Source organism: Apium graveolens, chromosome 8 (assembly GCF_009905375.1).
Source record: "Apium graveolens cultivar Ventura chromosome 8, ASM990537v1, whole genome shotgun sequence".
Taxonomy (NCBI): domain Eukaryota; kingdom Viridiplantae; phylum Streptophyta; class Magnoliopsida; order Apiales; family Apiaceae; genus Apium; species Apium graveolens.
Genome location: NC_133654.1, coordinates 239,150,203 through 239,294,381, shown reverse-complemented (window position 1 = coordinate 239,294,381; position 144,179 = coordinate 239,150,203). Strand labels below are relative to the sequence as shown.

Sequence of the window (144,179 nt, the reverse complement as noted above, 5' to 3'; positions counted from 1 at the left end):
TTACCTGTAACTATTAATACTCCTCGCATCTCTTGGTATTCTATTGGCTATTTAAACCAACTATTCATTCCAGCCAATACATCTTCCATTTTCTCACAAACTCACTCTTTTTACATACTCATCAAAAACATGGTTCATTTCAACTTGCTCCTGAACTATGGTACCTTCAATATCGAGTTGAGTTGTGATGATTGGCGACAGGAGTGGCATGTAACTGACATTCCTGAAGAAATTTGGAACTCAGTTCCACAAGAGGTTCACACAGACCTCTTATTCTTTTATATGGACTATCATCTCCATTGTGATCGTATGGAAGAGGAAAGGAGAGAAGCTCTCCGTCAGCAAGAACGAATCATTCGTCTTGCAGTGCTCTTCGTCAGCAGAAGAAGAAACTTGTCGTTAGGTCTTCTTAGACTAGGACTAAGGCTGTTGATGTTAAGAATCCTAAGAATATGACTGTTTTGTAATTTTTGAATGTAATTGATAAATTTCATGAAATGTACTCATCCGATATATTAATGAAATTTCCTTTAAAATTGCAAGCTTTAGTCTTTGGTTCTTAAATTATGTGACTATGCATATTTTAATTGCATTTTGTTAATCTTTACTTCATCATTTTTTTTAACTTTATCCTGTGATGAATATTTTGATTTAATAATGGTCAATAATAAATTTTGATGATTTGAGAAAACAATTGAGGTACAGGTTCAATAATCAGAACCTGTTGCAAAAGTAGCTGAGAAGGTTTCTTCTCAGAAAGTTCAAAAAACTGGGAGTTTTAGGCCACTCAAAAGGCCTAGAAAGACAAATTCTGATGATAAAGCTCCCAAAGTCTCTCCACCCTTGAAGAGATGGAAGAAACAAAGAGCTAACAGGGACACAGCTGAGTCAGATTCAGAGGATGTGGAAGCAGCGGCTAAGGAAGGGGATCAGGAATCTCTGATCTCAAAGGAGCCAATTGTGATTGAATCTCTTCCTTCTACACAACCAAAATTTTCTGAAGCCACTGAATCTACACCACCACTGTCACCAATTCAAGCTGAAGACATTGCTCAAGACAGAGTACCTACACCTCCTGTGTCACCTATCATTGAACAAGTACATGTTGAAACTACAGGTACAAGTGCTGAAATAGACATTCACAATTTGGTTGTGCCTGAAGTTATGTACTTAGAAGCTCCAACCATTCCTCAGCAAACACCACCAATAACACCAATTTTAGATGCTGATATCAATGCAGATATTCCAACAACACCTCTTTTGAATCCAGATAATGAAGATCAGATATTAGGTGAGCATCAGAATTTGGATTTTGATCAGAACTTAGAGGATGATCTTGAAACCTCTATAGCCTCACACACTATCATTTTATCAGAGGAAGCTGATTCTGAAGGCTTTGTAAGTTCTGATGCTGCAAATACTGAGAATACTGGTGAAGCTGCTATAAATGAAAATGCTGATGCAGCTGGTCCTTCAGGACATGCACCTCTACCAGCAGTTAGTAAAGCTGATTTAATTAAGAAGTTTGTGAGAGGGGATGCACCAGTACCTTGGAGTGAGACTCTAAGAGGAAAGGAATGGATAAAGGAGTGGAACAAAGTTGATTTTGTTCCTACTGAAAAAATTCTTGCTGAGCACTTGGCTAAAGCTGATGAGATGCTACTGAATGATGACTTTAAAGCACAGCTCAGAGTTACTGCATTGAGTACAAGGCACCTTCAAGGTCAACACTCAATAACTCAAGCCAAGGTGAAAAAAATTCAAGAAACTCTGATTCAGCAAGACATGAATGTCAAATTGGAAAAGAACAGGTTTTTTAAACCAGCCTTTGACCGCATTGGGTATATTGAGAAAGCTCAGGAGAAACAGCAAGCTCAGATTGGTGAAGTACTGAAGAATCAAGATTCTCAACAAGTTCAACTCAATGAAATCCAATCTTCAGTGGAATTACTTTTCTCTCTCCTATAACCTGATGATGCCAAAAAGGGGGAGAAAGTGATTAAGTCCAAATGCAAATCTGATTTAACACTGAAGAAAAAGGATGATGGAAATGATGACCGGGGAAACTCTGAAAGGGGTAGAGGTCATGGTCAAGGCAAAGGTTCTTCATTCAGGAAAGCAGGAACTTCTACACAGAAATCAAGTTCTGATGCTGATAGAAGAATAAGTTCTGATAAGCAAGTTCTGACTAAGCCTGATGTTCTGATACAGGGTGAAAGTCAAGAATCACAGAAGTTTATGCAGACACTGAAGCTTAAGAGGAAGGAAACATCAGTATACTATCAAGACCCCAAGTTACAGAAGCTGGATGAAGAAATTTCAAAAAGACTATTTCTCAAAGATAATCCAGGAATGGACTTTGAAAGTCTGAAGAAAGAAGAAGCCAGACTTAAAGCAGAAAATGACAAATTCAAGTCTAAAGCTTCTATTACTGCAAAGAAACCTCCAAAGCCTAAGGGCATTGTGATTAAAGAGAAGACAAACTCTGAGGCAATCAAATCTGAATTCAAAGCCAAATCACAAGTGGAAGTTGATCCTAGATCCAAGGGCAAAGCTAAAGTTGATGAACCTGTAAAGGTATATATGCCAATCATGGATCTGGAAGCAAAATCTGATGAAGATACTAGTCTGATTTTGAAGAAAAAGAATATTCGAACAACCTCTGACATAGCTCATGTTGTTCAAAATCAGGACTTAGTAAATTCTGATATGACAATGAATCAAGCAACCTCTGACAGAGCTCAAGTTGGCTTGATATCAGAAGATAAAGAAAAGGAAACCTCTGACATTGCTCATGTTAAACCTTCAAAAATTCTACTACCTAGGTTTACTAAAGCTCAACAATCTACACAACTTTTGAAGACTACATCAAGTGGTTTTGAAGCAAGAGTTATTAGAGGAAAGGAAGCTAGAGACAAATCAGGATTGGGTAGTTCTAAAGAAAAGAGGGTAAATAATACTACCTCTTATCCAACTTCTTTGAGTGAACCAGGAGTAGGAACAACTCCTGAAAGATTGAATCAACTGGAGTCTGTACAAATGGTTTACCATTCTATATTGAAAGAAGATATCATGTTATATTTCATGACAGATGGGAGGGTATTCCAGATTAGAAAGAATGCTATTCGTTTGAAGTATTTTGAAGAATTGCAACATGCGCTATTTCTACTTCAAGTGAAAAACAGGTCAACAGATGGTGCTGCCAGTTACTTAAAATCTGATATTCAAAGGCAGAAGAAACTTTACTCTGTAAAGTCTGACAGGCCATACTATCCTAAGTACAGAGCTCACAATGGTGATATAATTGAGATGAAGCCTAATACCGCCAAAATCATCACTACATTTTTTGGTATTAAAGGTCTTGAATTCAATCTAGAGTCTGATAAAGCCTATTTCATCAGACTAGATCAGGATATAGGGAAAGCAAAAATAAATGATCTCAGAGCTGCTATCTTCCAAACAGGTGAAGATACAGTTGAACTTAAAGATGCAAAAAGGAGGATGAAGAATGAACTTGAATATGTTGAGAGAAGTCTGTTAAGGAATTATCTCTGAACAACTCCTGACATTAGAGAGATCACACACTGAAGCCAAGTCAAGAACTGCAACTGTTAAATTCTGAAAATTTATACAGGTTAAAGCTGATATCAGACTTTAAGGATGGTAAAAGCTATAATGACTGTGAGTTGTAGTTACTTAGTCAAATTCTCATATGCATTTCTACTTAATGTTTTTTACATCATCAAATATCTATTGAACTTGTATATTATGCTAATTTACAAGTTGGGGGAGATTGTTAGATATATTTGTGATGTCATGTCTAATAATGATTTGTACTTAGTTTTCAGATCTTAACTAATAGGACAAATCAGGACTTAACTGGAAACAGTACTTATACTGAAGTCAGAACTTAAGATATCAGAACTTAAGTTATCAGAACTTAAGTTATCAGAAGATATTTATCAGGAGATAATATCAGGACTTAAGAAGACATTCAGATGAGGAAGACGACTGATTGAAGGAAAGAAGATTAAGGCAAACACAAGAAGAGATATGCATGGAGAAGAATTCTATGAAGAATAGAATACTTGGAAGAAAAGATAACTAGTTGATATATTTTAGAATGCAGACTTATGTTCGATAACAATTAGAAATTTATCTTGTAACTGTGTGTCTATATAAACACAGCATAGGGTTTACACTATAAGTGTTATCAAAATTGAGGATATTATTCATTGTAACCCTAGCAGCTCTCGTGATATTTGTTCATCGCTGAGAGAGAACTGTTCCATTGTAATACTGTTTCATTAATAAGATTATTCTGTGTTTCATACTTGTGTTCTTAATTCGATTTGATTGTACTAAATACTGTATTCAACCCTCTTCTACGGTGTGTGTGACCTAACAATATAAAACAACTCAGCCCTCGGAATGTTAAACATTTTTTCGTAACAAATAAAAAAAATACCCTATGCCACCTACATCATTGTTTCATTGCGACTAGTGCAATGAAACATTGCGGTAGGTTGCTCTTTAACCACCCGCCGCAATATTTTATATATGTTGGTGTTGGGCCGAACACCTCCCACAATGACATATTGCGGGAGGGATTTTTATTATTATTTTGTCCTCCTTTGTTTTTTTAAAATTAAAAAATTATTTATAAAAAAAATATTTAATTCATCATAACTTCAATAAGCAATACAAATGTATTATTATACATAATTTTGATATATTTAAAATTTAAATAAACAATATTTCAGTTACTATCTTCGGAAGACGACACCTTTCGATCAATAAATAATTTTAGCAATATTCCATTCATACATTTCAATTACTATCTTCGGAAGACGACACCTTTCGATCAATTTTATATTTTTTAAAATAAAATTTTACAATTTGTGATGCGATTCTGTAATAAATATAATAATTCTTCACAGTTCTGCATATAAGATGAACTATTAATTAAGATAGTTATCATAAATAATTAGACATGCTAAACAAAGCTTTTTAACACATAGCCCAGGATCATAAGCAACTTCTAAAAACTAAAAAGAAATATCTATGCGGTTGAAGCAAGAGTCTAAAATGCTTAATGCGAGTTTAACTCAATCACCACTCTATGCTTAATGTACCAGAATCTCACTCGAGAGTCTCATTGGCCAAAGATTTTTAAAAAAAATATATGAAAATATTATGCTCACATTTGTAATTTATAAATTTATTTATAACACAAATATGTTTTTTTTAGTAACAAATTTTAATAAAAATAATTATAATTTTTCCAAAAACTTTTCCTAATAAGGTAGATAAATTTTAGAACAAAATGTTTATGTTTGTATATTTTATAGTGGAAAATTCATCTTTATGGAAATATACATTATTATGCTAAAAACGTTATGTGCCAGAAAAGGTATCAAATATACATGTAAACATTTTATTTGTATATTATGCGTGTGAAATAAGATGATAAAGTGCGTGTACAAGTGTGTTTATCTATTTTCTATGAAAAGTTAATAATCTGTAGTAAAATAGAAACCCCCCATACAGAGATATTCCATAAATGTGTTTATATGTAAAAAAGGGAAGAAAAATTAAATCAGTCGTAAGAGTGAGTTTGTAGCTAGAAAAAGATAAAAATGAAATCAGTAACATTCGATTAAATGAAATTTATACTATATTATAATAGATGGTAGTCTGTTGATCGGTTGCTGAAAATACTTAATTATCTTCATTTAATTATTCTAATTCTAATTATTAAGTCGATCAATTCTAATTATAATTGATACGGAAGTCAACTTACTCTATTACTTTACCAATTTCAATTCTATTATATATCGAACTCTATATCATTATAATTTATTTTGAATTCAACTTTTTTTACCAATTTATATTTTAATTCATATCGAATTCTATATTATTCTAATTTGTTACTTCGGGTTGAATTAAATTTAAAAAAACTAAATATAATTATTAAGATTTAGTTGATATATCATGTGAATCAGGGTAAGTAAAATAATAATACCATACATCATCCTAAAATATTATACTAATGAACTTGGATAAACAAAATAATAAATTTTATTTATCCAGGATAAAAAACTACATTATACAATTGATTCAGACTAACACAAAAATAAAATAAAAATAAAATTCGACCAATAAAAATAAAATCATATATACTAATTATTCAGTTTAAAACAAAATTATCTTATTGATCCACACTTTAAAAAAGATTAAAATTAAACTAAAAATAATTAGTTTGATTTAGTCGTGTATTGAACATCGGGCAAAATAAAATAATGTAAACCACCGATCCAAGATAAATCAAATTAATGTTAAATTAAGTGTAATTCATATGCTATTGATGTGAACTAAAAAATCAAATTTTAATTAAAATATAATTTTTTTTAAATATATATAAAATTATCAATAAAATTATATCGTTCAATCAGTAATATTATCTTTTTCAAATATCTTTTATAAAATTATAATTAATCGATTAAGTAATCAGCATGCTAAAATAATATTTTTTACGGTCTGAACATAATGAAGACACTATATTTTTTCCCTTAATAAAATGATAATTTCGTTATAATAACATTCATCTTTATTAATAATATCACTTTAAATAAGTTTAAATATTTTAAAAAGTTATTACGTCTACTAATATAATTATTATGAAGTCATGTCATTTAAAATTTTAAATGAAAAAAATTAAGAATTGAATTTCAAAAAAATATATATAATTTTAAAAAAAATCTGTGCAATCTGTGAATTAGACGGGTTTTAAGTCAGTATTAATAAAAGTTAAAACGAAATAAATGGTTCCTATAGCTCTGGTCCCTCAAAAAAGTAAATAAATTGTGTTAGTTTCATCAATCCGCCGGCCCCACTTCAGGGGCTCAGGCCCCTCCAGCTCCAAATGTCCTGTCTGATTCAGTCCTAGTCCGCAAATCCAATCGCCAGGCTACTTGTCCGCATCACTGCCGCATCAGCGATGACAATCATAAATTTCTTCTAAAACTCTACTCTCTTTAAATACTCTCTCTTTAAATATACTTTGATATTTTTCTATATTTTTTTAATACAATTTTTTCACTCTTTCCTAAAATCACCTTACTATATTATATTTTTCCATCTTGATATTCTCCTAAAAAAATATTTTAATATCATTTTTTCACTCACTCCTAAAATCAATTTATTATATTATATTTCAAAAAAAAATCTTTAAAATTTTAGACTATAAAATATTACAAAGATAAATATTCATAAATAATTATTCATTTCTCCCATATGATGGCCGAAAATATCACATTTTTAAAAATTGGTAACTAAAATATTGAATTTGAGAAATGCGGCCAAAAATATCGACGAAATATACTTTCTCAGATGTGGTATTTGAAATATGCCTTCTCATAGTATTAACATAATTTTTTATTTTTTTGAAGTTAAAATACGTTTTCTAAGACTGATTATATGAAATACGCTTTCTCAATTGGGTATATGATCGAATACTCATTTTCAATCGTGTATTTCAACGAATTTTTATTATTATTATTTTTTTGGAAAATGCATTTTTATACAAGAAAATAAGAAAATGTTTTTTTAAAATACCCAATCTAAGAATGGGTATAAGAATGGGTATTTGATCGGTAAAAATGACCAGAATATTGAAAATGTGTTTTCTTGTCACTTACTACCAAAAAAGTGTTATTTTTGTCATTTTTTTTCTAATATCCTCTTTCAATTAAATTTTTTGAAATCAACTTATTATCATAATATTTTCTCAAGACTCTCATTTCTCTTTACTCATTATCTTGATATTCTCCTAAATTACTCCTAAAATCAATTTACTATATTATATTTCCTAGAAACTTTCTTTTAATTTTATCCAATAAAATATGACAAAGACAAATATTTTATAAATATGTTTTCTCATTTTTTTTAAAATTATTATATCATTATATTATATTATACTTATGTATAGTAGAAGGCGAGGGTGGTGAAGTGACATCTCTTATATCGTTTCAATCTACTTTTTGTAATTTTTTCAAAATTTTATATCCTCAAATATAAAATTTTTACATTGATTACTTCTAATAAATAATATAATTCTATGATATTAAATTTGAGGATAATGAGAGAGTGATTTATTGAAGTAAACGTTTAATGAGAGAACAATTTTTTAACTTCTTGATTTATTATATTTATTTATTTATTATTCATAATTTCGGAATGATCAAGATTAGATAAGAAACATTAAAAAGAAAAAATAGAATATTATTTTAGAAGCCGTTGCGAAGCGCGGCTTAATAAATTAGTCTATGATTAATAGACAAAATTAGCTTGTAAGCTAATGTCGAGCATAAAGTATTTCCAATAATCTCCTATTCACGCGGGGTTCATATTATTTTTTTAAAAATAATTACCGTTTATAAATTGACAACTTATTATTTGGTAGAAAATTTTGGAACACCTAATATTTCTCATTAGATTTTATCTAGAAAATGTTAGGTTTTTGTCAAGATCAACCCAAATTTTATTTCTTTTTAAAAAAAATCAGCATTATCCAAAATTATAAAATCAGTATTTAAATGCATAATTTTCAAAGTTTGGATCTGGTAGAATTTTTCAGAATAATGAAAAATCTGTTTAAGATAAGGAGGGGTTATATGATGTATGGTCAATTAGAGCGATTACGAATGTGAGGAGTGAGGACATCTTTCAAATGTGACCTAAAGTTTGTTTAAACATGTACTAGCTCCTAATTTTGTCTAGAGTCTTGCATTTAGCTTTATTTGGTTTGCATTCTCCTCCTTATTTTTGTAGTGGTTTTTTATTGCAATATAATTTTAATTAGCAAAAAAAATATTCATTTTTGTTATACCCGTTTCATGTTTAAGTATATTAATTATACCAAACTAAACTAAATATATATAATATATCCCAGTTTGGAAGAACAAAATGTATGCAGATCATTTCCCAATTTGAGATTGTTTTTATGAAAATCTGAGACATGCTGCATGAATTATATATAGAATGAAGATTCACCTCGAGAAAGTAATCACTAATAGAATGATAAGTTAATAATTTTTCATTTGAGAACAGTGTCGGACATTTTTTTGAAAAAAATATTTATTTTGTTCATTTTTAATTGTCACATTTGATTTTTAATTGATCCAAGTTTAATTGAAGTTTACTAGCATTTTAGAATTGAACAAAATAAAAAATATATATCACTGAAAATGACATATAATTTACATTAATATATAATTTTCAATTTTTTTAAATAATAGAAGAATAAAGTTTAATCTTTAAAATTGATCCACTTGGAAAACATTAATATGGGGCATGCATGTACAGTCATCGGGCGTTGACAGAATCTAAATAGGTAATAATTATAAATCGGTGGAGAGACGAGAATCAAGTCAAGGTCAAAATGAGGTGCAAATGACAACCAACTATACTAATTACTAACCTCTCTCATTATAGTGTGTTGTAGTTGGGGAAATTCAACTCGTGAGTCCACTTATGTTTTCATAAATATGCGTCTTAACTAGATCCATCATCCTCCCTCATTCACAAGTTGAAACAATTCAACAGATATCAACGCCCCCCTTTACACATCAATCAGACCATCACTCATCAATTTACCAACTTAAACACAATTATTGGCCCATAACTTTATTCACCCATGTAACAATGTCAATATTATAAGATTAAGCGCACCCAATTTTCGGTTTAAGTGATTAAGCATGTGATTAGCCAGTACAAGGATGATGGATCACGGGTGTAGTGTAATGTGTGGTTATCTGATGTTACCTAATGCAAACGAAACCACTGAATTAACTGCCATGGTTATAACTCCGCTTGGTTGAGCTCTAATTTCCTTGCCCGAGGTCAAAAGTTCAACTCGTGTGCCTTTGTAATTAATTAGAAAAAAAAAAACTATTTTCATAGAATTTCGTAGAATAGTGCTCTTTGGTGTACGGCCATTCTCACCAAAACAGAGGCCAGCTATAATTTTCATGATATGTCCTGCACAATTAAATATTGTAAAATATAAGAATTAGGTAAAATTGAGACCTTCCCCTTGCCATGCTACCAATAAAGTTTGTACATATATCATCCTTCTTCACTATCTTACTCTGACCAAACTCAACAAGAAATATTCTGACTAATGAAAACACCCAAGTGAGTATACATTAGGACATTCCGATGGCTGATTCTAATATACAGAGGAGAAATTCCATCTACCCTTATTCTAAATACAAGTATTATAAAAACACACTTATAATTTTTCTCTTTTAAAAAAAATACTCCTAAAACACAACTCAGAATCACAAGGCATTACAGTTGAACGGCTGTTTCCGAAGCACCTTTTGTTCGCTTCACGTGGAAAGAACACAGGAGGAGAATCATGTCGTGTGAGTACCATGTGTTCTTGATGCCCATATACCAAAAACGAGAAACCAGAAGATAAATAAGATTGCCCAATAACGTGCAGGTCCATACTTGATTCTCGTTAAAACAAACTGCATGTTCCAGTAACAGTTGGAATATATAAGATTAACTACAAATATGAGCCTGTAACGGGTACACAAGTTAAAATATGCAAAGCTTTAAAGATATTAACACAAGAAAAGCTCATGAACCAAGAGAACAAAGTTATCTACTTATATACTCCTTCCGTCACAAAGTTACTGTCAAACAACTACGCTTCTTACATTGGGCATAACTACTTATCAAGTAATTGCTTGACTTTCCATTTTACATATATATTACATAATGCGACTAGAAACTAAGGCCTTATATATATGTATATAAGATGAAGGGGCATACATTTACTTGCTTGAACCAATGTTATTGACCAACAAGAAATATGCACAAGTATTTGAGAAGACTAAGATTAACACACACACATCCGGATAATCGAAGAGGAAGGGTGAAGTGGCGGTTACTCTCAGGGAGATATGTCAAGCCCTATTCAGGAAGAGAAAATTGTTGAGGCTAGATCTTAACTCGCAGTCGTGGGATTCTCCTCATATGGTGAAAGTATCTTTTTATGCTTTTTCCACAAACTTAGGCCTTTATGTAGCAGAGACCATCTTTTTTGGGAGGGATGCCACTGTAAATTTAACAAATCTCGCAAACCACGTATCATTTACTCGATGCGAATTCTCACTTATTCTCCCCTCCCAACTCTCTCTTTATTTATAAGTAGCATGCTGATTTAACACCTTACGAGAATATCAATATAGTCATCCTTGCCACACCATTGCAGACTCGAATCACAAACTACACTTTCCAACTTTTTGCCTACTAGCTAACATACTTTCTTTATCGCTGCTAGCTGAATCTTATATAGAATCATGAATATTATTTTATATACATTTTACTCCACAAAACATATTTAATAAATCTAGCATGTGTTGCAACTTGTACTATTGTACTTCCGTTCTTAGTCCATTAGTATATAAATTCATTCGTCTTTGTGCTAAGTTATATCTTCTAATCTATATTATTTTGCTAATTTTATTTTCTCATGTTTCATTTTACTGAAAAATTATCTGGAAACTTACATATATATTTTACTATCTATCAACAAGCTTAGATTTATTAGAATCTAATAATACAGATTATAGAAAGAATAGTCGATAACTTACAAAGCGGAAGAATACTACGACGGTTAATGCACAGATACCTCCAAGAAGGATATGAAGACCACTTTTTGCAGTTTTCTGCAAAGACAAGAATTACAATAAATATAATTATAGAAAATAGAGAGAATTCAAGAAATTAAAACATTTTGCATGCTGGCATAGTGGCAGATAATGCAACCCGAGGTTCTTGTACGTGTGTGTTTTATTTTAGCTCTAATAACGGAAGTTGTCAAACTGGGGATCTTTTAATAAGCAGCCCTAAAGATAACCTCATCTAATGCACCTTTCAAATTTGCAAGAAAAAAGGTACATATAGTTGCTGCAGGGTTCTCATATGTGATCCAAGATCCAACAAGGTAACATTCATGACAATATAACCTTTCCACAAATTTCCCAAATTTTGATTAAAGGTGAATTCTATCTAGGGGTGATTTTGCATAGCTGGATAGAGTCAAGTTAAGTTCCAGTTCTAGAATCCATATTGTCTGTCCTACAACAGTGACTAAAGTTACATCTATATATAAAGTGACCGTATCAGTGTCTTTGAGATTCCATGGAGTCGCATATGTCTCAATAACATAGTTTAAGACACTGTTGATTAATTCTTTGACAAATTTATTATCCAGAAAAGAGCATCAATGGAAACATGCAGAAGTTGCGCGGAAAGGACTAGTCAAGTAAAGTTTGAGCCTTAGTGCTCTACTAGCGTTTTATGACAAATGAAGAATGACTGAAAAAATGTATTGATCATGGTGCTGAGAACGGGATTGATTAGGGAAAAGTATAGACCACCAAATTTGAATTTTTGGATGTCACTTAAGATGTGTTCAAAGACAGCTTTCCCTATCAGATGTCAATTAAAAATGTGTTCAAAGACAGCTTCCAATATCAGATATGGTTTGCTAGAAGCAAAATGGGGATGTCGCCTCCATGTCAGAATGTCAACTGCATTGACTGCTTATTGGATGGAGACCGAAATTAAGAGAAAGCAATTACTCAGAACTTTTAAAAAACTCAATTATCAAAAGTATTTCTCATAAAAATCAAAATAATGGATTACAATTAGTATTTCCTATTTACAACCACCCTAAACAACTTACCTACCTCAAACTTAATTCAAACCTTGATATTCCAAACTAAAAATACGTCTTCTTCAAGTACACTCAAGTACTTGGATGGGTCAGGTAAACAAAAGAGTTGTGTAATAATTAAGAATCATTACTGATGTGATATGAGCCCTTAGTTACACTGATAGTAAATAATTAGTTAACATATACATAGAATTCGAAGAATGGTACTAGAGAAAACTCTCATGTTCCGGTTTCCATGCGTTTAGAAGGAAAAATATCAGAAACTGGCCACTGATTTGCCAGGCAGGAAAAAAGAAAAGAAGTAAATATTGAAGATCTGTTCTGTGGAGCTAAACTAAATCTTAAGATCGACACTTTAATTTAGCATATGTTTTTCTTTCAGACTCGTTAAAATTTTTCTAATTTTACCCCTTTTAGCTTTTCTTATTATAAACACAAGACCTTCAGAGAAGCGATGGCCATCAGATATAGTAATTAGTAACAGAAATCACTGAATTTATATACTTCTGAATACCATAATCCCTACAAAAGCACTTATCATAAAAACGTGTTTAAGGTATGCAAGTGATATTAAAAGAAGATTGTAGGCCATCAATCACTAAAGTCCAAAGACTCTTGCCACACAATAAGCAACAATAGTAATTACAACCCCCCCCCCAAACAAAATTTTCATCCCTCTGAATACAAACCACCAAGACCTGGTAGGTACACCCGAGAGGAAAATTCATGACCCTCAAAGCACCACAAAATAGTAATGCAACCTACCTAGCTTCTGGACAAAGGAGAAACATATTTGTACTAGCCCAATGACCTGGGAGCTCATCAGAAGCAGTGGGTTCATGGCTTCACTACCATTCAAATGAGATGAATAATATAAAGTGGCAACACTCCTTGAGATTTAACAACAATATTTTATGACCAGGCACAATAGTCTTAAGAGCATCCACAATGGGAGCCCAGTTGGTGCCTCGATCCCCGTGAAATGGCTTGGCCAACAAAATTTAGGGGACTTTTGCATTGGAGGAGATGCTTGTAAAGTAGGCAGTCGCACTACGGTGGACCGACCCATTTCTTGCTTTTTAGTTTTCTATTATATTTTTGTTAACTTCGTTTCCCTTACTTCGAATAAAATTGACTCAACTGGGACCTACTAGAGGTGAGAAGTGGGCTTTGCGTTGGAGAGTATTGATCCCTATTTCTGTAAACCCAATTGTCAATGGCATGGCATCAGTTGGGTTCGAAATATATGGAAAGCATTGTGGATGCTCTAAACACCAAACTAGGCCGTCTATGTGGCAGTAGTCAGTGTTAAGATGCCATGATCATTGTACAAAACTCTGTAGGTCTTGTATAATGTACATAGCAAAAGGAAAGATACAAAATAAATATTTTAAAAAGAAAATTGTACAAAACAAAATATAATAGATGTATGTAACAGAAAATTATGTAAACCACAAAGCCTAGAAATTATAAAGATATCTGAGAAACATTTCTAACATAATATCATATATGTGTATGTAATGTTTGTATGCTTCAAAATACAGAAATTAATTCCTTTGCAAATACCTTTCCAACGCGGGGAGCAATCAGCCATGCTAATGTAACAGTAAGCAAGCCTGTAGCAAGAAGTATTCCTGTACCCTCCACAGCCCATTTGGTAGCAGAATTCTCAGCAGGAGTGACTTCTTCGGCAACGGAATTAGAAACTTGCTCAGAAACCTGTGAATGTGTCGTAGAGTAGTTGTTATTATGTGGACCAAACCAGAGTGATATTTCACTTAGTCTTTGCCTCCGAATAGCAGCAAGAGCATCGGGATCTACACCGGAACTAGTCTGAACATTTGCTGGGTATGGTATTCCATGGGCGGTCCTTTCCCTAAGGGTTTCATACTCCTTCAATGAAGCCACAACTTTTTTTAAGTCTGCAACGTTAATATTCTTTGAAACACATCCACATATTTCACAAACAGTTGATCCATGATTCACAAACCATTTAAGGGCACAAGCATAGTGTACCAGAGCAAGATCATTTTTGCAAGCACACCCCAGCTCAATCAAAACATCTTGATTGTAATCAAACCCCTTTTCTATATCAGTGTTACATATAAAAACCTCCCCATCAGGACTGACAAACTCCACAAATCCGGAATCTCTTTTACCATCTTTAGCACGAGTGTCACTTTCAGTATCCTTTAAAATATCTTTGCAATCAAGATTCACATCTTTTATTTTCTGTGAGTTCAATACTGGAGTGATACCTAGAAAATCCAATGCAGCATCCCCCCTTTTGTCAGATTCAGCACACTGACACACACGGCAAGCAGCTAACCCTGCCTCCTTATCTAGACTATGGCGTGATGTAGAATAAACTGTCAACTCTTCAGCCCTAGCTGAAGACGAATGTTCATCACCAACCCCACCACTGATTATTTGGGGAACATTCTCCTTACCCATTAGAGCAGTTGAGATTGCCAATCAAGAATATGAATCTCATGCCTGTTTAGAACAGCACAGCTCTACTAGTCCAACTCCAGGAGGTCGAGTCCATCATAATCTTCTATGGAATAACATGAAGTCAGATAATTCAATTCGGGCTACTGAAAGATTATCTTTAAGCAAATAAGCAAACTTGATACTCCCTCCATAGAAAAGAACAAATAATGCCCATATACCTATCTGATTGCTACCGCTGCTTTTACAAGGAGAAAAATTCAAAGAAATTAGTTTCACATGTCATTATGTATATGGGGCTGGAGTAAAAATTACATTTAATAATTAGCAAAAAAAATTACATTTAGGAAATACTTAAAAGAATTCACAACATATACACATATGAGCAAATGAATACAGAAACTACAGTATATGATCATAACGTTGAAGTCTTGAAGATAATGCTCTAAGATAAATGGTGTCAAAGTTATGTTATGAAGTGCCAGATTTGATCCACATCTCAGTGCGGAACTCAGTATTTCTTAAAATCGGGAACACGTGAACTCTACACAATTTTCGTTAATGAGGGATTGGAATGATCTAAATAAATGGGTATAGTAGATAAATTATGGAAAAACCTAAGAATAAAACTCAAATTAAAAAATATGACGTTTTAGACATATATGTGTGGTAAATGACATATCTTCACAAGATGTTTAATTGTCATGATTTCTCCTTACCAAGAGTGTGGTGTCATGTCACCAACCATAACGAAGATGACGTGCACTAAACTCCAGGCTCCTATGCCTTAAGACAGTTATCCAATGACCGCATTAGATCTCATGTATGCTTCATTTTGCTTTAAGTAAAAATATTAATGTGGGTACATTTAACATCTTATCTCTGGATGGATAAATTATATTTTCACACATAATTCTTTAATGTTACTTCAGATTGGATGGAATAAAATGGATGAGGTATTAAAATGAAATATACGAGGAAATCAAAGGTGCAAGGCGGGCGAAGAAAAATGTGGGAGTGAGGAAATAATAGAAAATAAGGAATGACTAGTGTTTCGTTAAACATAAGGGATGAAATGTGTGTCTTAACTTTTGAGGAGCCGTTTAGGAGACTGTTGGAGTACAATTTTGTGTCAAAATCCTTAAATTTTAATTTAGGACATGGGATAGCTAGTCTGTTAGACTTGTACTAACTTCTAATAGAAGAAATTTGTCACAAAATGATGCTCCAACAATGGCTTATTGATTCCTTAAATCATTAAGACATGATTCTCATGCCTTTATATTATTAAACTCTTCTAATGCAATGTTAATAAAGAATCAAAACCACTAGCAATCCCTTATTTCATTTTTATTAATAAAAAATTCATTTGACTTCTTTTCTCTCTCTTACTTTCATGTTTTGTCCATCTCTTTCCAAATTTATTATTATACTAATTAAAAGGAATGAGTATAGGTATTATTGTTGGAGTTGAAAATACAAAATGATGTCCTAAATCACTAGAATTCATTATTTTTACAATATTTATAAAGAACAAACTAAGACACTGTTGGACTTGCTCTTAGTGACTTAAATATTCAGCTGAGAATTTATTCATCTTTTTATAAACTGGTATATATTATCCTGTCTTTTCGCAGTTGAGAAATTGGTTCGTCTGCGAAAGCACTACTTCCACTGTATATTACTAATTTTTTTTGTTTTAATTGTTCTTCCCAATTACACTTCCCAAGCACAAATTCACCAACCGCAAACACAAATTCACCAACCGCTTACACTTACAATAGCGGTTCCCAAGCACAAATTCCAAATTCCACTTTCCAAGCACAAATTCACCAACCGCAAACACAACTCGAAACATTGCTAATAACCCACTAATCAACAACTTACTTGGACAGCAACAACAGTATCAAAACACACAAACAAACCCTAATCTACAAACACACAATACACACACACACACAACAACAACAAATAATATTACTACATCAATTATCCTAAAGAATATTAAACATATGCATCAAAGGGTCATCAAAAAACAAAATCTTTAGACACAATTCATGAGCAAAATATCATTTTTAAAAGAATTACTGCTACAAATATTATTAAAAAATAAATAAATAAACAATAACAGTTAAAAGAGTAGAACCTGTGGGGTCAGGGTGAGGTCAGACAAGTGAGATTTGAGAAGAAGAGGAACAAATAGTATAGCAATCAGCTATTAATTTGTGGGTTTTGCATAACTTGCACAGTTTGAGATCCAAACCCCTGTGTGGCTATATCTGAATCTCTCTGTATGTATATATTTATATGCTGTTTTCTTTTAATGGTTTCTACAGCAGAAAAGTACTTCACCACTACGGGTCTGTTCTGTTTGGGATTTCTTAAGAAACTTAATTTATAACTTGGGCTCTTTTGAGAGTGTTATCAAAAATGAGAAGAAGCGGAACAAAGGGCCAGAGCGCTAAAATTGTCACTTTCGAGAAGAGAAAGGCCCAAAATATCAGTTTATAACGTCATATAATATTCCGTTTTTTTAATACATGCAAAACGGAACATCATCTTCCGTTTTGCCTCCATATTTTATAATGTAGCAACCTGACTTTAAGTCAGGTTTTGTATTTTCCGTATTTTCTGTTTTGTAATCTTATTTTAAGCTTGTTTTGGTGTATAATTTAGGGGTCCGAAAAGATCTTTTAATGTTACGTTTTTAATATTTATTTTTATTTAATATTTTTAAAATTTATAAATGATACCATAATTTAACAATATTTAACATTTAGGGTTCACCAATCCCCTTTTGGGTTTTAGAAACATTTAAAAAGAAATTAATAAATGTTACACCGATTTAGGGTTTAGGATTTAGATTTTAGGGCCTAAACCCTAGAGCCTAAACCCTAATTTAATTTAGGTTTTAGGGCCCTAAACCCTAGGAACCAGAAATATTAATTTTAAATTAAATAATTATAAAATTTAAGGATTTAACTTAATTTAATAATTTTTTAACATTTTAGGGTTTAACAATCCCCTTTTGGGTTTTAAAAAATAATTTAAAATATTTTTTTATTAATTTATGATTTAATAATTTACAAGATATAGTGTTTTGTTTATTTTTTTAAAAAAAATATAAAGGTAAAAACGTTACTTTATATGACGTTTTGCTACATTTGTACCAAAACGATGCTTTATCTAACGTTTTGCCCATATAAAAAATCAAAGTGCTAAAACGGTACAAGAAGTTCCGTTTTGCCCATATAAAAAAAATTCAAAGTGCTAAAACGGTACACGAAGTTCCGTTTTGGGTATTTTGCATAAACGTTACATTATGTACCGTTTTGAGGTGACATTTAGGGTTATTATTTTCAGAAGTGATATTTGAGACCATTTTTTACCTGAAAGTGACATTTAGGGCCACCACCCGAAAAAGTGTCGGTGTTGCCGTTGTAAAAAGTGATGTTAGGAAAATTAGAAAATTGTTTGGTATTTTTTTCTAATTTATGTATATTTTGAGATATAGTATATAAAAAATAATATTTTTGAAAAGGTTTGATGATGAAACTGATATTTAGGCCCCGTTTGGTATTGTTGTTGCAGACAGCTACAACAGCTTTTTGCTGAAAAACCGTTAGACAGGTGTTTGGTAAATTCTAAAAGTCGTTGTTTGGAAAAACGTTTTTGGTCTAAAAGCTGCTGTTAGCAAAAGCATGTCCCCATGCTTTTGGAAAAAACTGTTTTCAGCTTTTGCAATAAATAGTTATCAGTTTCATCATCAAACATTCTCAAAAATATTATTTTTATATATTATATATCTCAAACTATGCTTAAATTAATAAAAATTACCAAACAATCATCTAATTTTTCTGACAGCACTTTTTCTCACAGCACAACAGTTTTTAATAGTTTTTAACAGCACTCCTAAACAGAGCCTCACTCCCTGCAAAAGCTGAAAACAACTTTTTTCCAAAAGAATGAGGCACATGTTTTTGTTAACAGCAACTTTTAGACCAAAATCACTTTTCCAGCAGTTTTTAGAATTAACCAAACACCTTTCTAACAGTTTTTCAGCAAAAAGCTGTTGTCGCTTTCTGCAATAGCAATACCAAACAGAGCCTTAAAGTCGATAAAGTCGAAAAGTATGATATAAGTGATATGAACATAGTTATTTGTTATTTACGTGTTTAGATAATTTTACATATAATTACTCATAATTTGATAATGTGTTTGATAAATTATAATTTATAAGTGGTTTTTTTGAAATGAAATAAAAATAAATATAATATTTTTAAAATTATCATGGCTTTGTTCGGTACTTAAAAGTCTATGTTAGGCCCGAATTAAGGGTTAATAAGCTAGAAGGGGGGTTGAATAGCTTATAACCTTTTAAAATTTAGAGTTTGTCGTTTTTGAAATTTTCTTTACCGTTTAAAAAAATCGTTACTTGAAAACAAGTAAATCGAGTGCGGAAAGTAAAGCGGTAAAGAAATTGAGTACGACACAAGAATTTTATCCTGGTTCGCGGTGGCTAACTCGGCAAAATTGGAGTCCACTCACCCCTAGTCCAGTCCCCGAAATCCTCCCCGGATTCGAGATTTTCTCTACTACAAAGTTACTCCTTTATAGTAGGCGGAGAAGCCTTTACAACACTATGTATTTATCTTGGAACTTAACTACCCGCTAATCCCTCAAAATACAATAGCAAAACCTACTTGATTAATCTTGGAATGTAACTCCCCGTTACTTCCTCACAACTATGCAATAACCTTTGCATAGACTTCTTATCTACACCCTTTGCCAGTCTTGGATCTTAGATTGGGTCTTGGATCTTTCCTCCTCTTCACGGTACGTAGACACCCAACTCCCCGTCGGCGTGTCTAAGACTTGGGTCTTAAAGCGAGAATCACCTCACTTCACCTCACGTCAAAGAATATAATACAAGTACTTACGACTTATATAATCCCTTTTGTAAGAAAGAAGGTTGGATTAGTATATAACGATACTAAATCCGAGAGATAATTCAATATCTTAAATAAAATGCAAAGTATAAAAATCAACGAGAGCGCTTAAACACTAGCAGTAAATAAGATATTAAATATTAGGCCGAATATAATTTAAGGCCAAATATTAACCACTTGAATAAAAATTCAAGTATATCTCGTTTGTTATAAAAGCCTCAGAGAAATATAACAATTAAGTTATAATGGCTTTTTAAACAAATAGAGAGTAACCACTTAATATTTAACGAGGAGACTTCGTTTATGTCGTATATTGACTTATACGAATATTTCTCGACTCAGAAAATAAGGTTGGTTTAAATTTAAGAATTAAACAAGTAAGGCTCGTTTTTAACTAATATATGTTTTATACGAGAGGCCTTGAACTTGTAACTCAAAGTTGATTATAACTTCTAAATACAACATGGAAGCTTTTGTTTATATTTCTAAATAATGATATGAGATTTATACAAGTAGCTTACAACTTGGATTTTGAAGTTGATTTAACTTTTAGAATGCAACAAGGAAGCCTTTGTTTATATCTCTTATAATTATAACGAGATTTATATAAATAGCTTACAACTCGGATTCAAAGTTAAATAATAAACTTATTAAATATTCGATGAGAGATTTTCGTTTATGCCTCTTCATAATTATAGCGAGACTTATACAAAAATTCTTTATCTCGGAATTTTAGTTTAATTTATGTCACTTGATATTTCAAAAGAAAAAGTCTATTGTTTATGTGGTTACCTTCGACTTCGACTCGGAAATAAAGTGAGTTAACTCGTAAATATTCAACAAGGAGACTTTTGTTTATATCTCTATATGAGACTTATACAAATGGTCTACAACTCGGAATATGAGTTAATAATGGTTACTAAAAATACAACAAGAAAGCTATTCGTTTTTGTCGTATAGTCGACTTATACGAAATCACTTACTCGGATTTTAAAGTAAAACCGTAGTTGTTTTAGATCCCGAACTTAATCAAGGGAAAATAACTAAATCAAGAGAGTAAAATAAATTTTAAACTCTCTTGGTGGGTTTATGAATTATATATACTTTTTACGAACAAGAGTTTATGCTCGTGTATATATGTTGTAAAAACCCGAATGTGTGTGCTTAAAAATTAAGCGAGCTAGCACTAACATAAACACTAACCAACTTATGACTCTTGGCCTTACAAAGGCTCAAATTCCTCTTTCAAAGTGAAGAGATAATTACAAGAGATAAGAGTTGATTTGAATCCAAAAACACACCAAAAGTTGGCTGGAAAGTGGCCGGAAATTGCCCGAAAAAATGGGCGGAGTAACGGCTTATAAAATGGACTTTTGGATGTTTCAAGAACACTTAAATGCTACTGGAAATTTGGTCTAGGGGTAGAAAAATTAAGTGGAGCCAAGTGGGTGGGTTTGAGAAAAGAAAGGGTAGTAAAACAAGTTTGAAAGTGTATGAAACTATGGCTTAAAGAAGGCTTGAATACTAAAACTCTGAGGATGTGGAAGCAGCAGCTAAGGAAGGGGATCAGGAATCTCTGATCCCAAAAGAGCCAATTGTGATTGAACCCCTTCCATCTACACAACCAGAATTTGCTGAAGCCATTGCATCTACACCTCCACTGTCACCAATTCAAGCTGAAGAAACTGCTCAAGACAGAGTGCCTACACCTCCTGTGTCACCTATCATTGATCAAGTACATGTTGAAACTACAGGTACAAGTGCTGAAATAGACATTCACAAATTGAATGTGCCTGAAGTTCTGTACTTAGAAGCTCCAACCATTCTTCAACAAACTCCACCAACAACACCAATTTTAGATGCTGATTTTAATGCAGATATTCCAACAACACCTCTTCTGAATCTAGATGTTGAAGATCAGATATTAGGTGAACATCAGAATTTGGATGTTGATCAGAACTTAGAGGATGATTTTGAAACCTCTATAGCCTCACACACAATCATTTTATCAGAGGACGTTGATTCTGCTGGCTCTGTAAGTTCTGATGCTGCAAATGTTGAAACTACTGGTGAAGCTGCTACAAATGAAAATACTGATGCAGCTGGTCCTTCAGGACATGCACCTCTACCAGCAGTTAATAAAGCTAATTTGATTAAGAAGTTTGTGAGATATGGCAATATCAACCTTGAGAATGTCATCATTGAAACAGTAGCTCTTGTCTCAGGACTTAAACACAATCTGCTAAGTGTGAGTCAAATCTGTGACAGAGGTTATCATGTGGATTTCTTTGAAGAACACTGTGAAGTTGTAAGCAATTCTATAGGCAAAGTGGTTCTGAAAGGTTACAGGCATGGTAACATTTATGAAGCCAGACTTTCAACAAGTTTTGATGGTTCTGTAATCTGTCAGTTGAGTAGAGCATCAATTGAAGAAAGCTGGAATTGACATACAAGACTCTCTCATTTAAATTTCAACAACATAAATGAGCTTGTAAAGAAAGATCTTGTGAGAGAACTTCCAAAATCAGTATTTGCTCCTGATAGCCTTTGTGATTCATGTCAAAAGGCAAAACAAAGAAAATCTTCTTTCAAGAGCAAAACTGAATCTTCAATTTTTGAGCCTTATTACCTATTGCATATTGATCTATTTGGTTCAGTCAATGTCATGTCTATTGCAAAGAAGAAATATGCTATGGTTATAGTGGATGAGTTCACAAGATACATTTGGGTGTATTTCTTGCACAAGAAGAATGAAACTACATCTACTCTAACTGATCATGTTAGACAACTGGATAAATTGGTCAAAGATTCTGTTAAAATTATAAGAAGTGATAATGGCACTGAGTTCAAAATTTAATCATGGAAGAGTTCTGCAAAGTGCATGGAATCAAACAGGAATTTTCTGCACCTGGAACTCCACAGCAAAATGGAGTTGTAGAAAGAAAGAACATGACTCTCATTGAAGTTGCATGAACTATGCTTGATGAAGCAAAGCCACCAACCTACTTTTAGGCTGAAACTGTGCAGACTGCTTGTTTTACACAGAATGCTACACTCATAAACAAGCATGGAAAAACACCATATGAGATGGTGAAGAAAAAGAAGCTAAATCTGAAATACTTTCATGTATTTGGTTGTAAGTGTTTTGTTCTTAAAACTCATCCTAAACAGCTGTCAAAATTTGATCTAAAAGCTGATGAAGGAATTTTTGTTGGATATCCACTTTCCATAAAAGCATCCAGAGTCTACAATTTAAGAACATGGGTTGTCATGGAATCTATCAATGTATCTTTTGATGATAAGAAGATTACTGGACTTGAAGATTTCAATGATCATGATCAACTGAGATTTGAAAATGAAGATTTAAATTCTGATTCTATAAATTCTGATGACTTAAACTCTGATCTTGTAAGTACTGACGCGTTAAGTTCTGATGTCATTGAAACTGTGGTAACAACTCCAAAGGAAAATGCATATGTCCAGGGGGAGCAAGCTGAAGATCCTACCATAACTCAAGACTCTCAAGAAGCATCAGAACCTGTCACTGGCTCTTCAAGTTCTGATGAGCCAAGTTCTAATAATTTTGGAAACTCTGATTCTTCAAATCCTGAAGGATCCAACTCAAATTTTGAAGTTTCAGAGAGCATAACTACAGGGGGAGTATCGGAAAATGCTGATGGAGACAACATGGATCATGGGGGAGGATCTAGTTCTAGAGAACAACTTCCATCTGCAAGGAAGTGGACTAAATCACATACACCTGACTTGATAATTGGAGATCCTGAAGCAGGTGTCAGAACTAGCACTGCAACATCAAATGAATGTCTCTATCATTCTTTTCTATCTCAGACTGAACCAAAGAAAGTGGAAGAAGCTCTTCAAGATGTTGATTGGGTGCAAGCAATGCAGGAAGAGTTAAATGAATTTGAAAGAATTAAAGTCTGGACCCTAGTGCCAAGACCAAAGAACAGATCTATTGTTGGCACAAAATGGGTGTTCAGAAATAAAACTGACAGTGATAGCATAATTACAAGGAACAAAGCAAGGATGGTTGCTAAAGGCTACTCTCAACAGGAGGGTATTGATTATGATGAAACATTTGCACCAGTTGCTAGATTGGAAGCCATAAGAATCTTTTTGGCTTATGTTGCTCACAAAAAGTTTAAAGTCTTTCAAATGGATGTGAAAAGTGCTTATCTCAATGGAGAATTGGAAGAAGAGGTTTATGTTGAACAACTATCAGGCTTTGTAGATTCAAAATTTCCAAATCATGTCTACAGGCTTGATAAAGCACTTTATGGTCTTAAGCAAGCTCCAAGAGCATGGTATGAGACATTAGCTCAATTCCTTCTGGAAAGTGGATTTCACAGAGGTACAATTGATAAAACAATGTTCTACGTCAACCATGGAAAGGACTTACTTTTGGTACAGATATATGTTGATGATATCATATTTGGTTCTACAAATGCCAAACTCTGTGAAAGGTTTGCAAAGCTAATGCAATCAAGATATCAAATAAGTATGATGGGAGAACTTAGTTATTTTATGGGCCTTCAAGTCAAGCAAAATGAAGAAGGTACTTTTATCTGTCAATCCAAGTACACCAGAAATTTACTCAAGAAGTTTGGAATGTAAGACAGTTCAACTGCATCCACTCTCATGGCCACTGCAACCAAGTTAGATAAAGATACTGGTTCATCAGTAGATATTACTAACTACAGAGGTATAATTGGCTCTTTACTCTGTTTAACTACAAGTAGGCCTGATATCATGTATGCTACCTGTCTGTGTGAAAGATTTCAGGCTGATTAAAGAGAACCTCATCTAACATAAAGAGAGTAATATTTGTAAATACTGATCATAAAGTCTGATGTATCAGAACATAAACTAAACAGATTTAGAGAAAGAACCTGAAACCATTCCAAGTTCATTTACCAAACTTGTAAAAGTAGCTTCACATAGTGGTTTTGTGAAGATATCTGCTAGTTGTTAATCTGTTAGAACAAAATACAATTCCACTGTACCTTCCATCACATGTTCCCTTATGAAGTGATACCTTATGCTGATGTGCTTTGTCATAGAGTGCTGAACTGGATTACCTGTCATAGCAATAACACTTTGATTATCACAATATATAGGGATTTTAGAAAATTCTAACCCATAATCCAGTAGCTGATTCTTCATCCAAAGAATCTGTGCACAACAGCTTCCTGTAGCAATGTACTCTGCCTCTGCAGTTGATATGGAAATTGACTTTTATTTCTTGCTAAACCAAGAAACTAATCCGCCTCCAAGAAATCGGCAGCTTCCACTAGTGCTTTTCCTGTCTATTTTGCACCCTGTAAAATATGCATCTGAGCAACCTATTAGCTTAAAGTATGATTCCCTAGGATACCACAATCCTAGATCAGCTGTACCCTTAAGGTACTTGAAAATTCTTTTCACAGCTGTTAAGTGAGGTTCTCTTGGATCTACTTGAAATCTTGCACAAAGACAGGTAGCATACATGATATCAGGTCTACCTGCAGTTAGATAGAGTAATGAGCCTATCATACCTCTGTAATCAGTAATATCTACTAATATACCAGTATCCTTATCCAATTTTGTTGCAGTGGCCATATGAGTGGTTGCACTTGAACAGTCTTGCATTCCAAATTTCTTCAACAAATTTCTGGTGTACTTAGATTGACGAATAAAAGTTCCTTCTTCATTCTGCTTGACTTGAAGGCCCAGAAAATAGCTAAGTTCTCCCATCATACTCATTTGATATCTTGACTGCATTAGCTTGGCAAACCTTTTACAAAGTATGTCTTTTGTAGAACCAAAAATGATATCATCAACATATATCTGTACCAAAAGTAAGTCCTTTCCATGGTTGAGATAGAATAAAGTTTTATCAATAGTCCCTCTGCTAAATTCACTTTCCAGAAGAAACTGAGCTAATGTCTCATACAATGCTCTTGGAGTTTGCTTAAGGCCATAAAGTGCTTTATCAAGTTTGTAGACATGATTAGGAAATTTTGAATCTACAAAACCTGGAGGTTTTTCAACATATACTTCTTCTTCCAATTCTCAATTAAAAAAAGCACTTTTTACATCCATTTGAAAGACTGTAAACTTTTTGTGAGCAGCATAAGCCAAAAATATCCTTATGGCTTCCAGTCTAGCAACTGGTGCAAATGTTTCATCATTATCAATTCCCTCATGTTGAGAATATCCTTTTGCAACCAGTCTTGCTTTATTCCTTGTAATTATGCCATCACTATCAGTTTTATTTCTGAACACCCATTTTGTACCAACAACTGATCTGTCCTTTGGTCTTGGCACTAGGGTCCAGACTTTATTTCTTTCAAATTCATTTAACTCTTCCTGCATTGCTTGCACCCAATCAGCATCTTGAAGAGCTTCTTCCACTTTCTTTGGTTCAGCCTGAGAAAGAAAAGAGTGATAGAGACATTCATTTCATGTTGCTGTTCTAGTTCTTATACCTGCTTCAGGATCTCCAATAATCAAGTCAGGTCTATGTGCTTTAGTCCACTTCCTTGCAGATGGAAGATTATCTCTAGAACTGGATACTCCCCCATGATCCATGCTGTCTCCATCAACATTTTCTGATGCTCCCCCTGAAATTATGCTCTCTGAGTTGGATCCTTCAGAATTTGAGTTTCCAAAATTATCAGAACTTGGCCCATCAGAACTTGATGAATCAGAATTTAAGTTTCCAGAATTATCAGAACTTGGCCCATCAGAACTTGATGAATCAGAACTTGAAGAGCCTGTTCTAGGTTATGATGCTTCTTGAGATGTGGTTGGAACTTCAATATGCTCCCCATGCACATGTGCATTTTCCTTGGTGTAGTCACCACAGTTTCAATAACATCAGAGTTTGCAGTATCAGGATTTAGACTATCAGAATTTACAGAATCAGAATTTAAAACTTCATTCTCAAATCTCAGCTGATCATGATCATTGAAATCTTCAAGTCCAGTAATCTTCTTATCATCAAAAGAGATATTGATAGATTCCATGACAACCCTTGTTCTTAAATTGTAGACTCTGAAGGCTTTTGTGGAAAGTGGATATCCAACAAAAATTCATTTATCAGCTTCTAGATCAAATTTGGATAGCTATTCGGGATGAGTCTAAAGAACAAAACACTTGCACCAAATACATGAAAGTTCTTCAGATTTGGATTCTTTTTCTTCACCATCTTATATGGTGTCTTTCCATGCTTTTTGATAAGTGTTGCATTCTGAGTAAAACAAGCAGTCTACACAGCTTCGGCCCAAAAGTAGGTTGGTAACTTTGCTTCATCAAGCATAGTTCGTGCAGCTTCAATAAGAGTTCTATTCTTTCTTTCAAGAACTCCATTTTGTTGTGGAGTTCCAGGAGCAGAAAATTCATGCTTTATTCCTTGGTCTTTGCAGAACTCTTCCATAATAATATTCTTGAACTTAGTGCCATTATCACTTCTAATGATTTTCACAGAGTCTTTCACCAATTTATTCAGTTGTTTGACATGATCAATCAAGATAGATGCAGTTTCACTTTTTGTGTGCAAGAAATACACCCATGTGTATCTGGTAAACTCATCTACTATGACCATGGCATATTTCTTCTTTTCAATAGACATCACATTCACTGGACCAAATAGATCAACATGTAGTAGGTGATAAGGCTCAAGAATTGAAGATTCAGTCATGCTCTTGAATGAAGATTTTCTTTGTTTTGCCTTTTGACATGAATCACAAAGGCCATCAGGAGCAAATACTGATTTTGGCAGTCCTCTCACAAGATCTTTCTTAACTAGTTCATTTATATTGTTGAAATTTAAATGAGAGAGTTTCTTGTGCCAATCCCAGCTTTCTTCAATTAATACTCTACTTAACAGACAGATTGCAGAACTATCAGAACTTGTTGAAAGCTTGGCTTCATAAATGTTACCATGCCTGTATCCCTTTAGAATAACTTTTCCTGTAGATTTGCTTACAACTTCACAGTGTTCTTAAAGAAATCCACATGATAACCTCTGTCACAAATTTGACTAACACTCAGCAGATTGTGTTTAAGTCCTGAGACTAGAGCTACTTATTCAATGATGACATTCCCAAGATTGATATTACCATATCCCAAAGTTTTTCCCATATTGCCATCTCCATAAGAAACTCCTGGGCCAGCTTTCTCCACAAAGTCTGATAGCAGGGCTTTATTTCCAGTCATATGTCCTGAACATCCACTGTCCAGAACTAGGATGTTTTTCCTGTTGCCCTGCAATCACAAAGACCGCTAATGATTAGTTTTAAGGACCCAGACTTGCTTGGATCCTTTGGCCTTATTAAGTTTGTTAACATTTGCAGCGGATTTAACATCAGAGTTTATGTTAACATTTTTCTTATCAGAATTTACAGTATCAGACTTTGCATTAGAACTTAAATTAGAAGGAATAATGCTAACTTTCTTTAAAGAAGGTTTCATTTGATAATAATCATAGTATAAACTATGATATTCCTTACATGTATAAATGGAATTTCATAAACTACCACAATGAAAACAAGGATTTTGTGGCTTAAACCTAACAGACTGACTCTTAACTCCTGACTTAGAAAGTAAGGAGTTTATATTCTTATTCTTCCTGTAAAAAGAAGCCAGATGGTTAGAATTTCCACAGTTATAACATTTCTTTCTAGGAGCATTAGGAACAGGCACATAATTATTGCTTTTATTCACACCTTCCTTTCCATTCCTATTTTTCCTAGGTGGCTTTACCTTGTTTACATTCTTAATCTCTTTCAGCTTATACTTAAGCTACTTCTTTGTCATTAAGCCTATGTTAACTTCAATTTTCTTATCATGTTTCAATTTGTCAGAAGTTGACTCTGCCTTAACTTCTGTCTCAGTATCTTTCATCTTTTCAGAATCAGACTTTACAGATTTAGCTACAAACTTAACAGGATTTAACTTTGGCTTAGTAGTCTGTTTAACAATAATTGGCTTAATTTGTTCAGTTCCTGTTTCACTTTTATCATCTCCATAACCTAAGCTCTCTTTCCAGTTTCCACTAAATAAATTCTGAGTTGTCCTGCCAGAGTTAGTCCAAGTCCTGATAATCTCTCTTTCCTTTTCTAACTCAGTTTTTTGAGATTGATTCAATTTTAACACTTCATCTCTAACATAAAAGCATCATCTCTTTCTTTCTGAGTTTGATGGAACATAACTAACTCTTTTTCTAAATAGTCATTCCTTTTCTTAAAAGCCAGATTCTAAGAAGTTAACCTATCACAAGTTAAAGTCTGATTTCTATAACTAATGAATATGGTTTTAAGATAAGATCTCAACTCAGTAATATCATCAATATGAAAAGCATAAGTTGTTTGAGGTACCTTTAACTCAGCAGCATCAGAACTGCTATTAGCATTTGCCATCAAGGTATAGTTCACCTTATTATCAGAATCTGAAGTGTCTGTCCAGCTTTTCTTCTTTGTGACAAGTGCCTTGCCTTTGTCACCTTTTTCTTTCTTGCAATCAGGAGATATGTGGCATTTCTCACCATAGTTGTAGCATTTAACACTTGAGAAATCTCCTCTGTCAGACTTCCCTGCTTTGCCTTCAGATTTTCTGAATCCCTTCTTATCAGAACTTCCACTTTTCCTGGAAAACTTCTTTCCCTTTCTGAATTTCCTGTAAGCTATCTTTGTGATACCCTTCACCATAAGAGCACATAATTTCATCATCTCTTCATCAACATCCATCTCATATAGACTTTCAGTTTCTAAATCCTTATCACTATCAGAACTTGATGACTCAGTATCAGACTTTGTGATGAGAGCCTTTCCTTTGCCTTTCTTTGAGACAACCACTTTGGGGGATTCCTCCTCAGCCTTAAGAGCAACTGTTCTTGACTTTCTCCCATGCCTCTTGCTTCTTTGATCCATCTCAAGTTCATGAGTTTTGAGCATACCATAAATTTCATCAAGAGTAGTTTCATAAAGAGCATAGTTGTCTCTTATAGTAGTTGCCTTCGAATCCCAACTTTCAGGAAGAGCTAAAAGGAATTTAAGATTAGTATCTTCAAGATCATATTCCTTATCCACCAGTGACAGATCATTCAAGAGTTTGACAAATCTGTCATATAAACTAGTTAATGACTCATCAGGTTTTGAGTCAAAGTGCTCATACTCTTGAGTGAGTATAGTCCTCCTGTTCTTCTTAATTGAATCAGTTCCCTGACATCTTGTCTCCAAGGCATCCCATATCTCCTTTACAGTCTTGCAGTTAATTACCCTGTTTGACTTGACATTATCAATGGCACTATGCAGCAAATACCTTACCTTTGCATCCTTGGCAATAGATGAGATATCTTCAGCTGTATATACACTTTTCTCCTTTGGTACAGTCTGTGCTGGCTGATCTGCAACTACAACAGAGAGTTTGGTTGGCTTATGTGGACCTTCATTAATTCTGTCAAGGTATTCTGGATCTATAGCTTCCAGAAACATAGTCATCCTCACTTTCCATATGGGATACTCAGAAGGTTTCAGTATGGGAACCCTAATAGTCTCATATCGATTATGGATTTGAGTCTTTAGAGTTTCTTCAGTTTTGGTGGGCTTGGTTGGAGTTTTCTCTTCTTCATACATGATTGTTTTGGATCTTTACTGTATATGTGTTAACAGATTGCTCTGATACCACTTGTTAGGTCACACACACTGTAGAAAGGGGTTGAATACAATGTATACTACAATCATATCGAATTAAGAACACAAGCATGAAACACAGAATAATCTTATTAATTAAACAGTATTACAATGGAACCGTTCTCTCTCAGTGATGAACAAATATCACTAGAGCTGCTAGGGTTACAATGAATAATATTCTCGATTATGATAACACTTATAGTGTAAACCCTATGTTGTGTTTATATAGACACACAATTACAAGATAATCTTCTAATTGATATCGAACATAAGTCTGCATCCTAATATATATGAACTAGTTATCTTTTCCTCCAAGTATTTTATTCTTCATAGAATTCTTCTCCATGCATATCTCTTCTTGTGTTTGTCTTAATCTTCTTTCCTTTAATCAGTCGCCTTTCTTATCTGAATGTCTTCTTAAGTCCTGATATTATCTCCTGATAAATATCTTCTGATATCTTAAGTTCTAATAACTTAAGTTCTGATATCTTAAGTTCCGACTTCAGTATAAGTACTGATTTCCAGTTAAGTCATGATTTATCCTGTTAGTTAAGATCTGAAAACTAGACACAAATCATTATTAGACATGACATCACAAATATATCTAACAGGATCTAAACATTATCATTTGACTTTACATAGTCAATTATGATAATTCTCGTTGAGAATATTTGTTTAATGGTATTATGTCCTCATCGTAGATGTGAGATATACCATTGCATACACAACAATGTGATCCCCCAATTTGCAGATTGATTACACAATATATGCATATTGAGGAAAACGTAGGAATATCCTTTCAAAGTGGCTATTTAGCTTTTTGACTGGATTTATTTATGCACCAGACTCGTATTCCATCATGAATTGAGCTAAGTTTAGGATTTCCATGACACGACTGCTAAGTGTGAAATGTATTCTCGAATGACTTTTAAGTTCATAAAGTCAAATATCTAATTTACATACTATATTCACATAGTACAATTAAATATCTTTCGTATTGCAGTCCAAGCTCATGAGCACATATCATACACCTTAAATTTCATTGCAATCACTTCCAAGTGACCAATTTTCATTGTACTCGTGCATCTACCCAGTTTACCAACTATGTAGCCTATATCTGATTTTGTATAATTTTAAAAAGTACAACAGACTTACAATCCTTCTTGAGAGATCCTTTTTTATCTATGCTAGGATAAATATAAATCCCTTCTAGCTATGACAACTTTAGCTTCGTTGATCTCTTCAAGATTCACAACATCAACATGTGACATGTATCATCTAAGACTTTTAAAGTCATGAAGATTGTAATCTTCAAATCAAAACTTTTTAATCTCATCAAGATTTTCAGAGATGATCCTCTTGTCATTACTTCTCGTAATGATCAGATCACTCACATGCAATCAATTATGACTCGCATATCATGTGTAAATAACACATGCACACTTGTCAATTCTCTGATTTTGAATCAGTTTGACATCTCATATTGACATATTTCACATTTATGAAATAACTTTACTAGTTATTACTCAAGACTTCCACTTATTAATATTACTAGTTTTTAGCGTCCCAATAACCAGCAATTTCAATTTACATTATTATCGAGTTTAAGCGTCCTTAAATCGGCAATCCACATTCATCTAGTTACCAATTTTGAGCGTCCTCAAAATGGCAACCATACCATTTATTTTTAAGCCATTACTTATCATAGCAATATCAAATTTAATATGCCATTATTTCGTGTCTATATCGTTTCACTCAACAAGATCACCGAAAATACAAATTTCTACTATTGCTTTATCTAGAGCAACCCTCAAGTTCACATAAATATATATTGCTCCAAATATCTATTTAGAAAGACCGTCTCAATGTTCATTGATGCACTTTTAAATTTCACAATACGATAATTTTAGTATCATCTTAATGAACCTTATTCTCAAACTTGAGAATATTTCATAAAGTATATAAGGTCATCACTTTTGACTATAATATTTTATTATCAATCTGACCTTTTACTTCCTTCCGACCCACATATATTTTTTAAACTACATTCTGTCAAATAGAACCACTCTTTCTATTTTTTAACATCCTTTCCCCCACAAAGGACATAGAGAGAACATACACAATCCATTTTCTAGTAAACGTGCTAGAAAATCTTGATTTATTCACTTCTCAATAATGGTCAAATTTTCTCTTGATATATTCACTTATCAAGGAATTATACGAGAAGCGCATTGCTTCTATTAAATTTACAGTTTTACCTTCAAGCAAATTTTAAAGACATTCGGGACTAGAAATTACCCAAGTCTTTTTCTCTCTACAGGTTCATCCTCACATTCATCCAATAACTCGTAAGTTCATTTAGATGACTTTTAATTACAGATCTACTAGGAACTACTAGTGAATCTCAAAAATTAGATTCATATATCGGATAATATTAGACTCAACCATTGTCTATGTATCCATCCAAATATCATAATTAATTTTGGATCTCATGCTACCAACAGAGGTATTGGTATCAAGTTTCGAGATACCCCACATTTTAATTATTTTCAAGAATGTTTCATTACATTCCACTATTCATAGAAAATTCAATAATTTTCTATTCTAGATACCCCCACAATTTTAATATTTCAAGAATGTCAGAAAACATTAATAGGGAATTTAATTATTTCCTTCTGTGGTATGATGTTTAAGGAACTATTAGCCCTTCGTAACTAATATCCTCAAATTCAGTGATAGTCTGAGTTAATCACAATCGTTTTGCATCTCCCTCAGAGCGCAACTCAAGCCTGCATCTACTCCATTTATTTAATGCGAGTAAGGTGCAACGACCTCATGAATATTCACGTTGCAAACAGAATTCGCCCGATGATTATTCATCATTAAATTTATTCACTCCCATCTTAATTATCTGAATTAAGTTGGTTTTACCCTTGAGCTTATAGAGCATACATCTCTCTATTTAGTTTCAATATTGACTCGATTATGAGTACGGGTGACAAATGTTTTACTATCAAACCAGAAAGCAAACACATATCATGTCACTACCTCTCATCTGAGCAGGTTTTACGTTATTCATTAAAACCTATAAGATTTTAATATCATGTTTAAAGAACTTCCCGTAGTTCTTATCATTAGAAATTCAATTACTAAATTTCTCTAAAATATTTACATGGTTCACACGAACCTATATTTCTGGCTCACCTACTGGTACAATCAGAAAAGAACCAAGAAAGAACATAAATTTTCAATATAAATCCACATTCAGTGATCCTTGATCAACTGATGTGTTAGGGTTAATAACTTTTCGGATTCTCTCCGAAGTTCAGCATAAATAGCTGATATCAATATTCGTCGTATTAAATATCACATGGATCACTATAATAGGCTCGTGTGTCACTACTGCAGCAGACCGACACCAACACGTGAAATTACTATTTATCTAGAGGGAAAAATCCAACCAGAAAAATATAATTTTTGTGCCGACCAATAAACTGTACTCCAGGCCCATTAGGTTTTTTAATGTGGAGAATTCCGAATAATTGTAAATCTGGTTCACTTCAGTTGCACAACTCGTCACATTGTTTAACAACAAACATATTACTTCATAATATCCAGTGCAACACAAGTCAGAATACTAGAACAAATTTTTTCAGGCAAACTATTGTTAACTAACGAGACACGTTACATAATAAAACAACTTATGCCTCCTTTAATAGCTTTCCAAAGTCTCCATATAGACTAAAGCATTTTGTTAACAAATAAATCTATTAAAATATGATGTTTAGAACTACATAGTTTGCATCACGTTTATTGTCACAAACCTATGCTTGTAATTTATTTTCACCAATTAAATAGATACGCGGTAAGGCCTCTATTTATCCAGTATTACAAGTTTGTGATATAACTCCATTATTAAAGATTAAACAATAATAATTGATGCTTTGTCATCACTCAACAATGATTAAAAATTAATCACCAAATAATCAAGTTTCATCATGAAGGGGCATATTTATGTAGCCATATCATTTAATTGCATAGCAATATCATGTTATGAACTTGCAAATATGCATGGAAACTATAGCATATACGATTCTTGTATCAGTATACTAATCATTTTGAAATCAATTCAAAATTAAGAAACTCTAAAACTCTAACTCATATATATTATCAATCACCATGCTAATTAAACAAACATAATAAGCTATCCATTAATAGCAAAAACATGGACAAATTATAAATTTAGGTTTAATCTACCAATTTATTATGATTAACCCGAGACACAGAAATCACCAAATATGTCCACTTGAATAAAGTTGATCATAAATCAATAACCAGTAAAGCGTCAATAGGCTTATAAGAAAAACAATTATCCAACAACTTTGTGCTTACTTTTTCCTCGTACATGTTATGCTTAAACAAAGCACCACTTAAAATCAAATTTATATTAATTTCAAGCACATGACAACAAGTGATCAAAGAAATTAACGCACTAAATTTAATTTAATTAATGAGACAAATAATGACCACTCATATACCCATAAATAAATCCAATTTAAACAATCAAATAGATTTTTTGCGTCTACTCACAAGAAAGTATGAAATTTGAAGAAAAACTGATTTAAGATTGTTAGCAATCTTGTATGATATAGACATTATTATATATATTGAATATATAACTAATTCACAAGAACACTGCTAATTCTTAAATCATATAAGCATATAAGAATTAACAATTAAATTAGGAGAAGGGTTTGAGAAGACAAACAGAGATTGGATTTAATCTCGAGTCCAGAAAACCGTCTCCTTAAAGCAGTTTCACCCCGCACCATCCGTGTTTAGCGACCTGCTTCCCTGGATAAAACGAGATACTAGTATAATCGATTAATCAAAAATACTCCCAACGAACTTGAACTGAGCCCGAGAACTATCACCAGAATATTGGGAAAAATTAAGACTGAAGAGACCGAGAATTAAAGGGACGACTCTTATTTTCTCGATTTAATAAAACTGGTGCCCTAAGACTCTATATATAAAGAGAGTTTTTGAAAGGATTTTTTTCTATTCGATGAGGTACATGGTATTTATAAGAAGAACCAAGGAATATGTTTGTGCTACTCTCGATGTGGTACAAAACTCACTTTTTACATTAAAAGGTCACACTTTGGAACATCAGTTCTCATTCACCTTTTACTCATTTTGAGCGTGTAAATATGCGTTGGAATCCCCTCGAAGTGGAGAATACGCTCCGATAAATACACACCACTAACACATAGTGTGTCTCACTCATTCAGAGTCTCAAAATGATTCACAACTTAGTCTAAAATACTAAGTTTGTCCAACAGATTTTTCTATGAATAACCTTCAAGCTAAGAAATAAACTCTGAAAGAAGATCAAATCCTGATCATACCTCAGAGAGAAGTGTAGCTGCTTGGATTTGAATACTATTGTTCTAGGAAAAATGTTCTAAGTCAGGTATCGACAAGTCACAGATCAAGGAATATCGAGAAGTCTGTCAAGAAGTCCAAAATGTCTTATAGAGAATTCCCAAGAGATATCGATAAGTCAATATGCATGTAGAGATCTCAGATATCGACAAGTCAAAAAGAACATGTAGAGAACTAAAGATTTCGACAAGCCATTTCTTCATGTAGAGATCTAGAGATATCGACAAACTAAATCTTCATTTAGTGAACTAAAGATATTGACAAGTTAAAAGTCTATATAGAGAACTGGAGATATCGACAAGTCATTCTACATATAGAGAACTTGAGACCTCGATAAGTCAAAGACACATGTAGAGAACTCAAGATATCGATAAGTCATTATACTTATCGATATGTGACATCTCTACAGAATAAAAGAGATCTCGACAAACTATCTCATAATTCAGAATGCAGATAAATTGAATTTTCAAGATTATCAGTTAACAAATAATTCTATAATTGAATTGGAAAGAATACAAATGTAACTTGAAGAATTCAAAATCAAGGCCAAGATTTACTGGACAAGGGAGGGTCACAGACCTAAAGATTTACTAATACTGGAAATGGAAAATGTACAAAGTAGCTTTAAAAACCGTGTTAGTCTATTTTAGTGCAAGTTTTGTAAACCCGTGTATAATGTTCTATAAAACATTCACGAGTCCTTTGTTTTAGAAGTAACAAACAGATTTAGGAAAATCTTGAATTCTCTCTCAAGAAATATAACTGAGTTTTTATTTTTAAGAACACAAATGTTATGGATTAAAAACTAATATATATAATCGCTGTATTTATTATTAAGGAACGTGAGCTTCAAGGCTCGATTTGACTGCTCTTGTGTTTCGTGACTTAATCTGCCTTAACAAGATGCCTACGTACCTTGCTGATTGCCAGGGATCAAGTTAAAAAACGTAGTTTTGATTTGTGGGATGAGGCCCCTTATATAGATGCCGGTGGTCCTCGAATTGGACTTGATATAGGAGACTTGGTGGGCAAGTCTCATAATTAGAATGGACTTTGGAGTCCTAGATAGTAGAAAATTGATTCCTTATCCTTTTAGGTCCCCTTGAGGCTAATCTGCAAGGATTTATATCCTTATCGGGACTCTTCTCAATAGCTGATTTTTCCCTTATTAATTAATTATGAAATTAATTAATATACAGGGTTTTTGGGCCTTCTTTGTTCCATCATGCCTCATCTGGTCCATCAGGCCTGATCAATGTGTTGACCTTTTTGGTCTGAATGTCATACATCTTCTTAGTGGGCCTTGCAGCCCAAACCATTTATAATTACTGTAATATTTAATTATGTAATCAGGATTTATTTATCCCTATCATTTACCCCCCAACTTTTGGGAAACCGTATAAGATTTCGCGAAAGTTAAGTTCATTTATTCCCTTACAGGGTATCGTTTTGCGTAAAGTGTGGAGCGACCTACACGTTTACAACGATTTGCCTTGTACGCTGCTCCAAGGTTTGTTAAAAAACTTCCCTCCCTATTTTCTTACCTTCTCCCTATTTTTAGGAATTTTCTGGTATTTTTTCAAGAATTTTCCCAATTTTCCAGGAATTTTCCCTTAATTCTGGGATTTATTCCTTAATTTTCTGGATTTTCCCTTAATTTCTGGGATTTATCCTTAATTTCCTGGATTTATTCCTTAATTCTGAAAATATTAACAATTTTTAGAAAATATTTTAAGGAATTTCCTTTTTTTTTTTTCAATTTTTTTTTTAAACTTCCAGCCCTTTTTCGACCAGGATCCTAGTCAAAATTTCGACCTGGATCCTAGTCGAAATTTGGGCCAGCCTTACAATCCTGGTCGAAGGAGTTGGACTAGGATCCACGACCTGGAATTCGACCAGGATCCTAGTCGAACTTTCGACCTGGATCTAGGTCGAAAATTTGCCCTTGTTTCTATTCCTGGTCTCGAGGTTTCGACTAGGATTCACGACCTGGATTTCGACCAGGATCCTAGTCGAAACCTCGACCTGAATCTAGTTAAAAAATTCTCTGCTTTCTCTTGCTTCCTGGTCGATAGATTTCGACTAGGATTCACGACCTGGTTTTCGACCAGGATCCTAGTCGATTATTCGACCTGGATTTTAGTCTAGGTTTCTAAACCCCATACTTAAAAAATGTTTTATTTGATTCGACCTCATTTCTGGTCTAAGTTTCGACCTCAATCCATTTCTGTTATTCTCGTAATTTTCGGGTGTCTGTTCGAAGGATTTCGAGCAGGATTTACGACCTGAAATTCGACCTGAATTCTTGTCTTTTTTATCCGTTATTTTCGGGTGCCTGCTCGAAAGATTTCGAGCAGGATTTATGACCTGAAATTTGACCTGAATTCTGATTTTTTATACCCGTTATTTTTGGGTGCCTGCTCGAAAGATTTCGAGCAGGATTCACGACTTGAAATTCGACCTAAACCCTGGTCTTCTAGGACTTCCATCTAATCCATTTTTTACTGGGCCTCAGTTTGGGCCTAGCCTTCTTTAGTGGACCTTACATCTTTTAGGGCTTCTATTAGGGCATTGTATTTTTCCAAATCCTAATTGGATTTGGGCCTTCTTAATTCTTACTGGGCTTTTCCCAAATCCTAATTTGATTTGGGCCTCCTAACTTTTATTGGGCCTCTTATTGATCTGGGCTTAATATACCAAAATATCCTGTTTAGAATTCTCTAGAATTCCTTGGAATATTCTGGAATGTTCCTTTTTCTGGGTTTTTTTCTTTGGGCCTCTATCCTTACTGGGCTTTTGTCCCTTCAACTTCACTTTTCCTCTGATATAAAGGAGTGAGGAGAGTCTACTGCTCCTCACTTTTTCATTTCTAAATTCTTCTTCTTTATTCTCTTGCTAAGAATCTTAGAGCAATAACAGTAAGTCGGAGTATCAAAGCCTTTTTAGGAGCATTTCTTCAGGTAAAATTTCTCCCTTTACTCCTTGTGCTTATTTTTACATAGTGTGCGCTTTTAAAATTATCTCTTTATGTGCCCTTTTTTTTAGATGGCTGATAAGAAAATGACTCGTTTGGCCAAGATGAACGTGGCTAGAAAGTCCAATGAATTCTCTATTCGATCAAGATACACTTCCTTGATCGACATGATCAACACCCGAGGGGACGAGTACCCGTCTGATGTGCATCTGGACGTGCATGACCATATTAGTGCCTTGCGGGATCCAAAAGAGCTGGAAAAGTTAAGCAGCTATTTCAAAATCAAGGAACCTTTCAAACTGGTTCTTGCAGGTCCGGCCGATAGGGCCTGCCAGTGGAAGAAGGACGCATTATGCGTCTACAGGGATACTCTAAGGGCAGGTATCAGACTCCCCTTTCACCCGTTCATTCCTCTTTTGCTAGCCGATGTGGGCATCAACCCTTGCCAACTCCCCCCTAATTCTTGGAGGCTCATTATGTTCTATCTGTCACAATGCGCCAAGCATGATGTCCCCACTTCTGTTACTATCTTCAGAAAGATTTTTCAGTTTAAGAACAACCCTGATAAGAATCCGTGTTGGGTTTCTATAAACCAGCGCCCTACTATTCCTCATATTGTGAACGGGAAGTCCATCCCTGACAACAACTTGGGGTGGAAGAAAGATTTTTTGTTCGTCATTTGGGAGGGTGGCGATTGGGGCACCCTATTTCGATCGTCTTTTGGGCTCGCCGTTGATGGGAGCCCAAACGATATAACTTTGTCTGAGGAGGAGGCCAGAGCTTTCAACCTCCTGACACAAGATAATGGGACTTCCCATTCTTGGGATCTTATCAGGGAGACCGTTCTTGTAGAACGCGACCTTTCTCCCGTCCCTAAGAAAAGTAAGTTTCCTTCCTTATACATCTCTTTTTATTTCCTTCATTTTCTATTTTGCTGATTCCTCAACTTACTTATCTCATTTGTTACAGTGGCTGAGAAAATTGAGGAGGCTACAAAGCCTAAAGACCTGGAGACAACCAGGATGAAGCGTGCTGGAAAGGTCTTTAAAGACCCGCGCCTCGGGGATCGCTTCCCCGAGTTCCTACTCCAAGCAGTGGAGCCAGGCGAAGAAGGCCCCAGCCAAGTTTTGCGCACCAAGCAGAGGCCAGGGGCTTATTTTCAACCTGCTTGGGGAATCCGGGGCAAGGATTCAATTATTGGCAGCACGGCGCTTGCCAAGGACTTAATGGTGGAGCACGATGCCCTCCTACACCCAGTTAGCTATAAAGAAGGCTGGGATGCTGCTGTGGAGGCCATTCAGGATGATTTTCCCGAAGTCTTCGAACAGTCCTCCTTCCCTTGCCCTGTGCGAGTTCCAGCACTTGGTGGTGTTACAGACAAGCTCGCTGACATAATCAAGGACGGCCCGTCGGGGAGCCAAGGCCAAAAGAGGAAAGAACTCGAGTCCAGCTCTGGAGAGGAGGAAACTTCTTTCGAAGAGGAGTCTGAGCCCGTTGCAAAGAAGGTCAGGGTGGAAGAGCCTCCAAGGGTTGCGCCTCAGAATCCAGCGTCTCCCGCAGCATCCAAAGCGTCCGAAGGCAGTTCTGATGGAACCTCTACGGGGACTTCTGAGGGGACGACTGAGACATCCGAGGAGACTTCGGATGGTGGTTCCGAAGAATCCCAGCCTTCCGAGGCCTAAGTTTTTTTTATGCATCTCTTCTTTTTTTAGAAAATATCTGAACTTTGTAATTGACTTTTCGTATTTTGCCCAAATATCGTCATATTTCTCTCTTGATTCCTCAAACTCAAGTTTATAACTTAGTTTTATTTCTCACAATGCAATCAAATTTAATAAGCCAAGATTAAGTCAAAAATTTTATATTATAACTTGGTATTCTGGATTACATAAGATGGGTTCAACCCTGATAAATATATCTTCTATATAGAAAAACCATAAACAAGCAAAGCTTCAAGGTGCTTTTAAACCTACTTGTCATACTGACAAGTGAGAATCGTGCTTTAACTATCTTGCACATAATAAACCTTCAGGTTTTGTGCATGCCAAGTTCTCGGGACTTCAAAACCATCCATAGTCTCCAGCTTGTAGGTTCATCTACCCTGAACGCTCTTGACTTTGTACGGCCCTTCCCAATTTGGGGCAAGTTTCCCTTTCTGCCCTACACCAGAAGCTTCCACTTTCCTTAAAACCAAATCTCCTTGTTTGAAGAATCTTTCTTTAACCCTTAGGTTGTAATGGAATGAAGCTTTTTTCTGATATTCCACTATCTTCGCATGTGCCTTATCTCGTACTTCATCAATTAGATCCAGGGCTAAACTCTGCCCTTCTTCATTTTCCTCTGCATTGAAGGCTTGAATCCTGGGGGAAGAATGTGATATCTCTACAGGAACAACTGCTTCTGCACCATATGCTAACATGAAAGGAGTTGCTCCAGTTGTGACCCTACAGGTAGTCCTATAGGCCCATAGTATGGGGAGTATTTCATCCACCCAGTTATTCCTTGACTTCTCGATCCTCTTCTTTAGTCCATCTAGGATTATTCGATTTGCTACCTCCGCTTGCCCATTGGCTTGTGGGTGAGCCACAGAGGTGAATCATAACTCAATTTCATTTTCTTCACAGTACTTCTTAAATTCCTCATTGTTGAATTGTGTTCCATTGTCGGTGACTAGGATACGGGGAATTCCATAGCGGCACATAATATTTTCCCACAGAAATTGTGCAACCTGCTTAGTTGTGATCTTGGCCAAGGATTTGGCTTCAATCCACTTGGTGAAATAATCAATGGCTACAATCAGGAACTTCCTTTGTACCGTGGCCATAGGGAAAGGCCCCAGAATATCCATTCCCCACATAGCAAAGGGAATGGGCGAGTTTATAGAGGTCAGCATCTCGGGGGGTTGTCTAACAACAGGTGCATGCTTCTGACGGCGATCACACTTCTTTACATATTCTTTGGCATCAGCCATCATTTCTTGCCAATAGAAGCCTAAACGGGTTTCCTTATGAGCTAGGGCCCTGCCCCCCAAGTGTTGCCCACAAATACCTTCATGCACTTCTTCAAGAGCCAAGCGTGCCTCATTGGGCCTGAGACACCTTAAGTAAGGAACCACGAAAGATCTTTTGTATAGAATCCCATCTATCAAAGAGTACCTTAGTGCCCGAACAGCTAACTTCCGTGCTTCAATTGCATCATTTGGCAACCAACCGGTTTGAATGTGGGTCTTAATAGGATCTATCCATGACGTCCCCAGGCCTATAGGAGCTACAAGATTAACATCTATGCTTCATGTCTTCAAAACACGGAAGTACACACTTCCTGAACTTTCTTCTATCTCGGATGAAGCAAACTTTGATAATGCATCTGCCTTAGCATTTTCCTCCCTTGGAATGTGCTAAACATGGCATTCATTGAATTGGGTCATCACAACCCTTACTAGGCGGACATACTTAGCCATCGTATCATCCCTTGCCTCAAATTCTCCCTTTACCTGGGATATGATCAGCTTCGAGTCTTCGCAGACCTTTAAGTTTCTGACTCTAAGTGTCCCAGCTAGGCCAAGGCCAGCTATCAGGGCTTCATATTCTGCCTCGTTGTTTGTAGTTGGGAAGTCTAATTTCATGGCATACTCAATCAAGAACCCGTCAGGGCTTTGTAAAACCAATCCTGCTCCACTGGAGTTTGTTTTTGATGCTCCATCAAAATAAAGAACCCAATATTCTTTCTCCTTATTATCCTTCTCCTTGTCCCCATTATCGACTCCCTTGTATTGAGGTATGATATCTTCCTGCCCCCTACTTCTTGGTTGGGTATGGTACATTCCACCACGAAGTCAGCTAGTGCCTGGGCTTTTATTGCCGTTCGTGGCTTATACTTGAGATCGAACTCTCCCAGCTCTACTGCCCACTTAATCAATCTCCCACTTGCCTTTGGACTGTGAATGATATTTCTCAGGGGCTGATTTATTAGCACCGAAATTTGATGAGCCTGAAAGTAAGGACGTCGCTTTCTCGAAGCCATTACCAAGGCTAGAGCAAATTTCTCAATGGTTGAATAATTCAACTCAGCACCATGCAGAATTTTGCTGACATAGTATACGGGAATCTGGACTTTCAGTTCCTCCTTAACCAACACCGCGCTCAAGGCACTCTCTGAAACAACCAAGTACAAGAATAAAACTTCATTCAAAACTGGCTTGGCCAACAACGGGGCCTGCGCCATATATTTCTTCAATTCTTCAAAAGCCTTCTGGTTTTCTTCACTCCATACAAAGTCCTTAATATTTTTTAGTGACTTAAAGAATGATAGGCATTTGTCTCCTGACTTGGAGATGAATCGTCCTAGCGCAGCAACCCTTCCTGTGAGCTTCTGAACATCCTTGACAATTTTTGGTGGTTCCATGTCCAGGATTGCCTTTATTTTATCAGGGTTAGCCTCGATCCCTCTCTTGGAGACCATCAATCCCAAAAATTTTCCAGATCCTACTCCGAAAGCACACTTTGTAGGATTTAACATCATCTTGTGGTACCTTAGGACCTCAAAAGCTTCCCTCAAATGGGTTATATGATCAGTCTTTACTAGACTCTTGACTAATATGTCATCAATATAGACTTCCATAGTCTTACCAATAAGATCCTTAAAAATTTTATTTACTAACCTTTGATAGGTGGCTCCTGCATTCTTAAGACCAAATACCATAACAAGATAACAATAAACACCAAAGTCAGTGATGAATGATACCTTTGGAATGTCATCCTTGTGCATCTTAATCTGATTGTATCCGCTAAATCCATCCATGAAGCTCAGCATCTCATGCCCGGCAGTGGCATCAATCAAAGTATCAATTATTGGCAACGGAAAACAGTCTTTAGGGCACGCATCATTCAGATCAGTGAAGTCTATACACATCCTCCATTTTCCATTAGCCTTTTTCACCATTACAGGGTTTGCCAACCACTCTGGAAATTGAATCTCCTCAATGAAACCAGCCTCCAAGAGCTTCTCCACTTCCTGTTTTATAGCTTCTTGCCTTTCTAAAGCAAAACTTCTTTTCTTTTGTTTTACCGTCCTTCGATTTGGGTCTACATTCAGCTTGTGAGTAATCAATTCCGGGTCTATACCAGGCATATCAGCTGCTGACCATGCAAAAACATCACTATTTTCTTGCAAAAACTTCACCAACTTCCCTCTAAGGGGCTCCTCTAATGTGGCTCCAATGAAAGTCATCCTCTCAGGATTCTCGGGGTCTAAAGGAATCGAAACCAGGTCTTTTGATGGCTTTCCCCTTTTCTCATCATTTTCTCGGATATCCAGATCTTCAATAGGAAGAACCTGCCCCCCAACTCCATCTGCCCTCAAAGAGGCCACATAACAGCTTCTTGCCATTTTTTGATCTCATCTTTCTTCTCCAATCCCATCTCGAGTCAGAAATTTCATAACTGAATGATAAGAAGAAGGGACTGCCTTAAAGGCATGTATCCCTGTTCTTCCCATGATAGCGTTATAGGTCAAACTAGCCTTCACCACCATAAAGTCCAACACCTGAGTTGCTTGCCTTGGTTCCTGTCCTATGGTTGTTGGCAACTTGATTATTCCTTCTACGGGGCATTCCTATCCTTCGAATCCATATATCGGCATGTCGGTTGGGGTCAATTGGGAGTCATTATATCCCATCCTTAAAAAGGTGTCATGGAGAAAAATATCCACTGAAGCTCCATTATCCACAAGGACCCTTCTTACCGGGCTGTTCCCTATTATCGGGGTTATGACCAACGGGTCGTTATGGGGAAATTTCACACCCTCCAAATCAGAATCATCAAAAGACATTGTTACTCCTGTCCTAGCCCTCTTCGGGGCTTCCCCAACAATATGCATAACTTCTCGAGCATACGCTTTCCTGGAGTTCTTGGATAACCCTGCAGCAGTTGGTCCTCCAAAAATTATGTTGATCACAGGCCCTTGTGGATGCGGTCCTCTGAAAATTGAATTTATCACCGGTCCCCTAGGTTGGGGATTTCGCCCCTGATCTTCTTGATCTCTCCTTCGGTCATCAAAGTTTCTTCTCACGTTGTTGTTTCTATCCCCTCCTTCTCCAGTATATTTGTTCAATCTTCCTTTTCGAATCAGAAACTCAATTTCGTCTTTCAATTGCCTACACTCATCGGTGTCATGGCCAACATCTTTGTGAAATCTGCAATACTTGCTCTTATCTAGCTTGGCGGGATCAGCCTTCAAGGGCTTAGGCTAAAGAATATCTTTATCTTTCTCGATCTCCATCAAAATCTGGCTTCTAGGAGCATTCAGTTTAGCGTATTCAGTGAACTTTTATCCAGGTCCTCCCTTCTTGGGGGTTGAATCAGAGTTTTGTTCAGTTCTAGGATACTTGTCCTTAGCAATATACTCCAAATCAGTTTTCCGCTTCTTGCCTCCAGTGGGCTCATTACTTACTACGGTCTTCCTCATGCTTTCTTCAACCTTGATATACTTCCCTGCCCTATCCTGGAGCTGCAACTTGCTTTTGGGGGGACGTTTGGCCAAGGACATCTTAAAAAATTCATCCCTAGTTCCTTGTTGCAGTGCTATCATGGCTACCTTATCATCAAGGTCTGGGACTTTTAAAGCCTCCTTTGTGAAATGATTCAGGTAATCTCTCAAGGATTCCTTTGTTCCCTGCACAATGCTCATAAGAGATGCTGAACTTTTCTCATGAACTCTCCCACTGATGAATTGATTAATAAAAGCCTGACTTAACTCTCTGAACGACCCAATAGAGTTTGGGGGCAAGCGACTATACCACCTTTGAGCCATACCCGACAGGGTTTGATGGAAGGCCCGACACTTAATAGCGTCATTCACGGGTTGCAGCAGCAGTGCATTAGAGAATGTCCTAACATGATTAGCGGGATCTCTTATGCCATCATAGGCTTTGATAGTTGGCATCTTGAACTTCCTTGAGATATGGGCATTCATTATCTCTTCAGTGAAGGGCGGAGTAGGATCATCAGGATCTCCAAGGGGAAGAAGATTGCTTGGATCAGTCCTTGGGACAACAGCCCTTCTCCGTACCGGACCATCCAGGTCTATGACAGGAGGATGATTTCTCCCCCTAGGAGGTACTGGGGGTCTGGTGGTCTGGTGCGCCTCCAAGTCGCGCCTCAGCCTTTGAATCTCAGCCTCATGAGCCCTGATTCTTTCCTGCACTTCTTAGGGATTCGTCCCTGGGGTGCTTTGAGGATTTTGGCCTCCATCAGCCATCGGCTCTTTACCAGCACGCCTCCTTCTTGGGGCTACTTCATCGTCCTAAGATTCAGAGTCTCTCTCAATGTAAGGACCAGAAAATTCCCGATCCTCGGGGATAGGAGCCAAACCTCGTATGTAGGGGGCGATTGCCCTCATGCTTCACTTCGCCCAGCATATCCGCTTCCTCCAACCTCGGGGTAAAGGGGCATCCCATAAGGGGGGGTTAGTAGTAACAACAGTTGAATATTCATACCCGACGGGTCGAGAATTCACAGGTACATGTACTTATTGAACTTGAGGATTCATACCTTGAATAGTCGGGGGAGTCGTCCTTTGTGGCTGAGGTTGAGTTGCCCCTATCTGGGCTTCCCCTTGAGTAGATGCATAATTTGAGTGAGGGGGTATCTCCACAGTTGACGAAATCACCTGGGTTGTCCCCGATGGGGTTCCTTCCTCCAGAGCTCTAATTGTTCTCCGTGTTCTCGCCATGGTTGTTGTTGTGCTTCCCCACAGTCGGCGCCAAATGTTATGGATTAAAAACTAATATATATAATCGCTGTATTTATTATTAAGGAACATGAGCTTCAAGGCTCGATTTGACTGCTCTTGTGTTTCATGACTTAATCTGCCTTAACAAGATGCCTACGTACCTTGCTGATTCCCAAGGATCAAGTCAAAAAACGGAGTTCTGATTTGTGGAGTGAGGCCTCTTATATAGATGCTGGTGGTCCTCGAATTGGACTTGATATAGGAGACTTGGTGGGAAAGTCTCATAATTAGAATGGACTTTGGAGTCCTAGATAGTAGGAAACTGATTCCTTATCCTCTTAGGTCCCCTTGAGGCTAATCTGCAAGGATTTATATCCTTATCGGGACTCTTCTCAATAGCTGATTTTTCCCTTATTAATTAATTACGAAATTAATTAATATACAGGGTTTTTGGGCCTTCTTTGTTCCATCATGCCTGATCTGGTCCATCAGGCCTGATCAATGTGTTGACCTTTTTGGTCTGAATGTCATACATCTTCTTAGTGGGCCTTGCAGCCCTAACCATTTATAATTACTGTAATATTTAATTATGTAATTATGATTTATTTATCCCTATCAACAGATTTATAGCAAAACAAATTTAAATAATAAAATCTAGTGAGTTTTTAATAATTTGTTTGTGTGCTTGCAGTTACACATTTTATCACTACAAGTTCATACCTGCTTTGTTCAGATATAAGCCAAACACCTTTACAAGTAATTAAAATCCAAGAAAACACATTCACCCCCCTCTGTGTTGTATTTCACTGCACTTAATATCTAACAAGTGGTATCAGAGAAAAATCTAAAAGAAAACAGATAAAGATCTTGGAAGTATGACAATACTAATGACATATCTATTGTTACTAATCCAGTTAATCATTCTAGAACTATGCAGATTGATGTAAGGTACCATTTTATTAGAGAACATGATGTAAATGTGTTAGTCCCTTAACAATATAGCAAGAATTACAGAAGGAGGGTTGAATGGAATTCTTGAATCTTTTTCTCGAAATAAAAATGTTCAACTCGAATATAGATATAATGTTTTGATTAGCACAATGCGGAATAGAAACTTAATTGAATCAAAACATAAGTAATTAAAAACAAGAGTCTTTAAAAAATTTCTGGTGGATTTAAACAATTCCACCAGAGATATATATAATATATCGAGAGGACTCTGTGTGCAGGAATGCTCACAGCTGCTTACAAAATGGAACTACTGAGAATACAGGAAATGCTAATGATTCTGCTTACAAAGATTTCTCTGTTTTTGTTTCTAAGCTATCTCATTTATTTTTCTATTTGCTACTCTCTTGGTTTATATAATACCAAGATTACAAAGTCAAAAAGACTGAACAAATATAAAAACTATCAGTCTTAAGCTTTGCTGCTTTTCGTCCTCTATTACCCAGTTAATGGGCTTTCACGGTGTGTTTGTATACATCTCGACAGCTGTGTGTCAGCTTTCACTGTTTAACTGCTATTTGAATTCTTCATATGATCATCCGTCGACTTTCAGAACATCCGTTGATGGTTTAATTGATCATCCGTCGACTGCTATATTAAACATCCGTTGATAGTCATTTGATCATCCGTCGATGGCTTTGTTAATCATCCGTCGGTAGCTATTTTGGCACTTGACTCTATTTCACTTATGCAGAATTACAAGACATCATTTATGTACAATTAATCAACCTATTCTGCATATCTAGTTAAAGTCAACATGACTTATATGCTACTACAGATTCTATACAAAGGTGCATACATAACTGTGCTACAAACTTATTATTACATAAGCTACTCACTCGATGGATAATAAGTTAATCATCCGTCGGGACTATAATGAGTTATCCGTCAGGACTATAATTCTTATCCATCAAGTGCTACATAATTTCACTAAGTAAAATCTACTTAGATGTTTTGTTTATGAAATCATCAAGTACACAACATATGTACAACAATCTCCCCCAATTTATGTCTACTGGAATTGTAGCCATAAATTAAGAGATACTTGATGATAACAAAACATCCTGAATATACATCTTTAAAGATAAGTAGATAAACTGAAAGTGCTTCAATTAAACAAAATGTACAAGGTTTGGCTCACAGTCAATTCAAGATGCTCCTCTAGCCTGAGCAGATTTTTCTAGTTCCTTGAAGGTCTGGATCTTCTTCCAAGCTTTCTGTTATTTTCCTCAATTTGATTCTGGAGCTGCCTGTGGAATTCCAGTTCATCAGATTCTGAGAGATCTAGCTTTTCTTGCATTTCCAAGAGAGTCTCATTGCTAGAGATACTCAGTTGGTCTTCTAATCTGAAGAATTTTCTCACACCCTTGTCATCCATGAATTTCATCAGCCAGTAGGGCCTTAGATGCACTCTTCTCCCTGTATATGGGATGATTAGTGTCTTTGGGAGTGCATCTTTAGCTCTAACACTCCTCAGCTCTTCAATCTTCTTCAATACTAGTCTTCTTGCAGTTATATTGAACCCAAAGTTTTTCTTGAAGGATGAATAGACTTTAATCAGCACAGCTTGGCTTTCTTGAAGAATCCTGTGAAGTGGCCACTGAATCTCCCTTCCTCCTTTGTACTTGAACACCAACCTTTCGGGTAGGTTTCTGTATGCATCAATTGCCCTTACTTCATCCAGTTCATCCAGATAAAGATTTAGATCTGAAAATTCTTTGATGTCACACAAGTACAAGTAGTCTCCCCTGTTGACCTTGGGTTGAGCTTTAACTACTGACTTGGATTTAAGAGGTGACAGCTTCACTTTCTTGACTGCCCTTGACTTTGTCCTTTTTGGCTTGCTAAAGATTGGTAAGCTGAAGTCAGGAATTGGTAGGTTATCCCACTCTATTGGCTCATCCTTTGGCACAATAGGTTCACCATGTATGTTCCTGTAGGGATCCACCACCCTTATGTCTTCAAATACCACAGAGGTCTTTGATGCTTGAGTTGTAGCTGGTGTGGATTCCTTAGGAAATTGATCTTCCATTTCCTTGTCAACAACATCCAGTTTCCTTTTTGTTCTTCTAGCCAATTCTTTCTTCATTGGGGATTTCTTCTGTTCTTCAATTTTCTTCTTTGATTCAGCAGCTTCAGATGGTTGAGAGGGAATTTGTTGAGAAGAGTTTACAGTCTGTAGTTTGGCCAAGATAGCAATCTGTTCTTTCTTTTGTTTAGACTTCTTTGCATCTAGAGCAGCTTGCTCTTTTCCTTCTTTAATCTAGCTTTTTCGTCTTTCTTTGCTTGAGCAAATTGTGGATGTCCAGCTACCACACAAATTTCCTTTCCAATTCTGAATATCTTAGTAATTCTCCTTTTTGAAGCTGAATCAGCTGGATCTTTATAGAAGACAATAGATCTTGACAGAAGCTTCTTTTCATCAGGCTTGGGTGTCTCATACACAGTGTCCATAGGGTTCTTCCAAGATGATTTAGGATAATTTGCCCTTGGTTTAAGAATTGTTTCAGCCTTTGGAGACTTGGTGCAGGAATATTGTCCTTTTTCCAGATAGTTCATGCTCATCTCATTCACACTGATTGGCTTGACATGAGAGTGATGGATGGCTGACTTAACTGGCTCCTTGACTAGTTCAAACTTTTTCTGTATCTCATCATCAATCTTATTCCAGTTGATCAAACTCAACTTTCCCTTTTCAGCAACTTTCAAATTTGCTGCTGCTGCTTTAATTAGAACTATACCATCTGCAACTGTTGGCTTGGAGACTGTAATTGAAGGTACAATTACTTTGCTGATTTGTACTTGAAGTTTCTCCCCCTCAGTTGGTCCTTTCTCCCCCTTACTTGATTCTCTCTCCCCCTTTTTGTTATCATCAAGTTGAGGAGTTAGACCTTGTGCTTTAGCCAGTTGCATGAGAAGATTTGTCTGAGTCTGTTGATTTTGAAGAAGGATAGCCACTGAATTCTCAATAACTTGAACTCTGTCTTCCAGCTTGGCTAGCTTCTTTTCAGAATTTGATTCTCTCCTCAGTCTCAGTAATATATCTTGCATGGTACCATATGGCATTACTGAATCCAGCTTCTCAGAATTGTAAGTTTTCAAGTCAGCTATATCTCTTTTTAGTTCATCCACACTCAGATTCTGTCTTAAGTGCTGGATCTTCATGAGATGTAGAGAGTCTAGGTGAGCTTGAAGAATAGCCTTGGTACCAGCATCTGAAGTTTCCTGAAGGGCCTTTTGAATAACCATCACTTGCTTGACCAAAAATACACCAAATTGTCCCAGTGTAGATTTCTTTGTCCATGCCCATCCAGGTAAATTTGAAACAGAACTTGGGCCTTAATCTCCCCCTAAGTTCATGCTTCCATCCAAAGAAACAGAGTCATCATCATTAGAATTTACTCCAAATTCTTCATATGGCTCACCAGCTTGAGAAGGCATCCTATTGACAGCAGCTTTATCTCTTTGAAGAGATTCTGAGGTGTGTACTAAATTCAAAGTATGTTCTGCCTCCACATTGCCCTGAGCAGCCAACAATTGATAGGCTGACACAGGAGGAGTAAAAGTGTCAGCATCCAAGGAAATGTTATCAATTTCAGCTTTGTAATGTTGCTGAAATTGTCTTTCCTTTTCAGCATCATCCACAATCATCGACTCACTGGCAATGGCTGGGTCCACCCTTATTTCTCCTGTACCTGCCTTCCTCTCATAATCTCTCTTTTATTGCATCAGGGTCTCACCCTGGCTCCCCACCCTCACACCCTTACCTTCACCTACTAAGGTGGGACTCCTCTCACTCACTTTTGCCAATCCTGAATAAATGGATTGCTGAGATTCACTCTTTTCCTCTCCTTTTGCCTGGGAGCCACCCAACCTCTCACTCAATGCACTCTCCTCTCTCAGTCCTAAGAGTGACTGTATTACCACTAAATCTTCTGCACTAGAAATAATTGAAGTTTGAAGTTGTGCAGAGACACTCGACGGATAAGTGATATCCATCGGGTGAGTGGTAAAGCTATCGGACGGATAACTGCTGTTAAGCTTATCCGTCGGGATACAATCACTACTCGACGGATGAGCAATATCCATCGAGAGAGTAGAAATGAATGAGGTGGGAAGAGAAACTATTGTTGACTCTGTGTTAATTGAAGTTATTTGAGGCACAGATGTCACAATAGTATCTGAAAGAATTGGCAAGTGAGCCAACAAATCATCTAAAAGATGATGCTCACTTGCACAAGATTTTGGCTTCCCCAACAGAGTTAAAGAAGGGGAATCAGGAATTGAAGTGTTTATCATATCCACTTCCAGAGAGTTTGTTGGTGAGTATGGTGTTTCAGAGGCTTCTATTATAAGAGATTTTGGCTGTGACTCCACATTTATTGGAGCCACATCAAACTGAATTTGAGAAAGTGCAGGGACTGTGTCTTTAGCAACAGTTTGCACAGTGTGTGTGCCCTGTGCATCCCCAATGGTTTTGGATTTCTTCTTTCTTGTGTAAGTTTGGGGTGAGCTTGTGTCCCTAACCCTTTTGGCCTGTGCTCTTGGATGAGAGCTATGTTCAATAGCCACATCCTTTTGGGAGGATGCAGCTAGAAGTGAGCTTTTGTCCTTTTTAAGCACTGCACTTTGTTGGGAAACTGCAGTGTGGGTAGGCTGGGATTCACTCAACTCTCCAACCTTATCCTTGGGGTTTCTTTGATGTTCACCCCTTCCCTCACCTAACTGACACTCCTTCACACTCCCCTCTTTGGCTTTGGTGGATTTTTCAACTGGTACCTTTTGAGAGATACCAGAGGGGATTTTCTTTGACTTGGATTTAGAAATTACAGTTGTTTTGGCAGCTTTGGTAGACAACTGTTTGGTCATTGTCACAGTTGCCATAACTACTCCTGAACTCAAAGAAATTGAGGAGATTGGAATAGTTGAGGGTATGGATGAACTTACCTCACTTACCTGAGGTGTCTGCATTACAGGAAAGTAGAACATTGGCACATCCCTATGATGGTTGGCTCTGTTCAAATCTACAATGATTCTTCTCTCTTGAACCCAACAAGCCAATTTGTTGTTTGGGTTCTCAAGTACAATCTCTTGACAAAGATGGTTAGCCAATAGCATGAAAAATCTAGCATAATATACATTCTTTCCCCTTTTGGCTAACTCACCTAGTTTAAAACCTAACTCATACAAGACAAGGTCACTGAAATTGTAAAATTTATTTGTAACTAGCATGTATAGCATGTTAAGCATGGAAATGTTCACAGAATCAAAATTACTGATTTTTCCAGAGAAAACTTTAGTCACAACATCACACATGAAACTCCATTCCTTCCTAAGACCTAATCTTCTAATATCACTTAGCTTAGTAGTAGGAAGTGCATAATGCATGGAATTAAGCATATTGATAATACCAGTGTCATTGTGTGGTGAAGTTACATTATCATCAGGAATTTTGAAACATGCTTTTATCACATCACTATTGATACAGAACTCATTACCTTTGATAGTTAGAGTGGTGGTTTTGTCAGTAGAGTTGTAGATTGCAGTGGTCCACATCTCTTCAACAACTTCGCAGAAAATTGTGGGTGATTCAAGCATGGCATAACTTAACTTGCAGTTCTTCACAAAGTCCATCATCTTGTGATAGTCTTCTGATTGCTGAATACCCTTATTGACCAAAGGAGTGAAGTTGTTCTTCTCATAAATGAACCCAGTCTGAGACATAATCTTTACTACAGGTGCCATTGTTAGAGAATGAAAGCTTGAAGAGAAAGAGAATATTTGCTTGAGAGAGAAATGAAATAAAAGCAGTTGAATTTGAGAATGATAAAAGAAAATAATTGAAATGAAATAAGCTTTTATACTGTCTCAAAAACAACGGATAAAAATAATAAAGAAGAGTAAATTAACCAATAGAAATTGCCTAAAATAGCCGTTTTAAAAATAAACTGTAAAAATTCCACCCATTATCCATCGTGTAATGCTTACAAACTGTAAGTATACTCGATGGATAATGTTCAGGGAATTAATGGTTAAGATTTAGACAATTCGATGGATGAGGATAAACTGTTATCCGTCGAGTTTTAAAAGATTCCAGAAAAGTAATTGATTTTTTATTTGCAAATAGTATATCGACGGATGACTCAACTCGATGGATAATGGTCATTCGTCGAGATGCAAATTTAGTATATCGACGGATGACTCAACTCGATGGATAATGGTCATCCGTCGAGATGCAAATTTTGACTTAGCCAAAATTTCATCCATTACTAAAAATCAGCTAAATTTCTGGCTACTTTTTAACTTGCAAAATAACTCAGATAAATTCAAGAGTAATTAAGCATACCTAACTCACTTACCAACCTTGAAAAGGTGGATTCGTCCAGTGGCTTGGTAAAGATATCTGCAAGTTGCTTCTCACTTGGAACAAAATGTAACTCTACAGTACCATTCATTACATGTTCCCTTATGAAATGGTACTTGATGTCTATGTGCTTTGTCCTTGAATGTTGCACTGGATTTTCAGTGATGGCAATTGCACTTATGTTATCACAGAAAATATGAATCTTCTCAACTTGCAAACTATAGTCTAGCAATTGATTTTTCATCCATAAAATCTGTGCACAACAACTGCCAGCAACAATATATTCAGCTTCAGCTGTAGAAGTAGAAACTGAATTTTGCTTTTTACTGAACCAGGACACAAGCTTGTTTCCTAGAAGTTGACAAGTTCCTGTTGTGCTCTTTCTGTCAATTCTACAACCTGCATAATCTGCATTTGAATAACCAGTTAGATCAAAACCCAAATCTCTAGGATACCAAATGCCAAGTTTTGGTGTTCCCTTGAGATATCTGAAAATTCTCTTAATAGCTATCAAGTGAGATTCTCTAGGATCAGCCTGAAATCTAGCACATAAACATGTAGCAAAAATTATATCTGGCCTACTAGCTGTTAAGTACAAAAGTGAGCCAACCATGCCTCTATAGCTTGAAATATCCACAGACTTTTCAGTAGTGTTTAATTCAAGCTTAGTTGCAGTGGCCATGGGAGTTTTTGCAGATATGCAATCCATTAGATCAAACTTCTTTAAAAGATCAAAAATATATTTAGTTTGACTAATGAATATTCCATCACTAACTTGTTTAACTTGTAAACCAAGAAAGTAAGTTAGTTCTCCCATCATACTCATTTCATACTTACTTTGCATCAGTTTGGCAAACTTTTTACAAAGTTTCTCATCTGTAGAGCCAAAAATAATATCATCTACATAAATTTGAACAAGTATGCTAGAGCCATTAACATTTCTGAAAAATAAAGTTTTATCTACAGTACCTCTTGTGAAGTGATTTTCCAAAAGGAACTTTGATTAAGTGTCATACCAGGCTCTAGGTGCTTGCTTCAGTCCATAAAGTGCTTTCAGTAGATAATAGACATACTCTGGAAAATTTGGATCTTCAAAGCTAGGAGGTTGACTAACATACACTTCTTCCTCCAAATCTCCATTCAGAAAGGCACTTTTGATATCCATTTGATAGACCTTGAAATTGGCATGGGCTGCATAGGCTAAGAAAATTCTGATGGCTTCAAGTCTTGAAACAGGAGCAAAGGTTTCATCAAAATCCATTCCTTCTTGTAGACAATAGCCCTTAGCAACTAATCTAGCTTTGTTCCTGACTACTATGCCATTTTCATCCATCTTGTTTCTGAATACCCACTTGGTGTCAATAGGATTCTTTCCTTTAGGCTTGGGTACCAGCTTCCATACTTTATTCCTTTCAAATTGGTTTAGCTCCTCCTGCATAGCTAAAATCCAATCAGGATCTAACAAGGCTTCTTCTACCTTCTTTGGTTCTTCCTTTGACAGAAAGCTGCTGTATAGACATTCTTCCTGAGTTGCTCTCCTTGTTTGAACTCTAGAAGAAACATCACCAATAATCAGTTCAAAGGGGTGATCTTTTGTCCATTTCCTTGGTTGAGGTAGATTAGCTCTAGATGAAGAGACCTCAATATTGTCTTGATGTGTGATTGAGTTTTGATTGCTAGAAACTCCCCCTGAGTTTGTGGATCTTTGATTTGAGAAAGGGGTACTTTCTATGGGTGATCTACCTTGACTTCCTGCTCCTTTTGATAACCCGACGGATGGTGAATTTTGAGTACCGACGGATGAGGCAGGTTGTCTTCCGACGGATAACACAGATTGCCTTCCGACGGATGAAGCATTATGCAACTCGACGGATGTTGAGTTTTGTGCTTCATTGTTGGTAGATTTGTCTGCATTATCCTTAGACACTATTTCTTGATCACTCTCATCATCACTTTCATCACTGACCATCTCAACATTGTCGAATTTGAGGCTCTCATTATAATCTCCATCTTTCAGTCCTTCAATCTTTTTATCATCAAACACAACATGTATAGATTCCACAATAATGTTGGTTCTTAGATTGTAGACTCTATATGCTTTACCAACAACATATCCAACAAAAATTCCTTCATCTGCTTTAGCATCAAACTTCCCATTTTGATCAGTTTGATTTCTCAGAATATAGCATTTACAGCCAAAGACATGAAGAAAGTTTAGAGTTGGCTTCTTGTTCTTGAACAATTGATAAGGAGTCATGCATCTTGCTTGATTAATCAGAGAGATGTTCTGAGTGTAGCATTCAGTGTTTACAGCTTCAGCCCAGAAATATGTTGGTAATTTTGATTCTTCAAGCATTGTCCTTGCAGCTTCAATAAGTGATCTGTTCTTTCTTTCCACTACTCCATTCTGTTGTGGAGTCCTTGCTGCTGAGAACTCATGTAAGATTCCATTTTCCTCACAAAATGCTCTCATGACATAGTTCTTGAACTCAGTTCCATTGTCACTCCTGATTCTTCTAACCTTGAAATCAGGATGATTGTTAACTTGCCTTATGTGATTGATGATGATTTCACTAGCCTCATCTTTAGACTTTAGGAAATATGTCCAAGAGAACTTTAAAAAATCATCTACAATTACTAGGCAAAATCTTTTCTTTGAAATTGACAATACATTGAGTGGTCCAAACAGATCCATATGAAGCAATTGCAGAGGCTCTTCAATAGTTGAATCAAGTTTCTTCCTGAATGCTTTGATCTGCTTCCCTTTTTGGCAGGCATCACACAGTCCATCCTTTATAAACTCCACTATAGGAATGCCTCTTACTAGTTCTTTCTTTACCAGCTCATTCATGGTCTTGAAGTTTAAATGGGATAGCTTCTTGTATCATAGCCAACTTTCATCTTGACTTGCTTTACTGAGAAGACAAGTTACAGATTCTGCTTTAGTTGAGTTAAAGTCAGCTAGGTACACATTTCCTCTTCTCACACCAGTGAGAACCACTTTGTTGTTTTGATTATTAGTCACAACACAGGCTTCTTTATTGAAGGTTACTGAGTTGCCTTTATCACAAAGCTGGCTGATACTCAACAGATTGTGTTTGAGACCATCCACTAAGGCAACCTCTTCAATGATGACATTATCCTTCGAAATCAAGCCATATCCCACAGTATAACCCTTGCTGTCATCTCCAAAAGTAATACTTGGGCCAGCTTTCTCCTTAAACTCTGTGAGCAGGGTAGAATCACCAGTCATGTGTCTTGAACAACCACTATCCAAGCACCAAAGATTCCTTCTGTTTCCCTGCACACATCAAAATCAAATCAAGTTGATTTTGGTACCCAAGTTTCCCTTGTTAGCTTTTTTCTTTTATTTCTTAGGTCTTAACTCATTTGACTTTTGAATTTCAGATTCTTCCTTAGTCATTTGGGTTGGGCCTTTGAAACCATTTAATGCAACAGAATTATCATGCATATTATGGCTAACAGGAAATGACATGCTTGCTGCAAACATGTTATTCCAGTAAGGCATGCTAAATGGCATTTGAGGCATATTGTATGCAACATAATATGGATTAGGTGCAAATGGCATATTAGAAAACTGTGCATTCATATTCTGTGTAGGCATAGCATTAACAGGCATGGGAGGCATGGCATTTATGTTGGGAAATTGAGACTGAACAGACATGGGAGTAGGCATGGCAGATTTGCAATTAACTGACAAATGATTTACACTACCACACTTGACACAGATTTTTCTAGGAGCATATTTATCAGGTGTGTAGTTATTGTGTTTGTTAATCCCTACTTTACCATTCCTATTGTTTTTCCTATTAGTCTCTGTTTTTACCTCAATTTTCTCAAGTCTGTCACTTAACTGTTTGACAGTCATGTGACCAACATTAGCCTTTTTCCCTTTCTTAGCTTGACTTGAATCTCCTGAAACAAAGTTCTTGGAAACAGACCCATACTTTTCATTTAGCTTGATTAATTTGGCTTTGCTAATGGGTTTGCTTACAGCCGACGGATGAGGATTTTCATCATTCGACGGATAACACCTTTTATTATCCGACGGATAGTCCTCATCATCCGTCGAGTCTACATCTATCAACAACCCATCTACCAAAATAGGTTTTAGTTTCTCTTTATTCTTCTTCCAGGCTTCATCACAAAAAGACTCAATTCCTTGAACTTTGGTGATTTGAGCATGAACATCTCTGGATGTTTTCCATGCTTTAATCACCTCTTGTTCACGCTCGAGCTGCTTCTTCAAAATTTCTTCTTTTTTCAAGGACTCGGTTAATTCCTTCTTGGCAATCTTACACTCAATTTTTAGTTTCTCAAACTCAACAAACTGAGACTCAAGCACATTATTCCTCTCACTTAAAAACAAGTTGTTTTCTTTGATTTTAGCATTTTCTTTAGTGAGAGACTTAAGTGTAACACACAAATGATACAATTCTGTAGACATGTCATTTATGGCATCATAACACTCAGCTTTAGATAAATGTGAAAGGTTTGTAGTGATTACCTGATTGCTTGAGGAACTTGTCTCTATTTCATCAGACTTGGCCATTAGGGCTAGATTGACATAGCTGACATCTTCATCTTCATTCAAACTATCTGCTGCCCAGTCATTCTCTTGTGTAATAAAAGCCCTTTCCTTTTGTTTGAGTAGATCAAAGTATTTTTGCTTATAATCCACAGACTCAAACCTTTTCTTACTGGAATCTGACTTTCTACACTCATTTGCAAAATGCCCTGCCAAGCCACATTTGAAACATTTGAATTTTGACTTATCCACCATGTTTCTATTTGGCTTGGCTGCTCCAAAGTTCTTCTTGAACTTGAGCTTGACAAATCTCCTTGAAAGAAATGCTAGGTGCTCATCAATGTCCTCCATGTCATCTTGGCTCAATGATTCTTCACTTTCTGCAGCTAGCCCCTTACCCTTATTCTCACAGACCTTTGAAGTTGATTCTACAGCTTCCATCTTCACTTCCTTCTCCTTTTCCAGATCAGCAACTAGTGCAATGGATCCTCCTTTCTTCTTTCCTCTCTCCATTCTTTCATCCTGCTCTATCTCAAGCTCATAGGTCCTCAGAATGCCATACAGTCTCTCCAAAGTAAACTCCTTATAATCTTGTGAGTTTCTCAATGAGACTGTCATTGGTTTCCATTCCTTTGGAAGAGATCTGAGAAATTTCAGATTGGAGTCTTTAGTCTGATAGACTCTTTCATGCAACTTAAGAGCATTTAGTAGTTTTTGGAATCTACTAAAAATGTCAGTGAGTGACTCACTTTCTTTATTGTGAAAATGCTTATATTGCTGAATCAGGAGCTGCATTTTATTCTCTCTTACTTGCTCAGTGCCATCACAAATTATCTGTATTGTGTCCCAAACTTCCTTGGTAGTTTTGCAGTTGATAATGTTATCAAACATGTCTGCATCAACTCCATTGAACAGAATGTTCATGGCCTTTTTATCTTTCCTGACTTGTTCAATGTCAGGATCAGACCATTCATGCCTTGACTTTGGAACAGATGGCTCGTTTCCTGTTGAAGCTCTCATTGGAACATGAGGGCCTTTTTTTATGCAGTCCACATAGGCCTCATCTTGAAAAAGCATATGAAGATGCATCTTTACCTTCCAATGATGGTAATTATCTTTATCAAGAAAAGAAATCTTGACTCCAACATCTTTCTTGTTCATCTTGCTGAACTCTTTGTAGATTAAGAGCTTGCTCTGATACCAATTGTTAGTCCCTTAACAATATAGTAAGAATTATAGAATAGGGGTTGAATGGAATTCTTGAACCTTTTTCTCGAAATAAAAATGTTCAACTCGAATATAGATATAATGTTTTGATTAGCACAATGCGGAATAGAAACTTAATTGAATTAAAACATAAGTAATTAAAAACAAGAGTCTTAAAAAACTTTCTGGTGGATTTAAACAATTCCACCAGAGATATATATAATATATCGAGAGGACTCTGTGTGCAGGAATGCTCACAGCTGCTTACAAAATGGAACTACTGAGAATACAGGAAATGCTAATGATTCTGCTTACAAAGATTTCTCTGTTTTTGTTTCTCAGCTATCTCATTTATTTTTCTATTTGTTACTATCTTGGTTTATATAATACCAAGATTACAAAGTCAAAAAGACTGAAAAAATATAAAAACTATCAGTCTTAAGCTTTGCTGCTTTTCGTCCTCTATTACCCAGTTAATGGGCTTCCACAGTGTGTTTGTATACATCTCGACGGCTGTGTGTCAGCTTTCACTGTTCAACTGCTGTTTGAATTCTTCATATGATCATCCGTCGACTTTCAGAACATCCGTTGATGGTTTAATTGATCATCCGTCGACTGCTATATTAAACATCCGTTGATAGTCATTTGATCATCCGTCGATGGCTTTGTTAATCATCCGTCGGTAGCTATTTTGGCACTTGACTCTATTTTACTTATGCAGAATTACAAGACATCATTTTTGTACAATTAATCAACCTATTCTGCATATCTAGTTAAAGTCAACATGACTTATATGCTACTACAGATTCTATACAAAGGTGCATACATAACTGTGCTACAAACTTATTATTACATAAGCTACTCACTCGATGGATAATAAGTTAATCATCCGTCGGGACTATAATGAGTTATCCGTCGGGACTATAATTCTTATCCGTCGAGTGCTACATAATTTCACTAAGTAAAATCTACTTAGATGTTTTGTTTATGAAATCATCAAGTACACAACATATGCACAACAAAATGGTACTATTGAGCTTGCTTTTGTTTCAACAGAAAAAAAATTAGCTGATACTTTCACTAAACCTTTTAATGAAGCAACTTTCACTAGAGTTGTAAGTGAAATTAGTATGTTAAATTCTTCATCCTAAAGGCAAAAACTTAGCTAATGTGGTGCAACATATTAATTCCCGATAAATCAAAATTAAGTTGATTTAATTAGGAATTAGTTGTAATATGATTTATAAATATTTCAGAACTCTATGTCTATATATTTTTCTAAAATAAAAATTTAACTTGAAATTTTTCCAATTCTAAATAAAATTGTCTAAATGTTAACTCATATTTTCCAATATCTGAAATTAATATACGACAGAGTTGAGAAAGATCAAAAGCATGTAGAGAACTAAGTTCTCGATAAGTCTAAATGACTTCTCGATAAGTAATTTTTGAGACTTCTCGACAAAGTTTTCAATAAGTCTTTTCCATGACTTCTCGATGGACTTTTCGATAAGCCTCTTTATGACTTCTCGACAAGTATTGTAGAGATCTAGATATACTTTTCGATATGGAGTTCTCTACAAGTTCAAATTTTAGACCTCTCGATAATTCAGAACTGGAATAATTTAATTTAATAAATTATTTTAGTAAAATACTTTTGATACAAAACAAATTCTAATATTATGTTAATTTATTCAATATAAATTATAATAATTCAGTCCAATAAGGATAAACTGGGAATTTATACAATATCTCGATAAGTCATTATCTAGTTCTCGATAAGAGTCAAGAAAGTGACATCTCGACATGAGTTCGGTCATGTGAATTTTTCACAAGCAAATACCAACCGTTCATTCTTCACTTGTCGACAAGTCACACCTCTATCCTATAAATACCCAGACATCTCGACATAACCCCTCTTTACGCTTTCAAGATCTCAGTTGAACTAGTTTATGCAAATTTTCTCCATTCTCAATCGTTTCAAGATCTATCTCTTTCAAAACACTTCAATGGCTCTTCAATGGCTTCCAACAACGTGAGAGCTGTTATCCACTTGTTAGATACTGAATCACACACAGAGGGGGGGGGGTGAATGCATGTTTGTGTTTTTCTGCTAATCTTGAAGTGTTTTGATGGTGAACAAAGTAAATTAAAATCTTGTAGTAAAATGTGTTAGTACTGAATTTAAACAAATAAAACAGTGAACACAAATCTTTCAAAACTCACTTAATTTTATATTAAAGCTAAGAATGTTTTGCTACAAAATTTCTAGGCTCTTTGTTGATAAAGAGCTTAGCTACTTCCTTGAGAGAATACAAGATTTTTCTTATCTAAATTGTTACTGCTAACAAAGCATCCAGTGTTTACTTTATAGAACAGTAAACACTGGTTATTACACAGCATGCAACAGCATGTACTAAACCCTTTTTTTGGATAATCAAATCTTTCTATTTCTGGCTTAGTGTATCTTTGCTAATCTTGCACGCCTGTGACTTTACTATTCCAGTTAATCTTGGCATTTGATGTTGTACTCTTCAAGCTGCTTTTGTAGACTTATCAATCCAACTGATTAGATTATTTGTTGATTGATAATCTTGGATATTGAACTGTTCAGCACTTTGTACTTTGAGGTTTACCTCGAGATTCCAGTTTGGTATATAGAGAACTTGACATCTCGATAAGTATATTGGCTTATCGAGATCTCTAATTACTCTACAGTTGTTTTGACTTATCGAAGTCTTTGAGTTCTCTATAAGAGAATTTGACTTGTCGAGATCTCTCATCTTCATGTCTTCACTTTGGCTTATCGATAACTCTGAGTTCTCTAATGACAAGTTACCTTATCGATAACTCTGAGTTCTCTAGTGACAAATTGCCTTATCGATAACTTTGAGTTCTCTAGTGACAAATTGGCTTATCGATAACTCAGAGTTCTCTAGTGAAGAAATGACTTGTCGATATCTCCATTCTTCATGACTTCAAATTGGCTTGTCGATATCTCCGAGTTCTCTAGTAGCTTTTCCTGACTTGTCGATAAGTCATTCTGGAGTTCTCGAACGACTTCTCCATAACACTTAATCTATGACTTGTAGAGATCTTGACTTAGAATATTTTTCCCAAAACAAATTTATTCAACTCCAAGCTTCTTCATAATTCTTCTGAGGCATGATCTTCTTGATCTTCTTCCAGATAGAATTCTTAGGCTTGATACTGTTTACAGAAAAAGACTCCAGTCCGCCCTTGAACATTTTTATAGACTTAAGTGGTACAATACAAAATGCAAACTTAGATTACAACACAACTTACTTAGGGTTGTCAATTTGACCTAGTCTTTTTTTTATTGTACAGACATGTCTTGCACAATCGTTATTTTCGTCTATATCAATCAACAAATATTAGTACTTCGAATAAGCAACACAACAATGGTGATTAACATAAATAAATTATTGCATTCCCCTTCCCCTATTTACCCTGCTCCTTCCCCTTGTACTCCCCCTTGTACCCCCTACATGCACTCTCTTTTTCTATAAGTTTTGATAACCGACTAGATCTGTACTTTAGCGCCTGCTGTCTCTAGCCTCCCTCCTCCGGGTGTTCCTTGGTCTCTCTCTGCGCCTGTTGTCGCACCATAGATATACTTGTGGTGAACTTCAGCATAAAGCTGTTTAGAATCCTTCAAAAAGCTAGCAAATCGCTTTTCATTGGGACGATTATCCAAGCCGCCATCTAACATCAAGGAGAGATTTGAAAGGTCTTCGGCTTTCAGCAAGTTCAACAAAGTAATTATCTCCGGTTTCCTTAAAATTTTATTTATACTCTTCATCCATTTCAATTTTTTTGAAAACACGACAGGCCAAGAGAAGTCCAGTGCAGTAAGCTGCATCATAATTTGTGAGACCTACATCAAGCCTATATCGAGGAAGCTCATGTGAATATGCAGCTGCAAGTATCATATCCCCAACAATGGTAGCAAAGATAATTTGTGCAGTAATGTCTTTGTTTGTAAATTTCACAATAAAGCGGTACTTAGAGGTGTTGTATGTGTTCTTGTCCTGATTGATCAACCGAATCCTAGCACAGTAATCAGTCTTCCCTTCTCTCCTTCTCCTGAACTATAACACCCCCAGATCCGGGGTCGGGGATCCGGGTCGTCACGGTCTTTCTTTCCACAATATCACTTCACTTAATTAATAATAAATAACCTTATGCTGTGACCCCACACTAACACACACCACAATCCGTTATAGTCTCAGAGATGAAATTTAAATAAGTACAAGTCTTTGAATCCACAATTTAAAAGTTATTACAACCCAAAATGATTACTTGATAAATTTACAGTTAATTGCCATTATCCGCCACAAGTTATAATTATACATAATTGATTCTCAAAAGTAGATGGTCTGATCTACAATAGATCTACCTCTGCAGCTATAGCAGCTACAACATCAACGGGAAGACGCGGGACGCTTCCCACGCGCTTGCGCTGGGTCTGCTGGAGTCTGGCCATCTTTCCTAACTGTTGTTGTGTGATGAAGAAATAAAGCAAGGGTGAGCAGCAAGCCCACCAAAATAATATGTATAATGATTAACAATATATGAGCCTTCTCATAGTACTCATGAAAGTCTTGGTCAAAAGAAATGAACCAAGTTGATATCTTAATGCGATGAAGTCGCAAAATATTCAGTATATATATATACATATATACTTTTCAAAATATGGGAAGTCCTCTTCCATGCATAATACACACAGAGTTCCAGTTTATAACTGTATATATAAAAAATATCGTGGCAAGGTGATCTCATATATCTAACCTTGTCTCAACGTTTTTCCGAAAATCTTTGTCATTCATAAGACAATCATTAACTAGATATAAGTTTAAAAGATGAAGTTACAAGATACCCCAAAATACTTATATCTTTCCCAAATACTACTTGAACTACCCCCGTTCAAGTTATAATCAGTTTCAAAGGTTCATCACATAGATGAGACTACAAAACAAGATTTGAATAGATTCAATCTTTGAATATCATTATAAATAATGAAGTTACGAGATACTTCATTAAGTCCCGATATATAAATATATTCATATATATCTCCCATACATTTCCTGAAAACCTCTGTCATGTAAAGTATGAACAGAGTTGCAATATCCAATGAATTTGGAAGGAAAAGAATTTTGGCATAAACCAGATATCTTGCTGATCAGGCAAAGATACCAATAAGTAACCTTTTCGATGAATCCCCCACCGGTCATCACCCTGGCCACATAAGGACCTTGTGCTGGACCGCCACCCGGCCTCTTACGCGTTGATGGACTGCCACCCAGCCACTTACACTTTGATAGACCGTACCCCGGCCTGTCGCTTATGCCGACTCAATTAGATGGGCTTACTTCCCGAACATTGGGAAAGTAATCAATTCATTTATCAAAACAGCAACCTTGTTGCGAATATAAAATACACCATAGAGCCGGATCCCTTAGGTTTTGAGCGAGTATTTAAATCCCCTTAAAAGGAAGATCTTAAATATAAAAATGAGTTTTGGGATCCGCTCTAACTTTTAAAAATCATTTTGAAGACTCGAAAACACTTTAAAGAGTGTTTGGAGTAAAACTGATTTAATGAAATAAATCAGTCCCGATATATTAGAAAATATCTGAATATTATTATTTAAATAATATTCCCATAAAGAATAATTGAGGTAGAAGTTGGAAAACTTATACTTGAATGAATAGCAAATAATCAAAGATATACTTATACGAAAGTAATATCTTTATTTGAATAAACAAAAATAAGTTTGATTATCGACACCTTATTCTTTAATACAATAAAGAATATTATTAAGTAATAAGCGGAGTCATAATACCTCGAATGAATACTATAAATAATATTCATAAAATAAAGGAGTCATACATCCTCAAATGAATATCCAAGTAATATTCAAATAATAAAATAAACTGAGTCATAAGCCCTCGAATGAATATTCAAATAATATTCAAATAATAAAATAAACTGAGTCATAAGCCCTCGAATGAATATTCAAATAATAAAATAAACTGAGTCATAACCCTCGAATGAATATTCAAATCATATTCAAATAATAAAATAAACTGAGTCATAACCCTCGAATGAATATTCAAAATAGTATTCAATTAATAAAATAAAAGTTATCGAATAAACCTTATTCGATTAATAGTTTGGAAAACTATAACCATATATATATATAAATATATATATTATACTCGGGAACATCGACTCCCGGTTTAGAAATATGTTCACCTTTGGGTCCCCTATACTAAGGGTATACGCAACTACTGCTTATCTTTAGCATAGGTATTATGCAACTATAAGCATCGAAATCAACAGATAGATAACCAGATTACGAAACAGACATGCATATATACCATATCAGCATGCTCCAATATATCGTAAAATTTGCTAATAACAATCATGCACTTATCACAAGATAATGCATATACATATATTTACATCACAACAACAGTTATAACGCGTAGAAAACTTGCCTGAGCGACTGGGGGTTACGAATGGCTCGGGACGAGTCTGGTAACCTATAAGCAACAAGTAAGTTGGAATTAAACCAAAGTCACTTGTAAATCTATACTCTAACCAACTCAGACTCTAACGCTCGTTTTGCGCTTACTGATTTGCTTAAGTCACCCGGGTACCCTCGGCTCCACCATTTTTAATAATTTAACCTTTACGAGTTTTAAGGCGATTCCTTCGCGAGTGTCTTACCAACTGCCTAACACACTTACCATAAATGTTTCATACATTAATTAACCCTTTTCGGTCTTTAACCTATGTTTCAAAGTAAGGCGAGGGGAAAAGTTTCGTTCGCGAAACGCCGTTACTTGAAACGGTCGTTTCTCCTAAACCGTGCATCGGAATCGAACGAACTACATATCAAAACGAAGCTCGTCACATGAGCTATCTAAACATGGCAGTGGTCATAATCTAGCAGGGGGTTATCGGGTCCTAATGTTATGCACAAAAACAGTCTACAGAAAATCGGACGTTACGACGGCTATGTTTACGCGATTTCCCAAATTTAAACCAATTCAAACAACCACAATTTCAACTCCAATTCACAACCCAATCAAACCTCCATCTAAACTACATTACAACAGCCCCCAATCAACTCAATATTACCAATTTATTCATCTAAACCAAGTCAAAAAAAAGTGACCAAGAACTTCAAATCTAACAAGCATCACTCCTAACTCCAAAATCAACAAAACCACTTACTAAACAAAGCTCTATTATGAGTGCACACTCATTACACTAACCCATCATCTAACATTATGAAATCCAAACCAACAAAACTTAATACTAAGGGTTTGAGAAGTTATACCTTCCTTGGAGAGTGGAGAATCAAGAGAATGGCTTGGAATCACCCTTAAAGTCCTTATCCAAGCTTAATCTAAACAAAACTTCAAGAACACAAATTTTATTTCTTGAAAAACACTATTCACCATCTTCTTCCATGATTTATAGAAAAAGATTGGCTTGGAATTAGAAGCTTAAACTTATAGGAAGTATGTAACTATCCATGGGGAAGCTTAGATAATTACCTTGCTAAATAGTAAGTGGTGGAGCTTGGATCTTCATTTTTTAAGGAATGGGCCGAGAGCATGAAGAAGAAGAAGAGAGATTTTTGTGTTTTGCCTTGTTTTGCTTTTGGTTGGTTGATTTTTGTTGTTTGATTTAGTCAATTACCTTCTTGCCCTTGAATTTGTGTGGTTACAAAGCCACCACACCTCCTTCCTTCCCATGTCATGCTTGTGTCATGTGGTGATGTCATCTTTCCCTCCTTGTCCCCTTTCTATTGGTTGGATGACATCATTCCCACTAATCCCTTTGATTAACTTCCTAATCGTTTGCCTAATGACCGCTGATCTGTTATACGGTTCGCTTAACTTTCGTTCTCGTTTATCGTTTGAGGGATCATACCCGGGATCTTATTACTTAGGTTCCCTTAACCTTTCTCAATATATTGTATTCCTTCTATGATCCTCTCTTATAATCCTTTAATTTAAATCCTTTTTATCCTGTTACCTTATATTCAATTCTTTCCGTATCTAGTGGATTTCCGGGAAAAACCAAAGTGTTCGGAATTGGATTCTGACGATCTTTACATACACTTATATACTACATAGAGTACTAATAATATCCCAGAATATCCATAACAGAACCCCTACATAGTGTGGCGTGAAAAGTTTTCTCATTCAGCTAAAACACTATTCACAAGGGTTACAAAAAGTTGAAAATTTTGGGGTTATTACAGTCTCCCCTCCTTAAAAGGATTCCGTCCCGGAATCAAACAGAAAACAAATGGGGGTACTCTCTTAGCATTGCACTTTCTAACTCTCGAGTAAATCTTCCCACATTGTGGTTCTACCATCAAACTCTGACTAGTTTGATAACCCTTTTCCTAAGCAATTGTTCCTTTTTCAATCTATAACCCTTCCTGGTTGCTCCATATAGGTTACGTCGGGTTGCATGTCTATGCGCTCATATGCCCTTATTTATCTGGCATCCGAATTACACTTTCTTAACATTGATACGTGGAACACGTTATGACTTGCTACATGTTCGGGGTTAGGGCTAGCTCATATGCTAACTTCCCAAACGTCTTAATATATCCAAGGGTCCAACAAATTGTAGACTTAGCTTTCCTTTCTTTCCGAACCTCATCAATCCTTTCCAAGGGATACCTATAACATTACTAGGTCCCCTATTTCATACTCTTTGTCCTTTCGTGTCATGTCCATCTTGGGCTACTACCAGCCGTCCTCTGATTAGATCTATCATATCCTTGGTCCTTTGGACCACTGCTGGTCCGAGCATCTTGCGCTCTACAACTTCATCCTAACATAAGAGAGATCGATATTGTCTTCCCTCAAGGATCTCATAAGGCGATATCTCAATACTGACATATGATCTATTGTCGTAAGAAAACTCAATCCGTGTTAAGTGATCATTCCAATTTCTTTCAAGTCTATTGCACAGACTCTCATTATAGCTTTTAGCATTAGAGCTTCTGCTTCTCAATACCCATTCTTTATCGAGTTCGTAATCGCTACTACCTTCCGTTCCTAATATTATACTGGTTATACTTTTGCTCGTTAGCGTTCTATAACCTTTTAATAACCATGCCAACCTTAGTATCACGAATGTGTTTCCATTCCGAATACTACCACAACTTTATTACTCCTTTTTCAGCTGTTTCTATTTTCGAAAGCTTAATCCTTCATATAGAAATAAAAGAATTTATTGAGAGATCACTATGATCATGAACACTTGTTATATCGCATAGTTAGTACAGAAGGTGGCCAGCCTTTAGTACTTGACAAGCAATTAAACAATAGATGGTATCCTACTAGGCTTCTATCACACAGATAGATAGTCATTCGGCAATACCTCCCCTTTCTAGAAGGGTTGTTCTTCTCAGCTTACATGAAATGAAAAGAAGAGAAAAGAACGAATTGAAGAGAATTGTATATATGAAAAAAATATACTGCCACAAAATATCTGGCTTGGAACCTACCTCTGAACTATAGAGGTTTGTCATAGGAGAACAAAACATATACGTATATAAATCAACATTAAGCATTATAGCCTCGTATTTCCCATGCCTAAATATTTTCGCTATCCCGTCCATCATTCTATGGACCCACACTCTTCCTCGAGCTTATACATAATCACCTTTGAAACTCCCTCGACATCGAAAATCGAATCTGGGATCTCATTCGATACATCATCGTTACTAGAATTCTATGCTTGCACCGTAACCTTCCTCGTATAATAATACGACTCTCTATTGATAAGAAAGAATAATTATTCACTAGGTAGATACTCTACTTAATTAGTCTATCAATGATAACTTATACACTACCACGACCCGATTAGTGGTACTCAATCTCAACACCCATTCCAATACAACTCTCACGGTTGTAATCAGCTCAATACTCGCATAATCATTGCTGCCTTACCATGGTCCACCACTGACCTACTGTAGTCATTCATTTTCCATGAAGTCTTAATAGCTAACCATACGGAGTCCATACATGTCGTATCAAATCCTTCTAAGGAGGTAACATAATCACCATTCATGATTCATGGAGTACACTCCTGATTCTGACATACATACATGACATGAAGCAGATAAAATTTGCAGAAGAGTTTCGCTCAAAGCAACGATAGTAGGTTAATACCATTCTTAATCATATGCCTTCAATAGAAGACTTAACTCAAAGGTTTGTGTAGTCCTTTTTGAAATATAGTCCTGGCTTATCTCAAGATAGTATCTTCTGAGATAGATAGCCCGTTCATGGCGATTACACGAATTAAACCTTTACTAACTACTATTACGGTTGGGTATTGCACAGTCATCAGAAGGAATGACAATCTTCCAACCCAAAATACAACCATCACAGCTTTAACCATCATCACTGTATTCCTTTGGCACAAGCGCCTACAATTATCCTTTTACCTTTAAAGTGTCGGCCACCTCTTTGGCCTTTCCCGATAGTCATAGTTCCTTATAATCAATGTCTTTTAACCACCTTCAACTAAATTTTCTATCTCATTTCCATCACAGCTTATGTGAAGATGTTTTCATTAAAATCTGATGAGAAAAAAAAATCACCATTTTTCCATAAGTTATTGCCTCAGTCTTTAGAGGTTAATCACTGTCGCGACTGACTCTCGATCGTACTTAGAACATCTTTTGTCTTAGGTCCTAATTGCCCTGAACAATTTCGACCTTTACTGGTTCGATCCATACTTTCTCGTGGTTTAACACGTGCCCCACTTGGCACCATTATAATTACGTCATATTTCTTTTATCAACATTTTTATTCTTGAGAATTTTGAATATTACCTTTCTCCTTGTAAAACCTCTAAGGTTATCCTTCAATCGTTCCTCATGTATTCCCTATATACAGGGCATATCAAAATACCATTTACTAATACTAGAACCATTGTCTATATACTTCTGAAAAATTTCTCCACTGATCCTTAAAGGTTATTATTACCTTAATCCTTTCCAATTCATACTGTCAAAACTCATACTATCCCTATTAAGGGTGAAATGCCAACCTTTATGCATTCCCCTAGGATTCGTTTTAAGTTACCGATGTTCTATCCTTAATTCCACCTTTAAAAAGGTACAAGCATCCTTCCATGGATAAATAAAGTCATATATCCCTGATAAGGGTATCTTATTCAATCATTTCCACCTCGATAGTCTATACCGAATTTCACAATAGCATCCTTATTCAAGTTAAGGTCAATCCACATGGCCTCCAAAAGATAAAAATGGTTATCCGCTTTTCTTTCCTGATTTGGTAATGATCACATGGATGATCTGGAAGATATTGGTCGTGTTCAACGTGAACTTCTTCTTAATAAATCCTTATTTACTTTTGTTGTTTATCTCAACAGTCATCTCAATGTTGGGATATCTTTCATACCTGGCGTCTCCCTTCCTTGGTATCAAGCCACCGGTCTTACACTTCACATTCTTGAAGGTCACTTCCTTCATCCAATTTTCTTAATTTCTTACTTTCTTGTCTTCTCAGTCTATCCGCGTCTCATTATTTATCCTTCGAACTATCTCAAGGTTTCTTCGAATCCTCCCAACTTACAGGGGATAATATATATGTATCTCTTATGCCCTCAACCATCAATTTTAACTCATGGTGAATCACCCTCATCCTGACGATTACATACTTTTCTATTTCTATTACTACGAGTCTTTAGGGTTTCCTCATACCCAACTTCCTTATCATTCCTCAAACTCTATTGCCTTTATATTCCTTTCTCTTATCATTATTTCATGAACTAACACAACATAAGCATTGATTTCAAATATCCCGTCATTCTGGATTCGTGTCCTCAGAACAAATCTTGATAACTTTTACAACTTAGATTCATAATTCATCATACTCATCCGCTTTTGTTCTAGCTCCAAAGCTTTGACACTACCTCCATAACCTTGGGAAGTACTTTCCCGAAAATAATTGTCTGAACTTAAATCAGTTTATTATAATCTCTTGCTCCGTGCCTTCCTTGGTCTTTCACCAGCGGGTGGCCTCTCTCTTAGGAGGGTAAGTGACAAAAACAGTCTTTTGTGGTTCGTCCATCATTTAGAATCTCAAATGATTCCTATATTTCCTTTAGCCAGGCTCTTGCCTCGACTGGGTCAACCTGTTCCTTGGAACTCTGAGAGCTTAGAGACTTACAGGTCCTGAAAGAATTTCCTATCGCATTGTTTCCTCAAGGTGGTGGTTGGGGATAATAGTCTAAGTTCTGTCTAGACAGGTCTATGAATTGCCGTATAGGAGTACCGTCTCGGGTCTCCTTTCCTTACTCGTCTTTCTATTTCCTTAGTATGAAATGTTTCATCCTACTCCCCATAATTGGGGTCATCTTTTAATTTAAAATCCTCATTTTCCACTCCGATATGTCATGGGTTCCTTCTATCTTGATGGCGACCTCCCTGACTATCACGTTCAGGGTTTGCTCTAAATCTTATTCCTCAAACTATGGCTCTCATCTAAGTTCTCATCCTTACGCTCTTGAACTTTCGGAACCCAAATTCTATAGGAATACCTCATTATTCCCTTATCATCTTTCTCGGTATTAATCTCATATTTATTTGTTGGCTCTCTGCCTTCATTCATCACTTTTACTGGCACAATATGTTCTTTTCCAATAATTCGGTTTGTCTTGCAATCTCAAACAGCTTTTCGGTACCGGCTCCGGTTACCTTCACTACTATTTCCATTTTCTCAAAATCTCTTATAAACTCTCCAAAAGACATTATCATCTTGAGTCTCTCCTTTTTACTAAGGGCATCAGCCACCATATTGGCTTTCCCCGAATGATAAAGAATCTCCCTATCATAATTCTTGATTAGCTCTAACCGCGTCCTCTAGCGTATGTTGAGCTCTTTCTATGTAAGAATGTACTAGAGCACTTATGGCTTAGGTAATTCTTGCACTTCTCTCCATACAAGTAGTGCCTCCAATCTTTAGGGTAAAACTATTACCACGAGCCTAAGCTCATGGGCGGGGATATCGAATTTCATATTACCTTAATTGTCTTGACGCAGACGCGATTATCTTGCTGTGCTAAGAAGCATCCTAATTCCTTATACGAAGCGTCAATACAAATCACAAAATCTTATTTTCCATCCGGCGATGCCATCATAGGGGCCGTCACCAATCTTTGCTTCAGTTCTTGAAAGCTGTTCTCGCATTTCTCTGTCCATTCGAACTTCTCAGTCTTACGAGTAATCCGCGTTAAAGGGGGCTACTATCTTTACAAACTTGAACGAACCTCTGGTAGTGACCGGCCAATCCTACCTCTGGTAGTTTCCCTAACCATGGTCATCAATTCCTCAGTGGTCCTTTATTCATTCTTGTCAGGATCTTCCATGGGATCCTCCTCAGCAACTATCCCTTCTAGGACAACATCCTCAACCGCTATATCCTCAATATGAACATCATCCGATCCCGCATTAGGATGCTCTATCGGATCCATAATCTGATCTCTAATAAGTAATAAACATCATCGCATTGTTGCTCCTCAACCTCAGGGTTCGGAATCCCGCTACCATATACGATAACGAACTACGCTACTATCACGATATTTATAAGGGTTCCCATAAGGGTTTTAACTGTCAGTACTACGTTAGGTAGCCCGACTATGAACTTGGCAAGAGTTTTTATTATCTTAGTGAACTTATTATCTTAACGTCACATCATCTCTGAGGTTTATAACGCTTAGCTCTGATACCATTTCTGTAACACCCCCAGATCCGGGGTCGGGGATCCGGGTCGTCACGGTCTTTCTTTCCACAATATCACTTCACTTAATTAATAATAAATAACCTTATGCTGTGACCCCACACTAACACACACCACAACCCGTTATAGTCTCAGAGATGAAATTTAAATAAGTACAAGTCTTTGAATCCACAATTTAAAAGTTATTACAACCCAAAATGATTACTTGATAAATTTACAGTTAATTGCCATTATCTGCCACAAGTTATAATTATACATAATTGATTCTCAAAAGTAGATGGTCTGATCTACAATAGATCTACCTCTGCAGCTATAGCAGCTACAACATCAACGGGAAGACGCGGGACGCTTCCCACGCGCTTGCGCTGGGTCTGCTGGAGTCTGGCCATCTTTCCTAACTGTTGTTGTGTGATGAAGAAATAAAGCAAGGGTGAGCAGCAAGCCCACCAAAATAATATGTATAATGATTAACAATATATGAGCCTTCTCATAGTACTCATGAAAGTCTTGGTCAAAAGAAATGAACCAAGTTGATATCTTAATGCGATGAAGTCGCAAAATATTCAGTATATATATACATATATACTTTTCAAAATATGGGAAGTCCTCTTCCATGCATAATATACACAGAGTTCCAGTTTATAACTGTATATATAAAAAATATCGTGGCAAGGTGATCTCATATATCTAACCTTGTCTCAACGTTTTTTCGAAAATCTTTGTCATTCATAAGACAATCATTAACTAGATATAAGTTTAAAAGATGAAGTTACAAGATACCCCAAAATACTTATATCTTTCCCAAATACTACTTGAACTACCCCCGTTCAAGTTATAATCAGTTTCAAAGGTTCATCACATAGATGAGACTACAAAACAAGATTTGAATAGATTCAATCTTTGAATATCATTATAAATAATGAAGTTACGAGATACTTCATTAAGTCCCGATATATAAATATATTCATATATATCTCCCATACATTTCCTGAAAACCTCTGTCATGTAAAGTATGAACAGAGTTGCAATATCCAATGAATTTGGAAGGAAAAGAATTTTGGCATAAACCAGATATCTTGCTGATCAGGCAAAGATACCAATAAGTAACCTTTTCTACTAGTAGATGGATGAATCCCCCACCGGTCATCACCCTGGCCACATAAGGACCTTGTGCTGGACCGCCACCCGGCCTCTTACACGTTGATGGACTGCCACCCAGCCACTTACACTTTGATAGACCGTACCCCGGCCTGTCGCTTATGCCGACTCAATTAGATGGGCTTACTTCCCGAACATTGGGCAAGTAATCAATTCATTTATCAAAACAGCAACCTTGTTGCGAATATAAAATACACCATAGAGCCGGATCCCTCAGGTTTTGAGCGAGTATTTAAATCCCCTTAAAAGGAAGATCTTAAATATAAAAATGAGTTTTGGGATCCGCTCTAACTTTTAAAAATCATTTTGAAGACTCGAAAATACTTTAAAGAGTGTTTGGAGTAAAACTGATTTAATGAAATAAATCAGTCCCGATATATTAGAAAATATCTGAATATTATTATTTAAATAATATTCCCATAAAGAATAATTGAGGTAGAAGTTGGAAAACTTATACTTGAATGAATAGCAAATAATCAAAGATATACTTATACGAAAGTAATATCTTTATTTGAATAATCAAAAATAAGTTTGATTATCGACACCTTATTCTTTAATACAATAAAGAATATTATTAAGTAATAAGCGGAGTCATAATACCTCGAATGAATACTATAAATAATATTCATAAAATAAAGGAGTCATACATCCTCAAATGAATATCCAAGTAATATTCAAATAATAAAATAAACTGAGTCATAAGCCCTCGAATGAATATTCAAATAATATTCAAATAATAAAATAAACTGAGTCATAAGCCCTCGAATGAATATTCAAATAATAAAATAAACTGAGTCATAACTGTAACACCCCCAGATCCGGGGTCGGGGATCCGGGTCGTCACGAGTTCCATTTCCCTTAATAACACCCAATCTTAATAATTACTCAACTACTCTGTACTGTGACCCCACAATAAACACATACACCACACGTTATAGTCTCAGAGATGAACATCCAAAAATAACCACAAGTCATTTTATTCCACAATTATCTGCCAATACACCTTAAAAGGTTTTCTGAATAAATTTACATTTCTTTGCCATTATTACAATTCATAAATATAAATAAATCTGGTACATCAAAAGTTGAAAGCCTAGCCTATTGGTAGTTCCTACCTCAACTACGGCGGCATCAATGCTTCTAGAAAACTGCGGAACGTCTCCTAATCGCTTGCGAATCGGGAGCTTGGTTCTGTTCATCTTTTCTATCTGTTGTTGTGTGATGAAAGAAGAAAGCAAGGGTGAGCAGCAAGCCCACCAAAATAATATGTATAATGATTAATAGTATATGAGCCTTCTCATAGTACTCATGAAAGTCTTGGTCAAAAGAAATGAACCAAGTTGATATCTTAATGCGATGAAGTCGCAAAATATTCAGTATATATACATATATACTTTTCAAAATCTTGGAAGTCCTCTTCCATGCGTAATACACACAGAGTTCCAGTGTATAACTGTATAAAAATACTGTTGCAAGGTGATCTCATATATCTAACCTTGTCTCAACATTTTTCTGAAAATCTTTGTCATGCATAAGATAATCATTTACTAGATATAAGTTTAAAAGATGAAGTTACAAGATACTCCAATATACTTATACCTTTTCCAAATACTACTTGAACTACCACCGTTCAAGTTATAATTAGTTCAAAAGTTCATCACATAGATGAGACTACAAGATAATACTTGAATAGATTCAACCTTTAAATTATCATCAAAATAAAATGAAGTTATGAGATACTTCATTTGATGCAAACATCATTTTGAAAACTTGACCCTGCCAACACTCAACAATCGCCCAACCGTAGCCTTTCTATCGAAGTGCTCTAGGTAGTGTTGCAGAAATATCCAATTGGATGATGAACTCATTACGGGAGTTTGCCGCGCCAGGAAGACCACTTACGATGATCAGTCGTAGTAGTACAACCCCACCATTTTCTACATGTAGAGGAGAACCTGTCGGATTTACTTGTCAACCGAACACTGAACTCCTAAGGAATGGACCGCCTTAGCGGAACTTCCAGGCCATTTGGGCCAATATAATAAGGCTGGGCCGGCGCCACTCGATCACTTACGCCACTCCTAGTTCAGATGAAATCCATGACTCTGAAACGTAAAGCTCGTTCCCCCTTTCCCCAAGTAGAAACTTGATGATACGGCTCCACCAAGAAGTCGTATCTAGTTGGAAAGGAGAACTCACCGATATTTCCCAGGCGATGCCTGTTAATGGATTAACTTGTTCCAAGAATTTTACTTCCCGAGTGTTGGGTAAGTAATCGATTCATTTAACAAAACAGCAACCTTGTTGCGAATATAAAATACACCACAGAGCCGGATCCCTTAGGTTTTTGAGCGAGTATTCAAGTCCCCTTAAAATGGAAGATCTTGAATTTGAAAACAAGTTTTGGGATCCGCTCTACCTTTTAAATTCATTTTGAAGACTCGAAAACATTTTTAAGAATGTTTGGGGTAAAGCTGATTTAATGAAGTAAATCAGTCCCCATTATATTTAGAAAATGTCTGAATATTATTATTTAAATAATATTCCCATAAAGAATAATCTTTATAAAAATAATCGAAGTAGAAGTATTAAAACTTATACTTGAAATGGATATCAAATAACCAAAGATATACTTATATGAAAGTACTATCTTTATTTGAATAATCGAAAATAAGTTTGACTATTGACACCTTATTCTTTAATAAAATAAGGAATATATTTCAGTAATAAGCGGAGTCATAATACCTCGAATGAATATTATAAATAATATTCATTAAATAAAATAAAGGAGTCATACATCCTCAAATGAATATTCAAATAATATTCAATAATAAAATAAAGGAGTCATAAGTCCTCGGATGAATATTCATAATAATATTCATTAAATAAAATAAAGTTATCGAATAAACCTTATTCGATTAATAGTTTTGAAAACTATAACGATATATTTATATAAATATATATGTATATATATACATATATACAAAATCTACTCGGGATCCTCGACTCCCGGTTTAGAAAATATTTCCACCTTTTGGGTCCCTATACTAAGGGTATATGCAAGTTACCGCTATCCTCTAGCATAGGTATTATCAACTGAATCAACAATTATATATGGAAAGAATATGAAACAGGCATGCATATATATACCATAGCAGCATGCTTCAATATATTGCAACATTTGCTAATATAAACATCATGCATCTATCGCAAGATAATGCATATACATATATACATCACAACAACAGTATAACGGGTAGAAAACTTGCCTGAGCGACTGGGGGTTACGAATGGCTCGGGACGAGTCTGGTAACCTATAAACAACAAGTAAGTTGGAATTAAACCAAAGTCACTTGTAAATCTATACTTTAACTAACTTAGACTCTAACGCTTGTTTTGCGCTTACTGATTCTCTTAAGTCACTCGAGTACCCTCGGCTCCACCATTTTTAATAATTTAACCTTTACGAGTTTTAAGGCGATTCCTTTGCGAGTGTCTTACCAACTGCCTAACACACTTACCATAAATGTTTCATACATTAATTAACCCTTTTTGATCTTTAACCTATGTTTCAAAGTAAGGCGAGGGGAAAAGTTTCGTTCGCGAAACGCCGTTACTTGAAACGGTCGTTTCTCCTAAACCGTGCATCGGAATCGAACGAACTACATATCAAAATGAAGCTCGTAACATGAGCTATCTAAACATGGCAGTGGTCATAATCTATCAGGGGGTTCTCGGGTCCTAATGTTATGCACAAAAACAGTCCAAAGAAAATCGGACGTTACGACGGCTATGTTTACGCGATTACCAATGTTTAAACTACTCCAATTAACCACCAACCAACTCATTACCATCAATACAACAAAACTTCACCTAAACCATACCATATCAGTCCATAATCTCCAAGGTTTTCAACTCAAACAACCACAATCAAGACCTATGAACTATAATCAAGCTTCAATTACCAAAACACTTCCAAATCAAACCAAACTACTAATAATCACAATCCATGCTTCTCATTTCACAACACCAACCATTAAACTTACTAACAAATAAAGTAAAGGCTAGGGTTTGAAGTTTATACCTTCCTTGGGAGGTGTTAAGTTGCTAGGAAGCCTTAGGGAGCCTCCTACAAGCTTGATCTTTCCAAAGAAATCAAGAACACAAAGTTAGGCTTTGAAGTTTCTAAAAGTCCGATTTAAAGAACTGTAAAAATGAGGGTCTTACCATGATTATTTGGACGAGACTTGTGAACAAGAGTTGTAGGCCATCTCAATACCTTTACAATGAGCTATAGAACACAATATTTGAGTGAGAAATGAAGGAGATACAGCAGTTTTAGTGTTCTGGTTCTGTTTTGGCCGAGAGCATGAAGAACAATGCCTTGGTTTCTTTTTGATTTTGATGAAAAATGATTTGCTTGGCTTGGTTGGTTTGATTTTTGTGTTTGTTTTAGTAAATTACCTAGTTGCCCTTGATTTTGTGTGGTTAAAAAGCCACCACATCTCCTTCCTTCCCATGTCATGCTTGTGTCATCCTCATGATGTCATCCTCCCCTCATTGTCCTCTTCTCATTGGTTGGGTGACATCATCCTCTCTAATCCCTTTGATTAACTTCCTAATTGTTTGCCTAATGACCGCTGATCTGTTATACTGTTCGCTTAACTTTCGTTTTCGTTTATCGTTTGAGGGATCATACCCGGGATCTTATTACTTAGGTTCCCTTAACCTTTCTCAATACATTATATTCCTTTTTATGATCCTCTATTATAATCCTTTAATTTAAATCCTTTTATCCTGTTACCTTATACTCAATTCTTTCCGTATCTATTGGATTTCCGGGAAAAATCAAAGTGTTCGGATTTGGATTCTGACGATCTTTACATACACTTATATCCCATATAAAGTACTAATAAAATCTCAGAATATCCATATCAGAACCCCTACATAGTGTGGCATGAAAAGTTTTCTCATTCAGCAAAAACACTATTCATAAGGGTTTCAAAAATTTCTAAAAATTGGGGTTATTACAATCTCCCCTCCTTAAAAGGATTCCGTCCCGGAATCAGATAGAAATGAAGAGGGATACTTTCTTAGTATTGCACTTTCTAACTCTCAAGTCAATTTTCCCACATTGTGGTTCTACCATCAAACTCTGACTAGTTTGATAACCCTTTTCCTAAGCAATTGTTCCTTTTTCAATCTATAACCCTTCCTGGTTGCTCCATATAGGTTACGTCGGGTTGCATGTCTATGCACTCATATGCCCCTATTTATCTGGCATCCGAATTACACTTTCTTAACATTGATTCGTGGAACACGTTATGAACTTGTTGCAGGTTCGGGGGTAGGGTTAGCTCATATGCTAACTTCCCAATACGTCTTAATACATCCAAGGGTCCAACAATTCGTCGGCTTAGCTTTCCTTTCTTTCTGAACCTCATCAATCCTTTCCAAGGGTTTCCAAGGGGATACCTATAACATTACTAGGCCCTCTATTTCATACTCTTTGTCCTTTTGTGTCAAATCAACATACTTATCATGTCCATCTTGGGCTACTACCAGCCGTCCTCTGATTAGATCTATCATATCCTTGGTCCTTTGGACCACTGCTGGTCCGAGCATCTTGCGCTCTACAATTTCATCCTAACATAAGGGAGATCGACACTGTCTTCCCTCAAGGATCTCATAAGGCGATATCTCGATAATGACATATGATCTATTATCGTAAGATAACTTAATCCGCGTTAAGTGATCATTCCAGATTCTTTCAAGTCTATTGCACAGACTCTCATTATAGCTTTTAACATTAAAGCTTTTGCTTCTCAATACCCATTCTTTTCCAGTTCGTAATCGCTACTACCTTTCGTTCCTAATATTATACTTGTTATACTTTTGCTCGCTAGCGTTCTATAACCTTTTAATAACCACGTCAACCTTAGTATCACGAATGTGTTTCCATTCCGAATACTACCACAACTTTATTACTCCTTTTTCAGCTGTTTCTATTTTCCAAAATTTGATCAATCGTATAGAAGTAAAGGAATTTATTGAGAGATCACTATGATCACGAACACTTGTCCTATTGCATAGTTAGTACAGAAGGTGGCCAGCCTTTAGTACTTGACAAGCAATTAAACAATAGCTGGTATCCTACTCGGCTTCTATCACACAGATAGATAGTCATTCGGCAATACCTCCCCTTCTGGAAGGGTTGTTCTTCTCAGTTTATGTGAAATGAAAAGAAGAGAAAAGAACGAATTGAAGAGAATTGTATATATGTAAAAAATATCGCCATAAAATATCTGGCTTGGAATCTACCTCTGAACTATAGAGGTTTGTCATAGGAGAACAAAACATATATGTATTTATATCAACATCAAGTATTATAGCATCGTATTTCCCATGCCTAAATATTTTCGCTATCCCGTCCATCATTCTATGGACCCACACTCTTCCTCGAGCTTATACACAATCACCTTTGAAACTCCCTCGACATCGAAAATCGAATCTGGGATCTCATTCTAGACATCATCGTTACTAGAATTCTATGCTTGCACCGTAACCTTCCTCGTATAATAATACGACTCTCTATTGATAAGAAAGAATAAATATTCAATAGGTAGATACTCTACTTAATTAGTCTATCAATGATAACTTATACACTACCCCGACCCGTTTAGTGGTACTCAATCTTAACATCCATTCCAATACAACTCTCACGGTTATAATCAGCTCAATACTCGCAGAATCATTGCGGCCTTACTATGGTCTACCACTGACCTACTGTAGTCATTCATTTTCCATGAAGTCTTAATATCTAACCATACGGAGTCCATACATGTCGTATCTAATTCTTCTAAGGAGTTAACATGATCACCGTTCATGATTCATGAAGAACACTCCTGAACTTGACGTACTTTCATGACATGAAGCAGATAAAATTGCAGAAGAGTTTCAATCAAAGCAACGATAGCAGGTTAATACCATTCTTAATCGTATGCCTTCAATAGAAGACTTAACTCCAAGGTTCGTTTAGTCCTTTTTGAAATATGGTCCTGGATTATTCTCAAGAGAGGACCTTCTAAGATAGATAGCCCGCTCATGGCGATTACACGAATTAAACCCTTACCAATTACTATTACGGTTGGGTATTGCACAGTCATCAGAAGGAATGTCAATCTTCCAAACCATAATACAACCTTCACAGTTTTAACCATCATCACTGTATTCTTTTGGCACACGCGCCTATAATTATCCACTTACCTTTAAAGTGTCGGCCACCTCTTTGGCCTTTCCTGATAGTAAAATTTCCTTACAGTCAATGTCATTTTAACCACCTCTAAATAAATTTTCTACCTTATTTCAATCACAGCTTATGTGAAAATGCTTTTCTTTAATATCTGATGAGTAAATAAAAAAAATCACCATTTTTCCATAAGTTATTGCCTCAGTCTTTAGAGGCTAATCACTGTCAAGACTGACTCTTAATCATACTTAGAACATCTTTTATCTTAAGTCCTAATTGCCCTGAACAATTTCGACCATTACTGGTTCGATCCATACTTTCTCGTGGTTTAACACGTGCCCCACTTGGTAATATTATAATTACGTCATATTTCCTTTATCAACATTTCTATTCTTGAGAATTTTGAATATTATCTTTCTCCTTGTAAAACCTCTAAGGTTATCCTCCAATTGTTCCTCCTGTATTCCCTAGATACAGGGCATATCAAGATGCCATTTATTAATACCAGAATCATTGTCTATATACTTCTGAAAAATTTCTCCACTGATTCTTAAAGGTTGTTGTTACCTTAACCCTTTCCCAATCATTCTGTCAAAACTCATACTGTCCCTATTAAGGGTGAAATGCCAACCTTTATGCATTCCCCTAGGATTCATTTTAAGTTACCGGTGTTCTATCCTTAATTCCACCTTTAAAAGGTACCTGCTTCCTTCCATGGATAAATCAAGTCATATATCCCTGATAAGGGTGTCTTATTCAATCATTCCCACCTCGATAATATATGCCTAGTTTCACAATAACATCTGTATTCAAAATGAGGTCAATCAATATGGCCTCCAAAGATAACAGCGGTTGTCCGCTTGTCTCGCCTAATTTGGTAACGATAACAAGGATGTTCTGGAGGATATTGGTCGTGTTCAACGTGAACTTCTTCTTAATAATTCCTTATTTACTTTTGTTGTTTATCTCAACAGTCACCTCAATGTTGGGATATCTTTCATACCTGGCGTCTCCCTTTCTGGGTATCAAGCCACCGGTCTTACACTTCACATCTTTGAAGGTCACTTCCTTCATCCAATTTTCCTAATTTTCTTACTTCCTTGTCTCCTCAGTCTATCCGCGTCTCATTATTTATCCTTCGAACTATCTCAAGGTTTCCTCGAATCCTCCCAACTTAAAGGGGGTACAATATATGTATCTCTTATGCCTTCAACCATCAATTTTAACTCATGGTGAATCATCCTCATCCTGACAATTACATACTTTTCTAATTCTATTGCTATGAGTCTTTAGGGTTTCTTCATACCCAATTCCTTTATCATTCCTCAAACTCTATTGCCTTTATATCCCTTTCCACTTCAGTTTTTTTTTATTTATTTTCCTTTCTCTTATCATTATTTCATGAACCAACACAACATAAGCATTGATTTCAAACATCCCGTCATTCTGGATTCGTGTCCTCAGAACGAATCTTGATAACTTTTATAAGTTAGATTCATAATTCATCATACTCGTCTGCCTTTGTTCTGGCTCTAAAGCTTTTACACTATCTCCTTATCTTTGGGAATTACTTTCCCGAAAACAATTGGCTGAACTTTAATCAGTTTATTATAATCTCTTGCTCCGTGCTTTCCTTGGCCTTTCACCAGCGGGTGGTCTCTCTCTTAGGAGGGTGAGTGATAAAAACAGTCTTTTGTGATTCGTCAATCATTTAGAATCTCAAATGATTCCTATATTTCCTTTAGCCAGGCCCTTGCCTCGACTGGGTCAACCTGTTCCTTGGAACTCTGAGAGCTTAGCGACTTAAAGGTCATGAAAGAATTTCCTACCGCATTGTTTCCTCAAGGTGGTGGTTGGGGATAATAGTCTAAGTTCTTTTTAGACAGGTCCATGAATTGCCGTATAGGAGTACCATCTCGAGTCTCCTTTCCTTACTCGACTTTCTGTTTCCTTAGTATGAAATGTTTCAACCTTCTCCCATAATCGGGGGTTATCTTATACATTAAAAACCTTATTTTCCCACTTCATTCTGTTATGGGTTCATCCTATCTTGATGGCGTCCTCCCTGACTATCACATTCAGGGTTTGCTCTAACTCTTATTCCTCAAACTAGCTTTCATCTAAGATCTCATCTTTAAGCTCTTGAACATTTGGAACCCAAATTCTGAAGGAATACCTCATTATTCCCTTCTCATCTTTCTCGGTATTAATCTTTTATCTAATTGTTGGCTCTTTGCCTTCCTTCATCACTTTTTCTGGCACAATATGTTCTTTTTCGATAATTCGGTCTGTATTGCAATCTCAAACAGCTTTTCGGTACCGACTTCGGTTACCTTCACTTCTATTTCCATTTTTTTTTCAAAGTCTCTTATCAACTTTCCCAAAGACATTATCATCTTGAGTCTCTCCTTTACACTAAGGGCATCAGCCACCACATTGGCTTTCCCCCGAATGATAAAGAATCTCCCAATCATAATTCTTGATTAGCTCTAACCGCCTCCTCTGGCATATGTTGAGCTCTTTCTACGGGAAAATGTACTAGAGTACTTATGGCTTAGGTAAATCTCGCACTTCTCTCCATACAAGTAGTGCCTCCAATATTTAGGGCAAACCTATTGCCACGAGCCCAAGCTCATGGGTGGGGATATCGAATTTTTATATTCCCTTAATTGTCTTGACGCGTACGCGATTACCTTGCTGTGCTGTATAAGAAGCACCCTAATTCCTTATGCGAAGCGTCACTACACTACACAAAATCTCATTTTCCATCCGGCAACGCCAACATAGGGAACGTCACCAACCTTTGCTTCGGTTCTTAAAAGTTGTTCCCGCAATTCTCTGTCCATTTGAACTTCTCAGTCTTACGAGTAAGCCGCGTTAATGGGGCTACTATCTTTACAAACTTGAACGAACCTCCGGTAGTGACCGGCCAATCCTACCTCTGGTAGTCGACCCAACCAGGGTCATCAATTCATCAGTGGTCCTTTATCCAATCTCGTCAGGATCCTCCATGGGATCCTCCTCAGCAACTATCCCTTCTAGGACAACATCCTCAACCGCTACATCCTCAATATCAACATCATCCGGTCCTGCGTTAGGACGCTCTATTGGATCCACAATCTGATCTCCAATTAGTAATAAAACATCATCGCGTTGATGTTCCTCAACTTCAGGGTTCGGAGTCCCGCTACCATATACGATAACGAACTACGCTTCTATCGCTACATTTATAAGGGTTCCCATAAGGGTTTTAACTGTCAATACTACGTTAGGTAGTCCGACTATGAACTTGGCAAGAGTTCTTATTATCTTAGTGAACTTATTATCTTAATGTCCCATCATCTCTGAGGTTTATAACGCTTAGCTCTGATACCATTTCTGTAACACCCCCAGATCCGGGGTCGGGGATCCGGGTCGTCACGAGTTCCATTTCCCTTAATAACACCCAATCTTAATAATTACTCAACTACTCTGTACTGTGACCCCACAATAAACACACACACCACACGTTATAGTCTCAGAGATGAACATCCAAAAATAACCACAAGTCATTTTATTCCACAATTATCTGCCAATACACCTTAAAAGGTTTTCTGAATAAATTTACATTTCTTTGCCATTATTACAATTCATAAATATAAATAAATCTGGTACATCAAAAGTTGAAAGCCTAGCCTATTGGTAGTTCCTACCTCAGCTACGGCGGCATCAATGCTTCTAGAAAACTGCGGAACGTCTCCTAATCGCTTGCGAATCGGGAGCTTGGTTATGTTCATCTTTTCTATCTATTGTTGTGTGATGAAAGAAGAAAGCAAGGGTGAGCAGCAAGCCCACCAAAATAATATGTATAATGATTAATAGTATATGAGCCTTCTCATAGTACTCATGAAAGTCTTGGTCAAAAGAAATGAACCAAGTTGATATCTTAATGCGATGAAGTCGCAAAATATTCAGTATATATACATATATACTTTTCAAAATCTTGGAAGTCCTCTTCCATGCGTAATACACACAGAGTTCCAGTGTATAACTGTATAAAAATACTGTTGCAAGGTGATCTCATATATCTAACCTTGTCTCAACATTTTTCTGAAAATCTTTGTCATGCATAAGATAATCATTTACTAGATATAAGTTTAAAAGATGAAGTTACAAGATACTCCAATATACTTATACCTTTTCCAAATACTACTTGAACTACCACCGTTCAAGTTATAATTAGTTCAAAAGTTCATCACATAGATGAGACTACAAGATAATACTTGAATAGATTCAACCTTTAAAATATCATCAAAATAAAATGAAGTTATGAGATACTTCATTTGATGCAAACATCATTTTGAAAACTTGACCCTGCCAACACTCAACAATCGCCCAACCGTAGCCTTTCTATCGAAGTGCTCTGGGTAGTGTTGCAGAAATATCCAATTGGATGATGAACTCATTACGGGAGTTTGCCGCGCCAGGAAGACCACTTACGATGATCAGTCATAGTAGTACAACTGTAATAACCCCAATTTTTGAGAAATTTTGAAACCCTTATGAATAGTGTTTTTGCTAAACGAGAAAACTTTTCATGCCACGCTATGTAGGGGTTCTGTTATTGATCTTATGGGATATTATTAGTACTCTATGTGGTATATAAGTGTATGTAAAGATCGTCAGAATCCAATTCCGAACACTTTGATTTTTTCCCGGAAATCCACAAGATACGGAGAGAATTGAGTATAAGGTAACAGGATAAAAAGGATTTAAATTAAAGGATTATAAGAGAGGATCATAGAAGGAATATAATATATTGAGAAAGGTTAAGGGAACCTAAGTAATAAGATCCCAGGTATGATCCCTCAAACGATAAACGAGAACGAAAGATAAGCGAACCGTAAAACAAATAAGTGACCAAGAGACAAGCTTGTACAAGAAGCCAGGGATTGTGACATCATCAAACCACAAGGTGTGGACAAGTGGGAGCATTATGACATGTGCAAGGTGACATAGGCATGACAAGAAAGGAAGGAGATGTGGTGACTTTTTAACCACACAAAATCAAGGGCAACTAGGTAATTTACTAAATCAAACACAAAAATCAAGCCAACCAAGCCAAGCAAAATCATTTTCATCAAAATCAAAAAGAAACCAAGGCATGGTTCATCATGCTCTCGGCTTTTACTATTGCAAATGGGCAAAAATTTCAAAAATTCAAGATCCAAGCTTCCTAAATTGGTGAGTAAATTCCCTAATCATCTTCATGCTTAGTTAGGACTATATCATGAGTTTAAGCCATCAATTCCTTCTCAATCTTCTTCATTTAATCAAAGAAGAAGACAATGAATAGTGTTTTCAAGTTTTTAACTTGAAGTTTTTCTTGTTTATCTTGAAGATCCAAGCATTCTTAAGACTTCTCAAAGCTTCTTAAGGCTTCCTAGCTCCTCCCACCACTTCAAGGAAGGTATACCATCTCCAAACCCTAGATTCCTATATAATATAAGATGATTTTGATTAGTAGGGTGCTATGGTAGCTTGTTGTTGTGATTAGAGTTTGGGATTTGGAATGGTAGTAAAATGGAATGGTAAATGTTGTGGTTTTGATTAAAAGAACTTAAGTATGGTTAAATTAAGCTTAGGCATAAGTATAAATGATTAAATTGAATTGGTTGGGGTTGTTATGATGTGATGAGGATGGATGTTGGTTGTATGTTGGATTTGAGGTTGGTTTGTGGTTGGTTTTGAATGGTTAAAATTGGGAAATCGCGTAAACATAGCCGTCGTAACGTCCGATTTTCTTTGGACTGTTTTTGTGCATAGCATTAGGACCCGAGAACCCCCTGCTAGATTGTTACCACTGCCATGTTTAGATAGCTCATGTTACGAGCTTCGTTTTGATATGTAGTTCGTTCGATTCCGATGCACGGTTTAGGAGAAACGACCGTTTCAAGTAACGGCGTTTCGCGAACGAAACTTTTCCCCTCGCCTTACTTTGAAGCATAGGTTAAAGACCAAAAAGGGTTAATTAATGTATGAAACATTTATGGTAAGTGTTTTAGGCAGTTGGTAAGACACTCGCGAAGGAATCGCTTTAAAACTCGTAAAGGTTAAATTATTAAAAATGGTGGAGCCGAGGGTACTCGAGTGACTTAAGAGAATCAGTAAGCGCAGAATAAGCGTTAGAGTCTAAGTTAGTTAAAGTATAGATTTACAAGTGACTTTGGTTTAATTCCAACTTACTTGTTGTTTATAGGTTACCAGACTCGTCCCGAGCCTTTCTCACCCCCAAGTCGCTCAGGCAAGTATTCTATCCGTTATACTGTTGTTGTGATGTATACACTTGTATATGCATTATCTTGCGATAGATGCATGTTGGTTATTTAGCAAATTCTTGCGATATATTGTAGCATGTGATATGGTATATATGCATGCCTGTTTCATATTCTTGAAATATATATCTGTTGGTTCAGTTGATAATACCTATGCTAGAGGATAGCGGTATCTTGCATATACCCTTAGTATAGGGACCCAAAGGTGAAAATATTTTCTAAAACCGGGAGTCGAGGATCCCGAGTAGATTTTGTATATATATGGATATGGATATATATATATATATATTTATATATATATATGGTTATAGTTTTTCCAAACTATTAATCGAATAAGGTTTATTCGATAACTTTAACTTTATTTTATTATTGAATATTATTTCGAATATTATTCGAAGGCGTATGACTCCGTTTATTTTATTAATAAATATTATTTTGAATATTCATTCGAGGACTTATGACTCCTTTTATTTTATTAATTGAATATCATTTGAATATTCATTCGAGGGTTATGATTCAGTTTATTTTATTATTTCAATATGATTTGAATATTCATCGGAGGACTTATGACTCCTTTTATTTTATTAATTGAATATTATTTGAATATTCATTCGAGGGCTTATGACTCAGCTTATTTTATTTATTGAATATTATTTGAATATTCATTTGAGGATCTATGACTCCGATTATTTGCTGAAATATATTCTTTATTTTATTAAAGAATAAGATGTCAATAATCAAACTTATTTTCGATTATTCAAGTAAAGATAATACTTTCATATAAGTATATCTTTAGTTATTTAATACTCGTTTCAAGTATAAATTTTAATACTTCTACTTCAATTATTTTTATAAAGATTATTCTTTATGGGAATATTATTTAATTAATAATATTCAGATATTTTCTAATATTCTGGGGACTGATTTACTTCATTAAATCAGCTTTACTCCAAACACTCTTTAAAGTGTTTTCGAGTCTTCAAAATGATTTTTAAAAGTCAGAGCGGATCCCAAAACTCATTTTTATATTTAAGATCTTCCTTTTTTTTAAGGGGATTTAAATACTCGCTCAAAACCTGGGGAATCCGGCTCTGTGGTGTATTTTATATTCGCAACGAGGTTGCAGTTTTGGTAAATGAATTGATTACTTGCCCAATGTTCGGGAAGTAAGCCCATCTAATTGAGTCGGCATAAGCGACAGGCCGGGGTACGGTCTATTATTGTGTAAGTGGCTGGGTGGCAGTCCATCAACGCGTGAGGGGCCGGGGTACGGTCGAGCGCGAGGTCCTAATGCGGCCAGGGTGATGACCGGTGAGGAATTTATCCATCTACAGTAGAAAAGGTTACTTATTGGTATCTTTGCCTGATCAGCGAGATATCGGGTTTATGCCAAAATTCTTTTCCTTTCCAAAATTCATTGGATGTTTCAAACTCTGTTCATACTTTACATAACAGAGGTTCCAGGAAATGTTTAAAGGGGTATATATATGTGGATATATATATACCGGGACTAAATAAAGTATCTCATAACTTTTTCATTCAATAATATTTCAAAGATTGAATCTATTCAAGTCTTAACTTGTGGTCTCATCTATGGGGTGTTTTTCTTAAAACTTATAATACTTCGAACGGTGGCAGTTCAAGTAACTTTATATATGATATAAGTGTGGTGAAGTATTGGTAACTTCATTCCTTGTTTTTACTTATATCTAGTAAGTAATTATCTTGCATATGATAGAAATGCTATTAAGTATCCATTTAGATACTTATATTATTGTTATCACTATATATATTATCTTGCGAGCTGTAAGGCTCATTCTTGCTTTATTTCTTCATCACACAACAACAGTTAGGGTAGATGGCCAGACTCCAGCAGACCCAGCGCAAGCGCGTGGGAAGCGTCCCGCGTCTTCCCGGTGATGTTGTAGCTGCTATAGCTGCAGAGGTAGATCCATTGTAGTTTAGACCATCTACTTTTGAGAATCAAATTACGTATAATTATAACTTGTGGCAGATAATGGCAATTAACTGTAAATTATCAAGTAATCGTTTTGGGTTGTAATAATTTTAAATTGTGGATTCAAAGACTTGTACTTATTTCAATTTCATCTCTGAGACTATAACGGGTTGTGGTGTGTGTTAGTGTGGGGTCACAGTATGAGGTTATTTATTATTAATTAAGTGAAGTGATATTGTGGAAAGAAAGACCGTGACAACCCGGATCCCCGACCCCGGATCTGGGGGTGTTCAAGAAATGGTATCAGAGCTAAGCGTTATAAACCTCAGAGATGATGGGATGTTAAGATAATAAGTTCACTAAGATAATTAGAACTCTTGCCAAGTTCATAGTCGGGCTACCTAACGTAGTACTGACAGTTAAAACCCTTATGGGAACCCTTATAAATATCATGATAGGAGCGTAGTTCGTTATCGTATATGGTAGAGGGACTCCGAACCCTGAGGTTGAGGAGCAACAGCGCGATGATGTTTTATTACTAATTGGAGATCGGATTGTGGGTCCGATAGAGTGTCCTAATGCAGGACCGGATGATGTTGATATTGAGAATTTAGCGGTTGAGGATGTTATCCTAGAAGGGATAGTTGTTGAGGAGGATCCCATGGAGGATCCTGACAAGAATGAATAAAGGACCACTGAGGAATTGATGACCATGGTTAGGGCAACTACCAGAGGTAGGATTGGCCGGTCACTACCGGAGGTTCGTTCAAGTTGTAAAGATAGTACCCCCTTTAACGCGGCTTACTCGTAAGACTGAGAAGTTCGAATGGACAGAGAAATGCGAGAACAGCTTTCAAGAACTGAAGCAGAGGTTGGTGATGGCCCCTATGCTGGCGTTGCCGGATGGAAAAAGGAGATTTTGTGATTTGTAAGTGACGCTTCGCATAAGGAATTAGGGTGCTTCTTAGCACAGCAAGATAATCGCGTCTGCGTCAAGACAATTAAGGTAATATGAAATTCGATATCCCCGCCCATGAGCTTAGGCTCGTGGCAATAGTTTTACCCTAAAGATTGGAGGCACTACTTGTATGGAGAGAAGTGCGAGAATTACCTAAACCATAGGAGCTCTAGTACATTTTACGTAGAAAGAGCTCAACATACGCCAGAGGAGGCGGTTAGAGCTAATCAAGAATTATGATTGGGAGATTCTTTATCATTCGGGGAAAGCCAATATGGTGGCTGATGCCCTTAGTAAAAAAAGGAGAGACTCAAGATGATAATGTCTTTTGGAGAGTTTATAAGAGATTTTGAGAAAATGGAAATAGTAGTGAAGGTAACCGGAGCCGGTACCGAAAAGCTGTTTGAGATAGCAATACAGCCCGAATTATTGGAAAAGAACATATTGTGCCAGTAAAGGTGATGAATGAAGGCAGAGAGCCAACAAATAAATATGAGATTAATACCGAGAAAGATGATAAGGGAATAATGAGGTATTCCTACAGAATTTGGGTTCCAAATGTTCAAGAGCTTAAGGATGAGATCTTAGATGACAGCTAGTTTGAGGAATAAGATTTAGAGCAAACCCTGAACGTGATAGTCAGGGAGGTCGCCATCAAGATAGAAAGAACCCATAACATAATGAAGTGAAAATGAGGATTTAAAATATGAAGGATGACCCCGATTATGGGGAGGAGGAGGAAATGTTCAGACTTAAGAAACAGAAGTCGAGTAAGGAAAGGAGACCCGAGACGGTACTCCTATATGATAATTTATGGCCCTTTCTAGACAGAACTTAGACTATTATTCCCACCCACCACCCTGAGGAAACAATGCGGTGAGAAATTCTTTCAGGACCTTTAAATCGCTAAGCTCTCAGAGTTCCAAGGAACAAGCTGACCCAGTCGAGGCAAGAGCCTGGCTAAAGGAAATAGAGGAATCATTTGAGATTCTGAATGATTGACGAACCATAAAAGACTATTTTTGTCACTTACCCTCCTAAGAGAGAGACCACCCGCTGGTGAAAGACCAAGAAAGGCACGGAGCCAGAGGTTAGAATAAACTGATTTAAGTTCAGTAAATTGTTTTCGGGAAAGTAATTCCCAAAGATAAGGAGATAGTGTAAAAGCTTTGGAGCTAGAACAAAAGTGGATGAGTATGATGAATTATGAATCTAAGCTGTAAAAGTTATCAAGATTCGTTCTGAGAACACGAATCCAGAATGACGGGATGTTTGAAATCAATGCTTATGTGGTGTTGGTTCATGAAATAATGATAAGAGAAAGGAAAAAAAAAGAAATTGAAGTGGAAAGGAATATAAAAGGCAATAGAGTTTGAGGAATGATAAGGGAGTTGGGTATGAGGAAACCCTAAAGACTCATAGCAATAGAAATAGAAAAGTATGTAATCGTCAGGATGATGATGATCCACCATGAGTTAAAATTGATGGTTGAAGGCATAAGAGATACATATATTGTACCCTCTTTAAGTTGGGAGGATTCGAGGAAACCTTGAGATAGTTCGAAGGATAAATAATGAGACGCGGATAGACTGAGGAGACAAGAAAGTAAGAAATTAAGAAAATTGGAGGAAGGAAGTGACCTTCAAGAATGGGAAATGTAAGACCGGTGGCTTGATACCCAGAACGGGAGACGCCAGGTATGAAAGATATCCCAACATTGAGGTGACTGTTGAGATAAACAACAAAAGTAAATAAGGAATTATTAAGAAGAAGTTCACGTTGAACACGACCAATATCTTCCAGAACATCCTTGTTATTGTTACCAAATTAGGCAAGACAAGCGGATAACCGTTGTTATCTTTTGGAGGCCATATGAATTGACCTCAATTTGAATAAGGATGCTATTATGAAGTTAGGTATAGACTATCGAGGTGGGAATGATGAATATGATAATCTATCAAGGAAATATGACTTGAATTATCCATGGAAGGATGCAGGTACCTTTTAAAGGTGGAATTAAGGATAGAACATTGGTAACTTAAAATGAATCCTAGGGGAATGCATACAGGTTGGCATTTCATCCTTAATAGGGATAGTATGAGTTTTGACAGTATGAATTGGAAAGGATTAAGGTAATAACAACCTTTAAGAATCAGTGGAGAAATTTTTCAGAGGTATATAGACAATGGTTCTAGTAATAGTAAATGGTATTGTGATATGCCCTGTATCTAGGGAATACAGGAGGAACGATTGAAGGATAACCTTAGAGGTTTTATAAGAAAAAGGTAATATTCAAAATTCTCAAGAATAGAAATGTTGATAAAGGAAATATGACATAATTATAATGATGCCAAGTGGGGCACGTGTTAAACCACGAGAAAGTATGGATCGAACCAGTAATGGTCGAAATTGTTCAGGGCAATTAGGACTTAAGAAAAAAATGTTCTAAGTATGATTGAGAGTCAGTCTTGACAGTGATTAGCCTCTAAAGACTGAGGCAATAACTTATGGAAAAATGGTGATATTTTTTTTCCCATCTGATTTTAAGGAAAACATCTTCACTCAAGCAGTGATCGGAAATAAGGTAGAAAATTTATTTGGAGGTGGTTAATGTGACATTGACTGTAAGGAAATTTTACTATCAGGAAAGGCCAAAGAGGTGGCCGACACTTTAAAGGTAAAAGGATAATTATAGGCGCTCGTGCGAGAGGAATACAGTGATGATGGTTAAAACTGTGAAGGTTGTATTATGGTTTGGAAAATTGACATTCCTTCTGATGACTGTGCAATACCCAACCGTAATAGTAGTTGGTAAAAGTTTAATTCGTGTAATCGCCATGAACGGGCTATCTATCTTAGGAGGTCCTATCTTGGGATAAGCCAGGACCATATTTCCAAAAGGACTAGACGAACCTTTGAGTTAAGTCTTCTAATTAAGGCATATGATTAAGAATGGTATTAACCTGCTATCGTTGCTTTGATTGAGACTCTTCTGCAATTTTATCTGCTTCATGACATGAAAGTACGTCAGAGTTTGGAGTGTTCTTCATGAATTGTGATTGGTGGTTATGTTAACTCCTTAGGAGAATTTGATACGACATGTATAGACTCCGTATGGTTAGATATTAAGATTTTATGGAAAAATGAATGACGACAGTAGGTCAGTGGTGGACCATAGTAAGGCAGCAATGATTCTGCGAGTATTGAGCTGATTACAACCGTGAGAGTTGTATTGGAATGGATGTTGAGATTGAGTACCACTAATCGGGTCGTGGTAGTGTATAAGTTATCATTGATAGACTAATTAAGTAGAGTATCTACCTAGTGAATAATTATTCTATCTTATCAATAGAGAGTCGTATTATTATATGAGGAAGGTTGCGGTGCAAGCATAGAATTCTAGTAACGATGATGTATAGAATGAGATCCCAGATTCGATTTTCGATGTCGAGGGAGTTTCAAAGGTGATTATGTATAAGCTCGAGGAAGAGTGTGGGTCCATAGAATGATGGACGGGATAGCGAAAATATTTAGGCATGGGAAATATGAGGCTATAATGCTTGATGCTGATATAAATACGTATATGTTTTGTTCTCCTATGACAAACCTCTATAGTTCAGAGGTAGGTTCCAAGCCAGATATTTTATGGCAGTATATTTTTTTCATATATACAATTCTCTTCCGTTCGTTCTTTTCTCTTCTTTTCATTTCATGTAAGCTGAGAAGAACAACCCTTCCAGAAGGGGAGGTATTGCCGAATGACTATCTATCTGTGTGATAGAAGCCGAGTAGGATACCAGCTATTGTTTAATTGCTTGTCAAGTACTAAAGGCTGGCCACCTTCTGTACTAACTATGTGATATAACAAGTGTTCATGATCATAGTGATCTCTCAACAAATTCCTTTACTTCTATTTGATTGATCGAATTTTGGAAAATAGAAACAACTGAAAAAGGAGTAATAAAGTGGTGGTAGTATGCGGAATGGGAACACATTCGTGATACTAAGGTTGACGTGGTTATTACAAGGTTATAGAATGCTAACGAGCAAAAGTATAACCAATATAATATTAGGAACGGAAGGTAGTAGCGATTACGAACTGGAAAAGAATGGGTATTGAGAAGCAGAAGCTCTAATGCTAAAAGCAATAATGAGAGTCTGTGTAATAGACTTGAAAGAATTTGGAATGATCACTTAATTCGGATTGAGTTATCTTATGACAATAGATCATATGTCATTATCGAGATGTCGCCTTATGAGATCCTTGAGGGAAGACAATGTCGATCTCCCTTATGTTAGGATGAAGTTGTACAACGCAAGATGCTCGGACCCGCAGTAGTCCAAAGGACCAAGGATATGATAGATCTAATCAGAGGACGACTGGTAGTAGCCCAAGATGGACATGATAAGTATGTTGATTTGACACGAAAGGATAAAGAGTATGAAATAGGGGACCTAGTAATGTTATAGGTATCCCTTGGAAAGGATTGATGAGATTCGGAAAGAAAGGAAAGCTAAGTCTACAATTTGTTGGACCCTTGGATATATTGAGACGTTTGGGAAGTTAGCATATGAGCTAGCCCTAACCCCGAACATGTAGCAGGTCGTAACGTGTTTCACGTATCAATGTTAAGGAAGTGTAATTCAGATGCCAGATAAATAGAGGCATATGAGCGCATAGATATGCAACCAGACGTAACCTATATGGAGCAACCAGGAAGGGTTATAGATTGAAAAAGGAACAAGTGCTTAGGTGAAGGATTATCAAACTAGGCAGAGTTTGGTGGTAGAACCACAATGTAGAAAATTGACTCGAGAGTTAGAAAGTGTAATGCTAAGAAAGTATCCCCATTTGTTTTCTATCTGATTCCGGGACGGAATCCTTTTAAGGAGGGGAGACTGTAATAACCCCAATTTTTGAGAAATTTTGAAACCCTTATGAATAGTGTTTTTGCTAAACGAGAAAACTTTTCATGCCACGCTATGTAGGGGTTCTGTTATTGATCTTATGGGATATTATTAGTACTCTATGTGGTATATAAGTGTATGTAAAGATCGTCAGAATCCAATTCCGAACACTTTGATTTTTTCCCGGAAATCCACAAGATACGGAGAGAATTGAGTATAAGGTAACAGGATAAAAAGGATTTAAATTAAAGGATTATAAGAGAGGATCATAGAAGGAATATAATATATTGAGAAAGGTTAAGGGAACCTAAGTAATAAGATCCCGGGTATGATCCCTCAAACGATAAACGAGAACGAAAGATAAGCGAACCGTAAAACAAATAAGTGACCAAGAGACAAGCTTGTACAAGAAGCCAGGGATTGTGACATCATCAAACCATAAGGTGTGGACAAGTGGGAGCATTATGACATGTGCAAGGTGACATAGGCATGACAAGAAAGGAAGGAGATGTGGTGACTTTTTAACCACACAAAATCAAGGGCAACTAGGTAATTTACTAAATCAAACACAAAAATCAAGCCAACCAAGCCAAGCAAAATCATTTTCATCAAAATCAAAAAGAAACCAAGGCATGGTTCATCATGCTCTCGGCTTTTACTATTGCAAATGGGCAAAAATTTCAAAAATTCAAGATCCAAGCTTCCTAAATTGGTGAGTAAATTCCCTAATCATCTTCATGCTTAGTTAGGACTATATCATGAGTTTAAGCCATCAATTCCTTCTCAATCTTCTTCATTTAATCAAAGAAGAAGACAATGAATAGTGTTTTCAAGTTTTTAACTTGAAGTTTTTCTTGTTTATCTTGAAGATCCAAGCATTCTTAAGACTTCTCAAAGCTTCTTAAGGCTTCCTAGCTCCTCCCACCACTTCAAGGAAGGTATACCATCTCCAAACCCTAGATTCCTATATAATATAAGATGATTTTGATTAGTAGGGTGCTATGGTAGCTTGTTGTTGTGATTAGAGTTTGGGATTTGGAATGGTAGTAAAATGGAATGGTAAATGTTGTGGTTTTGATTAAAAGAACTTAAGTATGGTTAAATTAAGCTTAGGCATAAGTATAAATGATTAAATTGAATTGGTTGGGGTTGTTATGATGTGATGAGGATGGATGTTGGTTGTATGTTGGATTTGAGGTTGGTTTGTGGTTGGTTTTGAATGGTTAAAATTGGGAAATCGCGTAAACATAGCCGTCGTAACGTCCGATTTTCTTTGGACTGTTTTTGTGCATAGCATTAGGACCCGAGAACCCCCTGCTAGATTGTGACCACTGCCATGTTTAGATAGCTCATGTTACGAGCTTCGTTTTGATATGTAGTTCGTTCGATTCCGATGCACGGTTTAGGAGAAACGACCGTTTCAAGTAACGGCGTTTCGCGAACGAAACTTTTCCCCTCGCCTTACTTTGAAGCATAGGTTAAAGACCAAAAAGGGTTAATTAATGTATGAAACATTTATGGTAAGTGTTTTAGGCAGTTGGTAAGACACTCGCGAAGGAATCGCTTTAAAACTCGTAAAGGTTAAATTATTAAAAATGGTGGAGCCGAGGGTACTCGAGTGACTTAAGAGAATCAGTAAGCGCAGAATAAGCGTTAGAGTCTAAGTTAGTTAAAGTATAGATTTACAAGTGACTTTGGTTTAATTCCAACTTACTTGTTGTTTATAGGTTACCAGACTCGTCCCGAGCCTTTCTCACCCCCAAGTCGCTCAGGCAAGTATTCTATCCGTTATACTGTTGTTGTGATGTATACACTTGTATATGCATTATCTTGCGATAGATGCATGTTGGTTATTTAGCAAATTCTTGCGATATATTGTAGCATGTGATATGGTATATATGCATGCCTGTTTCATATTCTTGAAATATATATCTGTTGGTTCAGTTGATAATACCTATGCTAGAGGATAGCGGTATCTTGCATATACCCTTAGTATAGGGACCCAAAGGTGAAAATATTTTCTAAAACCGGGAGTCGAGGATCCCGAGTAGATTTTGTATATATATGGATATGGATATATATATATATATATATATTTATATATATATGGTTATAGTTTTTCCAAACTATTAATCGAATAAGGTTTATTCGATAACTTTAACTTTATTTTATTATTGAATATTATTTCGAATATTATTCGAAGGCGTATGACTCCGTTTATTTTATTAATAAATATTATTTTGAATATTCATTCGAGGACTTATGACTCCTTTTATTTTATTAATTGAATATCATTTGAATATTCATTCGAGGGTTATGACTCAGTTTATTTTATTATTTCAATATGATTTGAATATTCATCGGAGGACTTATGACTCCTTTTATTTTATTAATTGAATATTATTTGAATATTCATTCGAGGGCTTATGACTCAGCTTATTTTATTTATTGAATATTATTTGAATATTCATTTGAGGATCTATGACTCCGATTATTTGCTGAAATATATTCTTTATTTTATTAAAGAATAAGATGTCAATAATCAAACTTATTTTCGATTATTCAAGTAAAGATAATACTTTCATATAAGTATATCTTTAGTTATTTAATACTCGTTTCAAGTATAAATTTTAATACTTCTACTTCAATTATTTTTTTATAAAGATTATTCTTTATGGGAATATTATTTAATTAATAATATTCAGATATTTTCTAATATTCTGGGGATTGATTTACTTCATTAAATCAGCTTTACTCCAAACACTCTTTAAAGTGTTTTCGAGTCTTCAAAATGATTTTTAAAAGTCAGAGCGGATCCCAAAACTCATTTTTATATTTAAGATCTTCCTTTTTTTTAAGGGGATTTAAATACTCGCTCAAAACCTGGGGAATCCGGCTCTGTGGTGTATTTTATATTCGCAACGAGGTTGCAGTTTTGGTAAATGAATTGATTACTTGCCCAATGTTCGGGAAGTAAGCCCATCTAATTGAGTCGGCATAAGCGACAGGCCGGGGTACGGTCTATTATTGTGTAAGTGGCTGGGTGGCAGTCCATCAACGCGTGAGGGGCCGGGGTACGGTCGAGCGCGAGGTCCTAATGCGGCCAGGGTGATGACCGGTGAGGAATTCATCCATCTACAGTAGAAAAGGTTACTTATTGGTATCTTTGCCTGATCAGCGAGATATCGGGTTTATGCCAAAATTCTTTTCCTTTCCAAAATTCATTGGATGTTTCAAACTCTGTTCATACTTTACATAACAGAGGTTCCAGGAAATGTTTAAAGGGGTATATATATGTGGATATATATATATACCGGGACTAAATAAAGTATCTCATAACTTTTTCATTCAATAATATTTCAAAGATTGAATCTATTCAAGTCTTAACTTGTGGTCTCATCTATGGGGTGTTTTTCTTAAAACTTATAATACTTCGAACGGTGGCAGTTCAAGTAACTTTATATATGATATAAGTGTGGTGAAGTATTGGTAACTTCATTCCTTGTTTTTACTTATATCTAGTAAGTAATTATCTTGCATATGATAGAAATGCTATTAAGTATCCATTTAGATACTTATATTATTGTTATCACTATATATATTATCTTGCGAGCTGTAAGGCTCACTCTTGCTTTATTTCTTCATCACACAACAACAGTTAGGAGAGATGGCCAGACTCCAGCAGACCCAGCGCAAGCGCGTGGGAAGCGTCCCGCGTCTTCCCGGTGATGTTGTAGCTGCTATAGCTGCAGAGGTAGATCCATTGTAGTTTAGACCATCTACTTTTGAGAATCAAATTACGTATAATTATAACTTGTGGCAGATAATGGCAATTAACTGTAAATTATCAAGTAATCGTTTTGGGTTGTAATAATTTTAAATTGTGGATTCAAAGACTTGTACTTATTTCAATTTCATCTCTGAGACTATAACGGGTTGTGGTGTGTGTTAGTGTGGGGTCACAGTATGAGGTTATTTATTATTAATTAAGTGAAGTGATATTGTGGAAAGAAAGACCGTGACAACCCGGATCCCCGACCCCGGATCTGGGGGTGTTACAACAACCCCACCATTTTCTACATGTAGAGGAGAACCTGTCGGATTTACTTGTCAACCGAACACTGAACTCCTAAGGAATTGACCGCCTTAGCGGAACTTCCAGGCCATTTGGGCCAATATAATAAGGCTGGGCCGGCGCCACTCGACCACTTACGCCACTCCTAGTTCAGATGAAATCCATGACTCTGAAACGTAAAGCTCGTTCCCCCTTTCCCCAAGTAGAAACTTGTTGATACGGCTCCACCAAGAAGTCGTATCTAGTTGGAAAGGAGAACTCACCGATATTTCCCAGGCGATGCCTGTTAATGGATTAACTTGTTCCAAGAATTTTACTTCCCGAGTGTTGGGTAAGTAATCGATTCATTTAAAAAAACAACAACCTTGTTGCGAATATAAAATACACCACAGAGCCGGATCCTTTAGGTTTTTGAGCGAGTATTCAAGTCCCCTTAAAATGGAAGATCTTGAATTTGAAAACAAGTTTTGGGATCCGCTCTACCTTTTAAATTCATTTTGAAGACTCGAAAACATTTTTAAGAATGTTTGGGGTAAAGCTGATTTAATGAAGTAAATCAGTCCCCATTATATTTAGAAAATGTCTGAATATTATTATTTAAATAATATTCCCATAAAGAATAATCTTTATAAAAATAATCGAAGTAGAAGTATTAAAACTTATACTTGAAATGGATATCAAATAACCAAAGATATACTTATATGAAAGTACTATCTTTATTTGAATAATCGAAAATAAGTTTGACTATTGACACCTTATTCTTTAATAAAATAAGGAATATATTTCAGTAATAAGCGGAGTCATAATACCTCGAATGAATATTATAAATAATATTCATTAAATAAAATAAAGGAGTCATACATCCTCAAATGAATATTCAAATAATATTCAATAATAAAATAAAGGAGTCATAAGTCCTCGGATGAATATTCATAATAATATTCATTAAATAAAATAAAGTTATCGAATAAACCTTATTCGATTAATAGTTTTGAAAACTATAACCATATATTTATATAAATATATATATGTATATATATACATATATACAAAATCTACTCGGGATCCTCGACTCCCGGTTTAGAAAATATTTCCACCTTTTGGGTCCCTATACTAAGGGTATATGCAAGTTACCGCTATCCTCTAGCATAGGTATTATCAACTGAATCAACAATTATATATGGAAAGAATATGAAATAGGCATGCATATATATACCATAGCAGCATGCTTCAATATATTGCAACATTTGCTAATATAAACATCATGCATCTATCGCAAGATAATGCATATACATATATACATCATAACAACAGTATAACGGGTAGAAAACTTGCCTGAGCGACTGGGGGTTATGAATGGCTCGGGACGAGTCTGGTAACCTATAAACAAAAAGTAAGTTGGAATTAAACCAAAGTCACTTGTAAATCTATACTTTAACTAACTTAGACTCTAACGCTTGTTTTGCGCTTACTGATTCTCTTAAGTCACTCGAGTACCCTCGGCTCCACCATTTTTAATAATTTAACCTTTACGAGTTTTAAGGCGATTCCTTCGCGAGTGTCTTACCAACTGCCTAACACACTTACCATAAATGTTTCATACATTAATTAACCCTTTTTGGTCTTTAACCTATGTTTCAAAGTAAGGCGAGGGGAAAAGTTTCGTTCGCGAAACTCCGTTACTTGAAACGGTCGTTTCTCCTAAACCGTGCATCGGAATCGAACGAACTACATATCAAAACGAAGCTCGTAACATGAGCTATCTAAACATGGCAGTGGTCATAATCTAGTAGGGGGTTCTCGGGTCCTAATGTTATGCACAAAAACAGTCCAAAGAAAATCGGACGTTACGACGGCTATGTTTACGCGATTACCAATGTTTAAACTACTCCAATTAACCACCAACCAACTCATAACCATCAATACAACAAAAATTCACCTAAACCATACCATATCAGTCCATAATATCCAAGGTTTTCAACTCAAACAACCACAATCAAGACCTATGAACTATAATCAAGCTTCAATTACCAAAACACTTCCAAATCAAACCAAACTACTAATAATCACAATCCATGCTTCTCATTTCACAACACCAACCATTAAACTTACTAACAAATAAAGTAAAGGCTAGGGTTTGAAGTTTATACCTTCCTTGGGAGGTGTTAAGTTGCTAGGAAGCCTTAGGGAGCCTCCTACAAGCTTGATCTTTCCAAAGAAATCAAGAACACAAAGTTAGGCTTTGAAGTTTCTAAAAGTCTGATTTAAAGAACTGTAAAAATGAGGGTCTTACCATGATTATTTGGATGAGACTTGTGAACAAGAGTTGTAGGCCATCTCAATACCTTTCCAATGAGCTATAGAACACAATATTTGAGTGAGAAATGAAGGAGATACAGCAGTTTTAGTGTTCTGGTTCTGTTTTGGCCGAGAGCATGAAGAACAATGCCTTGGTTTCTTTTTGATTTTGATGAAAAATGATTTGCTTGGCTTGGTTGGTTTGATTTTTGTGTTTGTTTTAGTAAATTACCTAGTTGCCCTTGATTTTGTGTGGTTAAAAAGCCACCACATCTCCTTCCTTCCCATGTCATGCTTGTGTCATCCTCATGATGTCATCCTCCCCTCATTGTCCTCTTCTCATTGGTTGGGTGACATCATCCTCTCTAATCCCTTTGATTAACTTCCTAATTGTTTGCCTAATGACCGCTGATCTGTTATACTGTTCGCTTAACTTTCGTTTTCGTTTATCGTTTGAGGGATCATACCCGGGATCTTATTACTTAGGTTCCCTTAACCTTTCTCAATACATTATATTCCTTTTTATGATCCTCTATTATAATCCTTTAATTTAAATCCTTTTATCCTGTTACCTTATACTCAATTCTTTCCGTATCTATTGGATTTCCGGGAAAAATCAAAGTGTTCGGATTTGGATTCTGACGATCTTTACATACACTTATATCCCATATAAAGTACTAATAAAATCTCAGAATATCCATATCAGAACCCCTACATAGTGTGGCATGAAAAGTTTTCTCATTCAGCAAAAACACTATTCATAAGGGTTTCAAAAATTTCCAAAAATTGGGGTTATTACAATAACCCTCGAATGAATATTCAAATCATATTCAAATAATAAAATAAACTGAGTCATAACCCTCGAATGAATATTCAAAATAGTATTCAATTAATAAAATAAAAGTTATCGAATAAACCTTATTCGATTAATAGTTTGGAAAACTATAACCATATATATATAAAAATATATATATTATACTCGGGAACATCGACTCCCGGTTTAGAAATATGTTCACCTTTGGGTCCCCTATACTAAGGGTATACGCAACTACTGCTTATCTCTAGCATAGGTATTATGCAACTATAAGCATCGAAATCAACAGATAGATAACCAGATTACGAAACAGACATGCATATATACCATATCAGCATGCTCCAATATATCGCAAAATTTGCTAATAACAATCATGCACTTATCACAAGATAATGCATATACATATATTTACATCACAACAACAGTTATAACGGGTAGAAAACTTGCCTGAGCGACTGGGGGTTACGAATGGCTCGGGACGAGTCTGGTAACCTATAAGCAACAAGTAAGTTGGAATTAAACCAAAGTCACTTGTAAATCTATACTCTAACCAACTCAGACTCTAACGCTCGTTTTGCGCGTACTGATTTGCTTAAGTCACCCGGGTACCCTCGGCTCCACCATTTTTAATAATTTAACCTTTACGAGTTTTAAAGCGATTCTTTCGCGAGTGTCTTACCAACTGCCTAACACACTTACCATAAATGTTTCATACATTAATTAACCCTTTTCGGTCTTTAACCTATGTTTCAAAGTAAGGCGAGGGGAAAAGTTTCGTTCGTGAAACGCCGTTACTTGAAACGGTCGTTTCTCCTAAACCGTGCATCGGAATCGAACGAACTACATATCAAAACGAAGCTCGTCATATGAGCTATCTAAACATGGCAGTGATCATAATCTAGAAGGGGGTTATCGGGTCCTAATGTTATGCACAAAAACAGTCTACAGAAAATCGGACGTTACGACGGCTATGTTTACGCGATTTCCCAAATTTAAACCAATTCAAACAACCACAATTTCAACTCCAATTCACAACCCAATCAAACCTCCATCTAAACTACATTACAACAGCCCCCAATCAACTCAATATTACCAATTTATTCATCTAAACCAAGTCAAAAAAAAGTGACCAAGAACTTCAAATCTAACAAGCATCACTCCTAACTCCAAAATCAACAAAACCACTTACTAAACAAAGCTCTATTATGAGTACACACTCATTACACTAACCCATCATCTAACATTATGAAATCCAAACCAACAAAACTTAATACTAAGGGTTTGAGAAGTTATACCTTCCTTGGAGAGTGGAGAATCAAGAGAATGGCTTGGAATCACCCTTAAAGTCCTTATCCAAGCTTAATCTAAACAAAACTTCAAGAACACAAATTTTATTTCTTGAAAAACACTATTCACCATCTTCTTCCATGATTTATAGAAAAAGATTGGCTTGGAATTAGAAGCTTAAACTTATAGGAAGTATGTAACTATCCATGGGGAAGCTTAGATAATTACCTTGCTAAATAGTAAGTGGTGGAGCTTGGATCTTCATTTTTTAAGGAATGGGCCGAGAGCATGAAGAAGAAGAAGAGAGATTTTTGTGTTTTGCCTTGTTTTGCTTTTGGTTGGTTGATTTTTGTTGTTTGATTTAGTCAATTACCTTCTTGCCCTTGAATTTGTGTGGTTACAAAGCCACCACACCTCCTTCCTTCCCATGTCATGCTTGTGTCATGTGGTGATGTCATCTTTCCCTCCTTGTCCCCTTTCTATTGGTTGGATGACATCTTTCCCACTAATCCCTTTGATTAACTTCCTAATCGTTTGCCTAATGACCACTGATCTGTTATACGGTTCGCTTAACTTTCGTTCTCGTTTATCGTTTGAGGGATCATACCCGGGATCTTATTACTTAGGTTCCCTTAACCTTTCTCAATATATTGTATTCCTTCTATGATCCTCTCTTATAATCCTTTAATTTAAATCCTTTTTATCCTGTTACCTTATACTCAATTCTCTCCGTATCTAGTGGATTTCCGGGAAAAACCAAAGTGTTCGGAATTGGATTCTGACGATCTTTACATACACTTATATACTACATAGAGTACTAATAATATCCCAGAATATCCATAACAGAACCCCTACATAGTGTGGCGTGAAAAGTTTTCTCATTCAGCTAAAACACTATTCACAAGGGTTACAAAAAGTTGAAAATTTTGGGGTTATTACATGAACTTAACTTGAAACCTCTTGAAGTAGACCCTGGGTTTCTTAGCTTTGGCGAACACCATTGTTGAGTTGTTCCAGAGTGGCGTTTGCTATGACCGACTAGAATAGAAGAGGAATTTTACTATACTAAGACCGCCACCAACTTGGAGGATCACGACGAAGGCTCCACCTCTGCCTCCACCAATTCGAAGGATCATGATGAATGAATCTCCACCTCTGCATCCACTACCTCTTACTAAGGAATATCCTTTTAAGCCAATATTTGAGAAGGAGTTTGTGAAAGTGGAGTGCTCTGCTGACCATATGTTTATTATACCTGATGATGAGATATATGAAGGATGATGAGATAGAAGAAGGTCAAGGCTCCAATCTGTAGTACTTTAATATTAAAGTTGTTTATAACTGTGTATTCACTTGTGGCTATTGTTGTTTATATTAAAATTATGTCCGATAAATTTGTATATAGAAGATCTTTACCTTAATGTGCTCCCTGCACGTATAATATAACTCCATTGATATAATAATGGTAATATGCCCAATAGATGAAAAATTTCCAGACCAGTTGATCAATGTTATCAGCATCAATTCCTTTCTTCGCATACAAAGAGAAATGAGTTTGATATTTTTCTGGCTCATCTTCCAACAATGTCCTCATGTAAGCAGAAACATGACCACCATAGATATACTTGTTGTGAACTTCAACATCAAGCTGTTTAGAATCCTTTAAAAAGCCAGAAAATTGCTTTTTATTGGGACGATTATCCAAGGCACCATCCAACATCAAGGAGAGCTCTAAAAGGTCTTCGGCTTTCAGCAAGGTCAATGAAGTAATCTCTAGTCGAAAGCTGAGCAAGTCAGGACCACATTTCCATTTTCTAAAGCCACGCCCCTTCCGCCTGTCCTTTCCTGACTCTGTCGACGGTATGCTAAGTTGTTGTTCAATATGATCTTGTTTTTGGGGGGAGGATCCACTAAATGGAGTCCCATTCAAGTTCCTGCTCCTAGAGAAGGTAGTACTCGATTGCCTTTCCTTCTTCTTCCCGATGTGGATTATTCAAGAATCGAAGTCGATTTGCTTTATAAAAAGAAGATATCAATGAACTTCTATGAAATTCTCTCCGGTTGCCTCAACATTTTTTTCATACTCTTCATCTATTTCAAATTTTTAAAAAACATGATTGGCCAAAGGAAGTCCAGTGCACTAAGCTGCAGCATAATTTGTGAGACCTACATCAAGCCCATATCGAGGAAGCTCATGTGAATATGCAGTTGCAAGTATCATATCCCCGATAATGGTAACAAAGATAATTTGTGCAATAATATCTTTGTTTGTAAATCGCACAACAAAGCGGTACTTAGGGGTGTTGCATGTGTTCTTGTCCTGATTGATCAACCAAATCCTAACACGGTATTCAGTCTTCCCTTCTTTCCTTCTCCTGAACTTAACCTGAAAACTCTTTAAGTAGGCCCTGAGTTTATTAGCTTTGACGAACACCATTATTGAGTTATTCCTGAGCGGCATTTACTACGACCAACTATATTAGAAGAGGAATTTTACTATACTACGGTAGCCACCAACTTGGAGGATCACGACAGAGGCTCCACCTCTGCCTCCACCAATTCGAAGGATCACGATGAATGAATCTCCACCTCTGCCTCCAGACATCTGTGCTGCTGCTCTAATTTCCGCATATGCAGCAAGCTGTGGCCTAAAGTCCATATGTTATATTTATATAGATTAATTAAAATATAATAACACGTGCGTGTCATGAAAACATTCCAGCAAACAATATGAACTAACACATGAAACAACCTGTTGACGTCACGAAAACATATACCAATTGGAATTGATAGGCTATAAATTTACATATATACTCAAAATATTTTACTTATAAATAATTTACGTCAAATATCCTTCAATCAGTCACTGCATCGCTGTAATTACATCAATGGCCGAGATGAGCTTCATTGGAGGCCGGAATGATTTAGTAGCTTCAGTGAGAACTTCATCGAAAAGAGTGGGCGTAATAGTGTTGGCATGAAGAACATGGAAAACATGTGGCCTCAAAGTAGGTTCAACCGACAGAAAACCGTCGTCGGATTCGCCGCCAGCTTTCATATGTGTGTGTGTGTAATTTTTACTTGTTAAAAGAAGTAATGGTTACTTGTTACATAAACAGATAAATAAATATGTATATATAAGGGACTGTTAGGTCACACACACACTGTAGAGGGGGTGAATACAGTGTAAAGTACAATTAAATTGAACTTTAATATCTCAAGTAACAGAAAACAAACTTTATTGAAACAATATACTCTGTTACAGTATGGAACTATTACCTCTCAGTGATGAACAAATATCACGAGAGCTGCTAGGGTTATAATGAATAATATTTTCGATAATGATAACACTTATAGTGTAAACCCTATGTCTGTGTTTATATACTACACAGTTACAAGATAATCGCTAATTGATATGGAATATAATTCTGCTTCCTAAAATATATCAATCAGATATCTTTTCTTCCAAGTATTCTATTCTTCATAGAATTCCTTCTTCATGCATATCTCTTCTTATGTTTGTCTCGATCTTCTTTCCTTTAATCAGCTGCTGTCCTTATCTGAACGTCCTTAAGTTCTGATATCCATCTTCTGATAATTATCTCCTGATAATATAAGTACTGATATCCTTAAGTCCTGACTTCCAGTAAGTACTGATTTATCCTGTTTAAGTAAGATTTGAAAACTAAACATAAATCATATTAGCCATGACATTATCAAATATATCTACCAATCTCCCCCAACTTGTAAATTATCATAATATACTAGTTTAAAGATATTTGATGATGTCAAAAACATTAAGTACAAATGCACGAGAATTAGACTAGATAACTACAACTTACAGTCCTTAAAGCTTTACCAATCTTTAACTTCTGATAACAGCTTAAGTCTGTACAAATATCAGTATTTAATCAGTTGTAGATCTTGACTTGGCTTCATCTTCTGATCTCTCTGACGTCAGGAGTTGTTCTGAGATAGTTCTTCAACAAACATCTCTCAACATATCTAAGTTCATCAATCATCCTCCTTTTAGCATCTTTAAGCTCTGCAGTATTTTCACCAATTTGAAAGATTGCAGCTCTGAGATCATTAATCTTTGCTTTTCTTATATCCTGATCCATTCTGATCAAATATGCCTTATCAGACTCAAGATTGAATTCCACAGCCCTGTAACCCAGAAAGGTAGTTATAATCTTAGCAGTGTTGGGCTTCATTTCAACTATATCACCCTTGTGATCTCTGTACTTTAGAACATATGTGCTGTCAGACTTAACAGAATAAAGCCTTTTCTGTCTCTGAATCTGATCCTTCAAATAGTTTGCAGCACTTCCTGTTAATCTGTCATTCACTTGAAGTAAGAATAGTACATGCTCCAGTTCTTCAAAATACTTCAATGGAATGGCATTTTGCCTTATATGATAAACCCTACCATCTGTCATGAAGTACAAAAAGATGTGTTCTTTCAAGTAGGTATGGTAAACCATTTGTACAGATTCTAGTTGATTCAATCTCTCAGGAGTTGCTCCAATACCTGGTTCACTCAAGGAAGTTGGATCATTGGTGGTGTTCTGTATTCTTCTTTTATCAGCACTTCCCAATCCAGTTTTATCTCTTACTTCCTTTCCAGTAACTACTCTTGCTTCAAAACCACTTGCAGCAGTCTTCAAAGGTTGAGTCTGTTTTGCTTTAGTGAATCCTGGTAGGAGTTTCTTTGATTTATCTTCTGATATCAAGTTAACTTGAGCTATGTCAGAGGTTACTTGCTTCTTTGAAATATCGGAACTTACTGTCTCTTGACTCTGAACAACTTGAGCTATGTCAGAGGTTGTCTTAAGAACTTTTCTTGAAGTCAGAGCATGATCATCCTTTTCATCAGTAATTTCTTCATTCTCAGGAGGCACATAAACCTTGATAGGTTCACCAACTTTTTCTTTACCCTTGGATCTTGGATCTATCTGCGGTTGTGATTTAGCCAATGTTGCTTCAGTATTTGTCCTTTCTTTTATCACAATGCCTTTGAGTTTTGGAAGTATCTTTTTACCAGAAGCTTCAGATTTAGACTTGACCTTTTCTGATTTAAGTCTGGCTTCTTCTTCCACTAAACTCTCCAAGTCCATTACTGGATTTTCCTGAAGAAATAACTGTCTTGACATTTCTTCATCAAGATCTAAAAGTTCATCAGAACTTATCCTTTTACCGGTAGCAGAACTTGTCCTGTGACTTGTGATTTCAGCTTTTCTTGATGAGAAACCTCTACCTTGACTATGACCTCTACCCATTCCAGAGTTTCCTTGGTCATCCCTTTCATCATCCTTCCCCTTCAGTGTCTTATCAGTCTTGCATTTGGACTTAATTACTTTCTCCCCCTTTTTGGCATCAGCAGGTAAGAGAAGAGAGACAAGCAATTCCACTGAGGCTTGGATTTCATTAAGTTGAGATTGCTGAGAAGCTTGATTTTTCAGAATATCATCAATCTGAGTTTGTTGATTCTCTTGAGTCTTCTTAATATAAGCAACTCGGTCAAAGGTAGGTTGGAAGAATTTTTTCTTGTCAATTTTCTGAATTTGTTCCTGTTTGATGGATTCTTCCTGAATCTTGTGTAGCTCTGCATGAGTAGATGAATGGAGACCTTGTAGATGTTTAGTACTCAATGCAGTGACTCTAAGCTGTGTTTTGAAATCATCAGTATTTAACATCTCATCAGCTTTTGTCAAGTGCTCAGCCAGATTCTTTACAGATGGAACACAAGTAATTGAGTTCCATTCCTTAGTCCACTCCTGACCAGCAGAAGTTTCACTCAAAGGCACTGGTACTTCTCTGGTAACAAACTTCTTAACAAGTTCAGATTTAAGAGCTGTTTGTTGAGGGGCATGTCCTGAAGGACCTGCTTCATCAGCATCTGCAGTTAGAGCAGCATCACCAGTATCTCCAGCATTTGCAACATCAGAACTTATAGAATCAGTATCTTCTGATAAAACAACAGTATGAGTAGCAATGGAGGCTTCAGCAGCATCCTCTAATTGCTGATCTGGTTCCAAGTTCTGATCAACAGCCATATCCTGATGCTCACCTATATTCTGATCATCAGCATCTAGATGCAGCGAAGGTGTAGTAGATAATTTTGGAGTTTGAACATCATCAGTAACAGGTGTAGTTGATGGATTAGTTGCTGTTGGAGCTTCTAAGTAAAGTACTTCAGGCACAACCAGGTTCTGGATATCAATATCAGCACTTGTTCCTGGAACAACAGGAGATACAGTCTTAGGAGACACAGATGGTGTGTTGGCCTTATCAGTAGCAGCTTCCTTAGTTGGAGTTAATGGAGAAGCAGTAGCTTTAACAGATTCTGGTTCTTGTGAAATCAGAGATTCCTGATCCCCTTCCTTAGCTGCTGCTTCCTCATCATCTGAAACTGTCATTTTTGCCCTATGTTTCTTGTATCTATTTGAAGATATGGATTCCTTGGGAGTTTCATCAACAGTCATTCTTCTAAGCCTTTTGAGAAGCTTAGATCCCCCAATTCCAGAATCCTTCTGAGAAGTCACTTTCTCAGCTTCTACTACAACAGGTTCTGATGTAGAAACCTGTTCCTCACTTTCAGACTCATCTCTCAAAACAATCCTCCTTCTCTTCTGAGGTGTTTGAGGAACAGTCTTTGTCCTCTTAGGCTTGGAAGATGAAGGCTTCACAGTAGGTGCTGAGGATGAGGGTTGAACTGTCTGTGAAGTGGAGAGATATGATTTGAGATATGTTCTGAGGGATGGTTGAGTAGTATGAGTGGTATGTTCTGTTGGTTGCTGTGGTGTTTGAGATGTGGTGGTAGGTTGGATATCAGGATAAACAGATCTATAGGTGTCAGGATCAGCATCTACCAAGATCTGTTTTACAGACTGAGGAATCTGTAAAGGTCTAACCACTGTTTTCTTAAGATCAGCATTTACCAAATCATTAAAGGCTCGTTTTATAATTTTGAAAGGTACAGTTAAGTCAGTGGTAGGTTGGGGTTCATCAGCACAACAAAATTATATATAAGCTGACAAAATCTAGCAAAGTAAACAACATTCCTATCTTCTGTCATCCTATCCCCAATAAAACCTATCACAACATTTGCAAAATCGAAATGAGTTTGGTTAATGAGTGCATACCCGATGTGCTGACTCATTATAAGGATTGCATCAAAGTTGGAACACTTATTTCCAAAAGCTTTAGTGATGCAGTCGAAGAAGAAACTCCATTCCTTTCTGATATGAGCCCATTTCAACTGCCCAAGCTTTGCCAAACTCTGCTCATACCCCAAACTAGCCATTAATTCTTTAAGAGCTGATTCCTCCGGGGTTGAAAAAGTACATCCTTCTGGTAAATGTAAAGCCTTTCGAATTGTACCAGGAGTTACCACATGTGTAGAATCATCCACTTCAAAAACAATACTGGGAGTACCATGTGTACCACCATTATCAAAGTGCCCAGTCCGCCAAAACGTCAGAACTTGTTGGCCGGAAAAGACTGAAGGTTGGGTCAATGCATACCCGATTTCACTGTGTGCAAGAAGATCTTGCACAAAATGCAACTCAGACGGAGCTTCAGCATTATCAAGAATTGCAGCATAGTTGTTTGGAACAAATTTAGCTCCATCAATGATCAAATCCTTAGGTGCCATGAAAATAATCGAGATTTAAGAGTGCCTGTTAGGTGTTTGATAAAATGTCTATTTGAAAAACCAACGTCAGGAGATGAAAGAGAGTAAAAGCGTATAGAGAGATAAAGTATAAAAGTGAATAAAAGATTAAAAAATCCTCTCTCCATCTTACTTATACTTTGTAAAAAAAATATTACCGTTGGACACCTGTCAGACATGCAGTAATAACGAATAGTTAATGGGCACGGGAAAACAGTAATCATTACTTACCCACTTACAGTTTTTCAAGGAAAAACCGTTCCAATTACCCAGTTATTCCATTAATCAAGGTAAATCAGTTTTAATTCAAAATTGAAATTGTTTCCACTTATTCAATTATTTTTCACTGCAACACCAATATTCTGAAAAAAATTCGAGTGAGAATGACCAAAATAAATCAGGTGAGCAAGTACTGATAAAGTAAAATCAGAACTTAATTTAAAACAAAATTTATATGGTCATCAGAATATGAATATTTATCAGGATTTAACAATGCATTTCAAAATATCTCAGAGATAAGATCTTGAAAAAAAAACAAATTTCATTAATATATCAAGAGAATACATTCATGAAATTTAAATTACATCAGAACTTTTTACAAGAGTGTCCTAAGCTGCTAAACCTAACGTCAACAGCTAATGTCCTAAGCTAAGAAGCCTGACAAAGCTGATGATGAAGAAGAACAGGAAGAAGAAAATAAATTATTTCGTCTTCCTACTCTCGACAAAGAGAATAGCAAGTCGTATTATTTGCTCCTGCTTTCGAAGGCGACGAAGGTGAAGTTCTCTTCGAACTGCCACCAGATCACGTTTAATAGCCTCTGGAAATTGAATCCAGAGATTGTGAGGGATGTTGGCAATAGGGTATGGAGTTGGAATCCCATTTAAAAAGACATGTACAGTCTCATCGCTATAGTTGTAGAACCAGCCAAATGCAGCCATTTGTGGTGGTAAATGTAACACAAGAGTGAGTTTGTGATAAAAGAGTTGATGTGTAGGCTGATATGAAGTGGTTGATTTTATAGGCAAAAGAATGCCAGGAGACGCAAAGAAATTTAATGCTGACAGGTAGAATTAATTCTACCTCGTCTCCCCAGACTTGGAAGAAGGAAAACAGTCATTGGAAGTGTAAGTCAGAATTAATGCGCACAACTAACAAGTAAAAAAAATTACTGTACGGGTATGTGAACCACTATCCCTAATGATATTGACTGTTAATATTCTACCCAAACATAGTCTGATTTAAACTGAAACTGTTTTTAGATTTTATACACAAATAAGTCAAGTAAAGAATCAGAATTTAATATCAGAACTTAGACTTATGTCAGAACTTAACAGTTACCAGAACATAATTTCTTAACTCGAAAAATGAATGCCTATCTTAGTAAGTCCTCACACAAATTCTGATTTAGATTCTTCAGAACTTAATCATCAGAACATGCAATCAGAATTTGTCCTCAGAATTTGTGCAACGTGACACATAAAATGTTTATCTAAAATAACATAGATCACCACAGTAAGTTTCATCATTCATATGGAGTGTTTAGTGTGTGCATTAAGCTAAATATCAGACAAAGAGTAAAGTCTGATTCACTTCAGTACATCTTAGAAATAAGGCATAACTCAAACTTTACTAAAACCTGTCATTATTATGAAACCTACTATTGAATGAGTTCATGCTTGAGTCCACCTCAACTATTTTGTGCAAATTTTGTGCATCTTTTTAAATTCCATTTTACAGTGGCTTCTCAGTGTAAGTGAGTCACGACTGCTTATCAGAATTTATGCTATTATCAGAGTATTTCTCTAGTAATCATAGAGTGTGAAAAGTCACCACGAAAATATTTTGCTTTTCTGATGCATATTTACTTAATACCAGCAATGCACTTGGGTCGTCCCTTCCACATTTGTACTCTAGATCTCAAAGGAGTACCTGAATTTTAATCCTTGATTCTTTTTCTTTTTCTTTTGATAAGAGAAGTTTATCAGCACTTAGTACATCCAAACAGATTTACTAGCATCAGAACTCAACAGATGAGAAGCAATATTCTAGTTTGTGACTTAGTAATAAGATAGACAAAGTAAACTCAACTAAGCTCAATATCATAATTTGCTTGTGTCAATAGATTTCCACAGAAATAATTACTTCTAACATGGGATCATTAGTATATTGAAGATTACTAGGTCAACATCTAGCACAGATATCCTTATAGGATCGAATAGTTACATAAACAGACACATCATTTTCAGAGTTTAGAAAGTTACATCAGACAACAGTCAGTACTTAAGCAAATTTTCAATTAAGCACAGAATACACAAAGAGAGTAATTTCTGTAATACTGATCACAAAGTCTGATGCATCAGAACAAAACTAAGCAGATTTAGAAAAAGAACCTGAAACCATTCCAAGTTCATTTACCAATCTTGTAAAAGTAGCTTGACACAATGGTTTGGTGAAGATATCTGCTAGTTGTTGATCTGTTGGAACAAAGTGCAATTCCACTGTACCTTCATCCACATGTTCCCTGATGAAGTGGTACCTGATGCTGATGTGCTTTGTCATTGAGTGTTGAACTGGATTACCTGTCATAGCAATAGCACTTTGATTATCACGGTAAATAGGGATTTTGAAATATGTTAACCCATAATCCAGTAACTGATTCTTTATCCAAAGAATCTGTGCACAACAGCTTCCTGCATCAATGTATTCTGCTTCTGCAGTTGATGTGGAAATTGACTTTTGTTTCTTGCTAAACCAAGAAACCAATCTGCCTCCAAGAAATTGGCAGCTTCCACTTGTGCTTTTCCTGTCAATTTTGCAACCTGCAAAATCTGCATCTGAGTAACCTATTAGTTTAAAATCTGATTCTCTGGGATACCACAATCCCAGATCAGCTGTTCCTTTAAGATACTTGAAAATTCTTTTCACAACTGTTAAGTGAGGTTCTCTTGGATCTGCTTAAAATCTTGCACAAAGACATGTAGCATACATGATATCAGGTCTACTAGCAGTTAGATAGAGTAGAGAGCCAATCATACCTCTGTAATCAGTAATATCTACTGATTTACCAGTATCCTTGTCCAGTTTTGTTGCAGTGGCCATGAGAGTGGATGCACTTGAACAATCTTGCATTCCAAATTTCTTCAGCAAGTTTCTGGTGTACTTAGTTTGACAAATAAAAGTGCCTTCTTCATTCTGCTTGACTTGAAGGACCAGAAAATAGCTAAGTTCCCCCATCATACTCATCTGATACCTTGACTGCATCAGTTTGGCAAACTTCTTGCAAAGTCTGTCATTTGTAGACCCAAAAATGATATCATCAACATAAATCTGGACCAGAAGTAAGTCCTTTCCATGGTTGAGGTAGAACAGTGTTTTGTCTATAGTTCCTCTGTTAAATCCATTTTCCAGAAAAAACTGAGCTAAAGTTTCATACCATGCTCTAGGAGCTTGCTTAAGTCCATAAAGTGCTTTATCAAGCCTGTAGATATAATCTGGATATTTGGAATCTACAAAGCCTGGAGGTTGTTCAACATATACTTCTTCCTCCAATTCTCCATTGAGAAAAGCACTTTTCACATCCATTTGAAAGACAGTAAACTTTTTGTGAGCAGCATAAGCCAAAAATATCCTTATGGCTTCCAATCTAGCAACTGGTGCAAATGTTTCATCATAATCAATTCCCTCCTGTTGAGAATATCCTTTTGCAACCAGCCTTGCCTTATTCCTTGTAATTATGCCATCACTATCAGTTTTGTTTCTGAATACCCACTTTGTACCAACAATAGATCTATTCTTTGGTCTTGGTACTAGGGTCCAGACTTTATTTCTTTCAAATTCATTTAACTCTTCCTGCATTGCTTGCACCCAATCAGCATCTTGAAGAGCTTCTTCCACTTTCTTTGGCTCAGTCTGAGAAAGAAAAGAATTGTAAAGACATTCGTTTGAAGTACCTGTTCTAGTTCTGACACTTGCATCAAGATTTCCAATTATCAAATCAGGTGTATGTGATTTAGTCCACTTCCTTGTAGATGGAAGGTTTTCTCTAGAACTGGATGCTCCCCCATGATCCATGTTGTCTTCATTTTCATTTTCTGATGCTCCCCCTGAAACTATGTTCTCTGAGTTGGATTCTTCAGAATTTAGATTTTCAGTACTATCAGAATTTGGCTGATCAGAACTTGACGAATCAGAACTTGAAGAGCCAGATGTATATTCTGATACTTCTTGAGATGTGATAAGATCTTGAGTATGCTCCCCCTGCATAGGTGCATCTTCCTTTTGTGTAGTTACCACAGTTTCAATAACATCAGAGTTTAATCCATTAGAGTTTGCAGTATCAGGACTTAGATTGTCAGGATTATCAGTATCAGAATTTGAGTCTTCATTTTCAAATCTCAGCTGATCATGATCAATAAAATCTTCAAGTCCAGTAATCTTCTTGTCATTAAAAGAGACATTGATAGATTCCATGACCACTCTTGTTCTCAAGTTATAGACTCTGAAGGCTTTTGTGGAAAGTGGATATCCAACAAAGATTCTTTCATCAGCTTTTAGATCAAATTTGGATAGCTATTCAGGATGAGTCTTAAGAACAAAACACTTGCATCCAAATACATGAAAATACTTCAGATTTGGCTTCTTTTTCTTCACCATCTCATATGGTGTCTTTCCTTGCTTGTTAATGAGTGTTGCATTTTGAGTAAAACAAGTAGTCTGCACAGCTTCAGCCCAGAAATAGGTTGGAAGCTTTGCTTCTTCAAGCATTGTACGTGCAACTTCAATGAGAGTTCTATTCTTCCTTTCAATAAATCCATTTTGCTGTGGAGTTCCAGGAGCAGAGTATTCCTACTTAATTCCATGGTTTTTGCAGAACTCTTCCATTATCAAATTCTTGAACTCAGTGCCATTATCACTCCTTATGGTTTTCACAGAGTCTTTGAACAATTTATCCAGTTGTTTAACATGATCAATCAAAATAGATGCAATTTCACTTTTTGTGTGCAAGAAATACACCCATGTGTATCTGGTGAACTCATCCACTATGACCAACGCATATTTCTTCTTTGCAATAGACATGACATTCACTGGACCAAATAGATCAACATGTAGTAGATGATAAGGCTCAAGAATTGATGATTCAGTCTTGCTCTTGAATGAGGATTTTCTTTGTTTGGCCTTCTGACAGGAATCACAGAGGCCATCAGGAGCAAATACTGACTTTGGGAGTCCTCTCACAAGATCTTTCTTGACCAACTCATTTATATTGTAGAAATTTAAATGAGAGAGTTTCTTGTGCCAATTCCAGCTTTCTTCAATTGACGCTCTACTCAACAGACAGATTGCAGAACCATCAGTACTTGTTGAATGCTTGGCTTCATAAATGTTACCACGCCTGTATCCTTTCAGAACAACTTTGCCTTTAGATTTACTCACAACTTCACAGTGTTCTTCAAAGAAATCAACATGATAACCTCTGTCACATATTTGACTTATACTCAGCAGATTGTGTTTAAGTCCTGAGACCAGAGCTACTTCTTTAATGATGACATTCTCAAGATTGATATTGCCATATCCCAATGTTTTTCCAATGTTGCCATCTCCATAAGAAACACTTGGGCCAGCTTTCTCCACAAAGTCTGATAGCAGGGCTTTATTTCCAGTCATATGTCCTGAACATCCACTGTCCAGAACCAGGATGTTTTTCCTGTTGCCCTGCAATCACAAAGACCACTAATGATTAGTTTTAAGGACCCATACTTGCTTGGATCCTTTGGCCTTATCAAGTTTGTTAACATTTGCAGCGGATTTAGCATCAGAGTTTATGTTAACATTTTTCTTATCAAAACTTACACTATCAGACTTTGAATCAGTATTTACACTAGAAGGAACAATGGAAACTTTCTTTAAAGAAGGTTTTATTTGATAATAATCATAGTACAAACTATGATATTCCTTACAAGTATAAATGGAATGCCATAAACTACCACAATGAAAATAAGGATTTTGTGGCTTATATCTAACAGACTGACTCTTAACTCCCGACTTTGAAGGTAAGGAGTTTATGTTCTTATTCTTCCTGCAAAAAGAGGCCAGATGGTTAGAACTTCCACAGTTATGACACGTTTTCCTAGGAGCTTTAGGAACAGGCTTACTATCATTGCTTTTATTCACACCTTCCTTTCCATTCCTATTTTTCCTAGGTGATTTTACCTTGTTTGCGTTCTTAACATCTTTCAGCTTATGCTTAAGCTGTTTCTTAGTCATTAAACCTATGTTTACTTCAGCTGTCTTTTCCTGTTTAAGTTTGTCAGAAGTTAATCCGTCTTTAACTTCTGATTTCTCATTATCAGACTTTACGGTTACAAACTTAACAGGTTTTAACTTTGGCTTTTGCTTAACAACAGGCTTAATTTCTACAGTTCCTTTATCATTCTTATCCTCTCCAAAACCTAAGCCCTCTTTCCAATTTTCACTACTTAGCAAATTTTGAGTTGTTCCGCCAGAGTTAGTCCAAGTCCTGATAATCTCTCTTTCCTTTTCTAACTCAGTTTTTAGAGATTCATTCATTTTTAGCACTTCATCCCTAACATAAAAAACATCATCTCTATCCTTCTGAGTTTGATGAAACATAACTAACTCTTTTTCTAAGAAATCATTTCTTTTCTTAAAAGCAAGATTTTCAGAAGTTAATCTTTCACATGTTAAAGTTTGATCTCTATAACTAACAAACATGGTTTTAAGATATCTTCTCAACTCATTAATATCATCAGTATGAAAAACATAAGTAGTCTGAGGTACCTTTGATTCAGCAGCTTCAGAACTGCTTTCAGCACTTGCTTTATCAGCATTTGCCATCAAAGCATAATTCTCCTCACTTTCAGAGTCTGAGGTGTCTGTCCAGCTTTTCTTCTTTGTGACAAGAGCCTTGCCTTTGTCACCTTTCACTTTCTTGCAATCAGGAGATATGTGGCCTTTCTCACCACGGTTATAGAATTTGACATTGGTATAATCTCCTCTATCAGACTTTCCTCCTCTGCCCTCAGATCTTCTGAAATTCTTCTTATCAGAACTTGTACCTTTCCTGGAAAACTTCTTTCCCTTCCTGAACTTCCTGTATGCAATCTTTGTGATCCCTTTCACTATAAGAGCACACAGCTTCATCATCTCCTCATCAGCATCAGTCTCAGGCAAGCTTTCAGATTCTGAGTCATCATCACTTTCAGAACTTGATGACTCAGTATCAGACTTTATGAAAAGAGCTTTACCCTTGTCTTTCCTTGAGGTAGCTGCCTTGGGGGATTCTTCTTCAGCCTTAAGAGCAACTGTCCTTGACTTTCCTCCTTTTCTCTTGCTTCTTTGTTCCATCTCAAGTTCATGAGTCTTGAGCATTCCATAAATTTCATCAAGAGTTGTTTCATCAAGATTGTAGTTGTCTCTTATTGTTGTTGCCTTCAAATCCCAGCATTCAGGAAGAGCTAACAGAAATTTAAGGTTTGAATCTTCAAGACCATACTCCTTATTAACCAGTGACAAATCATTCAAGAGTTTGACAAATCTATCATATAAATCAGTCAATGACTCATTAGCCTTTGAGTCAAAGTGTTCATACTCTTGAGTGAGTATTGTCTTCCTGTTCTTTTTAATTGTATCAGTTCCCTGACACCTTGTTTCCAGAGCATCCCATATCTCCTTTGTAGTCTTGCAGTTAATTACCCTGTTTGACATTACATTATCAATGACACTATGCAGTAAGTGTCGTACCTTAGCATCCTTAGCAATTGATGCGATATCTTCAGCAGTATAATCACTCTTCTCCTTTGGTACAGTCTTTGCTGCTTCACCTGCAACTGCAACAACGAGCTTGGTTGGTTTGAGGTCCTTCCTTGATTCTATCAAGATATTCTGGATCTGTAGCTTCCAGAAATATGGTCATCCTTACCTTCCATATGGCATATTCAGATGGTCTCAGTATGGGAACTCTGATGGTCTCATACCGACTTTGAATTTGTGTCTTTGGAGGTTCTTCAGTTTTGGTAGGCTTAGTTGGAGTTTCTGTGTCAGACATGATTGTGTTTGGATCTTAAATTGTTTGTGCGTTAACAGACAGGCTCTGATACCACTTGTTAGGTCACACACACACTGTAGAGGGGGTGAATACAGTGTAAAGTACAATCAAATCGAACTTTAATATCTCAAGTAACAGAAAATAAACTTTATTGAAACAATAAACTCTGTTACAATATGGAACCGTTACCTCTCAGTGATGAACAAATATCACGAGAGCTGCTAGGGTTACAATGAATAATATTTTCGATAATGATAACACTTATAGTGTAAACCCTATGTCTGTGTTTATATACTACACAGTTACAAGATAATCGCTAATTGATATGGAATATAATTCTGCTTCCTAAAATATATCAATCATATATCTTTTCTTCCAAGTATTCTATTCTTCATAGAATTCCTTCTTCATGCATATCTCTTCTTATGTTTGTCTCGATCTTCTTTCCTTTAATCAGCTGCTGTCCTTATCTGAACGTCCTTAAGTTCTGATATCCATCTTCTGATAATTATCTCCTGATAATATAAGTACTGATATCCTTAAGTCCTGACTTCCAGTAAGTACCGATTTATCCTGTTTAAGTAAGATCTGAAAACTAAACATAAATCATATTAGCCATGACATTATCAAATATATCTAACAGGGACTATTCCAATACAAACCAATTTTAGAATAGAAACTAGAAACCAAATATATTTTTTAAATTACTTCGAAATATAACACATATGGTATGCAAAATGACCGTTGAGAGGTGGAGAAAAATATAGTGAAGTCGGATTTTAAAAACTTATCGTTTGACGGGAAAAATTAAATTAAAAATGGAGGGGGAAAGCTGATATTGTTTGTGGGATTGTGCATATTTGTTGAGTGTGGTGCTTTTAGGGGGACCATTAGATTATATTGATCTAAGAGTAAGTCCAACAGCCTCTGAACTCAATACTTAAATATAATATAAAACATTAGTTCTTAGTGAATTAAGACATGAATAAGGATATTTGTCTCCGACAATATTACTTATACTTGTTCCTTATTTAATATTTTATTATTAAAAATACATCACATCAATTAAAATTTAACATTTAAGAGAGAGAAAAAGATAGTGGTTCCCTAATATATTATAAATTAATAGTTAGAAGATCCTTAAAAAGATGAGGCAAGTACCTAAAAATAAGAAGTGAGAGGAGGCTCTTAACTTTTTAAAGAAGTACTAAGATATTGTTGGAGCACAAATTATGTTCAAAATTCTTATAATCAAATTTAAAAGGCCATAAGTAGTCTGTTGGGCTTGATCTAATAGCTCAGATTAGTTTCTAGTTTCTAGTTTATATTTTAAATTTAGTTTATATTTGTCATTCCCCTATATATATATATATATATTATAATAGCAAAGAAGTAGAAAGCCTCCAAAACATTTTAAAATATTTTTCATGAATTCTTATTTTTCTGAATTTTTAAATAAAATTGTTTTCTAGCATTTAATAGCATATTGATGATCATTAATTACCCCTATTAATATATATATATATTACTTTATTTTATTTATATAAAAGTTAGGTGAACCTTTTTTAATATTATTGTATCATTTTATATTATCTTTTCAAGATTAATATTTGAATCCCACGTGAAAAAATTTTATGATTATGCCTTCTGAGCCTGTCGCTTAAATGTGGTTTACATTGGTTCAAGTGATTTGCAGGCTATTACGTGAACCCGTAGGGTTTACCCAGTGCGCACCCGAAGGGTAGCGGCTACGGGTTATCTACAATAAAAAATAAATATTCGAGACGATCTTAGTTTTTGATCAATCATTTATCACGCACCATCATAAGTTACGAAAATTTCTATATTTTTCGGTTTACATCGATATTATGTATACAAGTAATATAAGTTGGTTTTATTTTTGCACGTGAATACATGAAATTTGATCAATCCTATTAAGTTTAACCAATCCCACACATTTCTAAAATGGTTAAAACAATAAAATATTATACATTATTCATTTCATTATATTTTAACTAGATAAATTAATATTTTAATCAAATATATTCTTAGACTAATACTGAACATTTATATTATGAGAGAAGGTTCGACTTTTAAAGTGTTATTTAGTGATACTTAAAATTTACAGTTTTATTACGTCCATACGATTAATGTGATTTTTTGTATTTTTTACCATTATTAAAATATTTAATATCTAATTAGAGTATTCTTTCAACTAATTATTCAAGTAAATTGCTTTGAATCAATTTCTGTTAAACTCTTAAAAGAATTACTAAATTATTTTTTAGTAATGCAATTTCATTTTTAATATTTTAATAAGTAAAATGTTTGTATGTTATTTTATTATAATGTGTCGAAGTTATCAATATTAAATATATCTAAATAACGTTCGCAAAAGTTGACACCCTTTAATAACATACAGCCATTTTAATTCTATTATTCATTCATTTCGTTTATCGTAAGAATTATGTTCATTTGTAATTGTTATTCTTTATATTTATAATTTTTCAAGATTATTAAAACTTTAGATATATCATGAGAGTATTTTTCAAGTACTCATGATTCATGTAAATTATTTTAAATCATTTTTTGTGAAAATCTATTAAAAAAAAGAAATTTGTTCGCTAAAAAAGAATGAAGGAAGACTCAATAAATTAAGTACATATTTTATGAAGTTTCTTTCAACTATGTAACCGAATTTATGAATAATTTAAGCCAAATAATCAATAAATTTGATGATTTTTATTTATCACTTGAGAAACGTTCACAAATATAAATTTTTGTTGTCCTACAAAAGATTTTGTCAAACACAAAATTTATTATTATAACTTCCGTAACACATAACATGCAATTTTCATTTCACTTTATTGTATTAACTATCACAAAATTAACCTCGATAAATAATATAATTAAATACATATTTTCAAAAAAGAACTCGGTGCCACGCACGGCTTTACGTCATAGTTGTTATATAGATCCAAAACTGAATTGAAATTGTAAGTGGTATACTTTCAATGCCGAATATTCATCAACAAAATATGATATTAATATGAATTGTATTTTTTAATGGGATGACAATGGTATTTATTAGTAAAATTTATTTACGTTGCTAAATGCTCGGCTATATTTCTTGATTTTTAATTTTCTACATTAGAAAATATATAATTATAAATATTTGAACTTAGATATCTCTAAAACAAAACATTCTAACGGGGATCACATTATAAAATTACGTTACAAATATTATAAATTGTTTGGCAAAAAGAAAGATATCTTTAAAATGAGGCAATAATTGTGATGTACGAAGGGGATCGAATGTACAACAATATTTAACTAATTAACATATCTTTGCACAAAATTAATATAGCATGCAGATTGTAACAAAATAAAAATCCGATCCCTATGCCAACTAACTAATTATTATTGCATAATTCAAATTATCAAATTTCAAATGATATCTCTCTACATAAATGTTACTATTATATGATCTTACCTAACTCCGAGCGAGATATCATAATAACTTTTATAAACCTCCCAAGTAATTAAATCACAAATTAAATCTTTTTCAAATCCCCGAATATTGGCCTCGGTATCTATATTTCATTGCTACAATCCGAAAGATATCATTATTATCTATAAATTTATGAATAGACGAAATGACAAGAATAGCCTTTTAAAACACGTTGGTGCCACCAGTCACTGACTGCCAAGTCATCACACGCTCCCCTATATATACACAAGCAGCGTTTCAGACCAGCAGATCAAGTAAACACACACATATTAAAAATGGCGTTGTTGTCTAGGGTTGTAATAAACTACAGTGTTGTGTTTTTGGGTTTAGTTTTGTTGATTGGATCGATATGTAAAGCAGATGAGAGTAGTGAAAGTGTAATTGAGCATGTTTTGACGTTGGATCATTCTAATCTCACTCAGACCGTTGCCAAACATGATTTTATCGTTGTCGAATTTTACGCTCCTTGGTAACTTTTCTTATTTTGTCTTATTCAATTTACAATTTTTTTTTAATTTTTGTGTATGTTTGTTATGCTTATGTTGTTTATTAGGTATTTACACGTATAAATGTTGATTAAACTCAGCTTTTGTGAAATTAATAATTCTGTTGTATACTTAAAGGCTGATGTTTGTCTATGTTTGATTTGATCATGTTGTTTATGTTTTTGTATGTATAAATGTTGATGAAACTCTGCTTTTGTGTGTATCTATGTTCCAAAATCATGTCCAATGCATGTGTAATTATCAATTGACATTCTGGTGCCTTTCATTTTCAACAAATTGTTTTGTTTAATTTAGATACAGAGACTGTAACTTAAAAATGTGGGGGCCCTCATTTGTTTATTTATTTTATTTCTTTAAATTAAAATTGGTACTTATTGCAGGTGTGGACATTGTAAGAATCTTGCACCAGAGGTATTACTAGTTGTCTATGTTGTGTAATTACAGTAGTTTTTATCTATGTATTGGTTTTATGATGGACTGACTGATGCATTTGTCTGATGTATAGTATGAGAAAGCTGCTTCGGTATTGAGCAGTCATGACCCTCCGATTGTTTTGGCGAAATATGATGCAAATGAAGAAGCAAACAAGGAGCTTGCTAAACAGTTTGAGATTCGAGGTTTCCCTACTATAAAGATTTTAAGGAATGGAGGCAAACAATCTCAAGAATATAAAGGTCCTCGTGAAGCTGACGGAATAGTATCGTATTTGAAGAAACAAGTTGGACCTGCTTCTACTGAAATCAAATCTGCCGAAGATACCAGCAGTTTTATAGATGAAAAGAAGATTACCCTTGTAACTTTATCCCACTCTGCTTTGTCCTTGTAATTCAGTTTTATGTGGCTTGACAAATGGATTACCCTTATAAGTTTATCTGATTCCAAGGTATATTTGAAATTTAGGTATTATTGAGGTGCTAACTCTTTTGTTTCTTGTGTTTTAGATTGGACTGTTTCCCGTCCTTTCCGGGGAGGAATTTGATAACTTCACAGCTGTAGCTGAGAAATTGCGCTCTGACTATGACTTTGGTCACACTTTGGATGCCAAACTCATTCCCAAGGGTGATTCCAAAATTTCCAAACCAACCCTTAGGCTGCTCAAGCCATTTGACGAACCCTTTGTTGATTCTCAGGTTAAAACTCAAAATCTTGGTTTGAATTGGTAGTACAATTCAATTCTTTGAATTTCAATACTTTTAAGCATTAAAATCCCAGTCTCTAACCCTGTCACCTCTTTTGAGCTTGCAGAATTTCCAAGTCGAAGCTGTGGAGAAGTTTATTGAAGAATCTAGTGTGCCTACCGTGACTCTTTTCAACAAAGACCCAAATAACCATCCTTTCCTTGTCAAATATTTTGACAGCCCTGCTTCCAAGGTACCTTGGTTTCAGCTGCTTAGAGGACAGTGGCCAAAAGTTTTACCTTACGGTTCCTCAAATGGTAATTGTTTTCTTATTTGAACAAATTACATAATATTTAATTTGTTTTGCTTCAGGCAATGCTATTTGTAAACTTCAGTACTGAGAAGTTTGATGATTTCAAGACAAAGTTCAATGAAGTTGCTGCTGAACACAAAGGAAAGGGACTAAGCTTTCTCTTGGGTGATCTTGAGGCCAGTCAAGGCGCTTTTCAGGTTATCAGCTCATTAGCAATATCATCAAGCTTGTACTGGGTTTGTGTTATTGACTTGATATCTAATGCGATATGTGGCTTTTCCTTACTGTCTTGAATGAACAGTATTTTGGGCTGAGTGAAGATCAGGCGCCTGTCATCCTCATACAGACTAGTGATGGTCAGAAATATCTTAAGGCAAATGTTGAAGCTGATCAAATTGCACCTTGGTTGAAGGAATACACGGTATTTTGGTTCTCTAATTTTGTCATCTTTATGGTGTTACTGTTGTATCCTATTATTTTTATAGTCCTATGAAAACTGTTTTCCGATTGGTCTGTTGTGGGTCAACTATGTTTCTGTTTCCCTACCAAGCACTCTCTTTTCTATTCTTGCTCCTCTAACTTCTGCACCAACTTTCTAGGACGGAAATTTGAAGCCATATGTGAAGTCAGAGCCTATCCCTGAAGTTAACAATGAACCTGTGAAGGTGGTTGTTCGTGACAGCATTCAAGACTTGGTTCTCAACTCTGGAAAGAATGGTACGTGTATAAATTTTGTTATTGCCTGATCCATTTTCTCTCTATAACTAGCTTGTTTTGATAGACATGGTTTGTGGTCTGTAAAGAGCTTGCCTTAAAACTGACTTTTCTCCTTCATTGTGTTTTACTATACAAATAAAAATAAAATCAATAACTACATTTCACAAAATCTTGCAGTTCTGCTCGAGTTCTATGCACCTTGGTGTGGACACTGTAAGAAACTGGCTCCAATTTTGGACGAAGTTGCTGTCTCATTTGAGAATGATCCTGATGTCGTGATTGCAAAATTTGTAAGCATATCTTTTATGCCCAATTTATCTGGTTTCTTAACAGCTGGTTGCGTAAATTAGTGTTCAACTGACCATGCCTTCTTAATATGTCATTCTTGCTTGCCTGCGTAGGATGCTACAACAAATGATGTTCCAGGTGACACTTTTGAAGTTCAGGGCTTCCCCACTTTGTACTTGAGATCAGCAACCGGAAGAGTGGTGCAGTATCAAGGAGACAGAACAAAGGAAGATTTGATTGAATTTGTTCAAAAGAACCGGGATACCAATGCGAAGCCAGTCTCAGTCAAGTCAGAGCCGACTCCTAAATCAGAACCGGCTGCTAAATCAGATTCCGCTACTAAATCAGAGTCTGCAAAAGATGAGCTATGAGAAATGTAAGTGAAAATTGCTACATATATTTACTTTTAACCAAAGTGAGGGTGCTGTTGTATCTGTTGAATAATATATTTTTTTTGCATCTTTGGATATTGCAGTCATACCTCAAGCAGCATAGCAGACAGATGAAACAAGCTCTAGAGAAGAATTAGAATATGTAGAGGTCACTAGAATACATGTAATAGTACATGAAGAGGCTTATAGCTGTTTGTAACAGTTTTATTAGCTCAAATTAAATAAAACATCAGTTGTGACAAAGTTAAGTTTTGTTTTGTTTATCTGTTTACGTCTTCTGAATGTCTTTTTGACGTATTGCTTTTACTGGTAGCTTCTTTAAGTGTGTTTGTATCACTGAAATTGTTTGGACAAGTGTTTGATACATACTGGGGCTTTGCAAAACTGGGAACAGTACCTCATTGCTTAAATTAATGTGAATTCAATTTACTAGCTCTGGGAGCGTGCAAACGAGGAAGAAGATCTGTAAAGTTTATTTTCCTCTTTTTCATAGTCTATTTGGAGAAAATAATTAGCATAATTTTCTGGAAACTTTTTTTGAGACCAGGATGGTGGAGGGCATCTGCCAAAAAACCTTCACCTTCAATTTGACAAGCTTTAATTGCATTTTCCCAAAAATGCTTGTAACATTCTAGTACTCACCCTTTTATTGTTATTGGAGTTGATCGAACTCCACGTCTTGTAATAATTGAGCTTGATGTAACATGAACTCCACGTCCAAACAAGCTGGATTATTTCGTTTTTGATCATTATTATGTGTGGACAATTGGGCTTGCCATGCATTTTATTACTCCGTCAAGTCATGCAGCTAGGCAATCAGAATATCAAATCATTGCCATGGTGGTATATCTATGGAATAATGGATATTGCTAATGTTGCAATCGGAATGGGTGCTCAATGAGCATACAAATCTTTGCAGATGCACAGGAGATAATGGTAACACTGCTACCTTCTAATTTGTCTACTCTGTTTTTATTTAATATTCACATTATCTTTGCGTAGATTGAAATTTGAAAAGCCAGCTTAATGATCCATGTCAATGAATCATCTCTGTTTTCTGTAACATCAACAATTCCAGCACTAACTTGGTTAGATGATCTACGCCCAAATCATTATGCATGTTTTAGTTTATTGAAACTCCATGTTCCATCAAATTATATTAACTGCACTAGATTCCAGATACAAATTGAATGCACGTTTTCCTTCATGTAAAGTGTAAACATATCCGCAAAACACAGATGAACGTTCATAAAGTATTAAGCTTGGTGGATTTTAACATTACTAATCAAACAACAACTTCAGCTAAGCCCATTCAAGATAAAGCCCCACGACAATATGCCATCATATTAGTTCAACAGTCCATTAGCCCATCTCCAATATCCAAAAATCTAAATTTGGATTACCAACTAATCCAAATATTAATATTGATCCAATTTTCTCACCAACTCCAACTGTGATCCAAATATTTGATCCACATTACTTTTTATATATAATAATATATAAATATCATATTAAGTAATTTTATCTTAAATTTATCATTTAATCATTATTAACAATTTATATGACATTTCATAAATTAATTAAATTAAAAAAATCAATTTAAAATCTCATAAACTACAAATTAATTTAATCATTATTAACAATTTATATTATTCTGTTATTAATTATATAATTAAATAATCAAAAATCAATTTAAAATCTCATAAACTACAAATAACAAAAACATTATTTTATATTAAATCAAGTGATCCAAATTTGGATCAATGTTTGGATCACTACTGTTCACTGATCACCATTTGGATCACTGTTGAAATAAAATTTGGGATAATATGTCCAAATTTGGATCACTGTTGGATTTGCCCTTAGAGTATACTAACCGATGATACGTGCAAACAAGAGCGGGTACCTAGCTTTTGATTTTTTTTTCCTAACTTGATTGCATAAGCTAGGGTTAAAGTACCAAAGTAGCGGTACTAAAGTATCAATGAAAACATAATTGATTCCTTTGAACTGCGATGAATTGATCTTGTTTTAGTTGTACTTCTAAGTTTACTAATCTCCTTTTACTTGCTTAAAAATAAATTTAAGGATTGATTTTATGTTTCATGTTCTTCCCATAGACGGTATAATTTTCATATAAAAGAAGTTGGGCGGAGTTTAATTTATCATGAGTTAACTTCAAAAGACATGGGCTGGATAATGGAAAACTTTTAAAAGAAAAAAAAATCCCGTGGGCTGCAGCCCACCACAACCTTTAGCTCCACCTCTACAATATTAATAGATCCCCTAACATTTTTATCAATTTTCCTACCTTATATTTACTCCAACTTATTTCAAAGGACTCATATCTCCTCATTTCGGTCACTTTCGGTCTACACTGCTATTGGTTTATTATCTTTTAAATCCGCTCATCCTTATAAATGTACATGATAATTTTTTTGACCGTCCCTCTTTTATCTTTGATGACTTTAAAGTTGCGCATCCTTCTTCATTCATACCAGATCTCATTCATATTTGATAATCTTTCATTAAACCTCTGAAATTAGATCACTTTTGAAGCGTTGTGATCATATTCATAACTGGGATGATGACTATAATGACGATATATGTGATGGTATATAAGACGATCTACACATAAATTTATGATATTCCATCTAATCACATTAATTTATTTAAATTTTAAGATCTGAAAGTTTTTGTATTTGCTTTGATTTATTAACTTTGATAATATATCTAGATTAGAAATATGAAATATGGATTATTTATAATTTTCTTTTAAGAATTTTTTTCCTAGCTTAATAATATGATTAACGGATGCCAATTAGAATAGTCGATCCAATATATGTGTATTTTTTGTAAAATAAAATATGAATATTAATTAAAAATATGATATTAGTGTTGTGCAAAACATGCCTGTTATAACAAGATTAAGTCATATTGACAGCCCTAAGATTAAGTTGTATGATAATTAATATTTGTATTCTGTAATTGTATTTCTTGAGTTTGTAAAAATATTTAGTAGATTAGACTGGGGAATTTTTTGTGAATAGTTTTCAAGCTAAACAATAAACTCTTGAAGAAGATCAAATTCTGATCATACCTCGGATAAAAGTGTAGCAGTTTGGAGTTGAATAATGTTGTTCTAAGAAAAATATTCTAAGTCAAGATATCGACAAGTCACATATTAAGGGATATCGAGAAGTCTGTCGAGAAGTCCAAAATGACTTGTAGAGAAGTCCCAAGAGATATCGACAAGTCATTTTTATATGTAAAGATCTCAGATATCGACAAGTCAAATGAAGATGTAGAGAACTGGAGATATCGACAAGTCAATACCTCATGGAGAGATCTCAGATATATCGATAAATCAAAATGTGTATATAGAGATGTCAGAGATATCGACAAGTCATTTCCGTATGTAGAAATCTCATAGATATCGACAAGTCAAATTTTTCATGTAGAGAACTCAAGGTGTCGACAAGTCAAAAGCCCATGCAGAGAAATGGAGATGTTGACAAGTCATTTACATATGTCGAGAACTCGAGATATCGATAAGTCATTTTACTTATCGATATGTCACTTCTCTACTGAACAAAAAGAGATCTCGACATACTATCTCAAATTCAGAATACAGACAAGTTCACAATTCAAGATTATCCGTCAACAAACAATTCATTCACTGAATTGGAAAGACTACAAAAGCAGCTTGAAGAATAAAAGATCAAGGGCTAAGATTCACTGGACAAAGGATGGTCACAGACCTACAAGATTCTGCACAGATTTGCTAACACTAGAAAATGACATAGACAAGGTTGCTTTAGAAATTGGTTTAGTACATTTTAGTGCAAGTTTTGTAAACCCTTATTGCTAATTTATAAAGCATGCATAGGTGTAACACCTCATTTTTAATAATAAAAGGAGATATTACTTAAAATCCATAAACCAGTAAACAGAGCACTAATATATTTATAAATAATAATTAAACAGTCTAAAAATCTCCAAAATAATATTAAATCTCCAAACTGTCTAAACCAATAATATAAATGCTAAATTCTCTAAATAAATAATTAAGTCTAGATAATGATAAAGTCTGAAATCCTAATCAATGAAATGGGGTAGCTCTCCATCACACAGTCCCAGATCCCCCTAAGCACCTGCCAAAAAAAGAATACGGCATGAGCCAAACGCCCAGTACGGATTTGGAATACAGTTTATAAAATAAAAATCAGAAATGAAGATTTCACAATTTTATAATAAAAAAATAATTTTTAAAACAAGCATGCCTGAAACAACGAGGGGTTAGGATATTTCATACCGAGATTAGAAAAGATACAAATACATACATCATAGGGTACTTAATGCGTGTAACAGAATGGATAACGTATATGGCATATACAATGTCACCATAAATCAAATCACAAATCAAACTTTGTATGCACCCACGTATCCTGAAACAAATATCAAATGCGCAAAAACTCCTCCCAAGAGCTAACAGAAGGATACGCCGTGACCAATCACACTGCCACGAAAGTGTCATGTCACTAGTGCCGCAATGACATGGTTGTAGTACCTCTACAGCTGGTTAACTCGGTATACCCTAAATTACTAAGGGTTCAAAATAAAAATATTCTCGCCAAATTTAAAATCACCTGAGACAAGTAATTCAGATTTCCATAACATAGGGTGTCATAAATTATTATTGAAAACCGCATGAACAGATATTTAAAATTTTCCAAATCAATTTTAAAATAATTTTCGGAAGTCAAAACGGTCATATCAAATTTTTAATGTAACGAGCAGGATACAAAAATGAATGAGTTAAATATATTCAAATGCCAAGAAGAGTAGCACTGAATAAAAGAGGACATAATCCGTACCTTAAATATCGCAACTAAAATACTAATAAAATCTGAAACGATCCGCTAACTCCCCGATCCGCGATCTAAATACAAAATTATAATTTATGATTAATAAATATATATATATATATTATAATCAATTACTATTAATTAATTATTAAAACTTATAACTAGTTTACATGATTTTTAATCTGGTTATTAGTCTCAGTAAACACTGCTGCATGACACTGTGACATATTTATATACATGCTAATTTAGACCAGACTAAACCATGTGAATGTATACACTAATGTGAAATATGATACTATGCTGAAAAAGTCATCATGTCAATAAAATATTTAATAAATAGGCTAATTATTACGCATGTGAAATCTGATTACCATGCATGCAACATATGGTATAATTATTTAATTATTAACTACATCCAATTTCCAAGATTTATCTAGTTGAAAAAGATAGTAGCCACATTCAAATTTTCAATATAAATAATATATTTTCAAGAGTATAAGCTATTATTAATAAATATTATATTTACAGTAATATTACTGAAAAGACCTTACCTAGCTCATGCAACCAAATTCAGGTAGGATAACTCTCAACTTAATTAACTAGTATTATTAATATACCATTCTCCAATTTAACTAATTAAATAATGATACCTATACATGATATATATTAAAATTGTGGTAGCATAAATATAATATTTGACAGAGACTTCTTAGACACTAAATGCTTACTGTTAAATATCAAATATGTAATTCATCGGCCATGTAACAAGCATACACATTCTATCACTCTTAATAGCCAACAAAATCATGATCAAAATATATGTCTAGAAATAATTTAATCCGGGGAGTTGTAAACACTATCAAAACTCTCAATACCAATTAATTATATATATAATATTCATGAGACCCTTTAATATATATATATATATATATATATATTTAAAACAGGGCATGACTCAATTCTGTATCGGACTACAAAAAAAAATTAGCAAACGAATTTCATAATTCAAACATATGTTATAAGATAGTAATTGCTAAAATATATAAGGCACACATATGATGTTAACAATCAATACTTATTCACTGACATAAGCAGCAGACACACGAGTTATCAGACATGCCAAATTGGTAATGTTCCTCAATAATAATATATTACATATATTACATATATTTAACTAACATGAATATGAAATTAGTTAAATAAAGTTGTAGACATAGAGTACATGTACCTTTTATTCACGAATATTAACGCTCTCTCTCTCTCTGCTTCTATTCTATTGCGCCACTGCGATTTCAGTCTATTATCTGATTCACAATTGTGTTTGATTTAATGTCACTATATATACAGGCATAGGTTACCCGACTTGCGTTAGAATTGTGTTAGAATTTGTGAACTCCTTCTTTTCTTTATCTAATTAGTGATTTAATTAATTATCTCAGTTGGAGTATTATTATTATTATTATTATTATTATTATTATTATTATTATTATTAGTATTATCTAAAATTCACGTATATTACATATATATCCCTTCAAAAGGATTCTGTTCCCGAAATCAAACGAAACTAAATACCCGTACCTGAATTGAATAAATGCGGATATTTCTTACGAATAGATTCTTATAATTCCCAGGTAGCCTCTCTCTCCGAATGATTTTTCCACAAAACTTTCACAAACGAAATGGTGTTCTTCCTCAAAACTCGCTCATCTCGAGTTAAGATAGTCTCAGCTTCCTCCTCACACGAAAGATCCTATCTAATCTTATGCAATGGATAATGAACTACATGTAGTGGATGATATTTATAGCCTCTCAATACCGACACATGAAACACATTATGTACGTGAGATATTGTGGTGGCAACGCAACTCTATAAGACATTTCCCCCACTTTCTCCATAACATCAAAAGGTCCAATATACCTCGGACTAAGCTTCCCCTTAATACCAAAACGCTTCACACCCTTACAAGGCGACACCTTCAAGAACACATGGTCACCCGGCTCAAATCCACCAAACTTCCGATGTTGATCAACATAACTCTTTTGACGCGATCGAGCTTCCTTCAAACTTTCTTTAACTTTCTCTACCTTCTCATTAGTGATTCTAATCAGCTCCGATCATTCAATGACTCTCTCTCCAACCTCATCCTAACAAGATGGTGCCCTCCATCTTCTACCATACAAAACCTCAATTGGAAGCATACCAATACTCGCGTGCCAACTGTTATTGTACGCAAACTCTACCAGATACAAATATTTATCCCAATCACCTGTCCACTCTAAAGCACATGCCCTCAACATATCCTCCAACATCTGGATCGTCCTCTCTGACTGTCCATCGGTCTGCGAATGATAAGTTGTACTAAAATTAAGTCTCGTACCCCAAACTTGCTGGAACCCCTTCCAAAAATGCGATGTAAACCACGTATCTCTGTCAGAAACTATCGATACAGGCACACCATGAATTTTAACAATATCTCGCTGAAAAATCTCTGCCAACTCATGAACAGGAGCAGTCTCTCTAATAGGTAAGAAGTGAGCGGACTTAGTAAGTCTATCAACCACCACTCATATGACATCATTCTTCTTGAAGTTCCTTGGTAAATGAGTCACAAAATCCATAGTTTGTTTTTCCACTTCCAAACTGGAATATCTAGCTACTGCAATAATCCACTAGGCCTCTGATGGTCTATCTTCACTTGTTGACATGTAAGACATTTTTCCACAAATTCAGCTATATCCCCCTTCATTCCTCCCATCAAAAGTGCTTCTTCAAATCTCCATACATCTTAGTGGAACCTGGATGAATAGAGAATGAAGAACTATGAGCCTCCTTTAAAATTTCCTCACGAATTGTCGTGTCTGCGGCCACATATAATTTACTACCCAACCATATCACACCCTCATCATTAACACGAAAATGTTTTTGCTTGCCACCTCAGATCTAATAATATCCAAACCTGCATCATTCTTCTGAGCTTCCTTAACCCTTGAAACAAGAATCGGTTCCACTTTCAAACTTGCAATACTACCACTCGATCCTCTAACATACAACTCAACATTCAAGCGCTCCAAATCTGAAAGAAGATGCGACTGAGTAATGAGAGATGCAACACTCCCCAAGTTCTTCCTACAAAGAGCGTTTGCCACTACATTCGCCTTTCCTAGATGGTACTGAATATTTGCATCATAATCCTTAAGAAGTTCAAGCCACCTCCGCTGCCTCATAATAAACTCATATTGAGTAAAGATATATTTGAGACTCATGTGATCAGTAAAAATGTCATAAGTCTCTCCATAAAGATAATGTCTCCAAATCTTCAAAGCAAAGACCAGTGCTGCTAACTGCAAGTCATGGGTAGTATAGTTCACCTCATAGGGTTTAAGCTGCCTAGAAGTGTAAGAAATCACTTTCCCATGCTGCATAAGAACACACCCCAATCATCTCTTAAAAGCATCACTATAAACCTGAAAACCTCCATTCCCTGATGGAAACACAAGTTATTAGGAATATGTTGTGTACTTGAGGATAACTTGAACAAAACACTTAGTATATTTTATTTAAGTGAAATTTATAGTTTTTAACGGATGATCATTTCAACATCTGTTGAAAGAGTAGCTTATGCAATAATAAGATTAGTAGCACATTTCTACATACTTAAATAGCTTAGTGATCTAGATGTTGTAGAATGTTTAAGTCATGTTGATTACTAGATTGATATGCAAGATAGGTTAGATAACTGTAAATATTATGTGGCGCCCTCCAAACCCGGATCAGAAGTTTGGGGTCCACACACACACCTTAATTATAACCTGCTTATAACAATATTAAAGATACTAATAATATATGCAATGACCCTACTTACCAACCACCACGGACCGCAACAGGTTAAAGTATGCACACAAGCCAAACACACTAATATATTACAAACCGTTCAAATCCCAACTATTTCAAATTCAAACTGAGTATTAAACATTATTACAAACTTTTACAAACTTAAATTATTCCAAAAGAAGCCTACTAGCTCAGCTTTCTCAACCTGAACCCCTAGCTCTCGCGCTGGACTGGGGATCCTCTTTACCAACTGGTTCCTTTTTAACTGGAAAGAATATAAACAACATCGCACAAATGAGCTAACTAGCTCAGCAAGTCACAATGACAAAACTGAGAATAATGATCATCAGGTGAATATGGTTATGATATCAAGTGAACAATGGATTATGATTTAGAATTGGATATTATACTTTTAATTTAAAACCAAGGTAAGGCTGCTGATCAGTCACGCACTAACCCCGAGCAAGGCACACAGCATTGCTCTAACTACTGGATCCAAGGCACACATTGGCCTAACTTGACCATTATATGGTCTGACCACGAATCTGGTCCACAATTTTATAAAAACAATCCAATTCTAGCATAATAACAGAATATGCAATAATAAACAATAACCAAAATCATTAACAACAATAAATGTTTAACAATGAAAGGGTTTCAATCCTTGTAAGGATCAATAAGGTACTTTCAAAGCTTGAATGCTGGGTAATGAAAGAATTGGATAATAAAGGAAACAACGTTTTAGGGTTTCAAGGATTTGGTCTTTCAAAGCATAAGATATCATGGATTGAGTATATAATAATTCAGTTCAGTGTCTGGTATTTAGTTTGTATATATTTGTGGAGTAGTATCGTAGATTTGTGGTTCGTGTTTGGGTATACAATAACCAATGGCTTAGAAAGAATATGGTTCATAGCTCAAGAACAATAACTGAAATCAGGATTTAGGTTTTCGTGCTTCAAAACACTTGCAATGTCAACAAGATTATCAAGAATTATAATATCTCGAGAAAGTTCAGAACACTTGCCTGATATTAGCTTACTATCCTGCACTTGCTTTCAATCACAATCGTCTTACTCCTCAACTACCTGTTTCCCTTTCCTACGCCTTGCCTCTTCTGCTCACATATCATAAGCATCTATCAATCATCAACTCACAGGATTCTATTCAACACATACTTCTATCTACCCTTCGTTTTACCCAAATCCGATTAACAGATTGAAATCTATGCAATAACCAAGTAAACACCGAATATATAGACTGATAGTCAAACAACAGGTTACGTATAACACATAATACATCACGTAATCAATGACATATCATCTATAAAGAAGTCTCGGGTCATAAATATGCTTTCGGGTATTTAAAATGATTTTTAAAACATTTTTCGGAATTAAAACGGGTCGTTGGATCAATTTCGGGTTAATAAACAGGGTTCGGTTGGCCCATTCTGGCTCCGAAATAATTTTAGAATAATTATCGAGCCTTGGAAATAATTTAGAATAATATTTTAAAGCTCGAAACTATTTTTCAGAATTTTTAAATCATTTTTAAATAATTAAATCTAATTAAATAACTAATTAAAATCAATTAATCAATTAATTTTCGAATTAATTGACCAATTAATCAATTATAAATTAACTGAAATTAATTAACTAATTAATTCAGATTTATTTGTGAATTAAAAATAATTTTCGGAATTAAAATAATAATTTTCAGAATTTTCAGAAATTAAAAATGAATTTTTATAATAAAAATAAATAGGAAATATGATTTTTAAACATTTTATAAACAGGAATCCTATTTTTGAAAACTTTGCAAACTACAGGGACTAAACTTCACCATCTTCAAAAATACAGGGACTAAACTGCAATTTTGCAGTTTCAGTCGCCGGAAAATCGGGGGTGGCCGGAGAAGACGATCCCGGCGTCCTCACCCCACCAACACCTCCAGATCAACACTACACAACACCAGGAACTTGTTCATGCATTCAAAACATTCTAATCATCCCTGTTCTGGCCGGAAATTGGCCAAGAACATCGCCGGTTTCCTGCGAACATCGCAAATCTTTAAAACACAACTCCCTTCGATTCAAGCATCCTCTGTTAACGAGCTATATATCAATCGATTGCAAATTTTATAAGGAACACAACCCACTATAAATCAACAGCTAATAACCCCTGAATCAAAAACCCCCAAATTTCAATTGAAAACATTCATACGGGTTATAAACCCTAATTTTGAAATTCGAAAATTAAACCCACTTTTGAGCATGTTATTGAACTCCAAATCAGACGTATGACATATGAAAATCATCAGGAAAACAAGCTCTACAACATGCAATCATCAAATCATACAAACAATCATCCAAACAAAAATTCATATTTTTAATAAAATAAATTCGAAAATAAATAAATTTTTAGAAAAATACCCTTGATTTCTGCAGTAAAATAAAGCTCAGAATCTGATAGAACACCTCAAATCCTTCGTTTTGGTTACTCAAGCTTTAAAAACAGAGATCGGTAACGCCTTCGTTTTGCTGTTTGATTCTTAGAACAGTTTATGTAATTAGGGTTTTTCTCTGAAAATTATATAATTAACTATCTGCAAATGATTTTGATACGAAATAAAATACGGAAAAAGGCTATTTATAATTACGGAAAATTTGTATCCCGTTGTATCATTCCGGATATAAAATAGTACGTTTATCTGTAAAAACTGATCCAAACGGTATCGGTTTTCGGGATAATTATCCAAATTAGTACAATTTGTACTGCGGTCTTGGTCTCAGCGCCTGGTTACACGTATTACGAAGTGATAATTGGGATAGTTTAATAAAAACTCCCGTTTATCGAAAATACGGGTTTTATTGATTTACCGAAACGAATATTGTATCGAAAATGTTGCGCCGGGACCCGCGCAGGACAAACCGTAAGCCGAATCGAAAAAGTCGAAACATGAAAAATGCTCGGAATATTACAATTAGGTTAGGAAGGAGTTCTCGGAAGAATTTCGGGTTCCAAAGTAACAACGGTTGACGTCGGTTGGTTCCCGTTTTTATAAAATAGATTTTAATTACCCGGAAAAAGATTTTAGAAATTTCATATGATTCTTATAAATCTATAAATCAACATAAAAATAATTAGAAAGATATGACAATTATCTATATTTTATTTTGGACATATAAAAATTAAAATACTCAATTAATATTATTTTTGAATATTCAAGTACAGATAACACTTAACAATTAACTCACAGAATGGATACTGGGCACACATAATAATATCAAAAATAATTACACGATATATCCCGGATATTACATATTAGATGCCTTGTAATCTTATATAAATGAAATGGAGTTAACTGCCAAGAAGACAGTCTCAACGGATGATTCACAAAGCTTCAATAGATGATCAACTTAAGTCTCGATGGATGATCAAACAAAGTTTCAATGGATGATCAACCAGAGTTTCAACGCATGATCAACCTGAGTTTCAATGCATGATCAAATTTAAAAGAGCAGTTGATAGTGACTTGACAGTCACATGTGTTGGTTGTATGCAAATGGTATGTGGCATCCTGTTTGTAGGTTTTAGACAACAAAGAAGCATTTCTATTTCCATGCTAAACTGAAGATATTCAAAGATGCTAGAAAGAGAAGTGAAGCAGCATGAAGTTAGACTAGAAACATTTTGTCCTATTTGTTTGTTTTATTTTTATGTAACTTGGTGATATATAAACCAAGAGTAGAAAGTTGAAAAATGTATCCAAGTAAGTAAGCAATTAGAGAGATATAGAAAAGGCTACATCTGTAAAGAATTTCTCTGTTCTTTGAGTATTCAACTTATAAGTAACTGTGTACAAATATTGCATCACAGAGTTCTCATATTAATATATATATCTGGTGGAAAAGTTCAATCCACCAGAAAGTTTTTAAGTACTTGTATTTAAATACTTTGTGTTTTGATTTTTATACTTCTTTCATTCCGCATCACTATTAAATCAAACATAGTTATATATTTATTGAAGAACTGTTCTTAAAATTGAAAAGAAGCCAGAATTACATTCAATACCCCTTTTGTAATTCTTGTTTAGATTGGTTGGGAATAACAATTGGTATCAGAGCAAGCTCTTGAAGAACAAAGAGTTTAAAGATCACAACAACTAACAAGATGAACAGGAAAGATGTTGGAGTAAAGATTCCATTTCTAGACAAAGACAATTATCACCATTGGAAGGTGAAGATGCACCTGCATCTCCTATCTCAAGATGAAGCATATGTGGACTGTATTGAGAAAGGTCCACATGTCCCTATGAGAGCTGCTACAGGAAATGAAACATCTGTCCCAAAGCCTAGAGCAGAATGGTCTGATCCAGATATTGAAAAAGTTCATAAGGATAAGAACACCATGAATATTTTGTTTAATGGTGTTGATGGTGACATGTTTGATAACATCATTAACTGCAAAACTACCTAGGAGGTATGGGACACAATACAAGTTATTTGTGATGGAACTGAGCAAGTAAGGGAAAACAAAATGCAACGTTTGATTCAACAATATGAGCATTTCCATAGTGAAGAAAGTGAGTCACTCACTGACATTTTCAGTAGATTTAAAAAACTACTGAATGCTCTAAAGTTGCATGGAAGGGTCTATAAATCAAAAGGACTCAAACCTCAAATTCCTTAGATCTCTGCCAAAGGAATGGAAGCCTATGACTGTCTCATTGAGAAATCCTCAAGATTACAAGGAGTTCACATTGGATAGACTGTATGGGATTTTAAAAACCTATGAACTTGAAATAGATCAAGATGAGAAGCTGGAGAAAAGAAGAAAGAAAGAAGGTTCCATTGCATTAGTTGCTGAGCAAGGAAAGGAGAAGGAGATAAAGGTTGAAGCTATTGAATCTGCACCAAACCCTAGAGTTTGTAAAGGTAAGGGAAAAGGGCTAGTAGCTGAACATGAAGACAATCTTAGTCAAGATGACATGGATGACATAGATGAGCATCTTGCTTTTCTATCCAGGAGATTTTCCAAGCCCAAATTCAAGAAGAATTTTGGAGCAGCCAAGTCAAACAGAAACATGGTTGATAAGTCTAAATTCAAATGTTTGAAGTGTGGCTTGGCAGGTCATTTTCCTAGTGAATGCAGAAAGTATGACTCTGGAAAAAAGAAGTTTGAGCTTGTTGATTATAAACATAAATATTTTTGAGTTACTCAAACAAAAGGAAAGGGCTTCACCACACATGAAAATGGTTGGGCTGCAGATGGATTAGAAGAGGATGGAGATACAAGCTATGTAAATCTAGCACTTATGAACAAATCAGATGAAACAAAAGTCAGTTCATCCATCAATCAGGTAATCACCACTAACCTAGCACATTTATCTAAAGCTGAGTGTAATGATGCTATAAATGACATGTCTACTGAATTATACCATCTGCGTGTTACACTCAAGTCTCTCACTAAAGAAAACACCAAACTTAAAGAGAACAATTTGTTTTTAAGTGAAAGAAACAATGTGCTAGAGACTCAATTTGTTGAGTTTGAGAAATTAAAGATAGAATGCAGGATTGCTAAAGATGAACTAACTGAATCCTTAAAGAAAGTGGAGATTTTAAGAAAGCAGCTTGAATGAGAACATGAAGTAATTAAAACATGGAAATCGTCTAAAGATGTCCATGCTCAAATTACTAAAGTTCAAGGTATAAAATCTTTCTGTGATGCAGCCTGGAAAAAGAGTAAGGAGAAACTTGATTCCAATTTGGTTGAAGGACTTTCAAAGGATGTGCATTCGATGGATGATGAATATTATCCATCGAATAATCACAAGGATTATTCGTCGAAAGATAATGAGCCAGATCCGTTGACTGAAAGTAAACCAGTCAGCAAAGCCAAGAAAAATATGCACCAAGAAAAATCTGTGTTAAGTGTGGTAGTGTTAATCATTTGTCTGTTAATTGTAAAATTGTTATGCCTGCTTCCATGTCTGCACCTCTTTCATTTCCCAGTATGTCTACAATGCCTGTGAATGTTATGTCTGCACACAATTTGAATGCACAGTTTGCTAATATGCCATTTGCACAAAATCCTTACTATGTTGCATTTAGTATGCCATAAATGTCATTTAGCATGCCATACATGAATAACATGTTTGCATAAATTATTCAATTTTCATGTTAACCAGCCTGTGCATGATAATTCTGCAATGATGAATGGTTTTAAGGGCTCTACTCAATTGACTAAGGATGAACTTCAAATGTCTAAGTCAAATGAGGACAAACCTAAGAAACCTAAGAAAAAGCTTAACAAAACAGGACCCAAGGAATCTTGGGTACCAAAATCAACTTATTTGATTTTCTTATGTGCAGGGAAACAGAAAGAATCTTTGGTATTTGGATAGTGGGTGCTCAAGGCACATGACTGGAAATTCTACCCTGCTTACTGAGTTCAAGGAGAGAGCTGGCCCAAGTATCACTTTTGGAGATGACAACAAGGGTTATACTGTGGGATATGGATTGATTTTAAAGGATAATGTCATCATTGAGGAAGTTGCCCTAGTAGATGGACTCAAGCATAACTTGTTGAGTATCAGCCAGCTTTGTGATAGGGGCAACTCAGTAAAATTCAATTCTGAAGCCTATGTTGTGACTAAAAAGAAAAGCAACAAAGTGGTTCTTACTGGAGTAAGAAAAGGAAATGTGTACTTAGCTGACTTCAACTCATCAAATGCAGAATCTGTCACTTGTCTATTTAGCAAGGCAAGTCTAAATGAAAGTTGGCTATGGCACAAGAAGCTATCCCACCTTAACTTCAAGACTATGAATGAACTGGTCAGAAAAGATTTGGTAAGAGGTATTCCTCAAGTTGAATTCTCAAAGGATGGACTGTGTGATGCATGTCAGAACGGAAAGCAGATTAAGGCATCATTCAGAAACAAGCTTGATTCAACAATTGAAGAACCTTTGCAACTACTGTACGTGGACTTATTTGTACCAGTCAATGTATTATCCATCTCAAGGAAGAGATACTGTCTAGTAATTTTGGATGATTTCTCAAAGTTCTATTGGACATATTTTCTAAAGTCCAAAGATGAAGCTAGTGAAATCATCATCAATCATATAAGATAAGTTAACAATCATCTTAATTTCAAAGTAAGAAGAATCAGGAGTAACAATGGAACGGAGTTCAAGAATTCCGTGATGAGATTATTTTGTGAAGAGAATGGGATCACGCATGAGTTTTCAGCAGCAAGAAATCCACAATAAAATGGATTGGTGGAAAAAAAAACAGATCTCTTATTGAAGCTGCAAGAACAATGATGGAAGAATCAAAATTACCAACATATTTTTGGGCAGAAGCTGTAAATACTGCATGCTACAGTCATAATATTTCTTTGGTTAATCAAGCAAAATGCATGACACCTTACCAATTATTCAAGAATAGGAAGCCAACATTGAACTTTTTTCATGTCTTTGGCTGTAAATGCTATATCTTAAGGAATCAAACTGATCAACATGGGAAGTTTGATGCCAAAGCTGATGAGGAAATTTTTGCTGGATATGTAGTTGGAAAAGCATACAGAGTCTACAATCTCAAAACCATTTTTATGGAATCTGTTAGGTCACACACACACTGTAGAGGGGGTGAATACAGTGTATAATACACTCAAATCGAACTTTAAGAACTTAAGTAACAGAAAACAAACTTTATTGAAACAATAAACTCTGTTACAGTATGGAACTGTTACCTCTCAGTGATGAACAAATATCACGAGAGCTGCTAGGGTTACAATGAATAATCTTCTCTAATAATGATAACACTTATAGTGTAAACCCTATGTCTGTGTTTATATACTACACAGTTACAAGATAATCGCTAATTGATATGGAATATAATTCTGCT

The 144,179-nt window shown here is 35.5% G+C and overlaps 2 protein-coding genes and 2 pseudogenes across 4 annotated transcripts; 1 reads left to right on the top strand and 3 right to left on the bottom strand.

Annotated features, from left to right (window-relative positions):
- Positions 1 to 10,056: 10,056 nt before the first annotated feature.
- LOC141677784 (uncharacterized) lies at positions 10,057 to 17,674 on the bottom strand. 3 transcript variants are annotated; one of them, XM_074483851.1, is made up of 5 exons: positions 17,355 to 17,674; positions 15,430 to 15,446; positions 14,324 to 15,314; positions 11,670 to 11,744; positions 10,057 to 10,538 (listed from the first exon to the last, which is right to left on the bottom strand). In XM_074483851.1, the coding sequence occupies exons 3-5, from the start codon at positions 15,209 to 15,211 to the stop codon at positions 10,422 to 10,424; spliced, it is 1,080 nt and encodes a 359-aa protein (XP_074339952.1). In that variant the 5' UTR covers positions 15,212 to 15,314; positions 15,430 to 15,446; positions 17,355 to 17,674; the 3' UTR covers positions 10,057 to 10,421. The 3 variants fall into 3 exon arrangements, with proteins under 3 accessions (XP_074339952.1, XP_074339953.1, XP_074339951.1); XM_074483852.1 differs by lacking the exon at positions 15,430 to 15,446; XM_074483850.1 differs by having other exon boundaries at positions 14,324 to 15,449; positions 17,355 to 17,673.
- A 46,001-nt stretch (positions 17,675 to 63,675) lies between these two features.
- On the bottom strand, positions 63,676 to 106,120 carry LOC141680475 (large ribosomal subunit protein uL18-like; annotated as a pseudogene).
- Positions 106,121 to 106,401: 281 nt separating this feature from the next.
- On the bottom strand, positions 106,402 to 107,421 carry LOC141680474 (large ribosomal subunit protein uL18-like; annotated as a pseudogene).
- Positions 107,422 to 124,477: 17,056 nt separating this feature from the next.
- LOC141679098 (protein disulfide-isomerase-like) lies at positions 124,478 to 127,815 on the top strand. The gene is made up of 11 exons (XM_074485587.1): positions 124,478 to 124,707; positions 125,125 to 125,155; positions 125,250 to 125,537; positions 125,686 to 125,874; positions 125,990 to 126,115; positions 126,235 to 126,372; positions 126,477 to 126,596; positions 126,775 to 126,892; positions 127,070 to 127,182; positions 127,294 to 127,556; positions 127,656 to 127,815. The coding sequence occupies exons 1-10, from the start codon at positions 124,514 to 124,516 to the stop codon at positions 127,549 to 127,551; spliced, it is 1,575 nt and encodes a 524-aa protein (XP_074341688.1). The 5' UTR covers positions 124,478 to 124,513; the 3' UTR covers positions 127,552 to 127,556; positions 127,656 to 127,815.
- The last annotated feature ends 16,364 nt before the right edge of the window (positions 127,816 to 144,179 follow it).

Coding starts and splice junctions, on each gene's coding strand:
- LOC141677784 (XM_074483851.1), bottom strand. CDS start 15,211: ATGGGTAAGGAGAATGTTCCCCAAATAATCAGTGGTGGGGTTGGTGAT. Junction 11,745..14,323: donor TTGCTCCCCGCGTTGGAAAG/GTATTTGCAAAG, acceptor TTGTCTTTGCAG/AAAACTGCAAAAAGTGGTCT. Junction 10,539..11,669: donor TCGTAGTATTCTTCCGCTTT/GTAAGTTATCGA, acceptor TGGAACATGCAG/TTTGTTTTAACGAGAATCAA.
- LOC141679098 (XM_074485587.1), top strand. CDS start 124,514: ATGGCGTTGTTGTCTAGGGTTGTAATAAACTACAGTGTTGTGTTTTTG. Junction 125,875..125,989: donor AACCCTTTGTTGATTCTCAG/GTTAAAACTCAA, acceptor TTGAGCTTGCAG/AATTTCCAAGTCGAAGCTGT. Junction 126,116..126,234: donor TTGACAGCCCTGCTTCCAAG/GTACCTTGGTTT, acceptor GTTTTGCTTCAG/GCAATGCTATTTGTAAACTT.